This window comes from Bos taurus, chromosome 11 (genome assembly GCF_002263795.3).
Source record: "Bos taurus isolate L1 Dominette 01449 registration number 42190680 breed Hereford chromosome 11, ARS-UCD2.0, whole genome shotgun sequence".
Classification (NCBI taxonomy): domain Eukaryota; kingdom Metazoa; phylum Chordata; class Mammalia; order Artiodactyla; family Bovidae; genus Bos; species Bos taurus.
The window spans coordinates 72,789,976-72,895,662 of NC_037338.1; the positions used below are offsets into that span (position 1 = coordinate 72,789,976).

At 50.9% G+C, this 105,687-nt stretch overlaps 3 protein-coding genes across 6 annotated transcripts; all 3 read right to left on the reverse strand.

Moving 5' to 3' along the window:
• Positions 1–1,072: 1,072 nt before the first annotated feature.
• CENPA (centromere protein A) lies at positions 1,073–8,637 on the reverse strand. 4 transcript variants are annotated; one of them, XM_005213047.5, is made up of 5 exons: positions 8,455–8,606; positions 5,404–5,513; positions 4,816–4,893; positions 4,371–4,530; positions 1,073–1,288 (listed from the first exon to the last, which is right to left on the reverse strand). In XM_005213047.5, the coding sequence occupies exons 1-4, from the start codon at positions 8,546–8,548 to the stop codon at positions 4,396–4,398; spliced, it is 417 nt and encodes a 138-aa protein (XP_005213104.1). In that variant the 5' UTR covers positions 8,549–8,606; the 3' UTR covers positions 1,073–1,288; positions 4,371–4,395. The 4 variants fall into 4 exon arrangements, with proteins under 4 accessions (XP_005213104.1, NP_001192309.1, XP_005213103.1 ...); NM_001205380.1 differs by lacking the exon at positions 1,073–1,288 and adding an exon at positions 2,328–3,547 and having other exon boundaries at positions 8,455–8,637; XM_005213046.5 differs by lacking the exon at positions 1,073–1,288 and adding an exon at positions 2,328–4,125.
• Positions 8,638–14,715: 6,078 nt separating this feature from the next.
• On the reverse strand, positions 14,716–30,780 carry SLC35F6 (solute carrier family 35 member F6). The gene is made up of 6 exons (NM_001083704.1): positions 30,629–30,780; positions 21,653–21,725; positions 20,403–20,574; positions 19,710–19,922; positions 18,915–19,025; positions 14,716–17,384 (listed from the first exon to the last, which is right to left on the reverse strand). The coding sequence occupies exons 1-6, from the start codon at positions 30,703–30,705 to the stop codon at positions 16,915–16,917; spliced, it is 1,116 nt and encodes a 371-aa protein (NP_001077173.1). The 5' UTR covers positions 30,706–30,780; the 3' UTR covers positions 14,716–16,914.
• Positions 30,781–52,972: 22,192 nt separating this feature from the next.
• KCNK3 (potassium two pore domain channel subfamily K member 3) lies at positions 52,973–89,558 on the reverse strand. Its single transcript, XM_002691458.7, has 2 exons — positions 89,218–89,558; positions 52,973–53,981 (listed from the first exon to the last, which is right to left on the reverse strand). Exons 1-2 carry the CDS (start codon positions 89,498–89,500, stop codon positions 53,056–53,058), a joined length of 1,209 nt encoding a protein of 402 aa, XP_002691504.1. The 5' UTR covers positions 89,501–89,558; the 3' UTR covers positions 52,973–53,055.
• Between the last annotated feature and the right edge of the window lie 16,129 nt (positions 89,559–105,687).

A 105,687-nucleotide genomic window follows, 5' to 3' on the forward strand; every position in this document is an offset into this window, starting at 1 on the left:
CAAGATTTTGTTGTTTAGTTTTCTATATATTCTGGTATTGATCTCTTCATCAGATATGATCTGCAAATATTTTTCTCAATCTGTGTTGTCTCATTATCTCATTATATATATATATATATATATATATATATATATATATATATATCCAGCCCAGTATTCTTTCCTGGAGAATCTCATGGACAGGAGCCTGGTGAGCTATAGTCCATAGAGTCAAGGAGAGTCGGACACAACTGAAGAGACTTAGCATATATGTAACAAATACTTGCTCATTCTGCCTTTTCACTATTGATTGCACACAAATCCTTAATTTTCATAGTCAAATATGTTCATTTTTTTCTTTTGCCTGTACCTTTGGTGTCATATCCAAGAAATTATTGCCAAATCCAATGTTGTGAAGTATTTGCCCTATTTTTTTTTCTTTCTTAATGTTTTTTGTCTTTAAAAAAACCCTTTTTTCCCCTGTTTTCTTCTGAGAGTTTTGTAATTGACATTCTTATATTTAAGCTTTTGGTCCATTTTGAGTCAACTTTTCTATATGGTGGTGGGTAAGGTTTCAACTTCATTCTTTGCATGGGGATATCCAGTTTTTCCAGAAACATTTGTTGGAAAACCTCTTTTCCCCATTTAATGGCCTTGGCACCCTTGTCAAAAATCATTTGACCACATATTCAAGGGTTTACTTATAGGCCCCCCATCCTATTCCATTGGTCTATCTGGTCTTTATTGCCAGTAGTCATTTGGACCACTCTCCTACTGAAGACAAAGAAAAAGTTGGACAAATATATTTTTGCTCTTAAAAGCATTAAACTGCTAACAAGGTAGATTATTAGAAACTATTGATCCAAGATCAAAGAGAAGTTGGAAATCTAGAGATGTGTTTAATAGCAGATTAGGCCTAACATTTTCCCGTGGGATGTAGCTGAGGAATGAGCTATGCTTTTGGTAACCTTGTGGAGTTAGGGAGACAAGGCTGAAGTACAGGCCTGCTAAGGTAAGAGTGATAAATTGACTTTGGAGGGCTGCCTGTACCTTGGGAATAAAGTGAATGAGAAGCAATTTAAAAAAAAATTAATTTCACTTGGCAGATAAATACTTTATAGAGTATTGTGATGTTTTTTCATACATCAACATGAATCAGTCACAGGTATACATGTGTCCCCCCATCCTGAATCCCACCTGCCACCACCCGAGAAGCGATTTCTACACAGCTCCTTGGCTTTGAATCATCTGGGTGGTTCAGAAAATCTTGGGGTGAAGGTGGTTCTGAATGTTTACTGCCTCTAGGCACCTGTAGAAAAAAAAATACCCAATCCTCTCTAGAGGAAGATACCATTCTAGGCCTCAAATTATTTCCCCATATAGATGTGTCAGGCATACAATCATGTGTAATCAACACCAAAGAGAAAAAAAAAAATGAGCAAGAATCAATAGAAGCCATAAATAGAAACAGATTCATAGGGAGTCTATGAGAGTTACAGACATAGTCTGCAAAGCAACTTACTTTCTATGTTAAAGGATATAAATGTCGACATTTTCGACAAGGAGCTAGAAATTATAAAAAGGGACATGACAATTTTGAGAAGAATCAAAAAATTCTAGAACTAGGATTTCCCTGGTGGTACAGTGGATAAGAATTCGCCTGCCAATGCAGGCGACATGGGTTCAGTCTCTGCTTTGGGGAGAGCCCATCCCACATGCCACAGAGCAACTAAGCCTGTGCGTCACAACTACTGAAGCCCATGGGCCTAAAGCCTGTGCTCTGCAACAAGAGAAGCCACCGAAATGAGAAGCCTGAGCACTGCAATGAAGAGAGTTCTTGGATATTAAAAAATGTGAAAGCATAAATAAAAACCTCACTGGAAAGGTTAGAAAATGATGTTGGTGAAATCACCCAGAAAGTAGGGAAAACAGAAAACGAAACTCCAACAACATCAGCTATGTAAGAGCTCAAAGTTGATAGTAAATTGTAACATCAGATTCTCAGGTTATGGTATGATTACTATACATGTTACTCTGTGGTGCTGAGCACACATCCTGCCTGGCATTTGAATGTGACATGTGACCATGTGTTGCAGTGGGGTCCTGGTTAGTACAATTTTAGGAGAGCAGAGAAGTGTCAATTTTAAGAAAATTAGAGGAAGAGTATAATCCTGATGGAGAAGGAAATGGCAACCCACTCCAGTATTCTTGCCTAGAGAATCCTGTGGACAGCAGAGCCTGGTGGGCTGCTGTCTATGGGGTCGCACAGAGTTGGACATGACTGAAGCGACTTTGCATGCATGCATGCATAATCTTCTGATTAATAACACCCTGACAAGAACTTTAAATGTATTCATAGATAAGCTTTATTTCAATGTTTACATAAAAATGAGTTGATGTCGAACAGGAAAAGGTTTTTACAAAGGGTTAAAATTTATCAAACAACAGAACTTGGTCCTTCCCTTTAGTTTGAATTCAGTTGGCTGATGCATCGTTATTAGTATCCACCCTCACTAATCATTTTCATCACACACAGTATCTAAACGTCTTCAGGTGGCACTTCCTATTTCCCTGGAAGTCTCTTAAACTGCTTTCAGTTACAAGAGAAGGGCAAGGATTTTATTGGCTCATACTCTACTCCACTGGAGGCAAAGATACATCCCTCAATTCTCTTGTTTAAATTGTGGTTGTTGGCAAAGTGTCCAAATGAAGAATTTAATGCTAACACACAAAGAACATAGTATAATCTATGTATAACAGTAACTTTGCTTCAAATTTTTTTCATTAAGAATAATTTTTATTCTCTTTCCACAAGGAAGTTATAAAAATACCTGTAAAAACATTGAAAAGGCTCTTTAAAATCCTGGAATGAAAAATTCTGAAGTATAAATTATGATACATTGTCTATGATTTGCAAATAAAGAATAAAATAAATTCTACAAGTTGGAATTTCTGAATGATTTTGGCAGGAATTTACCAGAAGGAGCCAGAACATCAAACCTTAACAATTTTCTATTTTCATCCCAATTGAGTTTTTGAAAAGCTGTATAATCTGTTGACAGGTACAGTCCACGTACAAACTTGCTTCTGCCGTTAATGATGAAGTCAATCTGAAGACAGAGATTTGTACGCTGGATGCACCAGGCTCTTCCATGCAACTGACTGGTTTTCTCTTATTTTTTTCCATCATGTTTTAAATAAAAGTAAATATATATATATGGTAAAAAAATTTAAATGGTACAAGAAGATTTAAAATAATCAGTAAATATCCTTTTTGCCTATAACCTAGAAAGTCTGATGTCTTCCAAATCATCAGTCACATGAATAATTTGCAAAGTGAAGTCAACCTTAGAGTCTCTTCATCTGAAAATTATTCTCGGGATTTCTGGAATGTGTTGATTCTCTCATATATTGCCTCTGTTACAGAGGAAAGCCATGCAGTCTTCTTCTAAAAAACAACTAACTACAAAAACAACTCGCACGCTCTGCTTTGAGAGAGCAAGTCCAGGCAACACCTTGTACTCCATGGATCTGGTCCTGGCTACAGGCAGAAGCTCTGGTATCAACCCTGAAATTCAGGAATCATATTAACTAACAAGGCATTTTCAAAAATAAGAACTTTCTTTCAATCAAAACAAGGTCATCATATATACACTATCATGTGTGAATGATAACTAGCTAGGGAGAAGCTGCTATATAACATTCGGAGTCCAGCCTGGCGCTCTGTGATGACCTAGAGGAGAGGGAGGCTCAAGAGGGAGGGGATACTATATAATTATGGCTGATTCGTGTTGTTATACCAGAGAAACCAACACAACATTGTAAAGCCATTACTTTCCAATTAAAAAATCAAACCCAAAAGAATCCCACAAGGTCATCTAGTCCTTGAAAAACAGAGAGGATGAACTCTGTCAGATTCAGTTTATCTGGTCATTATTTAATTGAAAAATAAGCGTGTGTTAGTTGCTCAGTCGTGTCTGACTCTTTGTGACTCCATGAACTGTAGACCTCCAGGCTTCTCTGTCTATGGAGTTCTCCAAGCAAGAATACTGGAGTGGATTGCCATTCCTTTCTCCAGAGGATCTTCCTGATCCAGGGATTGAACCCAGAACTCCTATATGGCTGGCAGAGTCTTTGCCATTTGAGCTACAGGGAAGTCAAAATTAAAACTGAAAAATAAATTTGTACAAAAGGACACGAGCCGCAGAATCCCAAACATTCAAGTTAAAACTAGGTCAAAGCTTTCCTAGAGAACAAAGGGGAGGCAAGGCAGCAAAGGAGTCAGGATGGAGAAAGAAGCTTCTTTCAGAGAAATTCCCGCCCTGGCAGTGGGCAGTTGAGTGCTCTCCCCGCAAGGTCTGCTCACTCTCTGGTGAGCAGGAAAAGCTTACAGAGACTTGGGCGGGTGGCCAGAGCTCAGCCAAGCCCTTCCTGAATGCCTCGGATCCTCCGGGCCAGCTGCACATCCTTCGGGAAGAGCGTGACGCGGCCGGCGTGTAAGGAGAGGAGATAGGCATCCTCAAAGAGATGAACTAGAAATGCTTCTGCCGCCTGTGGACACAAAGAGAATCAGAAAGACTGACAATGACCAGGGGATGTGGGCTGCTTTTTGCTGAGGGACCTGCTAAAAACTCAGCCTCTAAGGGCTCAAAAAACTACAGGAAAGATTGTTTACAGCACGAGACTGAACTTTGCCACGGAATTCCACTACTACCAGACCAGAATCCAGCCTCCAGACTTGGGGTATTCCATTGCTCTTTTCAAGGAGCGGATATTCAGCCTCATCCTTCTCCCATTCTCACCCCTCACCCAACTGGCCCCTGGCCCCTTTCTTACCTCTTGTAGGGCCAACAGGGCCTGGGCTTGCCAATTGAAGTCCACACCACGAGTGAATTGAACACATATTTCTCTTGCCTGTGAAAGAGCGGGGATGGGGAGCAAAGGGAAGAGTAGAGAGGAAAAGGAGACTCAAAGAAGACAGACTCTCTCCATGAGCCTCCATGAATCTTCACTTCTGTTCTTCCTTCCTGGTGCTTAACCTTGGGACCTAACTAGTAGCTAACACCTAACTAGGTGTCAACTCCAGGGAGGTTAGAGATGGGCACATCTATCCTGGTCATGGTGTGGGGGGAGGAGGAGACAATCTGTTAGGGCAGGAGAAGGGATGAGAGGGTGGTTGGATGACAGAGTTCCTTTTACAAAATCAAAGAGCAGTTTCAAAGGTGGTGGGGGTTAGAAACGAACTCTATAAAGAATGAGAAGTTGCCCTCGGCAGGATCCAGTTTTCAGGAGCTGAAGTGTCCCTGATCAGATTATAGAAGAGGTCCCTTGCCGTTTGGGCAAGAGATGACAGGGCCCCAACACCCGGGAAATTTAAACAAAGGAGGCTGCACAGGGGTTGGCGGGAGGCTCCCTGGAGCTCACCAGGCGGCAGAAGGGGCTCTTTCTTAACAGCAGGTGTGTGGTCTTCTGAAGAGTTCGGATCTCCTTCAGGACTGTATGTCTCCGGCGAGCAAGTGGACGGGAGGACGTGCCTGAGAAAAAGAGTAGAGTCATAGAGTAAAAGGCAGTGGAAAATAGGTGGTGTGCTGCAACCTGGCCATCAAACTGCCAAATGTGCATGCTCGGTCGTGTCCGACAGTGCAACCCCCTGGACTGTAGCCCATCAGGCTCCTCTGTCCATGGGATTCTCCAGGCAAGAATACAGCAGTGGGTTGCCACGCCCTCCTCCAGGGGGATCTTCCCAACTCAGGGATCGAACCCCTGTCTCTTGCGTCTCCTGCATTAGCAGGCAGATTCTTTACCACTAGCGCTACCCAGGAAGCCAAATAGTAGACTGTAGATAACAGGCTCTCCAAAGCAGGGATTTTTGTCTATTGTAGTCATTGTGGTAATCTTCAGCAACTGGAGAACAGTGGATCAGTGCTACATAAATATTTGTTAAATGAATGAATAAATGATCCTTTCAGGGTCCTACTGACCCTCAGTGATGATCCTTTGAGGGTCTTAATTTAAATGCTAACTCTTTCACGCATTACCTTAATCCTAACGTAATGGGAAGCCATGGAAGAGCTTTAAGCAGGACGGAGAGACGATACACTTTTATTTAAAGATCACTCCCGCTCCTATGTAAGGAAAGTACTGAAAAGGGACAAGAGTGGAAGTCATGTCATAGCCAGCTTAGGGTGGGGGCTTCGATGAGGCTTGTGGGAGTAGAAAAGCAAACAAGTGGCATGATTAGGACGTGATGTGGCGGTAGAAGTACCTGAACTTACATTTGGATTGGATGGACATGGGGCACAGGATGAAAAATCTCTTCCAGGTTTTTGGCTGTGGGAGGTTGTGCCATTTACTGAAATGGGGGAAACTGAGGATGAAGAGGCAGGAGGAGAGTAACCAAAAGTTTGCTTTAAGATATGTTTGGTGAAGAACTGACTCGTTGGAAAAAACCCTGATGCTGGGAAAGATTGAAGGCCAGAGGAGAAGGGGATGACAGAGGATGAGATGGTTGGATGGCATCACCAACTCTATAGACATGAGTTTAAGCAAGCTCCAGGAGTTGGTGATGGACAGGGAAGCCTGGTGTGCTGCAGTCCATGGGGTTGCAAAGCGTCGGACACAACTGAGCTACTGAACTGAACTAGTGTGACATACCCCAAAGTCACACTAGTTGGACATAGGTATGTGGAGTCAGAGGTGAGACCCAGGCTGGAGATAAACATGTGAGAGCTGTCAGAGTGGAGTCCTACTGGAGTCAAAAGGAGGGATGAACCCCCTGGGGAAGGGAAAGAAAGAAAAAGGAGACCACGGAAGTCCAACATCAACTTGCTCAAGAGATGGCATAGGCACTAACCACTGAGCAGAAATTACAGAGTGTATGTACCACGGAGTCAGGGGGATGGAGGGTTTGAGGAAGAAATGGCCCACTGTGTCGAATGCTTCTGAAAGACAGGGTAAGAGAAGGACACAGGCATGTCTAATAAAGTTGGCAACACAAAAGTAGTTGGTGACCTTGACAGGAGTAGTTCAAAGGCACTAGACACAGGGGTAATGGTTTTGAGGAGTCGATTGGAATGAGTTGAAGGGTCACTGGGAAGAGGGGAAAACAGACCCATGGCGACACTAGTCTCAGGGCCTCCGTAACAATAAAATAAGAAAGAAAATGTATAAAAATGAAAAAACTATTCAAAAGTCATTATTTGTACATAATATAATAGCTCGCTTGAAAATTTCAATTGAAGCAACTGAAAGACTATTAGGATTCACGAGAGAATTCAGCAAGTTCACTAGCTGCAAAGGTTATTTATGTTTGCTGCTGCTAAGTCGCTTCAGTCGTGTCCAACTCTGTGCGACCCCATAGACGGCAGCCCACCAGGCTCCCCCATCCCTGGGATTCTCCAGGCAAGAATACTAGAGTGGGTTGCCATTTCCTTCTCCAATGCATGATAGTGAAAAGTGAAAGGGAAGTCGCTCAGTCGTGTCCGACTATTAGCGACCCCAAGGACTGCAGCCCACCAGGCTCCTCCATCCATGGGATTTTCCAGGCAAGAGTACTGGAGTGGGGTGCCATTGCCTTCTTAGGAAAGAAAAAAATTCTATGCACTATAGCAACATCTACAAAAAACCGATAATACTTTCTTCTCCCTGCTCTTAGCTATGGAGCAGGAGACAAGTAAAGAGGTTGCTGATGGTTAGGTCTCCCATCCACCAGACCACAGCCCAGAAACTGAGGACCATAGACCAGTCTTCTTTCCAGGCACATACCTCTGGAAGAGGACAAGGTGAGAGAACAGGTTGAGTTACGGCACTCTGGTTAAGGCCCAACACAGCTACTCACTGAAGGAAAAAAAAAATCAAATCACCCCCTCCCCCCGCCCCCCCGGCCCCCGGAATACCTAAACAGGCACCTTCCAAAAGTAAAACTGTTGTTGTCACAAAACTTTTGTGAAGTTGTCACCAAAAGTAGCCAATAATTTTTGCGACTGAAAAAAGCACAAACACTGATTTAAAAAAATCCCTGTGGGATTTTTCACCCAGTCTGTCCCGCAGACTGGATGACCTTGCTCAAGTTAGCAGGTCTGTCTGAGCCTGTTGTTCCATTTGTAAAATGGGCACAATATAAAGTTGAGTAACTTCGTATAAAGAGTTTAACATAATGCCTAGTGGTAAGCAGTCAATCCACGCTGTTAGAATCATCAAGAATGTCTAAGCCAGTCCTTTCTCTTCCTCGAAACTGCTTTCCTCAGTCCCCTCCGGGTTTTGGACCTTGCTTCCGTACAGATGCTGGACAGAACTGCTTTGCCCCCTGTAGAAGAAGGCCAATGGACCGGGATTGGGAGAATGGGCTCGATCCCAAATCAGCAAGAAGCCTCAGCTTTTCGTCTGTGAAATGAGCACGCGGACTGGGTCCGTACCCACCTCACAGGCAGGCTGCAGGCAGACCGGCTCGGAGGAAAAGGGATCGTGGCGGGTTACCTAAGGACGGGGTCGGCCGGGGGGCGGCGGGAGCCGGGCTCGCGGGGCGCCTCCTTGGTGTTTCGGGCTTGCGTTTGTGGCGGCGGGGGCCCATGGCGGGCGCGCAGGGCTGGAGCCCTGCGGCTCCTTCTAGATCTTCTGGGTCCGGGGGCAGAGGCTGGGAGGGCCGGGCGCCTGGGTGCTATTGGAATTGCCCGCACCGCCGCCAATTCAGTGGCGGCGTTTTTTAAAAACCGAATCCAGCGACTCCCAGTGGCTGTCTCGGAATGCTCCTAGCAAAGAGCGACTGCGGGGAGGACCAATGAGAGCACAGGCCCGAGGGGCTAACGGCGGTGGTGATAGGAGGAGACTGCAGGGACGAGGCGGATTGACGGTAGGAACCAGCCAATAGAGACTTGAAGAAGAGAAAGGAGGCGGGAACTACTCCGGCCCTCCGCTCGCTTGGAGAGGCCCGCATGCTTGATGGATTAGACCCAAGTAGTCCTGTGGCTTTTGGTCGGAAAAAGAAAGCTCCATTCTAACCATGTAGACGGTACGTGTGTGGAACGCATTTCTCTAGACGAATCACTTTGCGCAAATATTTTACGTTTTGCTCTATTAATCCTAAATTGGCTTTTAAAGATTCGGAGACAGGCCCAAGGAGAATGTGACTATTCTGTGCCTCGCCTGAGACTAGGGTCACCCCGAACACCCCACGAATGCGACTCAGAAATGAGCGTTAAAAAAAAAAAAAAGAAAGAGAAATGAGCGTTAACTGAGTTCAGTTGCTCCGTCATGTCCGACTCTCTGCGACCCCATGGACTGCAGCACGCCAGTCTTCCCTGTCCATCACCAACTCCCGAACTCATGTCCATTAAGTCGGTGATGCCATCCAACTATCTCATCCTGAACGCTATTAATGATTAGGGTCGTGGGATAGCCAGGATGGGGACTCTGACTATGAGATCAAGCAGGGCAGGCCTCAGCTCTTTTCTTGGATCACATGTTCCAGCTTTTCAATAGAATCATCCCAAGGGAAACGATCCTTCCCTTTCTGTTGGGAGATAATATGCTTGAGGGCAAATGTAGAAGTAGATAGTTAGAATAAAGGGGGTTTTATGCTTTTTTTGTTTATTTTACATTTTCTAGATGTTCTATAGTAACCTGTAATCAGGAAGAATGTTACAAAATCAGTGATTTTAGAGAACCCTTATTCACTGCTGGTTGGTGGGGCTGCACATTGGTGCAGTCACAGTTGAAAACAGTATGGCGGTGGATCAAAAAATTAAACATAGAATGACCATATGACCTGGCAATTCCACTTCTGCATATATATTCCAAAAAAGAGCAGAGGCTTGAACAGGTATCTGTACAATAAGGCTCATAGCAGTGTTATTCACAATAGCCAAAAATGTCTAAGTGAATGAATAAATAAAATGTGGTATACACATACAATGGAATATTATTCAGCCTTACCAAAGCAAGGAAATTTGTATACATATTACAACATGGATGAATCTTGAAGGCATTATGTTAAACGAAATAAACCAGACACAAAAGGACCAATATTGTATGATGCCACATATATGAGAAGCCTAGAATAGTCAAATTCATAGAGACAGAAAGGTAGGTTTGTGATTGCTAGGGGCTGGGGGAAGGGAGGAAAGGAGAATTATTGTTTAATGGGCACAGAGTTGTCGTTTGGTAAAATGAAAAAGTTCTGCAGATGAATGATGGGTGAGGGCTGCACAGCAAATGTAAGTGTACTTAATGCCACTGAACTCCACTCTTAACTAATGGTCAATGTGGTAAGTTTTATGTTGTGTATATTTTACCACAATAAGAAAGAAAGGAAGGACAGAAAGAAAGGAAGGATATGGGAGGAGGGGAAGGAAAGGGTAGGGGAGGCGGGGAAGGAAAGGAATGTTTGGTTGAACCCACTGAGATATAGTCGAATGACAGAAGGCTGGTTGTTATTCAGTGACACAGAGGCACAAAGTCCTACTATACTAGTCCTCAAGACCTGTTAGTCAGACAAAGCAAATCTTCACTCATTTTGCTTTAGACCTCGAGTGCCTTCTTTGCCTTATTAGAAGTAAGTAGAAAAAAAGGTGGGTTTCCAGGTGGCTCAGTGGTAAAGAAACTGCCTGCCAGTGCAGAAGATGCAGGAGACACGGATTTGATCTCTGGGTCTAGAAGATCTCCTGGAGTAGGAAATGGCAACCCCCTCCAGTATTCTTACCTGGAAAATACCATGGACTGAGGAGCTGAGCGGGCTGCTGTCCGTAGGGTTGCAAAGAGTTGAATACACTTGAGCGACTGAGCACAAATGTTAGCACAACATTGCATCCCTAGTAGTTACTGAGCGACTGAGTAACAACAGAAATAAGGTAGAAAATAGGTAAGTAAGTAGTTAATCACACTAGGGGATTTTAAGTAGAACATGGGAGACCCCTGTAAGTTAATGATTACTCAAAAGAGCAGGTTTACTTAAACACAAGACCAAGCAGTGCTTTCTTAGCAAAACCGCCAAACAATTAAGCACTGGTGGCAGGAGACCCACATACTGCTCAGTGAGCTCAGCAAGTTAATGATCCCTAGGATATGCTCTCTGCACACATGAAAAACAATAATTTGTAAACTGCACTTGACCATGGAGAGACATGAAAAGTATGAAAGACAAACAAGTTACCTAATTGTGAAGGGACCCATCTAGCATCAAAGTCAGGATCAGAATGGACACCAGGACCATCATCTTCAGAGCAGGATTTGGCACTTCTGGGAGAATGGGAGGCTGGCCCAAGGACAAGAATTCTGATTTCTGGAGAGGTCAGGGCCAGTCCTTGTATATATGTGGGTCTGGGGCTGGCATCTGGCCAGGCATCACCCTTTTTGAATGGCAGTGGCTGACTGAATTATGAGTGAACTCCGTGCCCAAATGGGCTCCTTTTCTTTGGGTATTAAGATAGACCATGAGCCCCAGGTAGTGGGTAAAGCCCCAAGTGGGTAAAGAACCCACCTGCCACTGTGGGTTAGACTCAAGAGACATGGGTTTGATCCCAGGGTCAGCAAGATCCTCTGAAGGAGAGCATGGCAATCTACTATAGTATTCTTGCCTGGCAAAACCCATGGACAGAGGAGCTTGGTGGGCTACAGTCCATGGGGTCACACAGAGTCAGACATGACTGAAGCAACTTAACATGTATGCATGAGCCCCAACCAGAGTCCCTGGTGCCCCTTGCTGGTCAGCACGGAAGAATCTCTGGACCATCAGTAGGAACAAAGACCATAGATTCCTGGAGACGCCTGTGAATATATCTGGTTCACTTCCTTTATCTGTGGGACAAGGAGACTGATGCCTGGAGAGGAAGGGGCTTCTCAGGCCACTAATTAGAGCCAGATCTGCAACTCTGGATTCACAGTCAAGAACTCTACTCACTGCATCAAGAGGCAATGGAACCCAAGTCTTTACCTTAGAATGAGGAACAGAACCTGAGAATAATATTCTGCATCCAATTTTGGTGGCCCTTTCCTCCTCTGACATTTATTTTGTAAATAAAAGCAAACAAAACACTATTTTGTACTGATGACTTCTGATTTTGTGATGCCCATGGTGATTTCCCCCTTGGCTGTTTCAGAATTTGGGTGAGAGTTCCTGCCTACCTTGAAATGGTAACAACTAACTCTCAACAACAGGCAGACTAGGTTGATGTGGGTCTATGGACCTTTAAGGCAGTATCTCCTTGAGTTGGCTGGCTGGAGCTGTGCTTGGGGATGCTCAGTGGGTCCACTGGTGATGGGGGGTGGGCTGAAGCCTGGTCCAGGAGACCTAGTCTTTGGTGACAGCTTACACAATAGACCATCCAACAGCCAAGAGCTCGAAAATGTAAGTCTACTCTTTGAATGTCTCTGATCTTCATCCTCTCCACCATTTCTCTAGTTTGAAAGTGTTGCCACTTGCGTCCTACTCTTTGAGGTCCCATGGACTGTAGCCCGCCAAGCTCCTCTGTCTGTGGGATTCTCCAGGCAAGAATGCTGGAGTGGGTCGCCATGCCCTCCTCCAGAGGATCTTCCTGATCCAGGTATCAAACTCAGGTCTCCTGCATTGCAGGCCGATTTTTCACCATCTGAGTTACCAGGGAAGCCCTTCTATAGTTTAGACCCTAATTAACCAGTGTTTTTTTTGTTAATTTTTTGGCTGCACCACATGGCATGTGGGACACTTGTTCCCTGGTTAGGGATTGGATTCGATATCCCCTGCATTGGAAGCATGGCGTCTGGACCACCAGGGAAGTCCCCAATGGGCGTTTTACCAGTCTTTGCCTTTAGTACCTCCTGACGCTAGTCAAACCTGTCTCCATATAACAACCAGGTGATCTTTCCAAACAATTTGGGTTTCATCACTCCTTTGGCACCCTGCTATCCTAGGATGGAGTTCTAGTGGCTCAGCAAAGCCTAAAGGTACAGCACTACCCAGGGGCCTGTGCCACTCTCTGGCCTTGTCTCTTGCCACTCTCTGTGTTGTACTCATGGCCAGCAAACCAAGCTACTCACCTGCAGCTCTTGAATTCATCATCTGGTTACACACTTAACACACTTCTGTGCTTTCACCAGCTGTTCCTTGCTCCTAGAATGACTTTCCTCTTCCTCTCCTCCCAGCCTGGAAGACACCTGCTCATTCTGCGACACAGTTTCCAAAGGAGCTGACAGCTCTGAGCGCTGAGCCGCTCTCCCTGGCCCCACCGCCCCCGCCCTCAATGGCTTTTCACTAGGAAACATTGTGCTGGGCTCCAGCTCCTTCCTTACACATCTGACTCTCTGGTTTTCTCTGACGGATCCAGTTCTTAGAGCACATCAGTTCTCAAAGTTTGAATTATGGGATAGAAATCCTATATGTGTGTGTGTATATATATATATAGAGAGAGAGAGAGAGAGAGAGACAAGACAGATGTAGAAAACAAACTTATGGTTACTAGGGGGGATAGGGAAGGGAGGGATAAATTGGGAGGCTGGGACTGACATATACACACTACCATATATAAAACAGATAACTAATAAGGACCTACTGTACGGCACAGTGAACTCTACTCAATACTCTGTAGTGACCTATAAGAAAAGGCCATTACAGAGGCCTTTTACCTGTCTATCTAAACAGGAGTGGATATATGTATAACTGATTCACTTTGCTATACAGCAAAAACAAAACACTTTTTTATTTTTATTTTTTGTTGCACCATGTGCCATGCAGGATCTTAGTGTCCTGACCAGGGATTGAACCCATGCCTCCTGCAGTGCTGCAGTGGAAACATGGAGTCTTAACCATGGGACCACCAGAGAAGTCCCTAATACAACACTTTACATCAACTATACTCCAATAAAAATTCTTTAAAACATGAAAAAAAAAATTTTTTTTTTGACAGAGTTCTTACTGAAGAAGGGCGATCTATAAACTTTTATGGCTATAGGAGAAACCCCCTGATGACCTCAGATTTTCAAAGGATGTAGTCAACATAAGGCCGGGTGGGCTCTTAACCAAGGGAAACATGAAAGAACAAACTCAATCTGCAAGCACATCAGGGAGGTGAACACACTTAGGAAGCAAAGAACCTCCCTCTTGTAGGCAGCCAAAGTCTGGAGAGGTAACATCACTTGTCTAAAGCCACAGTCAAGGAGGGGCGGGCTGAGGACACAGGTCTCTGACTCCCTTTCTGCTTCTTCCCCCCAACACCACGTGCCCATCTGGTCCAATCCTCTTACCATCCTCATCAGGGGACTCTGACCATCTTGAGTGCGGTTCAATTGTTAAGAGACCTTTGGACGAGTGAAGGCAAATGCAACCGCCTGGCACAGTCCTAAGTCTCTCTTGTGGGCAGTGAGCCCAAGGGCTCCTCCAGGGCCTGGATGGCAGCCCTGGAGGATGCTCCAGCCCCAGGGTTTTCCAGGACCACTATGAATCGGGCAGGGACTGGTAAGTTCACAATGCAGATGGCCTGAATAACACTGTATCTGAACTGATAAGTCTGTTATCAGTCAATTCTAATTTTGGGGTCCAGGGCCCCCTTACCTTGCTCAGAGCAGTAGGCCACAGCTGCAGACGTCCCCCACAACCCTCGAGGCTCAGTGGGAGAGTAGGGATCCTATCCTCTCCACCCCCATTACCAGAACAACACAGCACAGCCTCCCACACTCATCCTTTGAAGCCCCCCAGACACCAGGACAGAGAGGATACACCTCCACGGTCCGGAGGGGTACTTAGGTTCAACATAAAAATTTCACAAGGCATCCTGTTTTATCTTATAATCGACATGAGGTTTACACTCTACTCCACAATAGTGTAACAGAAGATCCCCCCAACCCCAAGCAAAACTGATGCTCTGCATCAGGGCTCTCTGGGACCTAAGCACCTGACAGCCACCCTGGTGGGCAGAGTAGCCTAACACGACACTGCACTGCAAGCATTTACAGGTACCTTCCATTTATTACCTTAGGTTAATGCCCACAGCCATCCTGTGAGGCCTGGCCTCCCCATTTTAGAGATGTGAAGACCTAAAGCCAGGTGCCTGCGTGGGTGGCAGGCCTGACTATGATTCCCCCTCCCCATGCTCTGCTGCCCCTCACTCCACAACCCTTCGATGCTAAAATCCACATGGTCCATGATTTGTTTACTTTAGCCAGTCCTGGACTCCCAGCCCTGCTCCGATGGGAGAACGGGATGGGAAAGGACTGAGAACCAGCAAATCTGGCTTTGCCAGTCCCTGGCTCTGTGCATTCCTGAGAAGTGTCTTCCTCTCTGGGCTTCAACTTCTTCACATGAACAATGGGGGTTGGGACTGGATGATTTCTCTGGTGCATTAGAGTTTTTCCACTCTGACATTCTAGACATCACCTCCAGGAATGTCCTAACCCTTGTGTTTCTTCCTTCTCACTGAAGAGAAAAGTCCGTATTGCCAATTTCCCTTTGTTTTTAAAAATAAAACCCCTGAAACAACACTGTAAGCCCCCCAAGCAGCTGTAGTCCCCACCTCCTCACTCTCCATCTCCTTCCTCCTGTGATACACACCATGGCCCAGAGGAGCTCGCGGCCCCCTGAAACTCAGAGCTGGGGGTACAGGATGGTAAGAACCTGCTGGATCCCCACAGCCTGAGGGCTTTGCTGGTAAGAGATTCCTTCCCCATGATCTATTTTAAGGAAGGCATTTGGTGTTTTGTTTTCATGATAGAGCTGCCCAGGGAGTGAAGTGAGGCTCCAGAAACTACCACAGAGTGAGGACCACTGGAAAGAAGGGTTGCTCAGCTCCCTGGGGTCCCTGCTACCAGCACCCTCTCTTCAGGGGTGGGTTACCTGGAGGACAAGAGCACAGGATGTACTTCCGCCCAAAGATCCCAGAGACACTCGTATCGTAGGTGGGGCCACAGGTTTGGAATCAGGCAATCCGCACTTGGAATGTTGCCTCCATGAGGACATCACCTGACCTTCTCTGGGCCATAGTTTTCTCATCCACATCTGCCTGTGCAGGCTGTTATGCACTAACATGTTAGTTATCTAACTAACTAGAGAGCAGTGATAGCAGCATCACTCTGAATGGTAGACTCCTGGGAGACCCATCACCCTGGAGGGCTCTCCATGCAGTGGGGGTGCTGGGGGTGGAGCTGAGGCCCAAATGCCCTCGACACCCCAGCCTGCCACCCGATCACGTAGCTGCATGGCCAGAGCCCTGGGCAGGAGAGCCCTTTTGGCCAAACAGCTTAAAACTCTGGTACTCAGCTTCCTCAGCTTTAAAATGGAAGCTGAATCAGAGTTCATAAAAACTGTTATCAAGGGCTGCCTGGAAACCCCCTGTAATCTCTCCCAGGTGGGCAGGCCCGGGGGTGTGAGCGAGGAGGAGCACCGTGGGCAGGAGGCATTTCCAATAAACGGGCTGTTCCTCCTTCCCCAGGCTGGTCCTACACCATGGACACCTTGTACAGAGCAGGAGCCAAGGCCCAGAAGAACCTGGCACAGGGCTGGGGAGCACACAGCGTTTGCAGCAAGACCCCAGCTGAAACTTCAGTCTCCAGTTAGGGAATATCTTACAAGTCGTAGAAAACGGGGTACTTAGTTCTGTTAGAATTTGCTCACTGACCTCTCTTCCTGGGAGAACCACATTTAGCTTATGACTTAAGAGGAAGCCCTAGGGCTGCTTCAGTTCTACCCCATGATTTAGCTCTAGTATTCCAGGGGGTCTGGGGGGCTGGGGAAGCCTGGCAGGGGTTGGGCACGGAACTCAGGCCTCAGAGGGGGCTGGGTAACACCTCTCTGCATAGGATGGTGACAAAGGAAGACCTGGATGTTGTGGCAGTGGCTGCCCTGGGTGGGGGTCAGTGGGGAGGGGGCGGGGTGAGGCCTGGGGGACAGAGCACTTGAGGTTCACCAGCCCACGTGGCCTCAGCCTCAGGGTGAACAAGGAGCGTCCAGGTGGTGGCAGAGGCCCCGCAGGAGGCTCAGCTGGCACTGTTGATGGCAGTCCGAGAGCCCCCTAGCAGCCTCTCGTGCTCGCCTTCCTCTGCTGGCGGCCGGCCCCTGGACAGGCGGGCCAGCAGTGGGCGGTGCAGCCCGTTGTAGAGGGCGGTGCCCGCCAGGAGGATGAGGAAGCCGAGGATCTGCAGCGGGTGGAAGGCCTCCCAGCCCAGCGCCAGGCTCAGTGCCCAGATAACAACGGTGCGCAGGCTGTCCAGCACCATGCGGGTGGTGGCACTCAGCTCCTTGGTGACGCTGATGCCCGCGAAGTTGAAGAAGGCGATGCTGCTGATATTGCCCAGCAGCGCCAGCGCAATGAGTGGCTGTCGGCCCACCTGGCAGAAGGCGTCCAGCGCGTCCTCCAGGGTACCTCGAGGGTTTCCGCTAAAGGAGCCGGCGGGGATGTAGTACATGGGTACCAGCAGCAAGGAGAGGATCACGAAGCCAAAGAGGCCTGCGGGAGCGGAGGGAACACGTCAGGTTCTCTGCTGGAGCCCTGGTCCCACCGTGCCAGGGCTCCGCTGACCTCTGGCCACCCCTGCCAAGCCACCCTCAAACCAGCTCCTTCCTTTCAGGTCCTGGAGGCGTCCTGCTCGTTAGAAACTCAAAACTGCCTACTGAATGGGCTCTGGCTGCCCCTTCTCCACTTTTAACCTGTGTTTTCTGACTGGACCAAGAACAGGAAATACATTTTATACTGTGACCAGTGCACAGTCATGTACGCACTGCCACAAAACAGCTATCCTTACAACATACAATGCTGTCTGATGTTTCTTAAAATTCGGTTCTATTCACTGACAGAAGGATTGGCTGGCTGCAAGCACTACATTGCTCTCCCAAGTGTGGAGAAACACAGCTCTCTAATTCAGTGCCGTTGGTCTGTGACAAGGAGCTGGACTGGAATGTAAATCAAGGCACTGCTTCACTCAGAAGTAGCTTCCCTGGTGGCTCAGATGGTAAAAAATCCACTTGCAATGCCAGAGACCTGGGTTCAACACCCAGGTGGGGAAGATCCCCTGGAGGAGGAAATGGTTACCCACTCCAGTATTCTTGCCTGGAGAATCCTCATGGACAGAGGAGCCTGGCAGGCTACAGTCTGTGGGGTCACAAAGAGTCTGACACGACTGAGTGACTGACGCTTTCAATTTCACTCTGAAAGTCATGCTAGAAAAAAAATAAGTGGAAGCGATCAGTGTGCTTGATGACATAGTCGATGTAGGTGGTTCACGTTTTGTCGTAGGCCCTCGGCTCACAGTGCGCCAGGCACAACCAGCTCCCCGTAGAGACTAAGGGTCACACCTTGATTGCATTGCTCTAATCCACCCTGTTAGTATTACATTTTTAAAGCACTGATTTTGATTTACTTTCCTGCTCAAAAACCTTTGGTAGTTTTTCCCTGCCTGTCATTTAAGATCTAAATCCGCTTGCCTGATGTACAAGGTTCTCTACAATGTGGCCCTGACATATTCAATTCCTGGTTATTTCCCCAACATCAAATGTGTACCCCTGCCCAAACTATTCCTCACTGGTTTCCAAACTCATGTCCAGCTCCCCACATCTCCTCTGCATCTGCAGTTCCCTCCTTCCCACTCTTGCCTGCTGAAACCTGCAGCTCAAATGCCACCTTCCCTGGGCCATGACACTAGATATGCTTGGCAAGTAAACTATCACTTGAGTAAGGGTGGACTGCCTGCTCCTTTCTTCGAGCAGCCCCACTGCTCTAGGAAGTGGTCGGCTTCCCTAAAGTGCGGCTTGCATCTTATTCATCTTCGCCTCTGTCCTCCTTTAGCTCCTGGCTGAGTGCACGGCACGTGTCAGAGTATTTGTCAACATGTACGTGGTGAAGGGAAGGAAGGGAGGCGGCAGGCTCAGCCCTCCCAGAGGTCCCCAGCACCCACCGGGCCCTCACCACCTTTTCTCCACGTGCCACCCTGCAGGGCTCACTGCACCCAGCGCCCCCCTGCCAGCCCGTGTTCATACACACCCTCTGTGCCGACCGCCCGCAGTGGGTGCACGTTGTGCTTGTACACAAACTTCTCCTCCAGCACCATCTGGATGGAGACGATGATCTGGGCCATGATGATCAACAGGTCCCCTGTGGCAAAAAGGAGGGGCCCAGTGTGAGGCCAGGGCTCGGGGAGACAGCTCCCTCAGGGACGGAACAGCCCCCCACGGCCCCTGACTCTGCAGGGCATCCCTGAGCCTGATCTCCTGGCCCCCGAGGGGTGGGGCAGGCCAACAGGGCAGGCACTGTTACCCCTCCCCTCTCGGGTGAGGCTCCAGAAGGCCCGCGGGTCTGAGGGCTGCACAACTGGGGTAAGTGGGTCTTTTGAGAAGCAATGGGGTTTGAGATGGATATTTCTGGCTTAATTCTGCCTCTGAGGGACCAGGGTGGCACTTCACAGTAAAACTGCTGCTGGCCTTCCTTTCCGGGGCCGTAAGACTGACGGTGATGACGAGCACAGTGCAGAGTGCCGGCTGATCACTGGGTAAGTGCTCAGTAAACGTTCATGCGTTTCCTCTCCTAGATCCCGTAGGTTGTGTGGCTGTAAGTAAACGTAGCCTGAGCCCTCTCCCTCTCCGACCTTCCCACTTCTTACCCACCCCTCTCTCATGCTGCTTGGCCCTGCTTGCTCCCATCACCTCGAGAGCAGGTGCAGGCCAACAGCTGGTACCCCACACACCCTCCCCCGAGGCTTGGCAGGCAGCAGAGCCTATCAGATGCTTTCTCCCCTGACTCTGTGCGGGGCAACCCCTGGACGCCTGTCCCCGGCCACACCTGTGATCACTTCACTGAGCTTGTGCTGGCTGTCGTGCTTGCTCAGGAGGTCGGCCAGGCCCACCACCACCAGCCCGGCAATGGTCGCAAGGATGCCCAGCCACTGGCTCAGTGCCAGCCTCCGTCCCAGGAAGGCCACTGAAAACAGGCCTGTGAAGATGATCACGGCTCCCCGCAGCATCTGGAAGCTGGAGGCACTGGTCATGTTCAGCGCTGGAAGAGGACAGATGTGTGATGTGAGCTCCTGAGGGCGAGGCTGCTCTGTTCACTGAGGTGTCTTCAAAGCTGAAGGCAGCTGACACGTGCTAAGTACTCAGTGAATGCTGGTGGTATGTGTGTGTGTAAAGGATTGTGTGTGTGTGTGTGTAAAGGGGGAACTGAAGATGAGCTCTGTGTGCGTGTGTAAAGGGGTGTGTGTGTGTGTAAAGGGGGTGCTGAAGATGAGTTGACGAGGATGAGACAGAGGATGAGATGGTTGGATGGCATCACTGACTCAATGGACATGATTTTGAGAAAACTCCAGGAGTTGTTGATGGACAGGGAGGTCTGACATGCTGCAGTCCATGCAAAGAGTCAGACACGACTGAGCTACTGAACTGAACTGAAGATGAGCTGGGGGTGGGGGAAGCTCTTTCACCAGCAGCCCCCTGGGGCCACAGTTTGAGCCCTTGGCAGCCTGGCCTGGTGACTCACCCACATACATGATGCTGGTCCCTGTCATGTCGCAGAGGGCTGGGGGCAGGAAAAGGAGAGGGTTGAAGGGCTGTTGGGGATCTGCGCTGGTGTCTGGGTGCCGCGCAGCTCTGCACCGGAGTAGGTAGAAGGCAGCCAGGCAGGAGAACTCTCCCAGGAACATGCCCACTGCCTGCAGGGATGGAACCAGGCCAGTTCAGAGCTGGAAGGAGGTTCACCAGCAACTAATTTTTTTTTTTTCTTTTGTCCATGCCACACGGTTTTGGGTTTCCCTGGTGGCTCAGATGGTAAAGAATCTGCCTGCAATGCAGGAGACCCAGGTTTGATCCCTGGGTTGGGAAGATCCCTTGGAGAATGGAATGGCTACCCACTCCAGGATTCTTGCCTAGAGAATCCCATGGACAGAGGAGCCTGGCAGGCTACAGTCCATGGGGTGGCAAAGAGTCAGACATGACTAAGCAACTAACAGTTTACATGGTTTTGGGATCTTAGTTCCCTGACCAGAGATCAAACCCAAGCCTTTGGCAGTGAAAACACAGAGTCCTAACAACTGGACCACCAGGGAAGTCCCATAACAAAAATGAAAAAAAAATCATCTTTCTTCAAGTAAGAGATAACCTATAAACCCAACATGTAAAACAGACAAACGCAGAGCTCCTGTGTGGGAGCTGCCTACGTCTACTCCTTAGCGCCTCAGACACCTCGATGGAAACCCTAAGGCTATAGAGCCTGGCTGGAAAACCCACCAGTCTAGGCCACTTCCTGGTCAAGTTCTAGATGGAGAAACTGAGACCCTGAGAGGCTCAAGAACTTATTTAAGGTCACAGACCAAGTTGCTGGCAGAACTGAGGCTTAAATTTGTCTCATCCACTTCCCAGTCCAGCAATAAGGTACCTTCCATTGATGGTGCCTGCCCCGTCCTAGTGGGTCTGGGCTCCCCATGGTTGGAGAGCAGGTTTCACTAGGGGTTGATTTTTCCAAACAGGTCCTGACTTTGTCATGGTGAGGGCTGGCCTCAAGGTGTCCAGGACAGGACCACGCACCAGGACTTGTGCAGGTCTCCTACAGGGAACAGGGCCTTTGGCCCCTTCCAGGGGCACCCCACACCCTGGCCTGTGTTCTGGGGAGGGAGGCAGAGAAGTAGGGAGCAAGGGGGGACTCCACCCCTAGGACAGGAAACAGCAAGGCCTCACGGGGGGACCTGCCCTGAGCCCTGGGAGACAGAGCTGGGAGAGAAGAGGCACAGATACCTGGAGGAAGGGATGCTGAAAGCTGTGTTCCTGGCTCCCTCCACAGCCCGGGGCCACGAAGTTGTCCGCCCACCTGCAGCAGACAGAGAGAAAGTCAAACCCTGCAGTGCACGGGTTCTCCCACTTGGTCCCAGGCCTGCAGAGAGCTCACGCCTCCTGATGCCAAGAGGCCAGACTTAGGGGATTCGGCCCAGAGTGGGGTTCCCCCTTGAAGGGGCTAGTCTTCACAGTAAGCGGTCTTCACCTGGGAGCTGGGACAGAAAGTGGGGGCCTGGGCACCTTTAGCTGAAATCTCATGAACCGCTAGCAGAAATTTAGCATTTCTTCAAATTATAAATACACTATTGTAGGACCTACAACTCTGTCACACATGGAAATCACAGCTATTCTCATTTTCACATTCGAGTCACTGTAGATACTGTGAAGTATCACTTACACTCTTCACTAGTCAAAAATTACAGTAATCAGACCCACTGCTTATAATTTCATGTGTTAAGAAGTGCATGCACATACCTGTTACTATATTACAAACTGGCTTTTTTAATGTCTGGATAATCTTATTTCAATGCAATTAGGTTTTTCTGTAATCCTTGGTGTTTTATTTGCACACTTCAAAACACTACTCTAGGCTTCACCAGACTATCAAAGGACCCATGCTCAAAAAATATCGAGTCCCTGGTCTGCGGGTCACATGGGCCCTGGGAAACGCCCACCTGACACGGACCGCCTGGTCACCTTCACATAACCTGAAGGGTCTGGCAGGGTTTTCTAGCAGTGGCTTAGAAGCAGGTGGCAAGGACATGGCGCTGTGGAGTGGCCCGCCAGCCAGCACCCAGCACATGGGCTGACTCTGGCATGTGGCCCCACTGAGTCCAGAACCTGTCACGGCACAGTGCTCTGGGCAGCTGCTACCAACCATTCTGCACTGACCAACGTCTGTCACTAAAGCTCTTGCCCCTGAATTTCATTGTCACTGGGCTGTGTTATGTCCCTGGGATTGAATCTCTCCTTCATCTGAAAGCCCTTCATATATTTGGAGATGTTTCCACCTTCTGAATCTTTTGGTTAAGCAGCCCCTGCCCTTGCTAACCTTTCCTTCCCTGGCTGCTGACTTCTGGAAGTGCTCCGGTGGGGCCGAGCCCAGACCCAAGGCATGTGATCTGGCCTGGATGGAGTTGGGCAACAGGGAGGCCCCTCTCACGTGTTGGACATCCTGGTTAGTTGACCTGGCTTGGACTGTATCTGCCATATCACACTGCTGACTCAGGTCAACACAGGCCTAGGGCTACTTTCTATGGGTCATTGACCTGCCTATGCTTCCCCCACTCTGGACCATAGCACCCCACGCATAGGCAGTGGCTATCTTTAAAGTATAAGGCTTAGGTGTGTGTGTGTGTTAAGTCACTTCCATCGTGTCCGACTCTGCAACTCTATCAGCCATAGGGTCACCAGGCTCCTCTGTCCACAGGATTCTCCAGGCAAGAATACTGGAGTGGATTGCCATTTCCTACATGAGGGGATCTTCCTGACCTAGGGATCGAACCCACGTCTCTTCCATCTCCTGTGCTGGCAGGTAGGTTCTTTACCACTAGCGCCACCTGGGACTTCTGAAATGTCTTTCCTAACAATATCTGTCAAGAGCAGCTACACTGTGATCCCCACCTATCTTCCAGCTCCTCTCTGTACAAGCCTCAGCTCCCAGAGGGCAGGGAAGCCTTCTGCCTCCTGTGCCCTGAGCAGGGGCCACTCCGCTTGCAGATCTGAGTTTGACAAAGATCCTGAACCAGGGAGACCTGGGTTTGGTCCCTGGGTTGTGAAGATGCCCTAGAGAAGGAAATGGCAACCCACTCCAGTATTCTTGCCTGGAGAATCTCCATGGACAGAGGAGCCTGGCGGGCTATAGTCCATGGGGTTGTAAAGAGTCAGACACGGCTCAGCGAGGAACACACACAAGGCAGGGCTTCTCTGGGAGCTCCTTCCCACAGCTTGGGGCAAGGGCATGATGCCCAGATGCAGGCAGCAGGCAGGGCGGGCTGAGCGGTGATGGTAGCACGAAGCGGGAGGCAGAGACCACATCTACAAAGAAACCTGAACACATCCTAGGGCGAGTGAACAAAACAGGGCTATGGCAGACTTATCTCAAGGTGAGTGACCCCATCCACTCCCAAAGATGTGAGGAGGGATGTTAGGAACAGTGCTTACTTGGGAACAGTGGAGGTCAAAGGGGAGCTGATGGGCCCTTAAAGAGAAGTGCTAATGTGCCTGGTTGGGAACGTAGAGGAAATCTGGGTCGGGGGATCAGGATGTAACCAGACCCAGTACCAAAGGGGCAAAGAAAGCCCCCACTAAGGACAGAAACTGCCTGTTCTCCAACGGGTCTCATTTCTGCCTAATCTGCAGTAGATTCTGGCTTGGGGATCCTTCCCCGTGCAGGACAGGACCCGGAACGTGGGCCAGCCGCCACATGTATGGCCTACCCAGGTAGCCCACTCTCCAGCCAGACTCACTGTCACAGACAGAGCCCTGGCGGAGGGCCTGGATGAGGCAGCTGAGTGAAACAGAGAGAAGCAGGGCGAATGAAGAGGTCAAGCTTTACCAAGGGCACAGAGACAATGGCCCTGGAGCGAGTGAGCAGGTCAGAGAGAGAATTCCCAGGGCTCCTCCAGGAGGAACAGGGGAGGTCTTGCCAAGTTCATGGTCAACCAGAAGCCTAGGACAAGGGCTGGTATGAAAGCCCCTTCTCCTGGGGCCGCACCCAGAACACAGACGGGTAGGCTCAAGAAGACTCCGATCTGGCGGTGGGGCCACCTCCTGGAACTCCTGCTGGGCTACTGCCTGTGCACTTGACAGTCACAACTCACATCTGTGTGACTCTCTGGTCCCACACTCACTGTCACTAGAGAGGATATGAACTCAGCATCCAGTAACTTCCACAGCTTTCTTTGCTCCTAGAACCTAATTATACACAAATTTAAACTGTTTGGGTTTCATGAATGGACTTCTAGACCCCACTAGACAAATGGGTAGGTGGTGACTACAGTCCAAATGCACAGTGCTAATTTGCCACCTGGTTTGAGTTGCCCCCTGCTGGTGGGACCAGCCAGGCCTGCCCTTCCCTAGGGATGGGCACCTCAAGGAGCGCTGGAGGGCTGGTGCAAAGCCTCCTCCCCTCCCCTGGTGCTGTCTCCTTTCTCCAAGGGTTGGGTCTGCCTGAACAGACTGGATTGGGCAGGTTCCCAGCAGGGGAAATGGAATCTTTTTGTATCTGAGGGACTGGGGCAGGCTTACAGCCCCAGGGATTAGGTGTCAGGACAGGCTGCCCCACCCAGCCTCTTGGGGCCAGGGAGGAGTTTAGGCCTGCAGTCACTTTGGGAAGGAGTCAGGCTTCCCAACTTGGCCCTGGGAAAGGTTTGGCTCACTGTGCAGTTACAGAAGCCCTCAGGTAGCACAGAACAACGGCCAAAAGCCAGCCCTGGCTCATCTGGGGGTGACATCAGTGACTCCCCAATGGGATAGCACTTGTCTCCTTGAAAAACGCTTCCCTAACGTGTATTTATAAATGCACAGTTCATTGTGTACTAACTTTGTACCAGATCTGTATTTCTCCTTGAACTGGCTGACCACTTCACGTGGGCTTTGTGGTTTAAGTCTCATAACAAGGACCCTTGTTTTGGAGACGGGGACTTGGGCGAGAGAGAGCTGTTTCAGCCTCATACAGTTAACGGGTGGATCTAGGCCCAAACCCACCTGCTTGAACTTATTTTCAGAAAAGGTAGCAGGATATATGGAAAGGTCAGACTTGAGACTTTTGAATGTCACAGGTTGGATGAGTTATAGATTTCTCACCTATAAAATGGGGATAATGATGCCAACACTGATGAACTCACAAAAGTAATAAATAAGACATAAAAGACCTGGCAGATGGCAGGGAGTCAATAAAAGTTCTTTTCTGTCTCTTCTCCCTTTCTCCTCTGCTGTTGTAATGCCAAAGAAGATGAAGCTTAACAGTTCTATGAAGACCTACAAGACCTTTTAGAACTAACACCAAAAAAAAAAAAAGATGTCTTTTTCAGCACAGGGGACTGGAATACAAAAGGAGGAAGTCAGGAGATATCTGGAGTAACAGGCAAGTTTGGCCTTGGAATACAAAACGAAGCAGGACAAAAGGCTAAGAGTTTTGCCAAGAAAATGCACTGGTCATAGCAAACACCCTCTTCCAACAACACAAGAGACAACTCTACACGTAGATATCACTATATGATTAATACTGAAATCAGATTGATTATATTCGTTGTAGCCAAAGATGGAGAAGCTCTATACCGTCAGCAAAAACAAGACAGGGAGCTGACGGTGGCTCAGATCATGAACTCCTTATTGCAAAATTTTCCTCTGGGCTGGGTGGGTGTGGCCCCAGCTCAGCTCCACCTGAAGGCTTCCAGGGAGTGTCCCTCCTCTGCGACCCATCCTGCAGAACAGATGGAGGGCCAGAGTGCCGAAAAGAGGAGGACAAACTCGGCCATCATCTCGGGAAGCTCCTAGTTTCACAGACAAGAAACCCAGGGGCCAGAGAGGGCTTGGGCACACAGGGAAGTTCTAGTGCCTGTGAGCCTTCACCCCCTGCTCTGTGCTCCTTCCTCAACACCGAGCACCTTCTTCCTCCTGATCCTTCCCACTTTCCTGGCTGAGGTGGGCCCTCCACTCTCTGGACACTCTTTTCTGGGGATAGCCATGGTCCCTAGGGCAGGAGGCCTGTGGGGACCCAGGAGGCTTAGGCTGAGGCCACATGAGGAAGTGCCTCCCACTGGCAGAAGCGGGTTTCCTTGAGTTCCCTGGGCCTCAGAGGGCTGCGGGGTGGGCTCGCCTTCCTGGGGGATGAGTCATGCTGGCGTGGCCTGGCCCAGTCAAAACTCCCAAGCTCAGCATTCCCAGAGGGGTGTGTGTGTGTGTCTGCGTGGGGCTGGGGGTTGCGGTCAGAGGCTGAGGAAGTGGCTGGTGTGGCTGTCTCGGATCCATCAGTTGTTGTCACCTTCCCGAAGAATCTGGGCCATTTCTGCTCACATCCTGGTGAGTCAGCCTCTTTCTCCTGTTCCGGACCTTAAGAAGGGCCCCAGGGCTTCTCCACCCTCTGGGGTGTCACAGCAGGTGGCTCACGTGGTAAGAAATGATGACAGCCCTTCCGTCTCTTAAGGATAAGAAGACTCTCCTCAGGAGCTCTTACAGCATGTTTAAGAGGTGGGGCAGGGATTTTGTGCCCATTTTATAGATGAAACTGAAGCTTGGAGAGGCCCAGTGACTCATCTAATCCCACAGCTGCCAAACCACATGCTCTCTCCTCTCCTACACTGCCCTCCCCATTGCAGGCTTTCTCCAGATTTCAGGCTTTCTCCAGCCAGCATTAACCCCTTAGAAGCAATTATCCTGTGCTGCTCACAGGGTGCGGGGGAGGGGCAGTTGCCAAGGTGAGAAAGTCAGAGCACAAACAGAAAGGAGATTGACAGCCCTTCCCCAATCGAGGCCCATGATCGCAGGCCCCCTGCCCCCTTCCTGCAGGGTCCCAGGACCCAGCGGGTCTGGTGGCTGGAGAACATGGCCCCGTGGCCCTTCATGGGGGGGTGGGCTTCACAGCCTGCAGAAGTTTAGGAGGGGAGCTGAGCCTTCCTGAGTGAGCATCTACTTGACCCTGGCTCTTTACGTACAGAACCCCAGCTGGATTCAGGAGGATGCAGTTCCAGAAGGCACACTGGTTCAGGCAGACAGCCCCACGCAGTGCCAGAGGAGGCCGAAATGTCTGTTCTCTAGGAGGCGCACCAGCAGAAGGCCTGGTAGTGGGGGAGAAGCAGCCACAGAAAGGAGAAGGGAGGGGACCTCTGCCCACACCCAAGGGCCTGCCTGATCCATGACTTTCCCTTCTGCACTCAGGTGACCTCCAGCCCAGCCCAGTCCAGCCCAGCCCAGGCAGGCTGGCTCCTTGCAGGGCACCCAATCCTCCTGAGTGGGCAGTGACCTCCTCCAGCAGACAGCTGACCTATGGTCGCAGCACAGCAGCAGCACGTGCTCACGCCCACTTCCTCATCCGCTGTCTTCAGTTCCCAAGAAGCCGGGGAGGGAAACATGCTCACTCGACAGCCCAGACACTGCAAAAGGCTACTAGAGACTCTAAACCTGAACCCTGAGTAAGCGTTGGGACAGAGGCTTCAGTTGCTTGCCACCCGGGCCCAGAGCAAAGGCACTCTGATGGCAGGGAGGGGAGATGCCACTGATAGGGTTACAGCGTCCATAGGCACATGCTTGTCTGTTTTTGTCCAGGGAGGTGTAAGAGGAAGCCCCAAGGAAGAGGAAGTTTGAGGGACTGGACCAAAATGCTGAGACCTAGGTTCTAGACACCAACCAGCTGAATCATATACACACATAAACTTTCCTTGGGACCTTGACTGTAAATTGTGGGGATTAGAATGGATAATTTCTATGTTTCTAACAACTCTAAATGCCCCTGAGAATGATTAGAGAAGTCCCCAGCTTCATTCATACTGGAGGTTAAGAGCATGGATTCTAGAACCAGACTACTTAGGCTCAAATACAAACTCTGCCACTTCATAGCTCAGTTGAACTTGAGCAAGCAAGTTACTCTTTCCAGATTCTCACTTTCCTTATCCAGGGACAAGAAATGTATCTACCTCATAGGGTGATTATGAGAATTCATTAACTCACGAAAGGCAGCTGGGGCAGGACCTGGTACATGCTATTCTCTCTCTGGGTATTAGCTGGTTAGCACTTACTTGCTGTGGTCACATTCCCGTCTGTCTGTCCCTGCTGGAAACTGGAGGTCAGAGTGTGATTTCAAATCGATAATCCCCATCAGGATGTACACCGATGCTTTCCCATGTTCTTTCTCTGAGAGCATTCTTCTCACAGTCTGGCCTCAGAACACTGCTGAGGGTCCAATACTAGGGCCTGTCACAGGTAGGGAGGCTCCTGAAAAGCCCATCAGGTCACAGGCAAAGGCTGGGTCCCCACCTGAAAGCCTCTTTCTGGCCTCTCAGGTAGCCTCCAGGGGCAAACCCTCCTGGGGCTGAGGATCCTCTGGTTTCTCACCAGACTGGTTTGGACCTCTTTAAGGAAGGAGCTGAGTCAACACAGGTAACCTCAGTAGTAACTCAGCTCTCCTTCGGGACAGTGGCCATGGCAGATCACAGCCACCCTGTAAGCACCAGACTGAGGCCTGGACTTGTGGGACTGATGGACAGTGACTTGTTCTGTGGCCTGCAGATCCTAACAGAGATGGAAGACCTCCGGTGGAGTTTCCTTTACAGCTAAGCGCTCAGCAAGAGGAGCACCCTTCAGGAGGCCTCAGGGCCCAGGAGCCCAGCACAAGACACAGACATGGCTGGCCAGAGCCCAATGGGAGAGACAGGTGGGCCCCACCCAGAGGTCCACTTTCCTGTGGAGAAGGGAGGACACTGTGCTTGTCAAGCATGTACACATCTGTCTCATCCACTGCAGATTCTAAGCATCTCAAAGGCCAGGACCTTCTCTTGGTCACTTCTGTCTTCTTCCCTGCGTCTAGGCAGTGGCTTCCATACTGTAAGTACCTTATACGTGTCTGAAGAATTGAACAGAAGACCTCTCTCCCAGACCTCTCTTCTGGGGCATTTCTCACATCACTGATGGGGTGCGCTGGGGAAATACACTCTAGAAAATGAATAAGATACAACCATCCCCACCAACCCCACGGGCCTGGGGCACAGCCCTCAGGTGACTGGGGTGACTCCCCTTTGCTTCGAGCCTGGCAAGACCCAGGTGGAAGTGAGGTCTGACTGGGAGAGGGTCACTGTCTACTGTCCTCCACATGCACCTTGGAACTGGCTCAGACAAAGGCTGGGCTCTGGGTATTGGGGTTCTTGGTGGGCAGGGGGCAGGAAGACCCGGTGCCGAGCTAGGGACAGAGAAAGAGCCAAAGGGCCATCAAGAGAAGGGGCTGTCTCTCGGGGCCTCCTGCTTGTTACAAAAAGGAGACTGTGCTCGGTCCCTCAGTCTCATGACAGCCCCAGGTCATCAACCCCCAACCTTCTGAGAACTGTCCTTATGGGCCCATGAGCACCACGCCCTCTGACATCAGAGCAGAACCCCCTCTGCCTGCCCTGTCTGGGTTAACAACACTCCTGTTCTCCCAGGCAGAAGCCCAGGAGTGACTATTTGACCCTGTGGGTCAGGCCTTGTGGTTTCACTGTGCACCTGGTCTCTCCCACCTGGCCCTTCCCTTTCCACCTCACCTCTACCTCCAAGGTCCCCTCATCTGCTCTGCAGCAGCCCTGGAGTGGTTTTCCCTCCTGCAAATTACTTTTCACCCTGACCACCAGGTTCACTGAATCACTTTCTCAAAAGCCCCTCTTTGATTGTGGGATAAAATCTAGCCTGGCCACTTGAAGCGAGTTACAATCCTCTTAGATCTTGCTGTTCCTGCTTCGAGGTTCCCACCACAGCAGAAATTCCACCCAAGCTTCAAGGCCCAGCTGAAACCAGTTCTCCAGCAGGGGCCTATGGAGCACCCCCTACTCTGTCATCGCAGCCCTCCATGCTCACGGGTCACTCGGCTAACGTGGCATCTATCGTAGCCCTCCCCGGCCCACAGCTCCTGGAGGGCCGCGCCCCTGATGCCACCTTGGAATGGGCAGCAGAGAGGAACGCCCTCCCATTAAAGATGTTGAATTGGAAAGTGACTGGCTGGGATTAAAGCAGGGGCTCGGATCTCCACCCAGGACACTGCTTGCTCCTCCTCGCATTCCCCGGTGCCTTGCACCTCTTGGGTGGTCTATGAACCGCGTGAACCGATCAGAGAAACTGAGCTGGCTGGTGAGGCCAGGAAATGACAGCCGTGAAGGGGGAGGGCGCAGGAGGACGGCGGGGGTCGTCAGCGCCCCTGCGGGCGGCTGCAGACCCTACCGAGCCCCAACCCCTCCCGGTCAGGCCCGGACTCACTTTGCCGAGAGCGTGTTGATGGAGCCGGTGACGAGCATGAGCCCGGCCAGGAACAGCTGGTACTTGGTCCAGGCCATGGCGGCGGATGCGGGGAGCGCGATACTAGAGGGTCCCCCCCCGCAATCTCCGCGCTCGCTCGAGATGGTAGCTCGCTACCCGGTCACCCGGGGGTCTCGGGCGCGAGCGCTTCCGGGCCGGGAGTCACGTGACCCGAAAAGGCCCCGCCCCGCGCCGGCTCGCTCCGCCCCAGGGAGGGCTCCGGGCCTGGGCGTCTACGCCCGCGGTCTTGGTGTGGGTGCTCTGCCGGACGGGATTTGCGAGCGCTGGTCCCCACAGAGTGACTGGCAAGTCACGGCCCCAGGTGCAAAAGAGGCCCTTCTGCAAAAGAGGCTGATGGGACGATGCAATGACATTGCATCCGTGGATGTTAGAGCACTTGGTAAACCCTTTAGAGAAATTGAGCTGAACAATGTCAGAGGCAAACCACAAAGTAGAAACGCCCCGCGTGGGAATCTCGTCTCTGCAGGGTACTCAGAGAACTCCCAGGTGGCCTGAGACTAGTGCCTAGAGATCCCAACTCGTGGTGTGGCTCACATCTTCCAGAAAAGTGGTGTAAGAGTAGTTCCTGCTCCCTGGGAGACTATTTTATAGCAAAGGAAGCTAAATTGAGAGAAGCCAAGTGGTTTGCTTTTGATCACACTACTGAGTGATGGAGGGGGGTTTGCACGCAGATTGTTCAGTGTCCCCCAAATCTGTGCCTTCTAAGCTCCTCCACCAGTCTCAATCCACTGCTCCTCCCTGGATTCCTGGGATCCTGCTCAGGGGTTTATGTGCAAAGGCGTCTCAGCTTTTGAAGTCCTACTCCTGGTTCTCAGCTCCCAGCCACCCTCTGTCCTCACCTCTGGGCCTCTGTCTGCAGCCCATGCTCATGTCATACCACAGGCTGGAGCTCAAGGCCTGGGAAGACCTGCTTCAGACCCAGTGAGCACATTGCTTCATCACTGCAGATCTTGTTGCTAGAGCTGCGGAGATGGGGCCTGCCTGCCCACTCCTCCTGCCTGCCCTAGGACTGCCTTGACCTTGTGAAGATGACCAGTGTTGAATCAGGAAAAACTCTCAAGGGGCTGGACCAGGAAGACCTGATAGAGAAGGTGTATAAGTGGGATTTGGGACAATAGTAGGAGGTCACAGGATAGAGGGGAAGGGCTGTCCCACAGGGGTGAATGGCAGTGCTTTGCCCAGAGGTATATGTGGGCATGGAGTATGTCTGGGACCCACAGATGATCCGGGAACTTTCCTACAATGTGGCCTGTTCTTTTCAGTCAGTGGGGAAGTCGAGAGATGCAGAAAGAGGTTTCTTCTGCGCTTATCTTCAACACCACCACCAGTTTCCGGTAAAGGGATTACTTCAGTTTTCCAGATATACTGAGTGAGATGCTGAGGTGTGTAGAGATGAATGAATTTCTGTCCCAAGGAGTAGACCAGCTCGGTCCACACCAGCTGCATAGCCCATCCCTGTGAGCTATGACACACTACAGAGCTGTGACACACTTGGGGGCTCTGGACTGTTCTCCTCATGTATATCAAGCCAAGGACACTGTCTTGAAACAAAAATTATTAATGATTAGTGGTGTCATCAGCCCGACATGATGTCACTAGTAGCACAGTCTTTGTCTCCACAGTCACATCATAAAATGAATTTTAATTTATCACGATGTTCTGATCATTCATCAAATTACTGTTTCTCGAGTCAGGAGACAAAAGGATTTATGGGCAAATACACTTGGAATCCTCTAAGTGCCAGGCCCAAAGCTAGGGAAGGGACCCCAAAGACAAGCAGGAGACCTCAAGGAGTTGGGATTTCATTGAGGAGAGCAGTGAGTTTACCACTCACCATGCAGCAACGTGAGGATGTGTAAGAGGCAGTGTCAGTCACTCAGTCCGGTCCAGCTCTTTGCAACCCTGTGGACTGTGGCCCCCCAGGTTCCTCTGTCCATGGAATTCTCCAGGCAAGAATACTGGAGTGGGTATTCTTCTTCTCCACAGGATCTTCCCGACCTAGGGATCGAATCGGGTCTTCCACATTGCAGGCAGATTCTTTACCATCTGAGCTATCAGGGAAGCCTGTAAAAGGCAGACAGGATTGTGGAAGGGAGGGATCCCCCCGAGAGGGGTGGGAGTAAGGGCATGACAGTGACAATCAGAGCTGTCCTGGAACAGCCACCCAGTCTGTGCCAAGAGTTTGACCTCTGTGACCTCAGTTTTCACAGTAACCCCATGTGCTAGAATTCAGGGGAGCTTTGAGCAGGGGCTTGAAGAATGAGCAGAATTGCTCCAGGTGCAGAAAAGGGTCGTTCCAGACAGAGGCAACCACGTGGACACCCGAGGGGTTGGCAGCCAGTGACCTACAATGAGGTTCTGAGTGTCTGCAGGTCTGGCTAGACTACACTTTCCACAGTAGAAAGTAAGGTTGACATTAGTGGTCCCAGGTAGCAGCAAGGCTTGGGGCCTCAGAAGATTGGAATTCTGAGAAAAGCAGAGAGGAATCAGGGTGGATATTGTGGACAAAGGATATAACCTGCCATTTCAGGAAATGGTGGCCATAAAGGCAGCCCCCCCCCACCCCGCACCTGCACCCTGAGGGGATTCAGTTTGGAGAAAAACAGGATGCTGGCCCTCCGTGGTTAAGGTGCATATCAAAGGAATAATTTCAATAAGCCCACACGCCTGCATTGCCCCGTACAAAGTAAAGCACTAAAATCATTAACTTGAGGTGTCTGTTTTTTTGTGTGTATGTGTGATTAGGAGGATTAATGTTCAACCACAGGTTTTTTGTTTTCCCCAGCAAAAACTATATATTCTGGCTCCTCCCTTACCTTTAAGGAACAGTTCCTCAGAGCTATCCAAGAATCTGATTCCCAGGCTACAGTCATCAGTAAGTTCATCAAATAAAAGTTCTCCGTTTTTAGGTTTTGTGTGTGTGTGTGCGCGCACGTGTTCTTTTTTCAATTGACAATATGTTCATACACTGGCTTTGCAAAATCCTTCAGATTGTTATTTGATGAAATTCAGGGGTAGAGCTTCAGGTGTATTTTTGTTGCAGTGAAAAGGTAAAAGAGGTAAAATGGTAAAATGAATTTTTCTTTCTTTCCCTTTCCTGAGAGCAAAGAAGATAAAGAGAATAGTGAGCGGGCCTGATCATTCCTAGATTTTACTCTAATAACTGTTCCTAATCTGTAGTCTAGAACTAAGCTTGCTTTTCTCAAAACTAACTTGACACTATGAAACTTACATCCTGCACCTAACTCCCCCAGACTGCAGGAGCTGCATTCTGCACGGGTTATCTTTTAACTCCATGCTAATTACATCCTGTACCTGGTGCTTACCTTTACCCCAGACCACCCTTTGTGGTCAGAAAGAAGGCTGAAGTACAATAAACCAGAGACAAAGGGACCCAGTTACCGGGGTTACCTGACTCCAGCTCTGACTGTTTTGAGACAAAGCTAGAAGAAGAATGCAAGACCTTCACAACTTCAAGCCTCATCATTTACCCTAAAACCACAAGACCCAGGCTGTACAAAGTCTCTCCATTCCCCTAGGAGGTGGGACACAGTTCCTGAGGTACTGGTCTGCTGTGTTCTCCCCTCGGCTGGCTGAGGACTAAAGCCATCTTTCTGTTTCCTCCAAACTCTGCCTCCGTACTTTTTGTTCGACTTCAGTGGGCAGAGAAAGCCAAGATTATGGCAGTAACCTTTTGGATGCAAATTTGCCTCATGATTTTGTAAGTCCTGATTTCCTGGGTTTAGTAACATGTTCTCAAACGAGCCACAGATGTTATTAATACTGGATACTTGGCCTGGATCTCTGCCCTCCTAAATTTCTGGGGAGATCTGGTGTCCTTGAGGATGCTGCTTAGGGAAGCCAGTGAGGACTATGGTGGCTGGGGACAGTGGCGATGGATGGGTAAGGTGAGGTGGGCCAGGGAGATTAGGGGCCCTCCAGGGCCTCCTCTTTTCCATTCTGAACCTTTACAAAGTCAAAGGTGGGTCAACCTTCTTTGGGTGGTGATCTTGCCCATCAGAGGAGCAGTTGTCTTCTACTTGTTCAGTTTTTATTGTCTTGATTAAATTTAGTTTGCCTTTAGGTGATCTTTAGGTTGCCCAAAGATCACCTAGAGTTACCTGCAAGGGGGCAAATGTAGCAAATTTCAGCAAAGGGAGGAAATTTACTGAGCATTAGGGCTTCCAAGGTGGTGCTAGTGGTAAAGAACCCTTCTGTCAATGAAGGAGACCTAAAAGACTTGGGTTCAGTCCCTGGGTTGGGAAAATCCCCTGGAGGAGGACATGGCAACCCACTCCAGTATTCTTCCCTGGATAATCCTATGGACAGAAGAGCCTGGTGGGCTGCAGTCCATGGGGTTGCAAAGAGTCAGACATGACTGAAGTGACTTAGCATGCATAGCATTCACGCATAGGGGTGCCAGAGCCCCAGAATTCTCCTGTATAGATGCGGTGGTGGGTGGAGATAGGAATTTTTTCATGTATGCCTAAGAATGTAGAATCTTCAGGAGTGCAATGACATCTGTGCAAGTTGTCTTAGGTTGGGGGAGAGAGAGAGGCTAGGTCAGCCACTTAGAGCAAAGTGACCGGGTTCAGTCACTTAATCATACAGAGCCCTTCTTTGCTATCTGTAAAATGGGAACACCGTCCTCAGCTTGTTGTACCGAGAGAGAGAGAGAGAGAGAGAGAGAGAGAGAGAGAGAGAAAGAGAGACAGAGAGGGAGAGAGAGAGAGAAGGCAGGCAGATGCAGAAGTGCAGGGGGAGGTGTGGGGAGAGTTAGTGTACCTCCTGTGAGGTCAGGGCTGGTCTAGCCCAGTGGTCCCAAGGCAGATCTCAGGCTGCACATTAGGAAGCACTTCTCCTGATTTGCATAAGTGTGATCCAGGCTTTGGGCCTTTTCTCTCAAAGTCTAGGACATTTTGAACAAATTTGCATGCTACCTTCAAAGAGCCTCTAATTTCCAGAGTAAAGTGAAACACATCACTGCAAACTCCTGCATTTGTATTCAAAGCTTGTGAACGCCTGCCTGTGGCTTGTCTGAAAGATTGACCATTTCCCCAATCAATTTAATCACATTTTGGATTAAGGAAGTATAGCAACACGTGGGCAGACAGGCCAGGTCAGACCTGTTTTGACTTGAACAAGTTTTTGCTGTACGTCCTTGGAGCATTTTCCTCCTGTGCAGACTGTTCCCCGGCTAGAAGGTGCCCTCCTGATGGGCAGGCGACCAGACCTGAGTCAGGCTCCTTAACCTTCTTCTAGGACCATCTGTGCACTTTCTTATAAAATCCAGTTTTATCTAGAGCCCTGCTAAGTCAGTTTAATTGGCACCTCCCCCACCCTCCATATCCAAGGGGACCATCTTTGTTATCTGATCAACCTACCCCCCAGGGGATGTCTGATTACCCTGGCCTGTCTTCAGCAAGAATCCAGTTAAGTTGGTTCAGCCAAAATTCCCCTCACTCCTGATATTTCCTCTTGGCAATTTTCCATCCATTGACCCCTTCCCCAGCCCCAACCCTATAGATCCTGACTAAGCTATAAATTTCCCATGTTGTGTTTGGAATTGAGCCTTGTTCTATACTGAGGTCTCCTTCCCTCTATGGGAATCATCCTGAATAAAATTCTGTTTCTGTTTAACTAGTGTCCAGCTCTGTTTTGTCTTAGATGCTGGACTGTGTATCCAGTTGCCCATCTCTTCCAACAAGGTGGGCGTTGCAGGGCAGCCATCTGAGACTGTGGCTGGAAGGAGGAGAGAGAGGTCTGGGAAGAGTGGAGCCAGGATCAAGTCTTAGCTCTCTCCTAGGGGAGAGCCAGGAGACAATGGAACCAGGCCTGCCAGGACCTCAAACGAAGGGAATGTAGATGCTGTGAACTGGTGCAGATGGGGTAGCTGTTGTTCGCAAGCTCTTCCGGACTGACTTTGGTTTCTATGGCGACCAGAGATGATTAGATTAGGTGGCACCTGCTGCCTCCAGTTTCAGGATCTCATAAGGTCATTTTCAAATCTTTCCTTTTTGCCTTTCTTCTGTAACATCTTCTTTGGCCTTAAGTATTTAAGCTCTCATTATATTGAGTTTGCTGGTATATGAGACCAAAATGAATCACAACTGATAATTCCAGCAATTCCACTTCCAGGGATTTATTCTAAAGGGTTTTCCATATGTGTTTGTTAAAGCAGCAGAGGATTGGAAACCACGTAAATGTCCATCAACAGTAAAGTAGTTAAGTGGCACCTCCATGTACCCCCAACAGGCTACATGGATCCTGTATCCATGTATGGCTTTACAAAGGGTGATTTTACAAAGTAGGGCTTTACAAAGGGACAAGCAGTGTGACTTTATAAATGGACAAAAAGACTCTTTATTTGCTGATGTTCAGTGACTTCAAAGTTACCTTACTAAGTGCCCTGTGTAGGAAATGCTACCATTTGTTTAAGAAAAAAATTGTAAATTACGAAGTTTGCTCTGGACAGACATGTAGAAATTGATAACCCAGGACTTGGATGGTGGAGGGCTAAAAGACTCACTTTTCACCACATACCCTATTGCTACCTTTTGGATTTTACATCATATGTATCTTTATCTATTCAAATATAGGTAATAAACAGAATAAAGGATTCAGTACCAGGACAATGGTGCACTGTGAACAGGACGGTTTGGTTTTACAGCTACTAGAATTGAGATCTGCTTCCAGACACATAGCTTCCCTGAAACTGTGTGTGAAGTCCACAGTCTTGCTACCATAAACTGGGTTATGATCCTGGAGACTGAATACTAACTTGCTGTGTGCCTGTAGGCTGGTCACTTCACCTCTCTGAACTTCAGCTGGATCACCTGACAACCTAAGGGCCTCCCAGATCCTGCCGGTTGCCCAATACGAGGTTCACCACACAGCCACTAGATGGCGTGCTGCACCTGCAGCTAAAGGAGAGACGCTATGGCTGGGGCCCACCCAGCTTTGAAAAAGGTCTGTGAGTCACCTGAGAAAGCTTAACATCAAAAAGCAGCCCCCAGGAGTATCTTGGGCATCGTAAGGTGAGTGATTCAGAGAGACGTGGAATAACAAAAAGAAGCTGAGGGCTCAGCTTCTCTTGGTGAGAAGGGTAGAGGATGCAGTTAAGTGGGGGTGGCAGGGTGACCTACTTTAGAGGTTGCCAGGACCCCAGGTTTGGCACTCAAGGTTTCTGACTCCCTGTCACTTTAGCGATTCATTGGCCTGGGCACAGAGCCTTGAAGGATATGACCTATGGAATCAATGATGGGCATGTCTGTTGACTTCTCTGAGCCTCTGTTTCCCATTTGCAAAAAAGACATAATAGTCATATTATACCCTATAGGCTTGATCTGGCAAATAAACTTAAAAAAAATTTTTTTTTTGGAGTACAGTCGATTTACAATGTTGTGATAGTTTCAGGTGTTCAGAAAAAGTAAATCAGTTATACATATGTGCTCGTGTGTGCTCAATCACTTCAGTCGTGTCTGACTCTTTGTGACCCCCATGGATTGTAGCCCGCAGGCTTCTCCATCCATGGGAGTTTCCAGGCAAGAGTACTGGAGTGGGGTGCCATTGCCTTCTCCGGTCTAACTCTTTGTGACCCCCATAGACTGTAGCCCACCAGGTCCCTCTGTCCATGAGATTTCTCCAGGCAGGAATACTGGAGTGGGTTGCCATGCCCTCCTCCAGGGGATCTTCCTGACTCAGGGATCGAACCCATGTCTCCTGTGTCTGCTGCATCTCCTGCATTGCAGGCGGATTCTTTACTGCTGAGCTACCGGGGAGGCTCCACATATACATATACTCACTCTTTTTTAGATTATTTTCCCATGTAAGCCCTTCCAGAGCACTGATGACAAATAAACTATTATATGTAGTTCCCTTAGTAGTGTCTACCCCTGACAGAGAAGAGCTCAGTAAATGTAGCTGGTATGCATGTAAAGAGTGGAGACTCAGCTGCCTCCACAGAGAACTCCTTTTCCTGGGAACTGATATCCAGGACTGAGCCCAGATGGGAGGCAGAAGGTCTTCTCCAAGAAGGAAATTCCCCAATTGAGACAGCAGTTTTCTGAACTGTTGTGCAGATGGAGCTAATCATCGCAGGGCTCACCAGGCATTCCCTAACCACTAGTGTAGACGTTTCTCAGATTTTACTTTTTATGGGGACATTCAAGGAAAGTACTGCCTATCTTTGCTTGAAAGCGGTTCTGTTTAAATGTTATAAAATGTAAACGCTATGGAATCAGAAGGGAGCCTGGCCTTTTAAAGAAGTTTTTGGCCAAAGCTAGCATTTAAAACTGCTGGAAATCAGTAGGGCTGTTAACATGTAATTTTTAGCGACTCCAGGCAAATGGCCTTTTCTCCACAGTGGAGATGGGTTTTAGCCAGGAGGGTGCAGGCAGGGCAAGCTTGTCAGGGGAGGACGTCTGTCTCCTCCTGAGTGAGACGTGACCATGTGGGCAGGGCATCGGCACCTTGGAGCTCTCTTTGCCGCTGAGTGGCTCCCTCAGCTGTGGAGGTGCCTGGAGGAAGGGGCGTCCTTCCCGACCACCCCCTTCAGCCCAGGCACAATGTGGACGTTTTTCACCACAGGAGGTTGTGCCTTCTGGGAAGGGGCTCCTTTTCCATTCCAAGGGGAATCAAAACCACCTTGCTTCAGGCCTGAGAGTCAAGTGGAAATAAGTTTTCCTTTCTCTAGCATAAACAGACCTGTGGGAGACCTTTACTGAAAGCATAGATCCCATTCTTCTTCACTTTCTTTCTCCAAAGCAGTGGTTCCAGCAGGTTCCTGTAAAAGGGAAAAAATGCAGATTCCCAAGTCAATTACCTGGAGATTACCCAAGGTCTGGTGAGCTGGTCTTGGCTAGCAGGGCTGACTCTGTACTATCTGATGGAAGGACTCCTGCGTAAGGGGTCTTGGGTTAGCACTGAATGATCCCAGAAGCAGGGGCTGCAGAAGGGCAGCAGAAGGACCACAGAGACCCCATCTCAGGGCTGTTGGCTGAGCTGATAAGCTGGGGCAATTCCCCCCGTGGGGGAAAGAGCAGTAGCGGGGCCCAGACTGAGGGCAGTGAGCTGCTGGTGGGAAGGACGTTGCATTTTCAGGCCTGGCTCTGCTCCTTCCCGCTCGTGTGACCTGGGCAGGTCGTTCAACCTCCCTGAGTCTTGGCTCATCAGTAAAAAGGGGAGAGTAATTCCTGGCTCATGTGGCTCCGGCATCTGGTAGGTGTTCAGCATTGGTGGCTGTTATGTTCCCTGTGGTAGAGAAATTTAACTTGGCCCCGGGGCCCTGGGGGACAGGCTTCAGGGTGTCTGCCTGTGCTGTGGGAACAGGGGAGAGGGTGAGCCTGTGCCCCACATAACTCTGCCCATACATACCCTCCCCCCTGCCAGGGACCCCGCGGCCAGCCTATCCAGGCATCTCCCTGATTCTTACTCTCCCAGTTCAGAGCGTGACTTCCTCCTCGGTCCTTCTCAGGTTTCAGGTTTTTGTTGGGTGATATGAGGCAGATTGAGATGCCTTTGGGGGGTTCCTTCTAACTCTTTAAATCCTGCGCAACGATGAGTTCTGTCCTGTGCAGACTGAGGCAGGGAAAGGCGAGCCCCACTTGAGGCTTCACGGCCCTGCTGAAGACGGGATCTGGGCTCACACTGACTCCCTGGCAGCTCCCGGTGCGTCCTTGGTGACATGGGACATTGTCCACATATCAGGGTCAGATTTTTCCCTGTGAATCAACAGGAAGGAAGAGAGACGTGCTCTCCACAAGTGTTAAATCCAGAGAGGCCTTTCAGTCCAATCCTGGCTCTGCCACTTTCCTTGTATGACTATGGACGCATTATTTTAGCACTGAGTCTCATTTACAAAAGAGGGACAGGATAAAGTGGTCCCTTTGGGGCCTTTCAGTAACGGCAGAGACAGCTTGGTCCTACCCTGAGCTATCTCTAAATTTCCTTGTGAAGATCCATCCTGTCCTCATGTTTTCTGGGCCTTTCTTGAGGTTGGCTTGGAAGCTAAAGCTCCCTCCTCTTAAGCGTTTTAGCTGTGGGACTTTAGATGAGTCCACAGGCTGAGCTGAAGCATGCAACCCTTATTTGTAGGGTTTGACTGCTTCACGGGTTCAGAGAGGAGACAAAGGGATCAACTGTAAAGTGCTGCTCTGGGTATGGTAGATTACAAGGTTCATCTTAACACCCCAGGCAGCTGCTGTTCAGTTTTGATGCCTGAATTGAAAACAGGATGACAGCAGTCTGGTCTCAGGCAGACAGCTGGCTCAACATCCTGGGAGCCCATTCAATTTGCACAGAGCTGGTCCTGGGGGAGGTGGTGTCCTGGGGGACCCACTTGGGTCTTCTGAGTTTCCTTAGCTGTTGGCTGGTAGAGGAGCTTAGTGGACATGTGGTACCTGCCCCTCCTGGCCTCAGCACACCCCTGCAGACCTGTGTTCCTCCTTCCTGCCCTGGAGGCTGGGCTTCTGGGGCTGCTGCCGCTGCTAGAAGAGCTGAGCTGTGGGTTAGCAGCACATGTGACAAGGAGATCCAGGGAGATCCCAGCACAGGGTTTTGAAAATCTTTTCCCTTTCTGGCTATGCCACAGGCCCTCCTTGGCCTCCCTGGCAGGCAAGGGGTGGAGCTTGTTCTCAGGTCTGGAAGAGCAGCTGGGGATTTGGAGCCCTTCCAGCTCTTGGAGAAGGGCCTGCTGTGTGCCCCAACCACCCCCATCAGGCTGGTACAGAGATGGAGCAGTCCTTCTGAGAGCAGGCGTATCCATTAGGGTGGAGTGGGGGAAGGTCCCTGCACTTTGCTTCCAGGTATATTCTTGGAAACTCTAAATTATATGCATTGTTCCTTTGCTCTGAAACTCCCCCTGGCTCCCTGCTGCCTGTGGGATAATACAGCCACACACTGCAGCTTGGTGGACTTGTCCAGGGTCTCTCTTTCACTCCCCTCCTCTTTTTTCTCTTTTCTCCTCCCGGTCACAAGTCCACAACTGTCTTTTGATCTGCTAAACTGCCTGCTAACTGTAGGTACTTGTGAGGCTCCAGAGATCTAACCATGAAGGAGACAGACCCAGAGTTCCCTTCCTCAACCCCATACCCTCCCCTTCCTAAGGCAGCTCTGAGCTCTTTCCAGTGTTCTGGAATTTTCTGAGAGGGTTGCCTTGTCTGAGCCTTCATTCAAGCTCCCGCCCCTGCAGTGCTTTTGGCATTGGCTACATTCCAGCCTTCCTTCCAGGCTCATTCAGGGCCAGCTCTGCTCTGTGTCCATCCCCTCCCTGGCCAGCTATCCCTGCGTCTGCCCTTTCCTCTCCCTGGAAGGTGCATGTACCTGGAAAACCATCGGCACAAAACAATCAAGACAGTGAATATCCATCACCCTGGATCTTTCCTGGGCTCCCTTTTAGTGCCCCTCCTGGCACTGTAAACCGTCAATCTGCTGACCGTCGATCAGCTTACACTTGCCAGAGCTTTATATGGATGGAATTCTACAGTATGTCCTTTCTGCCTGACTTTTGTCACTCAGCATGATTGTGATGCATCCATGTTGCAGGTAACATGGGCTCATCCCTTCATGTTGCTGAGTGGTCACTAGTTCTTGGCAGGGAAATACCCGGTTGGTTTATCCATTCACCTGCTGATGAACCTTTGGCTTGTTCCCGTGTTTTGCTATAAGAAATAAAGCTCAGCAGCTTGTGTTGATATGGAGGCAGCACTACTCAGGGAGCTGGCAGCCCCCTGGCTCTGTCACCCACTCCCTGCATGCAGGTCCCCCCTCCCGGCTGAGCCTCAGTGTTCCCTTCTGGAACATAATGAGGACTAGTGGATCTTAGGGTGCCTCTGGCTCCCACAGCTGCTGTGTTTCTGTGTATGTACTGTCCTGGTCCCCCAGGGCCTGTCCCACTCTGTTGTGCTCACAGTGATGGAAACTCTGGGCACCTCGCAGCCCTCGCCTTGTTCTAGAGCTCTGAAGAGGAAACTCCCATTCCTCATCAGTTCCTGTGGTCTCAGGCTAAGGAGCTTGCAAAGGCCCACCTGACTTGTGCACACATTCCCTGCAGTGCTCATCCCTGTTCTCCAACTGGGACTGGAGTCTATGCCTCATGTGGAGCATCCTCCACCACTGGCAGCAGAGAGCTGGCCCTCAGAGAGCTGGGTTTTCCTGCCTTGGAAGGTGGGGGGCTCGGGCAGAGGAGGTGCAGCTGGGTCTGCCCCTGCTCTCTCTCCCGGCCTCCCAGCAGCCTCTGCAGTGCCCTACTTAGACCCAGGGAGGGGTCTGTCCATCTGTTCACCGCAGTGGGCTGGAGGGGGTGGGGCAGCCACAGACTCAGGACGCATCTGCGGCGCCAGATCTGGAGGATTAATCCCCAATCATTTGGGTTTTGGGAACACTGAGCTCGCTCACGTCCCTGCAGCCTGATGTCACCCCTCCCCCAGCCCTCAACCTGCTGCTCCCTCCTGGGGGCTCTGGAAGGGCGGTGCTCAGGCCCTGTCTTCCAGAGATTTCTGGAGCAGCCACGGGTGCCTAACTGCCTGGGAGGGGAGCTGGGAAGGTGAGAAAACAGAGTAGGCACAGCTACCCAGAGGGTGTGGTAGCTGGTGTGGAAGGTGGGAGCCCTAACACAGGGTCAGAACCCAGTTCTGCCACTTGCTGGTTGGCTAGGTGACTTTAGGCAAATGATGTGACCTCCCTCACCTCCTCTCCTCACCTAGGAGATGGAGACAATTGATGTGATGAGGGATGTGATAAGGATCCGGTAACACATTTAGGCCAGCTCCTGGCATTTGCTTAATAAATATTCTGTGTTCCACCTGCCCCAGCCCCAGCTGACCTAAGGGACCTGGATATCAGTGGCTTCCTGTAGCAGATTCCAGCTCCTAGGTCATCTAAGTACTCCAGTGATTGCCCCCTGCCTCTCCCCTCAAGGGTAGACCAGTTGCCTGAGAGAGGAGCTGATTTGAGCCAAGAAGTGAGAAGTGGATGAGATGAGTGGTGCTCAGGCCCGGAGCTGGGGCTGAGATGTGGCTGGGCAGAGCTGAGCTAAATGAACATGCCCAGATGAAGTAGTGGGGGAAGGGGGTGAAGGCTGAGCTAGCAAAGAGGCACCTGCTATTTTCAGCAAGTCCAAATCCTCAGCTCAGGTCACTGACATCCCAGGAGACTAGACAGCTATGGACTAGAGAGCCCAATCACTTGTGAGCAATGATCAAACAGACAATTTTAGGGCACAGATAAAAGGAAGTGGTAAGTAGCCGGAGTCAGTAACAGTTCATGAAGAACATGCTGGAATAAATGTCACCCCCAATGAAGGGTCATCGATTTGGTTTTGTTCTCTTCTGATATTTTCATCAAAGTCTTGAATAATAGCACAGGAAGCTGGATTATTGAATCTGGGCGATATGGAGCTGGGAGAGAGCGGGAGTAGATTTAATAGTGGAACCAGGCTTCAACATCCAGAACATCATCAAAAGCCTGACACCAACCAGATGAGATTCTAGTAGTGCTAAGTCAGCGAGATCTTACACCAACATTAAGCAAAGCAACTGCTTCGCTACAGTGCAGGAGAGACCTGGCTTGAAAGGGACATAGCAGGCATTAACTGTTTCTCTTACCCTGGCATTTGCTATCTGGAATATGCACGATCAAGGACAAAGAGATGTTCTCAGTCCTCCCCAGCCTGGATAAGTTAGCAGGAGATCAGAGTCAGGAGGGAGGCTCACTTTAGTTATGAGTTGTCAGCCTGGGGGAGAATGCTGTGGTTCCATCTTCCCCAGCCTGGCCAGGTTGGAGCCGAAGAAAATACCAGAAGGAGAGATGGCATCTTCTTCCCAGGTTAAATGTCTACTTAGCCAGGAACTTGCTCTTTCATCTTCCGCTTATTTGAACAAGTCTGATAAACACTGGGGACAGGTGGCAGGAGTTCCTGGGGGCCATTCGCACTCCCTCTGTCTGGCATGGTGGGTGTTCAGTGAGCCAAGGGGACACTGGAAGATGGTTGGGCCACCTTTGGATTTTTACAGATTCCCCCAAGAAGGCAGGCTGCAGGGCCAGAGGAGGCTGGCCTTTCTGTGCAGGGGGACCCCCGCAGGCTGGAGCCTGAGGACACACTGGGTTGGCCTTCTGTGGGAGGGGGCACTGAAGAGGCTCCTGTGTGGGTTCTGGAAGCCCCCATAGGGTCCCTCAAGAGCCAGCACTGGGAGCCAGGCTACACGCTGGGCTTCCCTTGTCTTTCTAAGTCTTCATTCCAGCCAGAGGCTGTGGAAGGGCCAGAAATAGAAGGAGGGGGTGGGGAAAAGGAGCATGCCTCCATCCCTTTCTAAGTCCTTTCAATTGAAGGATGGTCTATTCTGGGAACAGGGAGAAATACAAGCATTAGAATGGATTTGAGATTAAAGTTTTAAACTAGACTAGACTGGGACTTTCTTAAACCCAAGAGTGACCACAAAGCTCTGCGATTGGCCCCAGCTGTTATTTAAGAGGCAGGAGTGGGAGAAGCAGGCTACCGTTGCTAAAGGCTATGAAGGCAGGAAAAACAAGTCCACCAGGTTCAGACAGTGCAATAACCCTGCAGGCTGTGGGGCTTTCAGCTGCCAGGAATGGAAATCCATCTGGGACTTACACTTTCTGTCTCCTGTGACAAGATGGCCTGAGGTCAGGGGTTCCAGGGGCTGCTCACTGTCACAGTGACGGATGAGTTCTGTGTCTGCTCCTTCTGCCAGCCTCTCTGTGCCCACAAGGTCTTCTCTCACGGCTGCCAGGACTCCAGGCATCACACGCAGACCTGGCAGGATCCGGTCAAAGTAGAGCAGCAGTTCCTCTTCTGGGATTTCTTTTAGGAAAGCCTCTCCCAGTAGCCCCCAGCAGACTCCTCTGAAGAACCCATTAATCAGAATGGAACACACACATACTAACCCAATCTTTGGAAAGATGCTTGAGGTCACTGAGACTGGCTTGTTTCCTGGAACTGGGGTTGGGGAAGGGTGAGCACCCAAAGAATGTTTCCCTCTGCCTTAGAGGCAGAAGGGCGCAGGGATGGCTCGATTAGGTAATAAGTGCTGTCTGCCACTGGGCTTCCCCAGTGGCTCAGCGGTAAAGAATCCGCCAGCAATGCAGGAAAAGTGGATTTGATCCCTGGGTCAGGAAGATTCCCCTGGAGAAAGAAATGGTAACCCACTCCAGTATTCTTGCCTGGAGAATCTCATGGACAGAGGAGCCTGGCAGGGGCTTAAACCCCATGGACAGAGGAGCCTGGCGGGGCTTACAGTCCATGGGGTTTCAAAAGAGTTGGACATGACTGGGGGATTAAACAGCGACAATAGTGTCTGCCACAGTGGTTCACACGACAAGCTCCAGGAGAGTTTTGGTGGGCTGCAAGCTCAGCGTGAGGTGGCGCCCATGTGTTAGATGTGCTGTTAAGTTGCATTAATAGGAGCATCCAGAGCAAGGGAGGGGAGGGTCATCACCTCTGTGCGGCTGGACCACCCAAGGCAGATCAAGCTCCTGGGGAAGAAGTAACCCAAAGCTCTTCCAGAGAAGGGCTGATGAGAGGTCTAGATGCACTGTTTATGGAGGTGTGGATGAAAGAATAGGATGTTTAGCCTGGAGAAGATTGGGAGGTACCTGTCCATGTGGGGAGCTGTTCTTGAATAGGAAGAATTCAATAGAAAGAATATGGCCGATGTCTCCATATGGTCATTAGAGATGCTTTTCAGTGAATCAAGGGGCTGCCTCAGAGGGCAAGGGTCCTGTAAATGAGGCTGGATGGCCTGGTAGGTAAGATGCTGAGGGGATTTTTGTTTTGTGGGGGAGGCTGGACTAGAGGCTTTCCAGGCAGGGATGTGCACTGAGTATTTGTCAGAGATTCCTGGGTGGGGCTTTGCCACTTACTAGCCGTGTGACCTTAGGCAAGTCACTTAACATCTCTGAGTCTTACCTTTCCTATCTACCAGAAAGAGGGTAACAGCATTTGCCTGCCAGAGTGGTTGTGAGATCTGTCAATTCGGGGGTACACAGTAGACATTCAATAATGAATAAACCCTTGATTCTTGAGCATGTCCTTTGCCTTTGGAGAAGAGTTGGCACAGTACCTTCTGGAAGCCAAAATTCTCCTTGGAACTTCTTGTGGCCTGGAATGAGGGAAGAATGAGAGTTTTTACGACAAGGGTGAGGACAGAGCACAGCACAGCCCAGGCCAGGCTCCCTGCCCCAGCAGCAGCCTCGGTCTCTCTCCCTAGTTAAACCTGTGCAGTTGGAAGGACAGGACCACTCAGACCCCGACACTGGGTCCGGAACAAGCCCAGGGACCTAGGCCTTCTTCCTACCACTCCAATCTGGTAGTCAGATCAGAATATTCTGTGGTCAGGGATGACCTGTTCACATGCTCCCTCTTCAGTAAATGAGAACTGTGGAAGCGTGTTGACTTGGGGACATGGCTTGGGTCAAAGGCATGACCATTTCCCGGGGAACCCCTGGCCCTTCCAGGTGAAGGGCAGGGGCTGTTTTTAAGGGTGTTCTTCTGCCCTTAATCCAAAGTCCAGGGCTCTGGGTAGAGTTTGCTCAAGTGAGGTGGGTAAAATGTTTAGGACTCCTTGGGGCTCTCCAGCTCAGGGGAACCAGCCTGGCATGCTGTGGGGGACAACTGGGGCCCAGAAGTACTGGGGCTGAGCAGGAGCCCTCATCCAGCACATCCATCATCAATATGGAAGTGAATATGGAATGGTCTGGGCTCTCAGGACCTTGTATCTTTCTTTAGTTTTATCATCTGTAAAATGGAAGTGTTAATCCTCGCCGAAATCATAGAGTTGGCCAATGAACCAATAAGACAAGGAAGTGAGAGGGCTTTGTAAATGGAAAATGCCCCTTGTGTGGACTTTGGGGAGTTCATGGCCAGAGGAAATTATGGAGAAGATCAGGTCAATTCCATCATAGCCCCCATCCTTGTGTGGGGGGGCACCACCTACAAGGCCCTCCCCTGCAGCTGGGCGACGAGGGGCAGGAGTGTGAGTCTCCTGGTGTTTGTCCAGATGTAGATGTGGGAAACTGCCAGCATTGGAGTGACTCAATCTCGGAGATTAGCAGCTTTCATCTGAAATCAGAGTCAGGGAAGGCTGGGCGCTTACTCTGTATGGGTGTGTGGGAGGGGGCGTGGAAAATGAGACTATATCTGGATACCAGTCCTGGCTATCTTGCCTCATGACCTTGAGTGTCTCACTTCCTCTCTCTGAACCAAAATCACTTCCTCCCTTCCTCTGAAAAAGAGGAGCTGGACCAAAAATCTAGAGGGAGTGTGCATGTGTGTATGTGATTCTTCGCAATCTTTAATCAAGGTGATGGCAGTGCCTGAGGCTGTTGTTCTAGTATCACTGGGCGAGAGCTGGGGACCGTGTCCACTATGGACTGGGCAGTTCAAGGGCCCCTCAGGAAACAGAGTCTCAGTCTTCTAGCCTGAACTCAACTTCGGGACTGAGAGGGGGCTTCAGCTTCCTGCTACTCAGTGCAGATGGCCAGGTTTGCCCTGGGGTGGGGCTGTTGCCTTTTGCTCTGACAATGTATCTGTTCTGAAGTCCTTCCTTGGCCCTAGACACCCCTTCCCTGCCTCTGGCTTCCTGAGATAAGTTGTGGTAAAGCTGTTGGCCTTGAGGGGGCAGTGCTGAGCCTGAAAAAAGAGCTAAATGGTTCTGCCCACCTGAGGTGGAACAGAACTTCTTGGCTCCATCAGGATCCGTCATCTTTGAAGGGAGACATTTTTAAGTTATGGCCTCCCCTCACCAAGGTTCCAAATAAGAAACCACATGTCCTAAACAGCTCAATGGGCTTCTCAGGTGGCACTAGTGGTAAAGAACATGCCTGCCAATGCAGGCGACGAAAGAGATGCGGATTCGATCCCTGGATGGGGAAGATGCCCTGAAGGAGGGCATGGCAACCCACTCCAGTATTCTCGCCTGGAAAATTCCACGGACAGAGCAGCCTGGAGAGCTACAGTCTATGAGGTCGCAAAGAGTCCGACATGACTGAAGTGCTTTAGACACATGCAAACAGCTCTACAACTTCTGCCAAACCTTTGCCGAAGACGTGGCCCACCCTGGGGACAGGATGCAATGAGCTGGCTGAGACCGTGCCCTTCCTAGCCAAGAGGCCAGGGCTCAAATCCCGACTCTGCCACCAACCCACTGCCTGATCTTGGCAAATGAGTTGCTCCAAGCCTTGGTTCGAGCTGATGCATAATCGGGAATAAAATATGTATTTCATAATGCCATGGCCTTCAGTTAGAGAAGGAGTTATAAGCTAAGCTCCTTTTAGAATTTATTGAGGGGGAGAGGTCAACCTTCTCCCTTCATCAGACAGAGATTTCAGTAGGTCAGCTTTCCCAAAGTGCGCTCTGTGGGACTCAGGGTATGAGGAGATGCTGTGCAAACAGAAGAGCTGGTGCTGGGAGTACATTTGGGCAGCACTGGATGGAGCCCAGGTGAACAGCTGTGTCTGGGGCCAGGCTTCTCAGAACCTTCACTGAGCTAAGATGTCTTGGGATGCTTCACGCGTGAGCAATGTTTTTCCCCGCCCCACCCCTAGGGTTCACCTGACCAAGAAACTCTTTCCACAAGGCACACCACGGGACACATTTTGGGAAGTTTCCGTTGCAGGCCCTTTTCTCTCTCAGCTCCCAGGAAGCTTCAGTCTCCATCTGAGGCCAACGCTGAGGCACCATATCAGGCGGAATCGTGGTATTTTTATACCCCTCCCTGTGCTATGGTGCTGGTTTGCTATTTTTGTTTTGCTGTACATATACTTTTTAGTGCAGGATGCCTCAGAGGCTGGGTGGAAGTGAGGAGGGTGAGGGAGGCATCATCTGGAGATAAAAGAGCCCGCGCAAGGACCACAGGCTGTTCCAAGCCCTTAGGAGCTATGGGCAGGGGCTGGGATGCTGTTTCAGCACTGTCACCTTTCAGATCACCCCTCGGAAGACTAGGACGAATGCAGCCCCTGGGCCATTGCTTCCAACTCTGATGATTTTGCTCTAGGCAATGAAGAAAGGAAGGCAAGGGTCAGCAAGTTTATGTTCTGTAGGAACTGCTTAGGAAAGTCGAAGCAATCTTGGACCGGTCACTGCTGACCTCAAGAATGACACTCTTTCTTAACTTAGCTGTTCTAAGAAAGATAGAGGCAGACAGGCTGTGGGCAGGAAGCCCTGGCTTTTGATGAGGTGTCTTAGGTACAGATGAGCCAACAGGAGCTCGAGTTCTGCAGTGGCCAACCCAAGGGCTGAGGCCAAGCAGTGTGGTCCAGGGGCCTTCCCTCAGCTACAGGGAGCAGCCAGGAGTGCCTCAAAGGCTGGCTGTATCCTGCTTCCTGTAGGTGCCACCACTGCTTTCTCCGATTCCTGAATCCCCAGTAAATAGGTCTTTCTCTGTATCTTTCAAGTGACCTATGTGGGTAGGTGGGAGGACTGGGATAAGGTGCCCCTGCCCCTACCCCTTTTATTTCTCTAGTGTTTTGATCTGCAGGGAGCAAACCATTAGTAGGGAGAGAAATCAATTTAGTGGGCTGTGACCAGCATTTTATAACATGAACTAGAACAGAAAGCATTAGAGTGCACTGGCTGTAGTACAGGTTTCATGAAAGACAGACAGACAGGTACATAGATAGGCATGGGTTGTGGTGTCAAAAGCCACTGTGGCTCGCACTCAGTGACATCTGGAAGCCAGTGGCTAGCTGATTCCAGGCACTGGCACCAGCTGGGCAGGGCCCATCTGCTCCTGGGTCTGTCCTGGGCTCTGGGGCCCACTTCCAGGCTGAGCTGTCCCTCCACACCCAGAGAAAAATGAACCCCAAAGAGAACCTCTATGTATCTCCCCCTGAGCTGCGTTTGCTGTGTGTGTCCGCAAACCCCGGCGGGGGAGTGGCTGCTCCCCAGTAGCGACAAGGGTACATGATAACAGAGGCAGCTGAGCCTGAGCCTGGTCTCCATGGACAGTATTTATTAGGCGCCATTCTCGGTGTGAAGACAGATACACAGGAGGGGCTGAGGGCAGGCCGTGGCAGCTGCGGCCTTTGGGGTCCAGGGGCTGCCCGGGGTGAGGGTGTGGGCGCAGGGGCGTGTCACCCACATGTATTGCATATTCTGTGGCAGTGTGCCCAGGCATAAGGCATTGGGGAAGCAGAGAGGCTGCCTGCAGTGGGAGGGGTGGGGGAAGCAATGCTGGCCTTCCAGTTCGCTAGGAAAGACCCGGCTGGAGATGGAGCAGCCCACTCTGTGAGCGCCATTCGGCCTCCTTCCCCACCATCTCCCTGCAACTTTGGTTGTGGCTCCCTCGGGACTGACGGGACGGGACCCCTCGAGGGCAGGGTCACACACAGGACAGAAGTAGCCGGCACCGCACCGCCCCCCAACGAAGACATAGAGGGCACCCCCAGGTCCTGGGCCCTGCTCTCTATGGCACCTGGGCAGCCAGGTCCTCCCCACTGAGACAGGGCTCACACACAGACTTGCTCCCTCCCAGAGGAGCCCAGAGGCTGAGCATATGGTAGGGGTGGGGCTGGGGCTGATCACCCTGAGGGCCCCCACTCTAGCTTCCCTGAATGCCAGGGCCGGCCCTGCTCAGCAGTGTTAAGGAGCTGACACGGGAGCAGCGAGAGGGGGTAGTCTGGAGGGGGAGAGGCCCCTCACCCACCCCTCGATGCTGTCCTGAGTCGCAGTGCCAGTTCCCGTTCTGGGTGCCAACGGTGAAGAGCCTAGGGTCTCACCTCCATCTGCTGCACTCCACCTGGGCTTCCGGATCGCAGGTGGGACAGGCAGTGGGTACGACAGGGAGGGCCGTTCCTTGCTGCAGCTGTAGTTTCTCTCTAGCTCCTTGGGACACAGGTACCTTCGCTGTCTGTGGGGCCAGAGATCATGTCCCAGGAGGACACGCCTGTGGCTCTCTAGGCCACTCTGCTGGATTGCCAGACTCCTAGAGCCCAGCTCCTGGCCTTTCTTTTGTGAGTCTCAGCTTTGCTTACCTGGCCCTAAGGATTCCCCTCTTTATGAGGAAGAAGTTCAGAGACTGCGTGGGGGTGGGGGTGGGGGTGGGGGTGAGCATCCTGGCCTGTGTCAGCAGCCCACTAAGAGCCCTGCCTCGTGGTCAAGTGGAGGATCAGCTGAGCCCATCACAGGCTCAGTCCTGAGCTCTGGTCCTGGTCTAAGGCCCAGCTGCCCACCCAACGCCGGAGTGTGCAGGCCAGGAACTCTGCTTGCAAAGAGCAGGCAGAGGAGTCAAAAGGCAAGAGCACTGGGGACAAACAGCCTGTGTTCTTGCTCCCCTTTGCCTTTTCTTACCCGTGTCACCTTGGGCAAGTCACGTCACACGTCTGGGTTTCAGTGCCATCTGTAAAATCGGGGTGAGAACTCCTGCCCTGGTGACTGGGGGGGGAGGGCAGGGGGGAGGTTGAGAATCGAAGGAATCGGTAGAGAGGACAGGGTTTTCCAACTCACTCCACAGATCTAAGAGTCAGTGATTAGTAGCAGCAGCCAGGGACCACAAGGAGGAAGTTTTCTGTCTGATTCCAAGGGTGGTGTCTGATCTGGAAGGCTGGGTCTGCCTGCGAGGATGTACCTGCAGGCCAGTTAGCTCTCATCTACCAGGGGGACCATCCAGCAGACTGTGGGCCCCCTACCTGCCCCTTCCCTTCTCCACCCCTCCTGCAGCCTGCCTGCCCCTGCTTCCATCTGCCTGCCCTCTGGGGACTAGCTTTAGGGACTGCTGGGTTTCCATTTCCTCCAAAACTGCAAAGCCATGCAAAACAACACCAAAGGGAGTGGGAGACTGGGAGACACAGCTGGGGATGAGTAAGGGGAGTGGGACTGAGTGGGGGTGACCTCGACAAAGACACCCTGACTTCTGGAGCCAAGGGAAGGTAGGAGACCTGGAAGGACAGAGGTATAAATAGAGATGCACACTTACACGGAACACTAATTTCCTTCCGGAAGGAGGAGGGGGAGGGGTTGGGGGGCTCTGGATACCAGCAGGGGCCTCTGCGAACTGGCGAGCTCCTTATTTTTCCAAAGGGATGGGAGGCTCCCAGCTTCTGCCTTCCCTCCTCCACTCCCCTCCCCCCAAGTTTCACATTTCTCGGAATTTGCAGGGCGCAGATGGGGACTCCGGGGTTCCTCAGAGCCCCAGCTCCTGCCGGCTGGTGCAAGCAGGCACAGTCGGAGATGGGGGGCAGGGGGAGGGTGGTGAGGGGTGTAGGGGCGCCCCCACGAAGCCGAAGGCGGCTGGGGCGGTCCCTTCGCAGACCCCTGCTGCTCCTGGGGCAGAAGCCCCCTTCCCCCGCACCCTGCCCCACCCCGCCCGTGCTCCTAGGTGCTCCTAGGTGCTCCAGGCCCCGGAGGGGGGCGTTCACACGGAGCTCCTGCGCTTCATGAGGCTGCGGAAAGTGGACAGGCTGTGTAGGCCGGTAGACACGGAGCTGATGGCGGAGCGCTGCGCCCCGCTGCAGAGACAGCGGTGCGAGGGCGTGTCGCTGTAGCGGCCGCCCCCTCCCGGCGATGAGTGGCTCTGCTCGACGCACGTGTCGGACGTGGAGAGGTCCCGCGGGATGATCATGGGGATGGAGTACTGCAGCTTCTCGCGGCTCTTGTACCAGAGGCACGAGCACATGGACTGGAAGTGCAGCACTTCGGCGTAGACATTCCGGAAGCCGCCGCCGCCGCCGCCCGCCGCGGTGGACGAGGCGGTGTCGGTGGTGTGAGCGCTGCCGCCCCCGCCGCCCGCGCCGCCCGCGCTGCCCCCGCCGCCCGCCTGCCCGTTGCGCGTGAGCAGCGCGCGGTGCTCGGCGTCGCGCTTCTCGTCCTCCGCGTTCATGGTCATGAAGCGCAGCACCACGAGGTTGAGGAAGGCGCCGATGACCGTGAGGCCCGTGAGGATGTAGACGAAGCTGAAGGCCACGTACTGAGGCTGCGTCTGCAGCGCCTGGTCCTTCTGCAATGCCACGTAGTCGCCGAAGCCAATGGTGGTGAGCGTGATGAAGCAGTAGTAGTAGGCCTGGAAGAAGGTCCAGTGCTCGTAGTAGGAGAAGGCAGCGGCGCCGATGCACAGCGTGCTGATGCACGAGAAGAAGCCGATGAGCACCATGTTGGCCATGGACACGTCTGCGCGCCGCATGCCCAGCCCCCGCTTGGCTCGGTGCAGCAGGTACTTCACGAAGGTGTTGATGCGCTCGCCCAGGCTCTGGAACATGACCAGCGTGAGCGGGATGCCCAGCAGCGCGTAGAACATGCAGAACACCTTGCCGCCATCGGTGCTGGGTGCCGCGTGGCCGTAGCCTAGGGGAAAACGGGGCAAGAGGAGAGAAAGCACATGCTGATGGGGCTGCCCTTCCAGAAACCTGCCTTCCTTCCCCCTGCTCTCTCCTCATCTTCTGCCACGGTGGTGTGGAGTCTGGCCTCTTTTTCCCGACAGGGAAGCCTGGCCTACTGCAGCCCATGAGGTCGCAAAGAGTCGGACACGACTGAGCGACTGAACTGAAGAAAAGACAACACACAGTTATGGGCGCATCCTTGTTCCCAGGCACGGTGCTAGTTCCTCACTGATGAATTTTCGTTTATTCTTCTGATCACTCCCTGGGGGTCGGTAGAGAGGAAGAGGAAGCAGGGAGGGTTAAGTGCCTTTCCAAGGTCAGGCTGTTTGGAAGCAGAGCAACCTGCCTTCAAATTAGAGTCTGTTTGATCAAAGACCCGACCTTTTTCTATACCCAAAAGAGGAGCTGACTGATGCTGCTGTTGGGAACTTAGTCATGGATAGCATGAAGAGCACTGGCGAATCAGTTGGGAAACCTGGCTTCTAGTTCACTGCCTGTGGGCATTGGACCCGTTCCTAGTCCTCTCCAGGCCTCAGTTTCCTTGACTATAAGGGAGGAGGTTGGACTTACTGAGTTCTGACATTCTGGGATTCGATGTGAAGGGGGGGAAACTGGGTTCCTTGATGAGTTCCTTGCTGCCAGCTAAAGCTTGGGGGGTAGTTCCCCACTGGGGCTCCCAGAGGCAGCTGGCCCACTCGTGTCACAGAAGGGGAAAGGAGACAGTCCCCTCGCCCCATGAATTAGTGCTCCACAGTCCTCATCAGACTCTGTCTGGGGCCCTGTGGTCATCCTCTGTGCCTGCCCCCGAAGTACCATCTGTCCTTATGGGGAGGTGGTGTTGCCTTTGTCAAAGCAAGAGCCTTCCAGGTGTTACTATCACCAGGCAGGCAATCTCAACCCATACCATGCCCACCCTGCCCTTCAGTCCTTACCCAGCCAGGAGCCAGGCAGAGGCAAAGCCTCCCTGTGAGCCAGTTATCACATGGCCTCAGTCGAGAGTTCTGCCTGGAGGACTTCCCTGATGGTCTAGTGGACAAAAATCTGCCTGTCAATGCAGGGGGCACAGTTTCGATCCTTGGTTCGGGAGGATTCTACATGTGTTGGAGCAACTAAGCCTGTGTGCCACAACTACCGAGCTGGTGTTCTAGAGCCTGCAGGCTGCAACTCCTGAGTCTGTGTGTTGCAACTACTGAAGCCCGTGCGCCTAGAGCCTGTGCTCTGCAACAAGAAGAAGCCCCTGCAGTGAGAAACTCGATCAACATAGCAAAGCGTAGCCCCTGCTCACCACGACTAGAGAAGTCCTGTGCACAGCAGCAAAGAACCAGTGCAGCCAAAAAAAAAAAAAGTTCTGCCTGGAGACACAGAGGTGAAAGGACCCTGGATGGAAACTCTGAAGCCGTTGGCACAAGTTCTGGCCCTGTCATTAGTGGCTGTGTGACCTTGGGCAAATTACTCCCCCTCTCTGAGCTGGTTTCCTCATTTGTAAAATGATGCCTACTGGTCCTGGCCCTGCTTCCTTCACTGGGTTATTAAGATACTTATTACTTTTATCAGTAGATTATTATAATAAAGTTATGCTTTCTATTTCCCCCTCCCTTCTCAGCCTTACCAAACTTAACCAAATGCCTTTTCTTCCCTGCAGCCATCCTGGATTGCTCACAGCTGGAAGTGATCCCTGCCTTGAGTGGCACTGAGAATGTTCAGCTTTGAAGTCCAGGCCCTGCTCTGTCACTCAGGTCCCCCAACTACATATGAACAGCTAATATTGGCTTGGGGTCTGTGGGAGTGGACATTGCTGGACCTTGTCATATTCCTCCCTACCTGCCCCCCCTCCCACACACATTGCCAGCCAGGCCTGTGGGGTATGCCCCAAATTCATTTGGTGAGTTGATGGCAAAGCGGGATGCCATCTTCCCTGGTGTCTGATCTGCATTCAAATCCCTACTCTGCTATGGACTGTGTGTGTGTTTCGTTTGTTTGTTTGTTTGTTTTAAAACTGTCTGAGGAGGACCTCCCTGGTTGTGCATTGGTTAGGACTCCTTCCACTGCAAGGGGCATGGGTTCGATCCCTGATTGGGGAACTAGGATCCTGCATGCCACTCGAGGTGGCCCAAAAATAAAAATAAAAAAACCTCCCTAGCCTTAGTTTCCAACATCTGTTAAATGGGGCTAATAACTAGCACCTGCATCACAGGGCTTTAGGGGCAAAATAAGTGAGAGAATGTGTATAAGGCACTTAACATAGAGTCTGGTACATATCAAGCGCTCGATAAGAGCTCACTGTGATTAATAATGAATGAAGCGCCAGGTTTCCTCCACATTTCCAAGAGATCACCTGGGCTGGTGGACAGCTCAGTTCCAGTAAAGTCAGCATCGCTGTGAATCTTAAAGCTTAGGGAGGTCTGGGGTGCGTGAAGTTGCGGGCTGCTCTTAGATTGGGTTCCCCTGCTCCCCAACTATGGTAGCTGGTGACAGTGTCATCCCTTGCCAGGAGCCTAGATAGCTGAGCTCTGGAGTCGCTGGGCCTGGCCTGTCTGGGCCCCAGCAGGGTGAGAACAGATTGTGCCCGCCAGCTTGGCCACGGCAGCCAGACCACAACTCACCTAGACAGCTGGGCGGGCCCCGAGCCAGAGCAGCTCCTCATCCTGTCCTTCCCTGTCCCCCAGCAGAGGGTGTTGGGGAGAGCCTGGCACTGTGGCTGGGGCTGAACACAGATTGGGAGGCATGGACCAGCCTTGGCTTGACCACATGCTGGCTGTGTAACCCTGGGCAAATCCATTCCCCTCTCCGGACCCGTCTGGCCTGCTCTGCACTGTGGGGGTTTGAGCTTCAGCTGTTAATTCCTACCCTGGCCATCACCACTACAGCTGCCGTCAGGAGTAAAAGAGAGAGAATTCCCTACTGCTCCAGGGATTAAGACTCCATGTTTCTGTGGCCAGGGGCCCGGGTTTGATCCCTGGCCAAGAAACTAAGACCCCAAAAGCTGTGTGGAGCTGCCAAAAAAAAAAAGTATAGCAGAGACTGGACATGAAAGTACTTTGGAATTTGTGGAGTTCTCGAAGGAAGGAGCAGTGAGCGGATCTCACAGGGGAAAGCCGGCCTGAGAGTGTAGTCCTGAGGATCAGGAAGTTCCCGTGGGGTCAGGCAACTGTATCCCACCGTTTGAAACGTATGCCACTGTCACCACCACTGCCACATCGTCTTGTGTTTGTTCATAAGCTGGGACTGTTCCTGATCCTCCATCCTTTAGGAAAACCCAGTGCCTGCCTGCCTGGCAGCCTCAACGCCCACTGTGGCTGCCCACAGAGCCCCCCACCCCCACCACAGAGCCTCTTGCTCCTGCTACAGCCACTGTCCTGTCCAGGGTGGCCCCTGCCTAGACATGCCTCACACTCTCAGTCAGATGCCCTCCAGGGCCCACTCTCCCTTCCTACCACACGCTGAGGCTTCAGATCTTATCCTTCAGATACATTTTAAACTTTAATGCTCAAAAACTTCCTACAAGATCGTTATTATGACTATCTCCATTTTTTATGGTTGGAATAATGAAGGCTGGAGAAGCCTCGTGAGTTGGCCAAGGCCTCTAGACACTCTGACTCATCGCTCATTCCAATGCCTCAGAGCCAATTTATCACCCAGAAAGGCAACCAGGATGGGAAACTGAGGCCGCAGAGAAGAGCATCCCACTAGGAGCCCTGTCCCTGGACACTGCCCTGAGCTGGACGTGGGAGAAATGGCAACAGGGGTGCGATGCCAAGGCATTCGGACGCTTCTCCAAGCATCGGGCCTAGGCTCAGTGTGCCCCCGCCCCTTCACCCGTTCTATTGTCACTGGGGGAAAGAGCGAGGGAGCTGGGAGGACCTGCTGACGTGGGCACCCAGCTTGTAGGGGTGCCAGCTGGGGTGGAGCCTCTCCCTGGGGGCCCTGGAACTTCTGGGAAGTAACTGGGCGTTTGGCAAGGCCTGTCTGCCTGCCAGAAGGCCAGCCGCCTGCCGCAGTGCTCGCCCCCATCAGGCTTGGGTTTATGAGGGAGAGAGGGACTAAGGGAGTCCCCATTTTCTCCTTCCTGTCCAGCCCCGCACATCTCAGGGTGAGGGGCTCCCTCTGTCCTTGTGTGACCCTGACACACACAGAGGCTGTGCTCTGGGGCTGATTCTCTGAGGGTTCTCCCTCACAGTACCTGATGACCTGCCAGCCAAAACTCTCATCCTGACCAGGAAGCTCAAGCCCCTGCCTCTCAGAGTGCTGACTGGGGCTGCGCCAGTCCCCTCTTCTCCCAGCCACCTTTTCTGAATCCACCATAGACTTAACGATCCTCAGAGCCAGAAAAGTCCTTACTGACTATATGGCCTAGTCTTTATGTTGTACAGATGAGGTAATGGAGGCCCAGAGAGGGAGAGTGACCTGCTCAAGGTCACACAGCTAGCGAATGGCAGAGCCAGGACTATAACCTGGGATATTCCATCCCAAACTCAATGCTCTGGCCTCTGGCCTCTGTCTCAGTATAACCAACGTTGACCTGTTCATTCAACCAGAACCCAGCAGCCCCTGCTTGGGGGCAACCCAGCTAAGAGATGCCTAGAAACCTGGCTGGAGCATAGAATTTACCTGAGGAAGCCAGGTGGCTGGGTGTAAATAGTCATTATGAATATTTTGAGACAACAGGAAAAATTAGGTGGGATGGGAACCTTGGGGCCTCAGTTCTTCTCTTTTCTTCCCAACATCACCAAGGGGCTCAGAAATTTGCTGAAGCTCTGTCTTCCAGGGAGACGCAGAGGGTTGGGGTCCAGCCCTCCCTCTTACTGAACTTTTTCTCCCTGTGGCCTGTTTCCTTCTAATCAAAACACAAATAACCAGCCTGAGCCCTTGGTAATGGCCTTGGCTGGGTTGGACTCAGCGGTGTGGTCCCATTGACCTCACATGCCCGCAAGCTTGAGTGCCTGACCTCTCACTCTTGGCCTAGCTGGCAACATGGTTAGAACGCCGGCCACAGCCTTGGGTGGAAGTACAGTATGGGACTCGGAGACTGGAGATCAGGGACTCTCACCCGGCTCTGACCATAACCAGCTTGTGCCTTGGGCAAGTCCTTTTTCTTCTCAGGGGTTCAGTTTTCCTCATTTGTGACATGAAAAAATAGGATAAGATAAAAGGTCCTCACCTTTCCACCCTGGCTATGGATGCCTTTCTTTTTCGGTTTACCCATTCATTCATATAGTCTAAATTTTGAAGGATTTTACATACAAAATATAATATGTTGATCAGTACAGTGTAGCTACTTCCTAGAATAGGCACTGAATAGATAATTGTGAAAAAATGAATTATTTTCCCATCAAAATTAATTAGAAACACATTTGCCAATCAGAATTTCTGATTAACATGGGATAACTGATTTTAAGAGACTGAATTAAGTTATTGTTATGCTTTTTAAATAATGAAAATGGATATTTCTGTTTTCTACAGGAATCTCTGCAGTTTCATGGGACTCCAGCCTCTGGAGTCAACGAGATTTCAACTGTGACCAGGTTATTTAATCTTCTAGTTTCCTCATCTGTAAAATGGGAATAATGATGCAGTGAATTCATAGAGTGGCTATGGGGATAAGTTAGTTGACTTAAAATGCTCAGGATGTTGTGTGTTTAGTCACTCAGTCATGTCCAACTCTTTGCGACCCCATGGATTATAGCCTGCCAGGCTTCTCTGTTCATGGGAATTCTCCAGGTAAGAGTATTGGAGTGAGTTGCCATGCTCTCCTACAGGGGATCTTCCCAACCCAGGGATCAAATCCAGGTCTTCTGCATTGCAGGCCAATTCTTTATTGTCGGAGCCATCAAAGAAGCCCAGGGATGTTGGAATCAATAAATATTAATCATTATTATGAATATGTGGGGAAACATCAAGATTAGATGGTCGTTAAAGTTCCTTTCAGCATCCACATTCTGAGATCAGTGTTGCCCAAAGGTAGATTTCCTAGAATACTAATTTCATGGACTGTTAATAACTGTTGGGTGAGAAAAGGGTTGCTTAGTTAAATTGCAGGGAATGCTGAATTCAACTGGATTCATTGTCATTTAAGTGGAGGCTATATCAGAGCCCTACACGTGTTTGTGAGCAAGGTCAGACAAAGTTGGGAGAATGTGCTTACGTTTTCCTGCTTATGTAACCTTGGCATGCTTCTCTTACAGTGCTTATTGCTGGACAAATGTTCCTTGGAGCAACAGTTTGGGAAACATTCTTCTGTAGCATCAAGAACTCTATAGTTCCTTATTCCAGGTCCCTGACTTTGAGATTCTCTGGTGTCCCGCCTCTGGTTGGCCCAGCCCCTATGTAGATTAGAAACACACAGCCCTTGGCAATGCCTAGCTGCAACCTGTTTCTGGGTTCCCCGCAGACTTAGTTATCTAATGTAAATACGGCCCTGGCCAGGCTGATGTTTGCCCTAAGAGAAGGTGGATGAGGTGACCTGTGGCCAGAGATGCCCACAGGCTGTGCGCTCTGGGCCAAGCTGGGCTGATGCAAAGCTGCACGTGGGGAGGAGGTGTGACCTCAGGGTGGTATCTGGGCCTGGTAGGACAGCCAGAGAGGACTGGGGGCTCGAGAGAGACAGGGCAGTTCCTGGGGACTGGCTGTGAGATCCTAGGTGCCCCCCGAGGGGGTGGGGCTCTCCTGCTGGGCCTGCTGAGGGCCCCTCAGAAAGGCCCGCGGAGGACTCGCAGGCACAGACAGGGAGCTGCCCCCTTGGTACAGAGGTGGCAGCGGTGTGAAGCCAGGAAGTAGGAATGGAGGTGCTGCTGGTGCCTTTGGTGTGTTAAAGGAGATGTGGCGGGAGGAAGCTGCCAAGATTGCCCAGGCCTTCGGGAGGGAGGCAGGAGAGAGGCTGCCCAGCCTGGTGGAGGTGGGGCAAGGAGGCAGGCCTCCTCCTTCCATCCTCCAGAATCCGGCTCAGACCTCGCCTTTTGCAAGAACCTTCATAGCACCTTCCCAGGGCTGGAGGCGCCTCTCCCTCTGCCTGGCTCCCAGGCCTAGATTTGTGCAGAGGAGCTCTGCAGGACTCTGAGCTTCCGGAGGGCCTGCAAGTCCCCTCGGTGTCTGGCACAAGGCCTGGTGGGTGCAGCTGCTCAGATAACGCTGTTCAGCCCAGACAGCTGAGAAGTATGAGATGTGGATGAGAGAAACCTCCTTTAGACACCCAGGGTTGGGGGAGGGCAGGGAGGAGAGGCCATTGTGACTCACAGCTCCTGCTCTCCCGGTGGCCCTCAGGACCCTGCGAAGTGAAATCAGCTTCAGGGCCCAGAAGGAATCCCCTCTGTCCCAGGCCTGGCTAAGGCCTGAGGTAGGCCTGGGAAACCACTCACGCTTCAAGGATCTGGCCTGGGAGGAGGGACCAGTGCGCAGAACCGGGTCTGGAGTTTGTCCCCCTCCAGGCCAGAGCGCCAGGGAAGGACAGTTCTCAGGCACAGCCCCCCTCCCTCGGCCCTGCCCCTCTCGAGGGCCTCTCTTCCCATCTTCCTGGCTCCTCTTCCAGCTTTTGTCTCTACTGCCCACCATGGTCCTCCCCCTTCTCCACCTTCCTCCCCAACTTTCCCCTGTGGGGGCCTTCTGCCCTCTCCTCTTTCTCTCTTTAAGCTCGCTCCCATCCACAGGTGCCCCATGACTCTGGCTCAGGGTCTTCTGATGTAGGACAGTCCCCCTCTTCCCCCCTCCCCAGGCCCACATGGGATTAGGGGGAGTTGAGGAGGAGGGGCGGTGCTGGTGTCATGGAAAATCGCCGCGGCAGCCAAGGTCAGTGTTTGCAGACACAGCCTGGCCTGAAGCCAGGCCTGCCTCCCTGGCCAACTCCCTCTGGCCTATCCCAGAGGCCAGCTTTGCACAGGGGCCCTCGGAGGCACCCCAGGGCTGTTCTGGGTCCCAGGGGCCAGGGAGCCATCCGTCCTGGAGTATGGGAGACTATGTATTTCAACTTGTTCATTTTACAGATGGGTAAACTGAGGCCCAGAGAGGGGCAAGGACAGAGCCAGGACTGAAATCCAGGGCACTCTGATCTTGCTCAGTCCTCATTGCAGAGGGGAGCCCTCAAAAATCTGTTCTGGTAGGACAACGAAGAGTGAAGTTTGTTGTAAGTGTCCATTAAGTCAAAGGCTAGCTTGAGGTGGGTGATGGGGCCGAGAGAAGCAGACCCAGATGATGAAACCACGGTCTTTGACCTCAAAACACCTTCTGTTTGAAAGCAAATCAGATGCAACATCTCAGGAGAAGCACTTTGAAACCTTCAATGCCCCATCCAAAGAGAAGGTTGTTTTTACACAAATTATTAAGATGCAAGGCAAAAGTAGGAAATGGTTCAGAAAGAGTTTAAGATGGAACCTCAGGGAGAGCTAATGGTGAAGAACTCCAGTTCAGGTATCAGGAAGGGCTTCACGGAGGAGATAGTATTTGCCCTGATCACTGAAGGATGGGTGGGAAATACAGGGCTCTGATGGAAGGGAGCTGCTAAAACAGACACAATGCTGGGAAGACACGTGGCATGTTAGGGGCAGAGAAAATTAACCCAAGGCTGAGTGGCATTCTCACTAATGGAGGGTGAGGGGGACATGACCAGACTCTCTCAAGAAGGCAGCTACATTATACATCTCAAGAACCTTGGAAATGTATCTGCCTGTGACCCTGCAATGCCACTTCTAGGAATCTCTCCTGGCAAAAGAACCAGAGATCGGAACTAAGATTTATGAACAAGGATGTTTATAGCAGCATTTTCATTGTGAAAAATTGCAAACAGTCTGAATGTTCATCAATAGGGTCTGGCTAGACATATTAAGGTATATCTATGTGGTGGAACATTGTGCTGCCATTAAAGTGCTGTTCTTAGGAGTCTCTTAATTACATAGAAAGACTACTATTGAATCTGACATACAGATGGTAGGATACAACTCTTTATGTAATGGGTTCCCACAGTAAACATACAAATATGAAAAAAGTAACTACACACACACACATACACACACATAGAAATAGAAGCTAAAAAGCTCCTGAGAGTTTATCTTTGTATCATGAAGTGAAGTGACAATCCCTCAGTCGTGTCTGACTCTGCAATCCCATGGACTGTAACCCTCCAGGCTCCTCTGTTCATGGAATTCTCCAGGCAAGAATACTGGAGTGGGTTGCCAGTCCCTTCTCCAGGGGATCTTCCTGACCCAGGGATTGAACCTGGGTCTCCCTCACTACAGGCAGATTCTTTATATCTGAGCCACAGGGGAAGAAGCCCCTTTGTATCATAGGCTCATGATTAATTTTAATTTTCTTTTATATATATTTTCTACAGAAATCTATTACTAAGTAGAAAGCAATGAATATTATAACAACAGCAAAAACTGGGGGTTATTTGGAGCAGAAAGTTCACTTGAATAGAGAAAGTTGGTATGGGAGCAAAGTTAAAATGTGAAGAGCTTTGAAGGGGAGGGGCAGGAATTTAATCTTAACTTGAAGGCATTGAGGAGCAATTGACAGCTCCTGAGTATGGGAGGCCCGTGCCAAGGAGGTACGGAGATGGATTTTCCTGGCACCCCTGTGCATATTGGTGGGGATGGCAGTGAGAAATGGCAGGAAGGATGCAACAGGAGACTTCTGCATGGTTCCATTGTCAAGGGCTCAGGCTTAACCTAGGCTCAGGAGGGGAGAGGGGAGGGGAGGAAGGGAGGAGAGAGGAAGAAAGGAAAGGAGAGGGGAGAAGGGAAAAAAGTAGATACACCATGTGTGAGATGCTCTCATATTTACTTGTGGATTTAAACTATAAGGCCCATGTGTTAGTCGCTCAGTCATGTCCGAGTCTTTGTGACCCCATGGACTATAGCCTACCAGGCTCCTCTGTCCATGGGATTCTTCAGGCAAGAGTACCAGAATAGGTTGCCATTCTTTTCTCTGGGGATCTTCCCTACCCAGAGATCGAACCTGGGCCTCCTGAATTGCAGGCAGTTTCTTTACCATCTGAACCACCAGGGAAGCCATTTAAGGCCCATGAGGGCAGAGATTTTTGTCTCTTTTGTTAGTACCAGTTTCCCCATACTTAGAAGAGTGCTCAGCACATAACTGGCACTTAATAAATCTCTGTAGAATGAGTGAATCAAGGAAAGGAGACCTCAAAGATGAGCCTGAAGGTTGAATGTTGTGGAACCAGGGAGGATGGACAGAGCATGAGGCCCAGAGTGGGCGGTGTTTCGAGCAGCAACCTTGGGTGTCCCAGGAATGGTACCGACCTGGGGACTGTCAGGGCTGTTCTATGCCAGCCACTGCATCAGGCAGCCATGGCCCAGGCCTGTGGCCTCTCTGTATCCTGTGACCAGCTGGACAGAACATGTGTGAACTTATAACTTCTAACAGATTGGATCTGGTGGAGTTTTAATTAAATGAATCCACCAGGGACAGTCTGGCATTGAGAAAGGAATTCTACAGCACAATTTAAAGTGGACTTGGCCACCTCAGCAGATGGCTGGAGATGCCAGTCCCCCCGCACCCCCCGCCCTTGTGCTTCTTGAAAGGCTGTGTCTGTAAGTCTGGCATCTGGCTGGCCTGAGTCCTACACTTACACACTCTCTGTCTCTTCCTGCTTTGCCCATGGAAGAGAAGCAGGCTCGTGTTGGCATCTCTTTGTCAGACTCCCCCAAAAGGGACTGAACTTCTCCCAACAGGAAGTCTTGCTGGGTCATGGGGGCAACAGTGGCCAGCTTGGGTGTTCCCAGTTGACTGCACCACATGTTCTGGAGCTGAACCTGCTGGGAGCCTGGCCACCTGAAATTGCATCCTGCAGGCAGTGTTGTGTGGGGTGCATCAGGGCCCAGAGGGTACGGTAAGCAGGCATGGAGTTAAAGAACACCCAACCAGGAGTCAGAAGTCTGGCTCTCATCCTAGTTCTGTCACTACCTTGCTGTAGGAGAGAAGATGGTGAACTTTTTCCTATAAATGGCCAGATCGTAATATCTTAGGCTTCACAGGCCTTTTGATCTCTTGCAACCACTCACCTCTGCCATCATATCAAGAAAGCAGCCATAGACAATATCTAAATGAATTGGCATGGCTGTGTTCCAATAAAACTTTATTTACAGAAACTGGAAGTGGACCATATTCAGTCCATAGGCCCTAGATGGCTGAGCCTGCTATAGGGTCTTTGTTAAGGCATGTCAGCTCCCAAGCCTCAGTTTTCTTACCTATTATATGGGATGTTCAATTAGAAGATTATTTCTTCTCTGACAAGCTATATTTTAGGATTTAATAAATTTCTAGCTCCCTCTGTTCCACATACCATACATAGGCCCTGAAGAGAGCAATGGGTTTTGAGCAGGGTCTGGAGCCCAAGCCTGCATGTGAAACTGGTATTCACAGCTCTTTGGAGGCAATGGCTGCATTTCCCGATTTCTGAACACTGTTCATGCTCTTTTTCCCTCCCTAATAGGCTTCTACTCCTCCATCAAAGCCCATCCCGCAAGTCACTCCCTTTGTGAAGCCTTCCTTGATCCCACCCACCTAAACAAATCCGGGCTCCTGGAGCCTTTTGTTCATCATTCTCCATTCCACAAACATTCATCCATTCAGCCAGCAGACACGTTTTGAGCCCTTAATATAGGCAGTGCTCTAAGTTCTAGAATAATAGCTATGTCTGTGTTGTACTTAAGCAGCACTCTGTCATTTACAAAGTAATTTCTCTACATTCTATTGTTTAAGCTGGCACAGCAATCCTATAGAGGAGGTGTTTACATTATTACTATTATTTTCTATTTTACAGATGTGGAAATTGAGGCTCAGAGAGATAAAATGTTGTATCTTAGGCCATATATGCCAGAATCAAGCTTGAAATTCAAAGGCCGTTCTCTCACCATTGTACTTGGCCACCTGGGGACCCTCCAGGGTGGGATGAAGTCAGAAGACCTGGGTCTGCTTCCAGCTGTACCGCTGTGATCACAGGATCACAGGCAAGACCCCGCCCTTCTCTGGGCATGGGGTTCCTCCTCTGGGAAATCAAGAGCTGGAGGAGATGCTCTTGAGACCTGTGACATTCTAGGATCCTGGGCTTACAGAGGGGCCACGTTCCCTCCCCTATGAACAGTGGAGAAAGTGGTGTTCTCAGGGGGACTATTGAGTCTTCAAAGCCATAGCCCTGAGCCTCCATGTTATGCGTGTTAGACCCATAGTTGCTGGGACACTTTGCAGAGCTGTCCCCGCCAGCACTGAGCAGAGGCTGGGCACAGGGTGAGAACCCTTGGACTGTCTTGGGGAATGGAAGGCTGGAGCCAGGCTGGCCCCGCTGAAGCAGAGGGGCAGCCAGAACTGACTCCAGAGACAAAATTGAGTCCTCACACAGCCTCCCAGCGCAGGAGGCTGCAGAGAATCAGGGAGGAGACTGAAGCACGTCCCTGCCTGTCTCCCTCGGGAAGTCTTGCTGGTCCCCAGATTCTCCCTTCTAAATGCTGAGCCCTGAGGGGCTCCTAGCCCCACCCACAACTAGCTGGAGGGACCAGTCTAGGGCCTAGAGCGCCTCATTTTCGCTTCTTTTTAAAAAATATTTATTTGTTCCCTGGTGGCTCGGACTGTAAAGAATCTGCAGTGCAAAGGACCCAGGTTTGATCTCTGGGTCAGAGAGATCCCTTGGAGAAGGGAATGACTGACTCCAGTATTCTTGCCTGGAGAATTCCACGGACAGAAGAGCCTAATGGGGTTGAAAAGAGTTGGAAATGACTGAGCCCCTAGCACTTTCACTTCCATTTATTTATTTGGCTGCGCTAGGTCGTAGTTGCGGCATGCAAGCTTAGTTGCCCCGTGGCATATGGGACCTTAGTTCTCTGACCAGGGATTGAAACCACGTCCCCTGCATTGGAAGGCAGATTCTTAACTATGGGACCACCAGGGAAGTCCTCTTTTTACTCTTTAGTTGCTTTCTTCTTCCTTCTTCTTCTTTCCCTCTTCTTTCCTCCTCTTCCTGTTCCTTTTCCTCCTCCTCCTTTTTGTCTCATTTTCTCCTCTCAGTCTCTTGCTGGATGTGGAGGATGGGGATGGGGTCTTGAACTTCTAAGGAACTCTGTGCCTGGTGCCCAGTAGAGCTAATGGTAAAGGTTATGGTAGCAGTGATGTAGAAGCAGCCATAGTAATGGTAGTAATAATAGTAGCAGCAATAGTAATAGTAGTAAGTCATAAAGCTTACATTTATGGAGCATCTGTGTGCCCAGCACCATACTAGGTGCTTTACATACATTATTTCATTTAATCTTCACAAAAACTTTATGGGATAGATATTATCTCCACTTTCCCTATAAGAAAACAGAAGCACCTAAAGTTTCTGCAACTCATTCAAGACCACACAGCCCATGAGTGACTGACTCAGGGTTTACAAATTCAGGCCTGTCGCCTCATGCAGCCTAACCAGTGTTAGTTCATTAAATGCTCCATCTGGAAAGCAGGTTTCCTGGTTTTGAGCTGAGGAGACTAAGCTGAGCGGCTGGGTGACCAGGTGTGTGGTGTGTGGCAGAGCCAGGCTGAATCCCGTTGTCTTTCTCACACATCCCAGTGGCCTCTGTGGTCTCTGGACTGGGTTCAGGGATCTGGGTCCATGGCCCAGCTGAATTCCGAGATAGTCATGGCAGCTTGTTCCCTGTCTGTCAAAGCAGGTGCCTTCCCCGGTTCTTTCCAGGCCCTTCTCCCAAGAAGCCAGGTCCAAGTGTTTGCTGGGTCTCCACAGAAGACACTCTCCACTGGCCCAGGCCAGGCCAGTGGTGGAGGAGCTCAGAGCCAGCCCTGGAAACTGGACTGAGTGGGCATCAATGGGGGCCACAGGGAGGCCACAGCACTTTGCTGGTCTCAAAAAATCAGCTGGAAAATCAACAAGGCAAAAGGGCTTTATTCCCTCTTTGCTGGTCTTAATTAATTGAACAAATATTTTTTAAGCACCTACTACTTCGTGCCAGTACCAGGCTGAGGGTGGGGAAGGGTCACGGGGCCAAGGATGGCTCGGTCTTGCCCTCCAGGAACACAGACAAGTCAGTGGGAAGGTGGGAGAAGACTGTCCTTTAAGTGAAGAGTTACGCTGGATATGGTGAGTCTATGCAGAGGGGCCCTTCTGTGATGGTGGAACTGCGGATACCCAGGAACTAGAAGGGAGTCAGAAGGCATGCAATGTTGCCAGTGATCCTGTGGCTGGGAACATGGTCTCTTAAGATGTCCCTGGACACCTGGAAGCATTGTTCAGGGTGGATGTGAACACCTGGCTGGTGCACCAAGCTGCTTGGTCCTGCTTGTCACTAGAGATTGGATCAAGGTTTGTCTGAGGCCGTACTCTCTCTCTCTCTCTCCTTCTCCTCTTTCATCTTCTCCTTCTTCTTCCTCCTCCTCCTTCTTCATCCTCTCCCATTTACTCTTTTTTAAAGTACACTTTTAATTTCAGACCAATGTTAGGTTTGCAGCATTATTGTTAAGAACTGCCTTCCTTTTTTAAACACTCAGAGCCTCCAGTGAGGCGTTGCTGGCTGCTATGTTTCCATCCCATCCCCATTGCCTTCTCCCAAAAAGGCTTCCTCCTGTTCTGGGCTGCAAGCGCCCCCTTCTCTCAGCTCTGCACACAGCATCCATCTCTACCACTCCTTGGCCTCTTGGCAGATGCTGCCTAGTGTATTTAGCCATCTCCTTAATGCACAGCAATGCCTCTGGGAGCAAAGCTCCTTTCAGACAAGTCTGCCTGTGCAGAGTGGAAGTTTGGCGGGGCAGCTGGCCTGGGGTGGTGCTGGACACTGGACAAGGCTTTTGAGAGGCAGTCAGGGCCTAGGTCTGGTCCCCCAGGTGGGGACTTGTCTCCTGACCTCCCCACCCTTGTGGCTGGGTCTAGAGTGGCAGGAGGGAACCAGGAGTGTGTGGAGTGTAAGAAGGAAGGGGAGAGAGTGGGGGACAGCCATAGGCCAGAACAGAGCCTGTGCTCTCTCTGCTCTTAGTGCCTCTACTAACAATGGCAACAGTGTCAGGAACCCAGACACCCTTGCAGCAACCTTCTCTAATTTTCACCAGGACCTTCAAGGTGGGCATTATTAACTCCATTTTGGTGAGGAAACCAAGGCTCAAGTTAAATACTACTATTCCCAAGGCCATGCAGGTAAAAGTTGGAAAAGCTAGGATTCAACCAATATCTTTGGCTTTCAAAGTCCAGGCGCTTTCAGATGTCCCTGGAACCATACACTTTATGAATAGAGCATGCAAAATATGTCCCACAGGTCATCATTCTAAGACCATTGGAAGCCCCTCAGGGTAGGATCTGGGTCTTAGTCTTAGCTCTCTGCATTGATCCTGGTGGCATCCTGCCAAAGACCATCTGTTCTCCCCTTGTCTGCCTTCTGCCAGTCTGATGAATCCAGAAGTTGAATGACCAGTCCTTTCTGTCCCAGGGAACAGCCCCCTAGAGGTTCTCTTTGGAGAGTCCTGGGATGCTCCAGTAAAGGCCTGGGGTCAGACACAGCAGGAGGTGAGGAGAGGAGAGCTGGAGGGCACGGGGCTGGGGCCTCCAGGGAAGCTCTGGGGAAGAAATGTCTGGGATGGCCGCCCTCTTCCCACGTCTTTGGAGTTGTCCTTCCTGCCACACCCTAGTTAAGGATGGACCCAGGTAGCACCTTTGCACCAAGTGGCCCGGGCCCAGGCCACAGCAGATTGGGCCAGGGCTGCACACCTGGTCTAAGAGGACCCACATTATTGGCTGGATAGACCAATCAGGTTGTCTCTCCCAGGGACTGGGCTGAGGGTTGAAAGCTTGCACAGCTTTGGGGAGCTAAGCTGCCAGGCTACCAACAGCTGGGTCCTAACTGAGACCAGAGGGAGCCAAAGCCACATGTAAGTCAGGGTTATAGGGGAAGAAAAGCCAGAGTGAGCAGAAACAGCAGAGACAGGGATGATGTGGCCTGATAGAGATGGAGAGAGAGGCCTGGGCCTCTGACTGGTGACCTTTGACACTGGCTAGGTGGTGCTGTTTCCTTTCAGAAGCCCCCTTTAACTCATCCTGGTCCAAGGAGACACTGTGCCCTGGCTAAGCTCCAGTCGCTACAGATGGAGAAGCCCTGCTCCCGAGCACCGGGTCCCAGGTGTGTCTGGCAAAACAAGCAGCACAGCAGAAGGGCCCTGGCTGGGTTCAGGGAGATCCACACGGGCACAGTGCTTTATAGTGTTTAGTAAAGTGAAAAGTGAAGTGAAAGTTTTCGTTACTCAGTAGTGTCTGACTCTGCGACCCCATGAACTGTCCATGGAATTCTCCAGGCAAGAATACTGGAGTGGGTTGCCATTCCCTTCTCCAGGGGATCTTTCCAAGCCAGGATCGCTTCCAGGTGTCCTGCATTACACACAGATTCTTTACCATCTGAGTCACCTGGGAAGCCCATAGTGTTTAGTAACATTCCTGTGAAATCCTACAGCAGCCCTGTGTCATCCAATGGGCAGGAGTGGTCTCCATCAGATGTCTGGGGACATGGAAACCTGATAAGATTGGCGTCTCACCTAGAGCTGAACCTGGGACCCAGGTCTTCTGATTCAGGCCTGCTGTTCTTCCGTAACCCACAATGCCTTTCTGATCCCTTCTTATTAGGTAGCTGGGTCACTTTGGGGTTAATGTGTGTGCGTGTGCTAAGTCACTTCGGTCGTGTCCAATTCTTTGTGACCCCATGGACTGTAACCCTCCAGGCTCCTCTGTCCATGGGATTCTCCAGCCAAGAATGCTGGAGTGGGTTGCCATGCCCTCCTCCAGGGGATCTTTCCAACCCAGGGATTGAACCCGTGTCTCCTACATCTCCTGCATTGGCAGGCGGGTTCTTTACCTCTAGTGCCACCTGTAGTACAAGGCCAGGCATGTGGAGGGTCTCAGAAAGTAGAAACTGTTGTCAGTATTATTTTTTGAAGTCGGAAGCTTTCCTTAGTTCCCCAGATGCACACAGCACAGTCTAGGGATTTCTGGGCCCAGCAAGTAGGCTGTGCACAACCTGATGCATTCCCTACTTGGTCTACTCAGTCCCGAGTTCCCCAACACTTTCGGTCCCCTCTGCACTTCCTCATGTTGTCAGCCTGCCCTGAGTTGCCTCCCTCATCTCTTCTGTCCTCCAAGGAAGGACAGCTCCAAGGCTGCCCCCTCTGGCACACCTTCCAAAACCCCCTGTTGGAAGAACGGCCCCTTTTTCTGCCCCTGCCACTCTCTTCCAGGTGTTGGGTTTTGCCTGGAGGTGGGTGCTTCTCCCACCTTTTTCAGTGTCCATGGTGGATCCCCAGCAGATGCATGGAGTCAACCTGGATGGATGGGTTGGGTTCGGCAGGGAGGCCTTGGAGCAAGCGTGGCCCCCGTGGTCTCTGTCTCTGCCACCTGCTTCCCACTCTCCTTTCTGGTCATGGCTAGTGGCCCAGACAGCTCTGGGCTAGCAGGGAATTGGGGAGCAGATGCCAGGAGATGTGAAGGAGGTTTTTCTTAGGCTCAGCACCCTCCCCAGGGCTCCGGAGCTCAGATGGTATAGGTTGGCACAGGGCCTGGAGGAGAGGGACTCCAGGTAACAGGGACTTCAGTCTGGAGGCAGCTGCCAGGACCTTTTCTCCCTCTGAGCCAGCCTGCAGACGTGGTGTCCCTACCGCCACCACTTACACACGCATGTGTGTGCACATACACGCTCACTCACTCAAACACTCCACACGCCCCCCAACGTGGCATCTTGGCTCGACCTTGTCCACCATCCAGGGCAGAGAGCACAAGAACCAGGGGGACAATGGAGACAGACAGGCCCGGCAGCAGGTACATCTGCACTTCAATAAACGGAGAGGTGCCCCCACGGGATCTGGCCTCTGAACTCCTGCTGTCCCTTCACATCCTCAGGGATCTAAAGAAGCCGCCAATCACAGCTCCTCCCCCACACAGGCTCAGACCTGACCCCGAGTCTAAGATTCCACGACTCTCCATGGAAACACAGCTCACTCCACTCTGGTCCTATCGGAAATGTTCCTGAGGTGGAATGAAGTGAGACTCAGGCCATGGCTTCTCAGCCATCTTCAGGGGCGACAGCAAACAGCTGTCCCCATCCTTGGGGACACTGCCATTTACACAGAAACAAGGAAGCAGACACTCAGCCCCAGCCTGCCTCCTGCCGCCTGACTCACCGGGCTTGTCACCTCTTCTCTGACCTCTGAGTTACCAGCCTTTTCGATCATCTCCGCCATTCCACCTGCCTTGCAATCTTTCCATCTACACGGCTGCCCAGAAGCAGATGAGAGCCCCGCCCAGCCAGGGTATAATTGGAGAATGACTTCCTGGCTCCTATGGCCTATAGACGATGCCTGTTTACGCAGGGAGGTCCTGAGCTTGCTTTCTGCGGTGCCTAGTGCTGCAGGTGGGCAGACCAGGCATTCTCCCCAGTGCCCAGCTCTCCCCAGCTACTGCTCACAGTGCTGCAGTGCCTTCTCCTCCATCCCCCCACCACCCCCACATGGAATCTGGGCGAGCTGGCTTTCTCTGCCCTTGACTTTATTTAAATGATTAAACGCCTCTGTCACTGCTCCCTCCTTCCCAATTCAAAATAGTCTTAGCTGAGCTTTATATAGTGCTTACTATGTGCTGCTGCTCTAATGAGCTAATATACGTTACCTCTTTTAATCCTCTAACATCCCTATTCTGTAGGTACTCTTATTATTCCTATTTAAAGATGCAGGAACTGAGCCACAGAGAAAGAAGTTAAGGGACTTGCTCAAGGTCACACAGCAAGTTCTTGGCAGAGCAAGGCTCTCCCCATACTGCTTTTCCTTTTGCTTGGCTCTTTTCTTCCAATTCCCATTCCAGAAGTGGTGAGGCCTCCCCTCTCAAGGTGGAAGCCCTAATAGCACGCTGCCTCTGGCCTTGGACTTTTCTTACTGACTCTGACTTACCGTCCATTTGAGGGTATTTTTAAACTGTCTCTGCTATCTTCTCACTATTAGCCTTGGGTCTTCAAGAAAGGGAAGGGACAGAAATAGGGAGGGAAGAAGGGAGGCCTACCATGCCCCTCTTGCTTTCTCCTCTCACCCATCAGGATGCCCCTGTTTCACCCACTAAGACTACTATCCCCAAGAACATCAGGAATTTTCTGAGTACCAGACCTAGTACTCTGTGGGCCGGGCTGTCCTAACTACATGGCACTTTGGGACCAATTAGAAAAGAAATGGGCCCCTCGGGGTGGATGCAGTCCCTGGGAGAGTGCAGGGTAAGCAGGCTAGACTTCAGCAACCCACACCCTTCAACTGGATTTTTTTTTTTTTTTTTGCACAGTGCACAACCTGGACAATCATACATGGCAATCTTTACTGTTGGCCTCCTCATTTTCCTTCATATTCTGGCCATGCTTAACCCTGATGGCCAGTCCTCTTCCTCTCTAGAAACCCAACTCTCCTGCTCCCCACTGGTGCTTTGCAGTCTCCCCTGCTGCAAAGGGAAGTCTTTGCAAAGACTTTGAAGTCTTCCTCTGCTTCCTTCTCATGCACCCTGATTTTAAGAGGGGACCAAGATTCTGCCTGGGCTGTTCTGACTCTGGTTCCAGAGAGGCCACCAAGCTCTGCTCTATGCTGTGTCTCCACTGGCCACCTGTCTGAAGTACAAGCACCCAAGCCTGGCTTGGCCACTGGCACCCATCGTTCCCTCCATGTTGGCCTCCCTGTACTGTCCACATTCCTCGGTCAACCAGGCTGAACATCTTGCCTTCCCCTCCTATTCTCCCCCCCACCTAGTCCTGGTCGTTCTTCTTTTCCTAGTTCCACCCTTTCTTTCTGTTCCAACAGCCACCCCAAGGGCCCTCACCCCTTCCAGCCTGGACCTGGGCAGCCGTTCCTCGCTGTCATCCCCCGGCAGCTTTCTAATCTTCCTCACACCTCCTTCCAGATTACACTCCACTCTGCACTTGTCACTCCTCTGCTCAGAACCTTCCACGACTCCCCGTTGCCTACAGGGAAAGAAGCCCACACTTTCAACCTGCCTTCAGCGTCCTCCACCATATGTCCCTGACATTCTTCTCCAGCCTCGCTGCTGCCCCAAACCCAAGGAGAGGGTTTCGGAGCTAACTTTTGGCAGTGCTTTTCTGTAGCTGAGCTTTTGGGAAGGCTTCTAGGGAGGAGGTGCAGGGGGTGGGTGCTGGGGTGGTGGGAGTTCTGTGCTTGTCACAGTCCCCGCTGCCAATGCCCCGGCCCAAGCCTTTTAATGGCCACCAGCAGTCTGACAGGTGCCTTTCACCCTGGGCAGCCTGGATTAGAGTTCAGCCAGACTGAAATGTGGACAGCAGGTCTTGGGTGGTGGTGGTGGTTGAAGGATGAAGAGAACAGAGGAGACTTTCACAGCCTGGGAGTCACTCAGGTGAGGAGGCAGGCTTGGCTTTTAGGGAATTTAGCAGGACTGTGGGGGGCCTTCTGTTTGCAGGCAGACTTAATTGCAGTACTCCCTTAGGTCTGTGCAACATTTTAGTGGATCACTCACCTTCTGAGGGAGATGCAAGACTCACTGTCATTCACCCCACTGAGAAAGTAGGAAGCTGAGGCTTGTGCAGGTGAGACGACTTGGTCAAGGTCATGAATACAAAATGTGTACATCAAAGGCAGGATGGGAGTTTTGGGTGTCAGGCGGCGGGCCTTCCACGCCAACCCACCTGCTGGCCGCAAGTTGGACCCAGGCTTTCTGCACAGCAGAAATCTCCCTTGGCATCCAGTGAGGGGTTGGTTAACCAGGGCCTTCAGCAGGGAGCCCTGGGGCAGGGGTGCAACTTGCCCTGCTTCACTCCTGGCCCAAACTGGCACCACCACCTGGGAAGGGCAGCCAGCCAGCCACGTGCCAGCATTACTTTAAAAATAAACCAGGGAAGAACGTGACTTAAAAATAACCTGGGGGACATGTGAGGAGCTAATTACTATTGCAGCCCCCTGGCAGAGCTTTGGGGAGCACACTTGAGCCCCATGGTTCCATGTGTTGGGTCCCCTCTGCTCATCTCTTCCAGGTGGGGCCCGGGTACCAGGACCTCCCAGAGCAGCTGGGGGGCAGACAGGGCCTCAGAATCCCGAGAGTAGGAGCTGGAGGTGGCTCTGGGCTTCCTGGGAAGCCTCTCTCATCTTGACCTGGATGGGGACGCAATAGAGGGAGGGGAGCACCTAGGCTGGGCAGAGAGCTCCAACAAGAGTCCTGGGCCCCACCCGTGTCTTCCCACTGGAACCAGACTGGCTCCAAAAGGGACTCTGAGGTTCCTGACGGCCCTGCTTCATCTCTGCTGTTTTTGCCAATTACATCTCCCAATTGAGGACTCCTGAACCCCACTAACCACTGAACCAGTCCCCAGAGAAGAATTTAGAGACTCATCTCTGTGCACTGGGGTAAGACTGCATGGCCCTCCTGGCTGGCCCCTCCTGGCTACTCCCATAGGCATTCTGGCCTGTGAACTCACATCTCTGGATCTTCAGTGCCAAGAGGGCTTGGTCTGCAGCCCAGTCAGGCCCAAAGAACCCCCCAGGCTCTTTCCCCAGTGGCGGTCAGAAAAGCAGGAGCCACGCTCCCATCCCGAAGGCTCCATTCCTGCAAGGCTACTGGTAACTCTTGCAGATCCCCCCTACTGTCGGCACATCCTGAAGCAACAGGGAGGATGGGACACCGGGCCCAGCAGAGACTGAAGCCGAGGACAGTCGTGTGGGATCAAAGAGAAAAAGCAGAGCTTTCCTGGCGGAGGGAGGCAGAAGCCAAGATTGCTGGAAGCTGACAGAAATGATCAAAGGACAAGGATGGATGGGAGGGGAGGAGGGAAGGAGCAACAGGGGAGAGGCAGGCAGAGAGGCAGTTGGGGGAGGGGGCTACTACACGATGGGCTGGGGCTTTGAGATCAGACAGGCCTGGACTCAGGTCCCTGGCCGGGTGCCCTGAGCCAATAATCTGGCTGGACCTTGGGCCTCATTTGCATAATGGACATAATGATGACTACCTCATGGGCCTCTGCAGGAGCTTTGTAAAGCATTTATGAAAAGGTCTAAAAATGGGGAGCTGGGATATTGTTTGTTCTCTCCCTGCTTCTCCTGGAATCAGGCCCCTCTGTTCCAATTCAGGCTGGTCAGATAGAGTGGATGCCCCTACCACTCTTTCCTTCCCACGTTCCAGGAACAAGCTGTTGAATGTTACACCATGTTTTCATGGTCAGTGTCCCCAGTGGTCACCACATGGTCAAACACACTGGTTGTCTCTGTGGTCTTTTGACTTGATCACCCAGTAGCAGTGGGCTCAGCCGACAATTCTCTCTCTTCTGAAACAAGGCCTCCTGGCCCTGGGAACCTACACTCCCCAGGATCCCTCCAGTGTCCTGGCAGGTCCCTTTCCTTGCTTTACCCCTCACTGCTGGAGGAAGGGTCTGTGCTGGGCTCTTCTCTCTCATTCTTCCTTCTCCCCAGTTGATTTCATCAAGCTGCCCGACTCTAAATATTATTTCCATCTGATAAGACCTAAATTTATATCTCAGCTTTGACCTCTCCCTTGAGCTGGTAGACTTGTCTGTCTAACTCCTGTCATGGATTTGTAATAAGCATCTCAAAATTAACCTCTGTGTCTAAAACAAGAAGTCTGGAATTTCATCTCATTAACAAACATTTGCTCTCTGGATTTTATTTCCTATCTCAGTAAATGCTCAGTAAAAGGTAACTTCACTCAGTTGCTCAGGTCAAAGACTACCATTGATTATTCCCTTCCCCCCACTCCCATAGCCCTCTGGCTCCCTCCTTCCCCACAGTGCGTACATCCTATCCATCAACAGGTCAGGCCAACTCTGTCTTGAAAACACATCCTCCATCCACCTCTCTCTGCAGTCTTCTCAATCTCCACCTGAGTCCTACCCACCACTATTCTCTCTTTTTTAAGTTACTGAGCTGCAGCCTGGCTGGTCTCCCAGCTTCCCTCTTATACTACAGCCAGCTGACCTCCAGCAGCCAGAGGGAACTGGTGAAAATTTTAAGTCATATCCCACCACAACCCCGCTTACAACTTTCCAGTGACACTTAAAAGTAAAATCCAATTCTTGACCATGGCTTCCAGGGCCCTGCGGGATCCAGCCCTTCCCATGCCTCCATCTCTTTGTTCAGTGTGCTGCAGCCACACGGCTGTTAATGCTCCTGTTCCTCAAACATATGGAACTCTGGAAGGCTTCCCCAGATGGTCCATCCCTCCTTTCCATCGCTCTCTACCCCATTCTCCTGTTTTACTGATTCCTGGCACTTGTCACCATTGAGATGACGTTTTTTGTAATCACATAATTTATTTTATCAACTATCTGCTTCCTCTGAAATGTAGGCACCATGAGGACCAGGGCTGAGTCCCTGGGGCCTGGAGTGGTGCCCAACACATGGAGGATGCTCAGAAAAAGAAAGAGAATGGAGGAATGACTGTAAGGGTGCCAAGGGAGTGGAAAGAGTCAAGAGGGCTGGGTTTGAGGACTGTCTCTGATATTGAACTGCTGGTGGCTGGGGCAGGACTCTCCCCCTGCACCCTGCTCTGGTCTCAGTATTCTCATCTGGAGGAGAGAAGGGCTGTGCCGAATTGATGATTTTCAAAGAACTCAAAGGACCCCAGGAATTGTGGTAATGCCATCCATTGCCAAGCTGAGCCCTTATGGGGCATGAGCTTGCTGGCATCAGCACCCAGACCTGATGCCATTCCAGTCAAAGGCTGGGGAAGGTGCTTGTTGGCTTGTGTATGCTCTATAACAGGTCATCGTGTAATGTTCCATGGATATTTTGAGATAGCAAACCATTGTGAGGACCCATGGGGCTCACCCCAGCCGCTCAGAGGTCTAACAGGTCTAGGTGGGGTGTGGAAGGTTGGTCTGTGAGCAGGACCTTAGCTCCTAAGGCCCTGGAAGCCTCTGAGCTAGCTGAGGGTCTGGACTGTAGGACCAGCTCAGGTCCAGAGGCAACCTGACAGGAAAGACTGTCTCAGCCTCTCTCCTGGCCACCCTCCTGCCCGAGAGCTCTGGCTGAGGTCAGCCTGCTCTCAGCATCATTGCTCCCTCCTGAATCCCATCCTCGACTACTGTAGGAGCTGCCAGCTGTTAGCAGGCCCCCCCCCCCTTTCTGGATGGGAGGCTCCCGCATTCCAGCTGTCCCAGGGGCTGGGGCAGTGGACTTGCTCTGCTGATAAGCAAGGCTGCAGCCACAGTCAGAAATGCTCTTTCCAGAAAGGGGTGACTTGGAGGTCCTGTACAAGGCTCTATTCTTGGGAATGGACCCAGAGGAAGTCCCTCCAGGGCTCAGCCATCACGGGGTGAAGTGGGGACAAGAGCATAATCCTGGGTAGTGAGCATCTCAGGAAGGGTTGGAAGTGCAGGGGTTGGAGTAGGTCCTAGCTGAGCTGGAGCAGAGACAGTCCAAGCATAAGGGCTCAGACACCACCAGCCCAGTCCCTTGCAAACAAGGCCAGGGTGGGATGTGACTTGCTGTGTTTCTCATAGCCAGGTAGGAACAGAGCAACAGTGGAGGGGTCTGTGTCCCCTACTTTCCTTAGCTCAGCTCTGCAATGTCATCAGTCACGGCTCCAAGAAACGACATGTAGCCCACCTCCATGAATTCGGTGGATGATCCTAAGGGGCAGAGAGGGGGCATCAAGTCCTCTTTGGTGCCTGGGGAAGATGAGTGCTTAGGACTCTGGGGCACAGAGCTGGGCACAGCACCCAAGGGAAAGGGGCTGCCACTAAGTTTGGGTCCAGGTTTCTCTTTCTCTGGCCCCGCCAGGAGGTGGGCCCCGGAGGGGTCTTTCTCTGTCTGACCCTCCTGGTAGAAAATCGATGATGTAGGGTTATGCTGAAGATGGGCTCACTCTGGCTCAGCTGGGCCAGATGGTATCTGTTCTTGGGTGAAAGATGCTCACAGAGCTGAGGGGGCTCTTCTGGGCTGATCCTCTTCCCTAGGGTCATTCGAGAGCTAAGCCACGGAGGAGCCACCTCCTGTCCCAGGACTCCCGCTGAGACCCTCTCAGTCCTCTTCTCTGGGGGGAGTGGGACACATCCTTCTCCTGGAGCCATCCACTGACCCATAGTGTCACTGCCACCTGGCTCACCCCAGGAACTCCAAAGATTCTTCCTCAGCTGCCCCTTGACTGTTTCTCAAGTACCAAGGAAATCCAGAAAGAGAATGCTAGCTGTGGCTGGCAAGTGGCCCAGTCTTCCGAGTACAGAATGCTGATTCAAATAAGCTCTCTTCTCTCCCGTGCTTCCCAAACCTGGCTTCAGAGTCCCCTCACCAGGGGAGTTTTTAAAACTACCAGCCTCCTGGGCTTAGCTTAGGCCTAATGATTTCTCTCCTGGGGGCAGGGCCTGGACGCCCATTGCTCTGACTCTAAACGACTACTTTTCCGGGGACAGGCTTTCTACTCAGCTCACAGGGTCCATCTTCCCTGTCCTCCCTCTGCAAACGGGGGGCGGGGGAGTAGGTGGATTGCCTGAGCTACCCCCAACCAGGCGTCTGGCTCACTCACTGGCTATTTTTAAGAACCACCACTCTATGTTCATCTAATCTCAGGTTTCCATCCTGTTCAGTGCACGGAACTAAGAGCACTCCGTGAGGCCTGGGGTCGCTCTCTCCGGGCTTTTTCACCAAGGCCTGACAGTTTGGGTCTCCGAAGAGAGCCCCTAGACAGTCCTGTGGCCAGCGGGCTGGAATGCGCTTCTCCGGATGTTTCTCGGATGGTTATTTCTGCACTGGAGCTGTGGTCAGGAGAGGCCCTGCACATTCCTGAAGAGGGACACTGAGTCCATGCCAAGCCATGGAGCCTCGAGCAGAGATGAAGGGGTCTGGGAACAGGGCCCCGGGGTGGTCTCTGCAGAAAATGTCCACATAGCAGTGGGTGACAATATTATCTCCTTCAGCTCAGTGCTGTCCCCTGAACACCATCCATAAGCCTGCGTTTGTCCTAGGCTTCAGAGCAGACTTTTGCCCCAGAAAAGGAAGCGTGGAGAGGGGAGGAAGTAAAAGCACTTCATGGGGGCTGGCTGAGGTCTGCTGGGTGACCAGGGTGGGGCTGAAGTCAGACAATCAGGATTCAGGTAATGAATCCCAGGATTCATTACCCTCTGGTTCAGCTCGTTCAATTGAGGTGACCCACTGGTTCAACTGGCATGATGGAGGTACCTGGTGGTTCAATTAGGATCAAAGGGGCATCCCATCCTGATCCCTGGTCAGGATCCAGTGGGAGAACACAGGTTGGGTCTGTCACTTCTTTCCTGCAGTGCCCGTCAAATCAAGTCCGCCTGCAAGAGTCCAGAACTCGGCCCCCTCTAAGACTGCTTCCCTACACCTTCCCCAGGGCACACTTATGATCCCAGCCTGTTGCATGCTTCTTCCTTACCCTGGAACTCTCTCACTGACAGTCTTCACCTGCTAGAGTTCTCATTCTTCATTCAAGCCTTCTTCAAGTACTACCTGCTCCAGGAAGCCTTCTGAGGTTCTTGTTCTGAGTCTCTCCACTAGCATTTGAGCTTCTATGGTGGCTCAGTGATTAAAAAAAAAAAAAAGTCTGCCTGCCAGTGTGGGAGATATGGGTTTGATCCCTGGACCAAGAGGATCCCCATATATAACCATTCATCTTGTGGTTTCAGAATTCCACTGGACCAGGGGCTCCTTGGGGAAGGACCTGGATCTAGTTTTCTATTCTCTTGTGCTGTGTACTTAGTAGCTCAGTCATGTCTGACTCTTTGTGATCCCATGGACTGTAGCCTGCCAGAATTCCTGCTGGAATTCAGTCCATGGAATTCTCCAGACAAGAATATTGAAGTGAGTAGCTATTCCCTTCTCCAGGGGATCTTTCCTGATCCAGGGATCAAACCCAGGTCTCCTGCATTGCAGGTGGATTATTTACTGTCTGAACCACCAGGGAAGCCCTTCTGTTCTCTTAGAGCCTGGTATAGTGTCTGATAGAAGATCTCAGGAGATCTCAACAATTTTTAGTAAACTAAAAATGAAGTTTGGTAAACCTAAAATGAAGGCTAAAGTCAGTGTCGTTTGGAAGGTGATCCAGAGGGTCTGGGAGTCCCTAGGACATGATGAGTCCCATTTTGGGTTCTCTAAGTCTCCAGGCTGCCCCTTTGAAGATCAAGAATCAAAGCATCTCAGAGTTGGCAAGAACCTTAAAAGTCACTAATTGCAGCTCCCAGAGTGATAAATGGGAGGTATATGATGATCTTTCTGATGAGTCAACTTGGCTAAGATTCTGAGCTTTTCAATCAAGTACTGATCCAGAGGTTGCTCTGAAGGTGTTTTGTAGATGTGATTAAAGTCCATAATCAGTTGACTTAAGGGAGATTATCCTAGATTACTGGGTGGACCTGAATCAATCAGTTGAAATTCCATAAAAGGTGACGAAGACTCTCCTGAAGAAGAAACTCTGCCTGTGAACGGTAGCTTCAGCCCAAGCTGGATGGAGTTCCAGCCTGTCCTTCCAATGTCCTGCTCTATGGATTTCATTCGCCTAGCCCGCCACTACCACTGTGCAATCCAATTCCTTGCAATCCTTCTCTTAATATATAACCCCTGTTGCTTGTGTTTCTCTTACTGATCCCTGACTGCTATAGGTGACCCTGAAGCTGCTTCTGGGGTGAATCATAGCCCTGCCCCAGCCTCAGAGGAGAGACTACCAGCTCTGAGACCATTGACTCTGACATTCCAGGATCAGATTCCTAAGGATTTTTCCAGTCCTACACAACCTTGTTCTTAAAACCACAGTCCCTAACTCATGGCTAACCTCAGAAGTCAGGTCTCCAGGTTATTTAGATCCTTGCTACTCAAAGCATAGACTGTGGGTCAAGAGCATCAGCAGTCCTTTGGGGGCCTTGTGAGAATTGTAGACTCAGACCCCACTCCAGACCTATTGGTTCAGAATCTGCATTTAAACAAGGTCAACCCAGTTATCAAAGAAGACCATTGGGGAAGTATTAACCTAGATAATTCTGAATTGCTGAGCAAGCCTTCTCCATTTTCCCCTGGGGAACAGTTGTTCTGTACAGATGGGGAGACCAAGGCCCACCAGGGTCATGCCTGTGTCTCCCATGAGTAGGAGGGTAGCGGGGAGAGAGAGAGAGGGAGAGAAGAATTTGTCTAAAGAGAGAGAAAGAACTTAGTTTCTACTCCCAGGCCAGGCTCCTGCCTTGTATTCCCTGCATCCACATGATTCCCTCATGAAGGCATCCTTGTGTGTCACTGGAGGACGTGGGAGTGGGAAGCAGGGGTGGTAAGGAGCCACTCTGGTGAAGGGGAAGCTTGGGATGTTGGCCCCGCTTGGTAGGAATCCCAGGGGCCACAGGCCAGCTCTGGAAATGGGACAGTAAAGGCATGCCTGCAGCAGCAGCAGTGTGGGGTGGCTCCAGATGAGGGGCAGGTCTCCTGAGCCACCTGGGAGCCGCCTGAGTATGGGCAGTTTCTGGACAACGGGGAAGTGTGGACAGACTGGGAGCCAGTCACATCAGTTGGGCCAGTGACTACTCTTTCGACAGCCACAAAAAGCCATTTGTCATGCACTCTCCAAGGACCAGAGGCTAACAGGGGAATCAGCAGGGGACTCCAGGCAAGCAGGACAGATCGGTTGGCAGCCTGCTTTGTTCTCTGTGAGCCTGGGAAGTGAAGAGGGGGTGAACAACAGGGAAAGAGGTGTCAGGAAACAGGGCTCCCTTCTCCTCCAATCAGAAGTTTAGTTTCCACACTGTTAAATGAGAGACCTAACATTCTGATTTCTCTCTGGGCTAAATGCTCAGTCAGTCCTGAGGTCATGATATCCTGAAGCTGAGGTCACAGCTGAATGCCCTGAGTGACCCTGGTACCCACCCTCCACCATTTGTGAGATTCCTACAGAGAGGAGGGCAGAGGCTCCGTGGGGAGCAGGCAGCTGCATAATTCCATGAAAAGATAGAGCCCTGGGTGTGTAAGCCCTGTTACTGTCATTTTATACTTGTATAATCCTGGGCCAATTTTTGAACCTCTCCAAGCTTTCCTTGATCATAATAGAAGGATAAGGCTTGCCCTAACAGGGTAGTTGTGGGGATATAGGTGGTAAGAAGCACCTTGGAGAGTGCCTGACATGTTACAGACACAGGTCAGTTCCTTGTATCCAGGTGGGGATGGAGTGGGAGGGACGGAGTGCCCATCCTGGGTCTCTGCTAAGGTTTGCCTAAACCCATCACCATCTCAATCAGAGCTGGGTCTCTTCCCTGGCTGCTGGCTGTCGGCAGGGAAATAGTTTTTACTTTTTTTTTTTTTATTACAAAATCAACTCACAGATTTACCGTTTGTGCTGCCAGCTGAAAGCTGTTTATGGCAGTGATTTGCACTACATTCATCTGTGCTTGTTTATGTTTTCTTTGAAAATACTTATTGTGTGTGTCCTGTCCACACTATGTATGGCCAGGCCTGTGTCTTCTATTTCTGTCCCATTCTTGCCCACACGCCCTCCATGTCTCCAGCCTCCAACCACGATGTGTGGGAATTGGACTGCAGGAGGAGGCATGATAGCCAGAAGGACCTCTGATCAAATATACCCACTTGGTGAATGAAGAAACTGATGGCCAGAGGGGACCAGCAACTGAGCTTAGTGGAACTGGAACTTTTGTCTCCTTGTTCCAGTCTAGGATGGGGTCTCCTCATTCTCCCTGACTGGTTTGCTGCAGAGTCTGTCTGCTCATAGAAAGGAGCATGGCCCCTGAGCCTGGATATCAGGCAGACTCCAGGCATGAGCAAGGACATGGGAAGCTGGTTTGGGGGAATGGAATTAGGAGGATGAAGGGAAGGATGTGGCAGGTTCTGGTTCCCAGTCCCACTGTCCCCACCTGTTAGGAAGGAGTAGGGGTAGCTGCAGTCATAGTAATCCTTGGGAAACAGAGCAGTTCCCTTCTGTAGGAAAAGGGATCATACACGAGCAATAATATTAATAACACTTACAACTGTAGATACTGTTTATTAAGTATATACTCGGTACCAGGCACTTCCTTTACATTAGCCCATTTAATCCTAGGAGGCTGATATTATTCTCCTGTTTTGTAAATGACAAAACAAGTTCAGAGAGACCAAGTAACTTGTCCAAAGTCACGTAGCTAGTAGCAGGGGGTGGAGGTGGTAAGTGGAGATGGGGGTTGACAGATGAACCCAGGCACCCATGTTCCTACACCACCCCCAGGAAAGGCTGTGCAGTCGAAGCAGTGGGGTGGTCCATGGGCAGGAAGGATGGAAGGACCGACTGACAGCGGACAGCAGAACTGTTTCCGGCTGAGCTAGCCCTCCATCCCCATGGTAAGTCAAGAGAGGTTGGGAATAACCAAGTGAGAGGCAGATAGAATGATGCAGGGGCTTATGAGGAAAACAGGCTGGGGTGATACAGAGATCTTTACTCTGGGCATCCAGAGGGTTGTATCTGCAACTTGCTATGTGAATTTGGGCAAGTCACTCACCTCTATGGGTGTTTGGATGACTGCTAATGTCTCCTTTCACACTTTTATTGAGGACTCTGGGATTTTGGAGGGTGGTAGGTCACTTCTGTATTTTCTTCCTTCTTGGAAAGGTGTAAGAAGTTCAGGTTCTCTCATGAGCCCCCTGCTTGAATTCACAATCTAAGGATTCCCAGGCCATGTGGTGAGCCTTAGGAGCCTGTGTCCTGCTGAGAACAGGCTGGAAGCTGGGGAGAAAGGAGAACAGGTTTTCCATCCTACCTTCACTAGCTAATCAATCACCTGGTCTCTTGTTGTCTTAGAGCCACAAGGATTCCAGGGACCTGCAGTGAGAGAACGGGCACCTGTGAGCCCATAACAGCCTCCAGGAGGGCCTGTGCACACAACTGTGACACGTGGTCTGGGTTGGTCAGGGATCCCGGCACCAGGGAGCAGAGGCTGGCAGTAGCATCCTGGAGCAAGAGGCCCTCTCCTTCTCGGGAGATTTTGCCAGGGGGAAGAGACAAATCCTGGCTGCTTAGCATCCCCAAGATACAAGGCCTGGGCTGGGTTCTTGAAACAGAGAAAAAACTGGCAAAAAACCCAAGGGCATGGGAATCAGAGAGGCTCCACTAAATTCATACATTCAAGTCACAAGACCATGGTGAGTCACTGACACCCCGAGCCTTAGGCTCCTCTGCTGAGAAATGGGGATAATAATGCTCATCCTGAAGGGCTGGTGAAAGAATTGAATGAGGGACTGCAAATGAAATATATGTGTGTTAGTCGCTCAGTCGTGTCTGACTCTTTGCGACCCCATGGACTGCAGCCCACCAGGCTCCTCTGTCCATGGGATTTTCCAGGCAAGAATACTGGAGTGGGTTGCCATTTCCTTCTCCAATGAAATGTATACAGCTTGCCAAAGAGGAGTTATTAAGAGATGGCTGCCATTGTTAATGTTGCTGTTGCTGCTGTTAATAATGATAAATAGATAAATAAATAAAGAGGCAGAGTGAGGCTTCCCAGATGGTGCTTGTGGTAAAAGAACTCATCTGCCAATCCAGGAGACACAAGGGACATGGGTTTGATACACGGGTGGGGAAGATCCCCTGGAGGAGGGCATGGCAACCCACTCTGGTATTCTTGTTTGGAGAATCCCATGGACAGGGGAGCCTGGTGGGCTACAGTCCATAGGGTCACAAAGAGTTGGACACGACTGAAGCTTGCCAAAGAGTAGTTAATAAGTGGTGGCTGGCATTATTATTGTTGCTGTTGGTGCTGTAAATAATAATAATATTAACAAAGAAGCAGTCTGCGCAAGTGGGAGGAGTAGGGGCCTTGGAGTCAGTTTTGGCTACCCCACTCCCATCACCTCTTTGGTTTCTTCTCACTAGAAAAAGGGGGTGGCACCAGCTGATCTCAAGGTCCCTTCCTGCTCTGACAGCCTCTGGGCTATGAATAGATGAGGCTGGGGCCCCGGAGGAGTCTAATGACTCAACAGCTAGAGAGGTTAAGCTTTCCCAGAAAAGTGTTTCCGTTTGTGTTTGATGAACTTAGGGCCCAACAAAGGAAGGGTTTCCTGTCTGGAAGACTAGGGATGAAGGAGCTGGAGGAACCCTTGCAGTTCCTGGAGGCTGTGACTAACCAGGTGAATGACTAACTCAGACCCTGCTGACCTTCAACCAATCAGGGCTGCTCATGACCACCCTACGAGCTGGCATCACTAAACATGTCTTGGCCATGCCAGTCCCAGCTGGCTCTGGGTTTCACGGCATATGGAGGCAGAGGAAGCAGCCAAGAAACTGGCAGGGGAAGGAACACTGGGCTTTGAATCAGAAGTCCCAGCTTCTTGCTCTAACTCCACTGCTCACCAGCTGCGTGACTTTGGGGGAGTCCTTTCCCCTTCCTGAGCCTCTATGCCTTCATCTACACTAAGGGATCTAACTACCTGCCCTGGAAACTTCCCTGAGCTATGAAGGCTGAGACTTAAGAGATGAGATGAGAGCACATTGTGAACACTAACACAATGAATGAATGAATGAGAAATTTTGTCGTCATTCTATTCCAGTAGGATTCCTGGTCCCCCAGGAGACCTATTTGGGTCCCCAATGTGGTCAAGTGGACACAGACTGCTGCCTTTGGGTTTTGAGTCAAGATCAGTCTGATGTAGGGCCCTTTCCAACCATCTGATCACAGCCCACAGAGAATTTTATTAGACCTGAGCCCATACGGATAGCTTCCAGCCAGGTGGCATAGCCAGAGTGAGAGGTGACAAAAAGCCAGGAATCATTGGGTGGGGCAGAGTGGGCAGTGCCAGTCTGGGGCCCCCACAGAATTAGGGTGGTGCTCTGATGCTCTCTCCTCTTGCCAAGAACCTTATAAATAAATAATCACCACAACCACACTGTCTGCCTCTGCCCCCAGCTTTTAGCATCTTTCTTGGTGAGGACTACAAGCACTTTGGAGAATGGCAGGAACGGGAGAGGAGGAAGGATGATGCCCTCTCATGTCTGCACACCTTAAACCCATCAAGAGCATTCTGTGAGTGTTCCTGTGTATTACTGGGTACTGTGCTGGCACTAAGAGCAAAAAGATGGGAACCACAGGGCCCTACCAACATGGAGGTTAATTACACCTCCTGTGGTTAAAGAGACGAAATACTCCTCCTGAAATGTAAATAGCCATGCAAAGCAGCCTACACTGTGTCACTCAGGTCTTCCTGACAGCAAGTCCTGCAGTCGTCCAGAGCAGTGGCCTGGGATCCTCTGGAAGACTTCAAGGAGGAGGTGGGGTTTGAACTGGACCTGGAAGGTTAGCTTAGACAAGATAAATAGAAGACAGAGGAAAAGGCAAACCATACAGGCACACTTCAGGTATTCTCAGGGGACAGGTGGGCTGCAGTGAAGAGATCATGTCAGTAAGAAGTGAGAAATTAAGTTGGACATAGAAATTGGAGCCAAGCATGAGGTCCTTAAAATTTGGGATAAGGAGCATGGGATTATGGATTGCAGGGGAAGCAGGGGGCCATTGAGGGCTTCTGAGAAGGGAATCAGTATGGTCACAGCTGTGCTTTGGGGAAATTCTTTCTGGTAGCATTATCTTTGTGAGCTTGTCCTGAGGGAGAATGAGGCTGGAGGTAAGGAGGTCAGTGGGAAGTTACTGTGGGGCTGGGGACCAGGGTACTGAGAAAGATGGAGGCATACACCAAGGGTGAGATATATGGAGAGAGAAGGGGGTGATTTAAGGATGTTCAACGCTCCTGAAACCCTGGCAGATGACTGGGAGGTGGGAGAGGGGAAGAAACCCCAAACCAAACCCAGTCTGGTCCTTCCCAGGAAAGCAGGCTCCTCTTTGGGCAGACCAGAGTCTGACCAACCTGCCCCAAATTCCCAGCATCAGCAGGAAGCAGAAGTGCCCCCACTTGGGCCACATTCACTCCTGGGGTCCTTTCCTTCATCTTCCAGAAACCATGTAGCATAGATCCCTGTGGTCTCCAGACAGCAGCGGAATCTCAGGGCAATCCTGCAGTGGACAAACTGCAGGCACAGCGTCCAGTACTGCTTTTTACCCCTCTCCACTCCTGTTGACTCCCAGGAAAACACTGCCATCTTGTTATGGGCCATGCCAAATGGCAATGAGCCCCTGGGAGCTCAGCCAAGGTTAGGAGGGGGACCAGGGAGAGAAGCAGGAATGAGAAAGACAGAGGAAACAGCTCCTGGAAGCATCCCAATGAGCTCTGGGGGAAGGTGGACTGGGAGGAGCCCTTGAGATCATTTCAGCCAACCCCTTGTTGTCTGGAGGTGAACTTGAGACAGGCAGGGGAAGGGACCTGCCCAAGGTCATATAGTGGGAAAAGTGATAGAGCTGAGCTGGAATTGTAGTCTTGGGGGTAGACACGGTGTTCATTCCTGTTTGAACACTTGAACAGCACATCAAGGGCCTCACTGGAGATTCTTTCCTGGATATCCGCTTGTGTGTGTACCTGTGTGTGCACCTGTGCCTATATTGTGAGAGACCCTGAGTGTGTGTGGCCTCTTACACCATGGTCCGCCCTGGCTGGAAGAAGGGAACTGGGGCCATTCCTATGAGGTGACTGTTTTCCTGGGACAGCAGTAAAGAAGGCAGACAGGGTTGGATCTGGCTTCCAGCACCAGTTCTGCTGCCCTAAGAAAATTAAAGGCACTGGCTGGCAAAGCCTAAACTCCTGGAGCTGGGCACACACCCGTGGACACACACACACACACACCCCAAGCAGTACTCATAGCCACAGTTATGGAGTATTTCAGACACCCGAGTGGCCCGCTGTGCCTCGGAGTGCCAAGTACCTGCACCCAAACGTCTCCCTAGAGCCCCAGCCGGTGTGGACACTCTGGGGTCCGAGATCCCATGTGCAGAAACACGGTGGAGCCCAGCGCTCCCCACCACTCACACTCGGCGCCCTGCTCCAGGGCCCGACCCGGCCACACCCCTCCTCCTCAGCCTCCGCCGGCCGTTCCTGCCCCTCTCACACACTTCAGAGTCCCCTGGGGCCCTCTCGCAGCCTGGCAGGGACAAGTTAGGGCTGGCCCTGCCGGAGAGTCAAGTCCGGAGCCAGGATTCGACGCCTCCCCCGAGCCTTGTCCCCGCGGAGCAGACACGCCAGGCTGAACTCCGGTTTCTGAGAGCGCGGGGTTCTGCGCCTAGACCCTCTCCGGGGGGAATTCCCCAGCCCCAGTCGGCTCCGGACTCGCCCAGAACCTGGCGCCCAGCCCCTTGGTCCCCGCCCCCCGCCCGGCGAGTAGTTACCGATGGTGGTGATGACGGTGATGGCGAAGTAGAAGGAGCCGGCGAAGCGCCACTGCACGCCGGCCTTGTGCGGCTTGAGGCGCAGCACGACGCGCTCGAGCTCCTCGTAGCCGCCCTGGCTGAGGTTGTAGCGCGCTCGCAGCTCCTGCTGCCGCAGCTCCAGCCGCTGCCGCTCGATCATCTCAGGCTCCGACTCGAGCGCGTCGAAGACCGCGGCGCCCACCAGCAGGTAGGTGAAGGTGCACACGATGAGCGCCAGCGTGCGCACGTTCTGCCGCTTCATCGTCCCGCCCGGGCCGCCGCCGGCCCCCCGGCGCCCCCGGCCCGCGCCCCGGCCCCGGCCGCCGCTGCTGCTGCCCCGGAGGCGGCCTGGGGCATGGCTGCGCTCGCCGCTCCGCGCGCCGGGCACCCACTCCGCGCGCCCCGGGGCGGCCGCCGCCAACGCCGCCGCTGCCGCCGCGGAGCTGTCCCTTCAGCACCACCCACCGCCCTCCTCCGCCCGGCCCCGCTCCCGCCCCCCGCCCCCCGCCCGCAGGCCGCCTCCTCCCGCCAGCCCTCCCGCCCAGCCAAATAAGGACTGGGGAGACGCGCCGAGGGAGGGAGGAGGGGGGCTGGCGGAGGGGGAGGGGAGGGGGAGCGAGCGGGAGAGCCACGGAGAGACCGGGCAGGACAGAGAGAGAGAGAGCGCGCGGGCGAGAGGGAAGAGACCCAGAGAAAGATAAGTAGACAGACAAACGCATATAACTACAGAGGAAGAGAGAGGAAAAAGAGGCAGAGGGGGGTGTGACGGACAAGGAGATGAAACCAGAGGGAGGCTCAGAGACACAGAAAAAGAGGAGGCAGGCAGAAAAATACAGAGTGAGAGAGGTACAGAGGGAGAGAAGAGAGGTACAGAGGGAAAGACGGAAACGGAAAGAGCGGCAAATGGGAGAGAGACCTGGATAGCTGGAGATGAACTGATGCCACAGAAAAGGAAAAGGAAGGGAAGGGGAAAGGAACCGGGTAGATCAAGCCCTTACCCCACCCCAGTCCCATCCCTCCACCAAAGTCACAACAGGGATTAGCTGGACTGGACCCCGGGCCTTGCGGTGCTGCCCTCCACTATGTGGATGAGGAAACGGAGACCAGAGAGGTCCGGTGACGTGTGAGGGCACACGGTGAGTTGGCGTCAGCACTTGGACTCAGCCAAGCTTTCCCGCCTCCCAGGCCAGAGGCCCTCCCCTGTGCCAAGCTGCTGGCTGTCTTAGAAACAGAAGGGCACAGCTGTAGACCAGGGCACGCATGGGCCAACACCCAAGGGAAAGCCCTGCTCTCGTGAAATGTGTCCCTTCCTGGGTTAGCACAGCGCCTGGAACTGGATGAGGAAGCACATGCTGGTAGCCTGGGATAGTGGCACCCAGTCCCAGGTGCCCTGTTCCGCTCCCCAGGGGCCTTCAGGGACAGGCTTGACATCTAAGGCCTCTGTCCTGCACCAGCTGACCAGGCTGGGCTCGGGCTGGGCTGCCAGGGATGGCACTGGACACCACCATGGGGCATCCCCACAGAACTGGGATCTAGCTGGAATAGGACAGGTAAGGGGCCCAGAGCAGAAGGTTCCCTGACCACCTGGAGGAGGAGTCAAGAGACCTCCTCCTATGCCTTAGATTTTTCATTTGTCAACATGGTGCAGTGGCGGTGAGGAGCGAAGGATCTGGGACCCGGGCGAGGCGTCACTGCCCCTCTCAGAGTCTCGCTTCCTTATCTCCTCGATGAGGTGTCACAGCAGATGATCCCAAGCCTGCTTAGCTCCAGACAACTCCAGACTTGGATGGGCTGAGTGAGCAGAATGATTGGAATGCAAATTCCGCTGCCAAGGAGGGTCAAAAAGTCTTTCACAGGACCCTGGCATGGGCCACGAGGAGAGACATGGGAGAGGCCCCAGGGCCCTTGACTCAGGGTGGGTTCAGGAGGCAGCCAGCCACAAGCGGGAGTACCATCAACCCACATCCTGGGCTGACTGTCACTGTGGGTCACTCACTACACAGCTTCTCCCAGGAAGGCCACACACCTATCCCTTCCTTCCTCCATTCATTCAACTAGTATGTATCAAGCATCTGCTGTGTATCAGATGAAGCTTGTTACATTCATTATCTCTAGTCTTTACCACAATCCTGAAAGGAAGAAATAGTTCTGTCCATTTTATAGATGAGGAAACTGAGGCCAAAGGCAGTGCAGAGAATCCCCCAAGGGCATGCAGCTGGGAAGAGCCTTCCTTCTGCCTCCCAAGCCCATGTTCTTCTCCATAACTCTTCAAGCCTCATTTTTTCCCCCACTGTAAATGGGATAGCTACTTATACTACCTTTTGAACAGATTGTTGTAAGGGATCAAAGAGGCTGACATGCATGCAAATCAGACAGTATGAGGCTGTATAACTTCTCCCCTAAGACTTGGGTCTCTGACCAGAGCCTGATAGGAGGGCCCTATTGACTGGACTTTGTCCCCTGCACCTCCCCTCAAAGTTCTTTGGGTTGTATCAGGTTCTTTGATCTGCCACAAACTTTCTGGTCCTGCCCCTTTGGCCCTGAACTCAGCCTATTGCAGAATTTCCCTCTTGGCATCTTCTGGCTCTTTGGAAGAAAAGTACTGCCTTTCCTGGCTTCCCAGGGGTGGAGGCACAAGTTAGGTTCTACGTAACTAACCACCCCAGAAGCCAGTTCCCCCTAAGCCAGTCTAGAGGAGCAAGTGGTTCACCAGGTCTGGTTTTCAGTGTGAAAGGCTAGGTGTCCACGGTCTGTTCACCTCTGGCTGCCAGGCCAGACTGCTGTGCAGAGGAAAGGTGATGTTATAGGGAAAGAGCTTTGGAAAAGGGGAAAAGCTCTCTTTAGGGGCAAGGCATTTATTATTAATTATGATGAAGCTTGTTCTCACAGTACTTCAGAACCGGAAAGACCTTTAGAGATCATCTAGCCCAACCTTCTCATGTTACAGATGAGGAAACTGAGGTCACGTAGTGAGTATGGGGTCCAGGATATCTGTGCCATGGCTGGGGTTTTTCCTGCTACCTCCCATTATGCTTGAGACAGGACTCCTGCCAACAGAGGAACCCAGTGCCCCTGGAGCCCAGGAGGGCAGCCTAGGTCTCCTCCTCCTGCCCTTCCTCCCTTCCCTCTTTTAAGGAGTGGGGACCAGCTAAAGTTTCTGAGTAACCCTCCAGGACCTACAGGCAGGAGTCCCTTGGGCCAGCCCTCGACCTGGGTGTGATTGGGCCTAAGGCCTCAATGCCTAGCCCATTCCCTTCTGTCCAGGACTCCCAAGACTGATCTGTCTGTACCTCCAACCCCCTGACAAATTTGTGCCACCCTCTGCTGAAGGTCAAGTGTCAGAAAGCACCTCTGTCAATCCAGTCTGTTGTAGAGGATAAAAACCGCTCAGCTATGGCTTCTCTACTTTCTTGCATTTTTTTTTTTTCAATCCGTTGGTGACTCTGGTGGAGGAATCTTTGGGCCAGCAAGAGAGATTTTTTAATATCCTTTAAATTTATACTGGTCAGTCTTCTGTACAAGGATTTTCTGAAATCCTGTCCAGTACAGAGAACACAGGGTGGAGAGCTGAGAGACCTGGGCTGGGGTCCTGGCTCTGCCACCTGCTTGCTTGTGGGCCCGTCACTCATCCCAGGGCGTCTGTTTGCACAGCCATAAATGGAGGGGTTTGGATCAGGGCATGTCTGTTCCCTTCATTTATAACGTCCCATGACCTTCCTGGCCTGCTTCTGCTTCCCTAGTTCTTCCCAGAATCAGATGAAAAGAGGGTACAGCCACTGCTTTTAAGACTTTACTTTGTGAGGAAAAGGACAGTCAAAGTTAGGATGAATGGCACAAAATTTAGTTATCATTAGTTGCTGCGTATTATTATATACTAAATATCACACACATACTATTTTCCTTTTTTTTTAAATTGGGGTATAGTTGATTTATAATGTGACAGTTTGCAGGTTTTCACAGCAAAGTGCATCAGTAATACATATACATATAACCACCTTTTTTAGATTCTTTTCTGTTATAGGCTCTTACAGAGTACTGAGTAGAGTTTCCTGTGCTTATTTTCCAGATTTATATTCTACCCCATTCCTAAGCTCTAGGCACATCCAAAGATGCTTTTCTTTTTTAAAAAGGGGGCATCACCTTATTACTTTTTAAAGTGTAGCATTTATTTATATTTTGGCTGCGCTGTGTCTTAGCTGCGGCACGCGGGCTCTTCGTTGTGGTGTGCGGGTCTCTCTCTAGTGGAGGTATTCAAGCTCAATAGCTGCAGTGTGTGGGTTTAGTTGCCCCACGGCATGTGGGACTTTAGGTGCCTGACCAGGGATCAAACCTGCGTCCCCTGCGTTGGAAGGCAGATTCTTAACCACTGGACCACCAGGGAGGTCCTCCATTTCCAAGTACTTATATGCTTCACTCTTGGTTCACGTGGCTCCGATCAGCTGGGATGCTGGTACCTCCTTGTCCCCTCTATTATCTATCTGTTGAACTCCTATTCAGGCTTCAAGACCCAACTCAAAGGCCATACTCTGAACGAACCGTTCCCCAGTTGCCTCCAGTCAGAACCACTGGCTCCTTTGTGCTTTCGCAGGATCCTATGTAAGCTTCAACTAAGTAGACATTGTCTTCATCTCTGTCTCATTATCTTCCTTGGGGCGGGGGGCGGGGAGTTGTACTCACACTACAACTCCCGGAATGGGAGCACTGTACTTTACACATCAGAGTCTCCCCACATGTGGACTCAGTACGAAGTGAAGGGCTTAAAGCATCCTTGCTTGCTGGGATAGAAACTGGCAGTGAGGCCAGGGACATAGACTGCAGAGTCTATGGGCAGAAAAGCCCGGGTAATCTGCTTCTGTGACTCTTTCCACACTGATATTTCAAAGACTGGAGCGAGCCCTGCCTGGCTTAGAGGAAGAGGATAAAGATAAATTTGAGAGTCTGGAAGCCCCAGGAAGCATGTAGGGAGGGGGCTGAACTGGGAACCCAGGTCCAGGAACTTAGTCCCAGTGATGCCCCCTACTACCAACTAGCTGGCAGACTCGAGAGAGTCACTTTGTCTTTCTGTGCCTCAGTTTCCTTTTCTATAGGATTAAAGTGTTGACTATCTTGAGAAGGCTCTTCCCACTCTGACCTTCTATGATGCTAATGACAGGTCTAGCCCTGTGATTAACAATGCTCATTCTAAAAGGTAGAGAAGGAAATGACAACCCCCTCTAGTATTCTTGCCTGGAGAGTTCCATGGACAGAGGAGCCTGGTAGGCTACAGTCCATGGGGTCGTAAAGATCTGGACATGACTTAGCAACTAACACTTTCACTTTCAAAGGGTTGGGAATGTGGTCTGAAGGATGAGGGGCCCAGAGCCCTCTCTTTCACTTTCTAGACCCCCTTCATTGACCAGTTTGGCTGGAGGACTGTGCAGTGGGTGCTGAGGAAGAGGGAGAAGGGGCAGACCCCTAGTCAGACAAACTGGGGTTCAAATCCTGGTGCTATCAATTACTACCTGGACCAGAGCCTGCCATGAAGTTCTGGCTGGACCAGGCCTAAGCTCTGCAGGGCAGGGATTGATTGGCCTTAGTCCTCTGCATGCTCCACAGTGCTTGGTATAGCCCCTGGCACAGACGGAGCTCTGGAGACACTCCTCCAGCCATCCAAGTGGCCCTGGTGGGGCTAGGTGGGTTGGCAGGGCCTGGAGTCCATGGTCCACTGTAGGAAGGGGTGTCCGGAGCCATCTCAACATCAAGCTGGGGCAGGAGGGTGGAGGAGTGGTGCTGAGAAGGGGGAGGAGGAACCTGGGGACCCAGGAGCAGCGGGAGGTGGCTGACACGGAGAGTTGCCCCAGGGATCCTGGCCCCTGAGGGCAGGTTGATGGGATTCAGGGCACCCAGGGTAGGACCGAGGTGTTTCTTGGTGTGCCTCTGTAGGGAGAGACATGAAGGATTAGTCTGGATTTACAGAGCATTACCAGTCCCAGTGCAGCCGGCTTGCGTTTGTCAAGAAACACTATTTGTTTAACATCTCAAGCCCAAACCAAACACAAAAGGCAGCTGCTCACAGAGGAGAGGCTCTGGGAGCTGTTAGGGGGAGAGTGCTACCCCTGGAGGTGGACACCTGGCTCTGTTCTCAGTCCTGTCCCAGTGGGCTTGGTGGCCAGCTCAGACATAGAGCCGGGTGTCCTGCTTATAGAGTGAGAACCAGCCAGTTTTCATGCCGATGCTGTGGGGACGGGCTTGCTCCCTCAGTTAGCAGAAAGTCTCAGTCCAAAGTCGACACCCACGCACTGGACAGATCCCAGTCTCTGGAGACAACCTTCTTGGTGGTCTCCCTCTTTCACTCAGAATATCACGCAGAGATGAATATCCTCCTGTGTGTCCTTAGGGAATTTCCACTGGGACGCATACTCAGAAGTGTCACGGTGCTTGTGCCCACTGCAGGCCCGAAACACCACCAAGCTGTCCTCTATGTGGCTGTCTTGGTTTTCACCCTCCCCGGCAGTGCATGAGTTGGCCTGCTTAGTCCTCACCAATGCCAGTATGATTCACTTTTCTGTTTTTGCTGCTTGTATGTTTCACTGTTTTGATTTTTTTTTAAACTAATTTCCCCCTTTCTCTCCCTTTCCCTTCTCCTTTTAACATCTCACCTCCCCTACATTACTAGGGTCTTAGGCAGGCCAGCAGGTGATGAGAGAGTGTGATCTGGGAGAAAACCAGCTTCTGTTCTCCAGCCTGGTGTGTGTGTGTGTGTCTAAAGGAGGCTGTGAGCCTGAGACTTTCAATTTCAGGCCTGGTCTCCTTTTCCCTCCTTCTTCTATTTGCCAGCCCTTGTCATTTTCCCCTCCACTCTCATTCTCCTCTCTGTTTGGCCAAGTCTTATAGAACAATTAAAACTAGAGGAAACCTTAGCCTGGACAGTGCTGATAAGGAAACTGAGGCCTGGCAAGGGGATCTGTACCTCCAGACCTCACAGCTTGCCGGGCCAGGGCCGGGACTCGAGCCCAACTCTCCTGACCCGCAAGCCTTTAGCGGCAAGGCAAGTGCCCTAGACTCTCTCCCTTCCCATCGTTAGAATTAAGTCCCCTAAGCCTGTCCTCAGTAGAGATTCTGGAGTGGCCATGACCTGTATCTCTGACAAACCTGAATTCTCTGTTGCTGCTAAGGAAAAAAGTAAGCCTGGAGATCTAGTCAACAGCCTCACAAATCTTAAAATCCTCTTTTGCAGGTTTATGGCTTATGAGAAGCAAGCAGAGGCAGCCTGTTCTCAGCACCAAACACAATAATTATAACAGCACTTGCAATGATTAATCAGCCAGTGACTATTGAGTGGAGTCCGTGAGCATGCATGGCAATGTGTGTGTGTGTGTGTGTGTGTTCATCCAGGTGGGGGAGAGGGCAATGGAGGTGACTGTTTCCAGTGAGCACGTTTTAGATGTCAGCCCCAGTGGAGGGGCTGGGTTGCCAACTTGACGCTCCTTGGGTAGAGAGTCATGATCTGCCTGGGGCCGCAGCTGTTTCTCCTGGGAGAGGAGTCCCATTTCCTGTGGTCCTGACTCAGCTGGGCTGAGCTGGGCTCCTCACCGTACTGGGAGAAAGGAACTGATGACCAGAAGCAGGTTCCAGGCTGGTCAGCCAGATTAACGAGAGGCTTTACCTGCAGGATGTATACAGCAAAACCAAGGAACTTGGGATGTTCGTCCTGGAAAAAAGATGCAGAGGACATGTGAGCTGTCACATGGAGGAGGAATTAGCTTTGTTCTGGGTGGCCTAGGAGGGGCCAATGATCTGTGTGGAAATGCTCCAGTGAAAGAGCTTTCGGCTCAAAATAGATGGAACATTCTCTATATCTCTGCAGAAGCAATGGGCTGCCCAGATGTAATGAGCTCCTGGTCAATGAAGGTATGCAGGGATGGTCTGATTTATCCTTTGGGTTCAGAGTTGTTTTTTTTTAATCTTTTTCTCCTTCCAGTTTTTTGAGGTAAAATTGACATATACCACTACGTAAGTGTGAGTTGTACACTATAATGATTTGACTTACATATATCATGAAATGATTACCACATTAAGTGTAGTGAGCATGCATCATCTCATATAGATACAAAATAAAAGAAAAAAAATTTTTTTCCTTGTGATGAGAACTCTTAGGATTTACTCTCTTAACAACTTTTGTATATAACATATAGCAGTGTCCATCATTTATCATGTTGCATACTGTATCCTGGTACTTATTTATCTTGTAACTGAGAATTTGTACCATTTGACTGCCTTCATCTGATACCTCCTCCCTCCACCCCCTGCCTCTGGTAGCCACAAATCTGATCTCTTTTTCTATGATTTTGTTTGTAAAGTATAATTGACCAGTGACACTATGTTAGTTACTGGTGTACAACGGTGATTTTTCTATACATTACAAAATGATCACCACAATAAGTCTAGTTACCATCTGTCACCAAAGATATTACATTATTATGACTATGTTCCACACACTGTACATTTCATACCCATGACTCACTTATTTTGTAACTGGAAGGATGCACGTCTTAATCTTCATCACCTATTTGGGTTTGAGGCTATTTCAGAAGACTCCAAGGAGCTAGTACAGTGCTGGCTCATGGTAGGCCTGCAAGAGATGCTTTGTCACCTGATTGCTGACAGTACTGAGTTTGGGGGCTGGACTAGATGCACTTCGTAGTTCATTCATGGAACATTTCCTCTGTGCCAGGCCCTTTGACACTGCTGGAAAGGCTACAATTCCCTGGCCCCAGGAAGGGTTGGACCTGGGGTTCTTGTTGAGTCTTCACAGCACTGCTTTCTCTCAGCTCCCCTGCCCATCCCCAGCCCAAGTCCCCTCCACATATACCTGCATCATGCAGAGGCCCAACACTTACAGGTAGGAGTAAGGGCCTAGAGGCCCTAGGGCTCCAGCAAGGGAAATGAGCCTCTGGCAGGCTAATTACTGGGGACTGATTCTATTAAGCAGATAGCTCGCTCTAGGCAAAGCAATTACATCTAATCAGCCCCTTGCAGCAGTCCAAAGGGACAGCCGTTTGAGCCAGACACACGCGTGAGTAGGAACATCAAAGCAGCCGGAGGCTCAAGGCTGGGCTTTGTCTCAGGCCAAGGGCTGCTCAGAAAGTGGTCCCCTGGCCCCTTTCGGGGGCTGCCCAGATCTCAGGCTGCTATGTTGCTACAGCTCCACGAAGCAGCCCTGAATGGAGACTCAATGACCCATACTGATACTCGGCTCTGCCACCAAGGACCTGAGTATCACTGGAGAGTTTGCTTCTCTGTCCCAAGACTCAGTTTCCTTATCTGTCAGATGAGAAGGATGGACCAGGAAGGATCTAGTCCAAGTCTGAAACTGGAGTTCATCTCGATATTGATCTGTATATTTAGAAATGTCCTAAGAGGGAAGATCTAACACTGTGTTCTTATTTAAAAAAAAAAAATAATAATAATAAATGGATAAAGAGGCAGGAGGAAACTTTTGGAGGTGATGGATATGTTTATAACATAGATTGTCCTGATGGTTTCATAGATGTATGTATACTTATCTCCAAATGCAACAAGTTGTATACATTAAATATGTACAGCTTTTGTGTATGTCAGTAATATCTCAATGAAATGGTTTTAACTAAAAAACAACCCAAAGATGTTAGTCTATCTAGTCTACCTGGTTTGGATTCTAGTCCAGGCTAAAATGAGTTGACCACTAGAAGAGAATTTTTAAAATCCTCAAACATGGAAATATATGCTGCAGGGTCTAATTATTCAGGCTTTCTTTTTTAAAAGCTGAAATAATGTATTTTTTAAATACATTACAAATGCCCTCCTGGAACTTTTTGCCTCTAGAAATTCAATGAAATATGTGTACCCTAAAAACCAGACAAGATTTTTTTGACAGTGAATCTGGCTTCCAGATTCTTTGAGGAAGCTGGGTCATGTCAGTGGGGTAAGGAAAGGGAGAAGAGGTCCCTGGAAGTGAGGGGGTGATAAACAAGATGGAGACAGGAGGGTCCCTGGGCTGACAGCGTCTATTCTATCTGCGCTGGTTCCTTTCCCTGAGGAAGAACTCCCTGCGAGATACCTGGATGCTGTCAGAATGCTGAGGGGGAATTTTTTTTTATGTATTTAAAATTTTTTTTAAATTTTATATTGGCATATAGTTGATTATGCCAGGCTTCCCTGGTGGATCAGATGGTAAAGAATCCACCTGCAATGTGGGAAACCTGGGTTCAGTCCCTGGGTTGGGAAGATGCCCTGGAGGAGGGCATGGAAACCCATTCCGGTATTCTTGCTTGGAGAATCCCCAGGGACAGAGGAGCCTGGTGGGCTACAGTCCACGGGGTCGCACAGAGTTGGCCGACTGACAACTAAGTGCAGCACAGCACGTAGTTGATGGACGATGTGTTAGTTACAGGTGCACAGCAAAGCGATTCAGTTATGCACACACATGGATCTAGTCTGTTTCAAATTATTTTCCCATTTAGGTGATTTCAGAATATTGAGCTGAATTCCCTGTGCTATACAGTAGGTCCTTGTTGGTTATTGCCTGTGCCAATCCCAAACTCCCAATTTATCCCACGATCCTTCCCCTTTGGTAACCATAAGTCCGTATCTGCTTCTGTTTTGTAAATAAGTTCATTTGTATAACTTTTTTTTTTTTAGATTCCACATATAAGTGATATCATATGATATTTGTATTTCTCTGTCTGACTTATTTCACTTAGTATGATAATCTCCAGGTCCATCCATATCACTGCAAATGGCATTATTTCATTCTTTTTAATGGCTGAGTAATATTCCATTGTGTATATAAATCACATCTTCTTGTCCATTCATCTGTCAATAGACATTTAAGTTGTTTCTGTGACTTGGCTATTGTGAATAGTGCTGCTATGAACAGAGGGGTGCTTATATCTTTTTGAACCATGTTTTTATCTGGATATATGCCCAGGAGTGGAATTGCTGTATCATATGGTTCCTATATTTTTAGTTTTTAAAGGAATCGCCATACTGTTCTCCATACTGGCTGTACCAATTTACATTCCCACCAACAGTGTAGAAGAGTTCCCTTTTTTTCCACACTCTCTCCAAGAATGTTGAGGAAGAATTTAAACATCAGTTCCTCCCAGCACTAACATTCTAGGATCCTGGGTTGGTACTAAGCAACTGATGTGATCCAAACTCAACATGTGGGCAGCCTAGTGGGGAGGACCAGGATGCAGGAGAGCTTTGCAGTGACCAGCTGTGAGACCTGGGCAAGCCATGGCCCTTCTTTGAGCCTCAGCTTCCTCCTCTACAGCACAGGAAAATGAGGGCCATTTCCATGTAGGCTCTTTCACATAGTGGTTGGGGGACTCCAAGTGAGATATGAATGTGAAACTGAGAGTAATTAATTAATTCTATTAAAAGGTGAGAATGTAAACCAAGAAGCTTCTGTATACCAAAGGAAACTATCAGTAAAATGAAAAGGCAACCTATGAAATAAGAGAAGATATTTGCAAATATTTGCAGAGATATTTGCATATATCTGGTAAGGGGTTAATGTCCAAAATATATAAAAAGCACACAACTCAATAGAAAAAGGCTAAAGCATTCAGTTAAAATATGGGCAGAGGATCTGAATAGACATTTTTTCCAAAGGAGGTATACAAAGAACCAGCAAGTACATGAGAAGATGTTTAACATCACTAATCACCAGGGAAACTCAAATCAAACCCTTAATGAGCTACCACCTCACACCTGCTAGAATGACTATTATCCAAAAGACAAGAGATGACAAGTGATGATAAGAATGTAGAGAAAAGGGAACTCTCTTGCACCGCTGGTGGGAATGTAAATTGGTGCAGCCATTATGGAAAAAACAGTATGGAGGTGCCTCAAAAACATTAAAATAGAACTTCCATGTGATGCAGCAATTCTACTTCTGCATATTAATCTTGAGGAAATAGAATCATTATCTCAAACAGTATCTGCACCCCCACTTTCATTGTAGCATTATTTACAACAGCCAAAATTTGGAAACAACCTAAGCATCCATCAGTGGATAAATGGATAAAGAAAATGTGGTATATATACAATATAAAAAAGATATAAAATAGAAGAAAATTCTGCCATTTACAGTAATTTAGATAGACCATGAGGGCATTATGCTAAGTGCAATAAGCCAGACAGTGAAATGCAAATACCATATGACCTCACTTTTATGTAGAATCTTACAATAACTGAACTCACAAGTACAGAGAGCAGATTGGTGTTTATCCAAGGCAGTGGGTGGCACGTAGGCTCAGTGGGTGAAATGGTCAGAGGGTAGAAACTTCCAGTTGTAACATGAGTCCTGGGGGTATAATGTACATCATGGTGACTATAGTTAACAACCCTCTAATGTGGATTTGGAAGTTGTTAAGCGAGGAGATCTTAAAAGTTCTCATAACAAGGAAAAAAATTATAAGTATGTGTGGTGGATGGATGTCAACTAAACTTACTGTGGCAATCATTTAATAATATATACATACATCAAATCATTAGATGTAATATATATATGTCAATTATATCTCAATTTAAAAAAAGAAAAAAGATAAGAATGTTATTATTAACAACAGCTGGAACCCAGGTCTCCCTCTCTAATCCGGCCCTTCTCTCTGTTTTGATTTTCATGACTGTAGCTTGAGAGCAGGATGGCCTTGCTGGAGCAGACCGTGGGGACCACCTGACTTCCAGCTTTCCCTAGCCTGGGTGGTCTCGGATGGCCAGTGCCCATGTAATCAGACCAAAGCCTTGGTCTGTCATTGAAAAGAAGTCTTGGCACTGACGCAACCAGTGGCCTTGCTGGGCCAAGCATAGCCTTTGGGTGTTTGTTGCGGGGAGGAGAAACAGCCTTGATTCAGATGTGGCTTGAGGACAGCTGGTTTCCCTGGATCAGACTGGCAGGAAAGAGGAGGGAGGTGGGATTTAGGGGGTGGGGGCACCAAGCTGTCCTGGACTGACCTGCTCATCAGCACCCCCATTAGTCACTTGCCAGGAGGGAGGCTACAAGGAAGAACCATGTTATTCCCCATATTATTCTGAGAATGGTGGGAAGGAAGGCTGGACTGGAAGGCTGTTGGAAAGCCTGGAGTGGCAGCCTAAGAAATCTGCATGGCTGGATGGAGGCAGAGGAGGAATGTGACGCGTGCTGGGGCAGGGTTATTCCCTGAAGAGATCACAGCCCTCAGAGCCAAGCCTGCATCCCTCGGTGTGGGCTCCTGTCTTGTGTGATCTTCCCAGTCTGCCTCTCTGGTCTCATCCCCCTTGCTCTGCTTAGGGCTCTTTGCACCAGCCATTCTGTAATCTTCACAGTCCCTCCAAATGTTTCAGGCTCTTTCTTCCCTTTCTGCCGGAAATGCACATTGTGCCAGCTATAGATATGATCATACTTAATGTTGCCCTTGGAGTGGCAGCATTCCCATTTTACAGATGAAAAAACTGAGGCTCACAACAAAGCAAATGGGCTAAGCTCTTACAGGTAAATAGACAACAGATTCAGTATTCAACCCAGATCAGTTTGACTCCAAATTCTGTGCTTTCCCTCTTTTGCCACACTCCCTCGCCAGAAAACGATTGAGTGAAGAGCTAGGCAGCAACAGGGCAATAGAACAAAAGGTGCTATCTACACAGAGACTGGCCCATGGCTGGAGCTTACAAATACTGGTTGAGTGAATGAATGAGCAGCTCAGAGAGGAAGGCTGTAGGTGGGGTCAGGACTCAGCACCTGGGCTTGTCCCTGGTGGGACAGATGCTTGACTTTGAGTAGGAAACAGGGCAGAACTGTGGATGAAGCCAAGCGGCACCAGCTTGCCAAGGAGCTGGGAGAAAAAAAACGGCCATGAACGAGCTGGACTCGGTGACCGATCCCAGATGGAGAGGAAAGAGGAGGCCAAGTTGTCCATGGCCCAACCTTAGCATGGTGCCCCAGCACCCAGTCCAGGCAGGGGCTTAGAAGGGTCTCCACAGCTATGCACATATTGAAGGATGCCTTTGAGGCTTTGATCTAGGTGTCTGGGAGAACAGCCACGTCTCCAGCGCATGGAACAATCTGAAGGGGAAGGGACCATCCCACCCCTGGGTGGAGGTTGGTCCTGGTACTGGGTCACCGTGGGCAGGCACAGGTGGGTTCCTGGGCTCTGCGCTGTGTGGATGTCAGGTGACACAGAGATGGCATCGTCCGGTGATCCATGGAAACCACAGCACGTCAGGGAGCTGCAGATCAGCGAGGAGGCAGCGCTTACGTGGAAGGGCACCGAGACGTCAGGGAGATGGAAAAAGTGATGTCGTTAAGGAACAATGTGGCCAAAGGAATGAGCTGTAATTTGCTGGATCCAAAAGGACAAACGAGAAAACGGCTGCCAGAGGCCCAGGAGTGTCTGATGATGGCCTGACACGGTCCTGGGGGAGGGACTGAGCCCCAGCCCAAGGCCAGAAGGGAGTCACCCCATAAGCTCTGTGGACCTTTTCTGTCCCCCTAATACCTTGCCAAGCAAACCCTCCAGTCTATTAATAAAGGCTTGATGAATTGAGTCAGGACAAACCTCCTGGCCAGAGAACTCTACCCTCTTTGAATGGAGTGGATCTAAGGAGGCAGCTATGAGGAAGAGGAGAGACCATAGGTTCTTTTTGTTGTTGTTGTTAAATAATTTTTATTTAGTTTTGGCTGTGCAGGGTCTTCGTTGCTGCATGCACCTTTCTCTAGTTGCGGCCAGTGGGGCTGCTCTCTAGTTGTGAGGGCTTCTTGTTGCAGTGGCTTCTCTTGTGGAGCAGGGGCTCGAGAGCACAGGTTCAGTAGTTGTGGTGCACGGGCTCAGTTGCCATGAAGCATGTGGGATCCTCCCAGACCAGGGCTCGAACAAGTGTCTCCTGCAGTACCAGGCAGATTCTTAACCACTGGGCCACCAGGGAAGTCCAAGAGCATAGGTTCTGAGGTCAGCATGCCTGAGTGGGTTTCTACTTTTTTACTCTAGTCAAGTTGAGAACCTAATTCGCCTTGGGTGGGGCTCCAGCTCACCTGCTACACTGTGGGGCCCAGTCTTCCACAGAAGGGTGTTCTCTCCTGCAAGTCTGGGGCCAGGGAACTTCAGGGTCTGATGGACTGGGATTCCAAGAGGTGACTGACCTCCAGGGACTTCACTGGGCCGTACGAATGGCCACACCAAGGCCTCTGTCCACCCATCAATGGTGAACCCAGACATATGCTCTCCTGTTTGCCCCAAAACTCAGTTTGAAGAGCATATCCAGTATACGTGCGGTCCCATTGTCATCTCCATTTTTTCAAGGAAGCAGGATATCTCCAAGATCCACCTAGATGGTAAGTGGGGGAAGTGGGACTCCTGGGTGGCCCCCCACAAGACAGTACTATCTGTACATCTTCCTTCTCTCTCTGCACACACCTGTAAAGTCTCCCCCAGGGCCTGTCATTGTCCTCAGCTGCCAGGTCAGTTCTCCTGAACTCCTTCAACAATAAGTCCCACTTCTTATCTCCTGTATCTGAGCCCTTTCACTCCCAGGCTGGACCAATCTCCAAAAGATTGGGAGAGGGCTACAGAAAGGGAAGCCCGACACCCCTGTATGGAGAGGGAAACACGGCACAGAGCTGGCCTGAGCCAAGGTCAGGCTCCAAGCTTTCTTGTCCTCAGGTCTGGCGAGAGCTGCAGAGAAAGGCAACAGGCAGAGAAACACTGTTCTGTTTTCTTAAGCTCCCAGCTGGGTCTGAGAACACCAAATCCTCTTTGAGAAAACAGAAAGGGGATTAAAAAAAATCAAGATATTAACCTTTTGAAATTGGACACCCCCCTCCATATAGAGATTAATTTCTCTCCTAAGCGGTTTTTTCATTTCTGTAAACATGTTGATTCATGCCGGCATCATGGCCAGCCTGGATTATGGATGGATGGAGAGACAGATGACCTCATCTCAGCCCTGTGCGTACCCAGGTGTATGTGTGTGCACATGCACACATGCACACACACACCTGGAATAGCAGAGAGCCCTGGACAAGGAGTCGCAGATATTGGGCTTTATTTCCAGCTCTGCTGCTGACCTCAGATTCTCATCTGTAAAAGGGATGCTTGGACCAGCCAGGTTTCTCAGATTCCTTACCAGCTCACTCTCTGGCTCTGCCTGGCAGTGTAGGTTGCCCCCTCCACCCTCACCCCACCCCGCCCTCGGCTTCTCAAGGGCCCTGCATGTTTCTCCCAGGATTTCTCAGATAGCTTTCAGGCCTGAACAGCAAGCACAGGCAGGGCGGGGGAGGGGAAGCATGCACTTTGGTTCTGTGTGGGGCCAGAGCAGCTTTTATGGTTACTTCAGCTCTGCTATAAATGCAAAGTCACCTGTAAAACACCCAGCACGTGATCTGAGAACATGGTTGGTGCTTCTCCAAGTCGATTCCTTCCCTTTCCGCTTCCTCTTTTTAGTTTACTT

Coding starts and splice junctions, on each gene's coding strand:
- KCNK3 (XM_002691458.7), bottom strand. CDS start 89,500: ATGAAGCGGCAGAACGTGCGCACGCTGGCGCTCATCGTGTGCACCTTC. Junction 53,982..89,217: donor CACCGTCATCACCACCATCG/GTAACTACTCGC, acceptor GTTTTCCCCTAG/GCTACGGCCACGCGGCACCC.
- CENPA (XM_005213047.5), bottom strand. CDS start 8,548: ATGGGCCCCCGCCGCCACAAACGCAAGCCCGAAACACCAAGGAGGCGC. Junction 4,894..5,403: donor AGAGCCCCTTCTGCCGCCTG/GTGAGCTCCAGG, acceptor GCTCTTTCACAG/GCAAGAGAAATATGTGTTCA. Junction 4,531..4,815: donor CCCTGTTGGCCCTACAAGAG/GTAAGAAAGGGG, acceptor TTGTGTCCACAG/GCGGCAGAAGCATTTCTAGT.
- SLC35F6 (NM_001083704.1), bottom strand. CDS start 30,705: ATGGCCTGGACCAAGTACCAGCTGTTCCTGGCCGGGCTCATGCTCGTC. Junction 21,726..30,628: donor ATCAACACGCTCTCGGCAAA/GTGAGTCCGGGC, acceptor TGTCTGCTGCAG/GTGGGCGGACAACTTCGTGG. Junction 17,385..18,914: donor GCGGGCGGTCGGCACAGAGG/GTGTGTATGAAC, acceptor CCGCTCCCGCAG/GCCTCTTTGGCTTCGTGATC.